A 110578-nucleotide genomic window follows, 5' to 3' on the forward strand; every position below is an offset into this window, starting at 1 on the left:
CTTTACCATTTCCCCCTTTTGTTCAAGGTCTTTTTCTAGTTGCATTACCAGCCAGTGCTTGGTAGTAATACCTCAGCATCAGGGAGGCTCATTCCTGAGAGACATGTCCCATGCTGGGGTGAAAGTAATGCATTTATACACTGAGTTTGGCTTAGAGAGTGGCCACATTTGAGCAACATGGAGGCTCTCAGGAGGTAACTCTTAGGCACCCTACAATACTAGGCAAGTTGAAATTTTAAGTGCAACAACCTCATAAGCACAGTCATCAGTATCAAGGACCCATCATTGGTCCATCCTTCTTCACTGGTCATTGCCCTTGCACTTGGGGAACTGTTGCTGTTCCATTGGAGAATGTGGCAGAGCTCCCAGGACGGGAACCCAGCATTCCCTCAGTTGTCATGTGAATCTCGACCTACTGTGTCAATACCCAATGAACATCCAAGCATATCTATACATCCTATATGCCTGCCCAGCAAACTCTGTCCCATACATCCCCCATCGATGACACCCCACACCAATGCTCCCCCCCTACCATAGTTGAACCCCTCTGTGATCCAAAACTTCTTCAAAAATGAAGCCTAATATATTTCCAAATTCAATGAATAGGAAAATGAAATAGTAATGATAGGTTTAAACATTTGAAACAAAATACATAATAATTTAGAAAAACTGTATGTGACTTTACTGTGAACAAAAACTTCTTTGATGTCAAATATTCTTAATGTGGCCTTTAAGACCTTAATGGTCCTGAATGTTTTGTCTATACCAACTTACCCTTACTTACCTTCCACTCACCTCTCAACCCTCTCTAGGCCAGCCTCTGCCTACCTCTTCATCATCCTCTCATGCCAACTGCTGCACCAAAGCCTAAAGCACTTTTGCAAATAGATTACAGATATACCAAGACATTGAGCTGTTGGGGACAGCCATAGGCTCAGGCTAGTCCACTGCCCTCTGTTGGTCATGCAAATATCATTTTCTGAATATGTCAAGATATGAAAAATATTGGGAAACACTATTCTACTCCAGTCCTGATAATCTCCTTTATTTGCACTAATGCATCAGGCTTTCTCCCACTTCCAAGCTTTTGCCCATGTTTCTACTGCCTGGGATACTCTTCTCCCTTCCCCAACTCTTCATCCAAATCAACCTCTGCAACTCAACTTTTGCATCAGTTTTTCTAGGTGACCTTTCCCAATTGCCTATTCATGGTTAGCACTCCCTATTATTCAGCTCTACAGACAACTTTACTCTACCTTTTGAAATATTTGTAGCACTTAATTATTTTTATTTATGCTGGACTTCCTAACTATGCACTCACTTGCGCAAGGACTCAGTTAGATTCACTACTAAATTCCCAGCAACAACAACAAAAAAATACTGGCAGATAATAGACAATAAATGTTCATGGCTGAATGTTTGCTGGCAATCTTACTCCCTCCAGATTTCGATAAATAAAACTAACAGCAAGTACTATCTTATGAGTGTGCACATGTACTTTAAAATTGTTTTCATAATTAAAATTCTCTCTTATATAAAAACACAATAAGGAACTCAAAACAAAAATCATCAACTTGTCAAGGTGTCACAAACCATACAGAGAACTCAGGTTTCCTGCCTTTCTTCTCTGTGAATTAGAAGAAGTTTGAGAAAATGCCATCTCTAACTTTTAAGGCTGAAATCCCATATGGAAACTAGGACTCTTCTTTAGAGAACATGAGTGAATGCCACAGTGAGAGACAGAATTTTCATGCAGTCTAATGTGTTGGTCTTACCCATGACAGCAGTCACCACATGCTCAAGTCACTTCCTGCTGGTCTGTCTGAAATTTCAAACATTACAAGAAATTTGATTATGAAATTTTGTTATTATCTGTCACCTTTCAATTTTGTGTTCTGATGTAAAAATTCATCCAAAAAGATGAGGAGTTTTAAAATATATATCATTGTGATGGTTAATCAGAAATATTTTATAATTTTATGAAATTTAAGACTTTCTACTTTGACTTTTCTCTAATAATTCCATACAATTTACAGATGTAACCTTAAATAAGGGGGGAGAGGGAGCTTCTAGTATGAAATACAAGGAGGAAAATATAGCAGCCATGTGTAATCCTAATTTCTTTTCAATACATCATGTGACATTTCTGATTATAAATTGATGGCAGGCAAGCATTGGTATGAAAAATTTGCTATTATGTAATGCAGACATGCTATTCATAACAATATGTCAGTTGGAAACTGAGCACTTCAGCTGGAAAGTGAGTTATTTGGTCTTTCCATTTTGTATAAATCTTCAAAGCATAAATTAAAAGCAGAAGATGTATTGTATGGCTTGAGGATCTGAAAACCTCTACTATACTTTATAAATCTTTCAGCAGCGTGAAGGACAGCAAACTCAGCTGGCGAGAGACCCTCTTATCTATTCTTTAATGTTGTTGTTACACTTTAGGATGACTGGGTTAAAGAAAAATGTACCCTGAAATGAGTATTTTCAGCTCTAAATATTCAACATGAACCCTGAGGCCAGACAAAGTTTATTTTCATTTCTGTTAGCAATGCCCTGGGTGGTGCATCATGGTGAAAGTTTTCTCACTCAGAAAATAGTTCAATCTTTCATGGTTTTAAAGTGTCTATATGAAAGAAGATTCAATGCACAGAGAAATGATCTCCTAGATAGCCACTTGAAATGTTTTTTTTTAATATTGCCTGAATAATTTTGTGTAATATATTTTGCTACTTACAGAGATGAAGGTCTTTAACAGGCAATTTTTTAAACTAAGAAAGCTTTTTTCCCCCATAAACATCAATCTAGTGCTCAGAATGTCCTTATGAGCTACCTAAAAAAATAAAAAAGGGATATTTAATATATAAATAGAAATAGAAAAATTCATGCTTATGTTATTGCCATATACCTCAATGAATAAAAGAACTACAAAGCATGAAACTGAAATATCTAGATGACAAACCTCCAAAAGGGAAATATTTTCATTGACCAAGAATGTATGAATTATTTTTACCCTTAAACACCAGCATGGAAAACCATTCAGCATATTTTAAAATTTGGAAAGTAAAGAGCATATATATGTATATATGCTATTTAAACCTAGCATATATACAGTGACAGTATGGAATATTAAGTACTTATACTGGCCTGTCTTCCTGCTCTAAGCCATCTCATACATAATTGCCAGTAACTTCCTAAAAGCACAGTTCTCAATGTGTTGCTTTCTAAGTTAAAAATATTCAAAAGCTGCCTCTTACTTACAGAATAGTTAAAACACTTTAAGTCCTTATTTGTTTTGGAGATATATATTGAAATATTTATAGATGCAATGATATTATGACAAAGATTTGTTCAAAATAATCTGGGGTCCTGGAAGGGAGGAAGAAAGTAGAAGATTAAGTAAATTAAGATTGGCCATGAGTTGGTAATTAATCTTTAGGTTGAAAGTTACAGAAAATCCAAATTCAAATCTGCTTAAACAAAATATAAAGAAATTTATTGGTCAGTCGCTTAGAAGTCCAAAAGTACATAGGGGCTCAGATGATGTCTTCAGGACTAATTCTATCCATCTCTTGGTTCATTTTTATTCAGGTTGCCTTCATTCTGGAACAGGTACTTCCTACACAGACTGAAGTTACCTACCAGTAGTTGCACACCTACATTCTACCATTTTATCAACTCCAATGGAATCAAAGTTACTAATTAATTCTATCAAAATTCTCAGAAACCATTTACATTGGCCTAGCTTGAACTGTGAGCATATCGAATAACAAGAGCTGGGGCATTACAGTGCTCTGATTGTGTGAACCCAAGATCAGCAATGCCTGAAGAGCTTGGATTGAAAACGAAAGAAAAATGTTTCCTTAGAGGAAAATTGGGTGCTCTTACTCCATAGTCAGAAACCAAGGAGGCAAAAAAACAGTGAGTTGAAATATTTAAATTGCTGAGAGAAAATAATTGCCAACCTCAAATTTTATATCCAAGAAAACTTATTTTAAAAAATGAGGGAGAGATGAAGGCAATCCCAGATAAACAAAAGTTGAGGGAAAGCATCACCACTGACCTCCCCTATCAGCAATGCTAAAGGGACTTCCTCAGACTGAAAGAAAAGGACATGAGATGTGGTCCAAAGCAGCATAAAGAAACAAAGACTGGCAGAAAAGGTAACCATTTGGGTAATTATAAATGCCAGTATTATTATAGTTTATTATTTGGTATGTAACTCTACTTCTTATTTCTTACAAGTACGGAAATGCAAATGTATAAAAAGTAATGATAAAACTATGGTTGGGCCCTAAAATGTACAAAGATGTCATTTATACCAATTATAAAAAAGATGGGGGAGAATAGAGCGGTATGGGAACAGTGTATGCATATTCTATTAAAGTCAAATTGTTATCTAATTAAACATGATTGTTATATATTTAGGGTGGTAAATTTTAACCCCATGGTAACCACAAAGAAAATATATGGAAAATATATCCAGAAAGAAAAGAGAGGGAACAAAATGTGGTACAATACAAAAAGTCAAACAAGTATGAAAATAAGTATTAAGGGAATAACTGGGGACAAAAAAGGTATAATACATATCAAAATTAAATAATAAAAGGGCATAAGAAATTTCTGCATTATCAATATTTACTTTAAATGTGAAGGGATTAAGCTCCCCAGTCAAAAGGCAGAGATTGGCAGAATGGGTAAAAAAGCATAACTTAACTATATACTAATTACAACAGACTCACCTTAAATTCAGAGACATTAGTGGGTTGAAAGTGAAAGTGTGGAAAGAAATATAGCATGCAAATAGTAACCTAAGTAGCATAGAGAGCTAAGGAAGCTATACCAATATCAGATAAAATAGACTTTAAGTAAAAAATGGTTAAGAGGGACAAAGAAGATCATTATGTACTGATAAAAGGGACAAATCAACAAAAAGATGAAACAATTATGAATATGTATGCACCTAATATTGGAATTCCAAAATATATGAAGCAAATATTGACAGATTTGAAGGGAGAAAGAGATGGTTCTACATTAATAGTAGGAGACATACTACACCACTTTCAATAATGGATAGAACATGTAGACAGAATATTGATAAGGAAATAGAAGACTTGATGATATTCTTAACCATCTACACCTAACAAACATATATAGAACTTTTCACCCAAGAGGAAGAGAACAAACGTAATTCTCTAGTACACCTGGATCATTTTCCAGGGTAGATCATATCTTAGGTCACAAAGCAAGTGTCAGTAAGTTAAAAAATATTGAAAACATACAATGTTTTCTCCAATCACAATAGAATGAAACTAGAAATCAATAACAGAAGGAGAAAAATAAAAATAAAAAAAAATTTTGGAAATTAAACTATGTACTCTTAAGCAACCAATGGGTTATATAGAAAATCACAAGGGAAATTAGAAAATATCTTGAGATGAATTAAAATAAAAATACAACGTACCAAAACTTATGGGACTCAGCAAAGACAGTGATGAGAGGAAAATGTGTAGTTCTAAATGGTTACATTTAAAAAGAGGAAAAATTTCAAATCAGAAGTCTAACCTCAACACTAGAGGAGCTAGAAAAAGAAAATTAAACTGAATCCAAAATGAGTAGAAAGAAGAAAATAACAAAGATTAGAGTGGAAATAAATGAAATAAAGAATTAAAAAAAAAACAGTAGAACCAACGAAACTAAAAGTTGGTGCTTTGAAAAGATTAAAATAATTAACAAACTTTTGGGTAGACTGAGGAAGAAAAAAAAAGACTGCACAGAAATAAGTAAAATCAGAAATGAAAAAGGGGGCCATTACTACTGACCCCACAGAAATAAAAAGAATGTTAAGATGACACTATGAACAACTGTATGCCAACAAATTAGATAGCCTCAATGAAATGAACAAATTCTTAGAAACACACAAACTACCTACAATGATTCAAGAAGATAGAGAAGAACTCAACAAACCCATAACTAAAAAAGAGATTGAATCAGTAACCAAAAACCTCCTAACAAAGAAAATCCCAGGACCAGATGACTTCACAAAGAAATTTTACCAATGATCCAAGAAGAATTAATACCAATTCTGCTCAAATCCTTCCAAAAAATTGGAGAAGAGGGATCATTCCCTGTAGGAGTCATTCAACAAGGTCAACATCACCCTCATATCCAAACAAGACAGGATACCACACACAATTGTTTTAGTTTGCTAAAGTCTGCCAAGTTAAAATACTAGAAATAGATTGGCTTTTACCATAAGGATTTATTGAATTTTAAGCTTACAGTTCTGAAACCATGAAAGTATCCCAATCAAGGCATAATCAAGAGATGAGTTCTCTCTGAACTGCAACTGTGGGAGATCACGCTCATGGCAGTGTCTGCTCATCTCTCTCCTCTGCTCTGGGCCTTGTTGCTTCCAGCTTCTGGCTTCAGTGGCTCCTTTCAGCTTCTGTGTTCTATTGATTTCAAACATAGCTTCCAGGGCCTTCTCTCTCAGCTTCTGAGTATTTCTCTCTGAGCTCCTGTGTGTCTCTGCATGCTTCTCCCATTTGTAAAGGACTCCAGTTAGAGGATTAAGGCCCACGCTGGGAGGTTCCTGTAAGATGGCTTCAGAGTAGGAAGGTAGGGCTCAACAATCTTACAAAAAGAGTGGAGGAAGGGCAGAAATTGTCCAAAGGAGCCGCTTTGGGGATCTGCAGACCAGGGGACTGTTTCACATATCATCCACAAGAGAGTAGGGACAGAGAGATGAGGATGCCAAAAAGAAAACCATGAGTTACAAGCCCCTGCAGCTAGGAATGTCACCCATAGCCCACCCTCAAGGCAAACACTGTCAGTAAAACCCATGGCTGATGGTAGCCAACTGAGAAGGGAATAGACATATTCCTCTTTCGGCAGAGGAAGGGAGCAGTGGAGAACTGTGTGGTTTTTCAACAAGTTTCAGCAGCAAGGCACAGCTTTGAATCACACATTTAACTGGCTCAGAAAAACAAGCCAATAGAGATTGAAAGAATCCCCTCCATGGAAAGGTTTGCCAAAGGCTGCCAATTGCTAACAAACTGGAAAAGTGAAGGAAAACAAGACTCCTTGGAGATTCTCTTGTCCTTATCTCCATGGCCCTTGGATCTGACTTGTGCCTACTTGAGGTTTCCTGGCACTGTTTTCATAACTTAAGCAAGGCAATTTTAAAGTTTTATAATAAGTTGGACCGAAAATCAAAGAAGAGTCATAAAATGAAACCACTGGGCAAGAGAGAAATTGACCATCAAAGTAAATTTACTAACATAATCAAATACTTAGATATCAGCAAAATTTACAAATCATACCAAGAAACAGGAAGACATGGCCCAACCAAAGGAATAAATGAAAAGTCCTGATGAGACATAGGAGTTAAAACAACTAATCAATGGAGTTCACATAAAATAAATCAAGGAATGAAAGGGAACTAAGGCTAGAGATAAAGGATATTAAGAAGACACTGGGTGAGCATAAAGAAGAATTTGAAAGCTTGAAAAGAAAAATAACAGAGCTTATGGGAATGAAAGATACAAGGGATGAGATTGAAAATACATTGGGGCATATAAAGATTCAAATTGGCTGAGGAATGAATAAGCAAATTAGAAGTCAGAGCATCTGAACTTGAAAAACCAGAAGACCAGAAAGAGAAAAAAAAAGAGGAAAAAATTGAACAGGGTCTCAGGGAATTATTGAATGAAAATGCAAAACATACTAACATATACATTATGGGTGTCCTGAAAGAAAAGAACAACAATTGGGAAGAAAGAATATCTGAGGAAATAATGGCCTACATTTTCCCAAACCTTATGAAAGCCAAGACATATACTATTCAGAATGTCAAATGCCAGAGATAAAGAGAGAATTCTGAAAGCAGCAAGAGAAAAGCAATGCATCATATATGAGAGACACTCAAGAAGACTAAGTGCTGATTTTTCATCAGAAACCATGGACATAAGAAGGCAGTGGTATGAAACATTAAAGATACTGAAAGAAAAAAAAAATGCTACCCAAGAATGCTTTATCCAGCAAAACTACCCTTCAAAAATGAGGGTGAGTGTAATGTCTTCACAGATAATCAAAAACTGAAAGATTATGTCTCTAAGAGACTTGATTTACAAAAGATACTAAAGGGAGTGCTGCAGACTGAAAGGAAAATACAGGAGAAAGGACTTGGAGAAGAGTGTAGAAATGAAGATTACTAGTAAAGGTAACTAAAAGGGTAAAAAGACAGACCATAATAAGATATAACAACGGAAAGCCAAAGGATAAAATAGAAGAAGAAAATAATTCCTTTACAATGATAACATTGAATGTTGATGGATTGAACTCCCTAATCAAAAGACGGACTGGCAAAATGGAGAAGATATATGAGCCATTTATATGGTGACTAAAAGAGACTGACCTTAGACATAAGGAAATAAAGAGGCTGAAAGCAAAAGATTGGAAAAAGATATTCCACACAAATAGTAACAACAACAACAAAAAAAGCTGAAGTAGCTAACAAAATTAATTTTAAATGCAAAACTGTTATAAGAGATGAAGATGGGGAAATTGTAAAGGGGAAATTAAAGAAGAAGAAATAACAATAATAAGTATGTATGCACCTAACTTGGGTACTCCAAAATACATGAGGCAAACACTGGTAAAACTGGAGGGAGAAACAGTTGTCTCTACAATAATAATTGGAGACTTCAACACATTACTCTCATCATTGGACAGAACATCTGGACAGAGGCATTTGACAAAATACAGCATCTTTTCTTGATAAAAACATTCCAAAAGATAGGAAAAGAAGGAAACTTTCTCAACATGATAAAGTGCATATATGAAAACCCCACAGCTAACATTGTGCTGAATAGTGAAAGACTGAAATTCTTCCCACTAAGATTGGGAACAAGACAAAGATGCCCACTGTCACCACTATTATGCACTATTTCCTAGAACTTCTAGTTAAAGCAATTAGGTAAGAAAAAGAAATAAAATGCACCCAAATAGGAAAGGAAGAAATAAAACTCTCACTATTTGCTGGCAACATGATCCTATGCCTAGAAACCCCAAAATATCCACAAAAAGCTACCAATGAGTAAGCTGAGAGGGAGATTTAAAACAATTCCATTTATAGTAGTGACAAAAAAAATAAAATATTTAGGAATAAACTTAACCAAGGACATAAAGAAAAGTATAAAACATTGCTTAAAGAATCCAAAAAAGACCTAAATAAATGGAAGGACATTCCTGTTCATGGATGGGAAGTCAAAATATCATTAAGATGTCAGTTCTACCTAAATTGATTTATAGATTCAATGCAACCCCAATAAAAATTCCAACAGCCTTTTTTAAAGAAATGGAAAACCCAATTATCAAATTTATTTGAAAGGTTAAGGGGCTCCAAATTGTCAAAAAATATTTTTAAGAAAGAATGAAGTTGGAGGACTCTCATTTTCTGTCTTTAAAGCATATTATTAATACTTAGCTACAAAGGAAAAAGCAACATGGCATTGGCATAAAAATAGACATAGCAACTGTTGGAACTGAATTGAGAATTCAGAAAAATATCCTCATGTATATGGTTAAGTGATTTTTGACAAGTTTATCAAACCCACCCAGCTGAATCAGAACAGTCTATTCAACGTATGATGCTGGGAGAACTGGATATCATATCCAAAAGAAAGAGGACCCCTATCTCACACTTTATACAAAAATTAACTCAAAATGGATCAAGCTAGAATCATAAAAATCCTTGAAGAAAGTGTAGGGAAATATCTTCAAGATCTTGTGGTAGGTGGTAGATTTTTAAACCTTATACCAAAAGCATGAGCTATGAAAGAAAATGTATTATAGGTTAATGGGACCTCCTCAAATTCAAACACTTTCGTGATTCAAATGACTTTGTTAAGAAGGTGATATGGCAGCTTACTCAATGGGAAAAAGTTTTGGAAACCACATATTTGATAAGGATCTGATCTCTGTGTATATAAAAAGATCATACAACGCAATGATAAAAAGACAAATAACCCAATTTAAAAATAGGGAAAAGACCTGAATAGAAATTTTTCCAAAGAAGAAACACAAATGGTCAAAAAGCACATGAAAAAAGGCTCAACATCACAAGCTATTAGGGAAATGCGGATCAAAACTACAATGAAATTATCATTTCATGCCTTACAGAATGGCCATTACTGAAAAAACAGGAGACTGCAAGTGGTGGTGTGGATATAGAGAAATAGGAGCACTCCTTCACTGTTCATGGGAATATAAAATGGTGCAGTAGCTGTGGAAGACAGTTTCATGGTTCTTCAGGAAGCTAAATATAGAACTGCCAAATGATTAGGCAATCCCATTACTAGGAATATATACAGAAGAACTGAAAGTAAAGGTGTGAACAGACATTTACATACTGATGTTCGTAGCAGCATTATTCATAATTGCTAAAAGATGAAAAACAACCCAGGGTCCATCAACCAATGAATGGATAAACAAAATGGGGTGTATACATATGATGAAAAATACTACTCAGCTTTAAGAAGAAATGAATTTGGATGCATATGACAACATGGATTAACCTTGAGGACATTATGTTGAGTGAAATAAACCAGATACAAAAGGACAAATAATATATGGGCTCACTAGTAGGAACTAAATATGATGAGTAAACTCAGGGAGTTAAACTACAGAGTATAGGTTACTAGGAAATAGAATGTGAGTTGAGAGGGGAGACCTGATGCTGAATGTACATAGTTGTTTAATAAGGGTGATAGTAAATGTGTGGAGATTGTAAGAGAGTTGATTGTAACACATTACAGTTAGTATAATCAACATTGTTGGTTTATAAATGTGATTGTGGCTGAAAAAGGTAGTCTAGGAATGGTTAATGTCAATTGAAAGAAAGCTGGAGAATTATCTAGGGACTTTATAACAGTGATTTCGGTAATAGTGATTGTGGCTAATAATACAGATACAAGAATGTTCCTCTGTTACAAAGTATTACTAATATGGAGATACATGGGAAAATTACAACTAATGTATCATATAGACTATAGTTAACGAAAATGTAATATTTTTATAGCAATGGCAAAGAAAGTGCTATATCAATGCTAATGGTGAACAATGGAAGGCTATAAAGTGGATTTGAGATTTTTCCTTTTGGATTAATGTAAACATTCTAAAATGGATTGACCTGATGATAGCACAACTCTGTGATGAAACTGAGAACCATTGAGTATACACTTTGGATGGATTGAACAAGGCAGGGGAACTTTTAACTCAATGAATCCCAAGGTGAATGATGGACTGTGGCCAACAGTACAAATGTGAGAACATTCTCTTATGAACTATAACAAATATACAACACTAATATATGGTATTAAAAATAGGATGGTTTATGGGGAAAACACACCAAATATAAGTTATGAACTATAGACAGCTGTAATATGATGATGATGTTCTTCCTTCATTTGTAAGAAATGTGTTACAACAATGTAAAGTGTTGGTAGTGGTAGTGTATGGGAATCTATATGGTATGTGTGATTGTTTCATTAACTCCCAATTTCTCAAATAAAAAATTTAAAGTTTTTATGTATCAAAAGACCTTATCATGAAAATAAAATGATAGCCTACATACACAATGGAAGAAAATATTTGGAAACCACATATCAAATAAGAATTCAATATCCAGAATATATAAAGAAATTATACAACTCAATTAAAAATGGGCAAAAGACTTGAATAGAAATTTCTCCAAAGAAGATATACAAAATGGCCAAAAACACACATGAAAAGATACTCAATATCATTAGCCATTAGGGAAATGCAAATCAAAACCACAGGGTATCATTTCATACCCACTAGAATGGCTACTATAAATAAAACAAAATTACAAGTGTTGGTTAGGATGTGGAGAAATAGCAAGACTTATTCATTGTTGGTGGGAATGTGAAATGGTACAGCCACTGTAGAAGACCATTTCACAGTTTCTCAGAAACTTAAGTGTGGAATTACCATTTGACTTAGCAATCCCTTTTCTATGCACATAACCAAAAGAAATGAAAGTGATGATGGTAGCTCAACATTGAGAACATAATTAACTGCATTGAATTATATATTTGAATGTGATTAAAATGTGAAATTTTAGGTTGTATATATGTTACTAGAATTTTTTAAATTGTGAAAATTAAAAAGAGAAAAGAATCCTTAAAGGTTTGTCAGCTTGGAAAATATTTTCCACCCTCTTGTGGTCGTCTTATGTCTGGAAAAATGTTATTGGGTCAAGGATAACACAATTTGGCAATTGATTTTACAACAGACATTCAAGATCTTGTATAATACATGTGATCAAATTCTAAAATGGCTCCCAAGATTCTACATGCTTATATGATGAGCTATCAAACCCTGATTATGCTGCTTTACATGGCAAAAGGGATTTTGCAAGTATAATTAAGGCTACTAATCAATGGCCTTGAGTCAATCGAAAAAGTATATAATCTGGATGGGCTTAATCTAATCACATGAACCCTTTAAAATGCAGAGTTTCAAAGACTGATGGCAGAAGAAGAAGTCAGAAAGATTCAAAGCCCAAGAAGGTGCAACACACCATTGCTGGCTTGAAGATGGGGGCGGGGGGATGCACATGTGAGGACTGGAGAGCAAAATGAAGTTTCTGCGAGCAACCCCTAGCCAACAATAGCCGGAAGGAACTGAACTTTGCCAAACCAGAATCTCCAGATAAGAGCCTTTTCCAGAAACTTTCTCCATAACTCCAGATAAGAGGGCTGCCTTGATTTAAGCTTTTTGGCTTTCTAAACAGTGAACACTCTTGAATCTGCCCAGATTTCTGACCTATAGAATTGTGAAATAATAAATGAATGTTTCTTTAAGATGTTAAATTTGTGTTAGTTTGATATACAGCAACAGAAAACTAATACAGGTTTTTGTATTAGGTTGAACCACATAAAATCGGAATATTCATCTGTTACATATTGGAGATGAAAAGACACAGTGGTGAGCTCAGCACAACTGGGTGCAATGTTTTGATTCCATGGAGGCTTTAAGACAGAGACAAGACCGAACAGCTCCTCCTAGTTGTCACTGAAGGCATGACATTTACTATCAGCTCCAAATATGTTTCCGAAGTCTAACTATAAGATGCAATAGTCAAACGAGTTGACCCTTGTTGCCTCAATAACTGTGTATCTATGTTGCTTCATCCCATCCAGGTAACAAGAAAATGTAGTTAATCATAAATCATGACCAATTCACCAAAACCTATTTTGCAATACTCAGGACGATGCTTCCAAATTAATAGTCTATTCCTTGGGCAACTTTCTTTCATGGGTCACCGCCTATAAATTTTAGAACCAGCCAAATAATTTTACCAATAAAATTTTAATCATTTACACTATTGTTTACAGACTAAGACACAGAGACTATTTTCAGCATTTTTTAAATCTCTTTAGAAAATAAATATTTTTTCAAGATCTTAATTCATGAAAACTTATTTCAAATGGGCCCCTTCTCCCTAACATATTTTAAATATTCTTTTTTCCTGTTATCATAAGCAAAGAATGCTAGGTAGTTGTAATATATTCTATTAGCTAATGTAAAGTGAAAAAAAAACTTTGAGAACATTTACATCATTACGTGATTCAGTTGCTGTTATACATTATTAGAATTGGAAGAAAACTGGGAAGTCATCCAGTACAATATAAGCATGAGAGAGTCTCCTTCAAGTACCATCATCAAAGGATTTTATAGCCTTCATTTGAACATAGCAGGCTATTTCAGTCTTGTAGAGTCCTTACCATTAGGAAGTTCATCTTTGTGTTAAAATAAAACCTGCTTCCCTAAATTTTCTATCTATTGTCATGAAAGTCAACTTCATTTTAGGCTGTGGTGACTTTGTTCTTATCTTGCTAGTAATTATTTAGTTATAGTTCTTTAGTCACTGTGAAAAGTTCTGCTTACATTATCATTCGATCTAACTACATTCTATATTATACACCAATATGTGTTTCCATTAGAAGCAATTACCACTAGTGAGATTTTAATTCACAAATGGGAGTCTTAAACATTGCTTTAGAGGACTTAAAAACCATTTCTGAAGTTTATTCTAACACTCACACGAACTCTGTTCGTGAAAATGAATTACTGCTCCTTTGAAATCAAGTGGTTTTTAAATTCTTCCTAAATATAAACGTCAATAATAATATTAACAAATTTCATTTTGTATAGAAATGTTAAACACATGCATACATTTCTTTGCAAAGAGGATCTATAAATGTAAAACCCTGAGTGGGTTCAGACAAATCTACTTGAAAAGTAGTATTAATTTGTTTTTTGGGACACAGCTTGGCATTTTCTAAAAATTTTTAAAATTTGCGTAGGTTTATTTCTAGAGAATACAACCAGTAATATTACGATTGTGTTAACAGAGTTAGAAAGGGAACACCTTTCCCTGTTCCTGGTGATACTCCGTTGGCACACTCTTGGTAACGCTCTTTGTCCTTTTTCTCATTTGCGTCTCCTTTGGAAAAGTGAAATTAATTGGTAGATCAAGTCTGCATGAGGGAAGTGGATGTGGCTCAACTGATAGAGAATCTGCCTACTCTATGGAGGCCCCAGGGCCTCCTGACCCATTTGATAAGCTGGCCCATGCACAGTGCTGCCACATGCAAGGAGTGCCATGCCATGCAGGGGCACCCCCATGTAGGGGAGCCCAACACGCAAGGAGTGTGCCCTGCAAGGAGAGCTGCCCCACATGAAAAAGCGCAGCCCACCCAGGAGTGGTGCCGTACACATGGAGAGCTGACGCAAGATGACGCAAAAAAAAGAGATGCGGTTTTCCAGTTCCATCTGATAATACAAGTGGATGCAGAAGAACACACAGCAAATGGACCCAGAGAGCAGACAATGAGGGGAAGGGGAGAGAAAAAATAAAATAAATCTTTAAAAAAAAAATTGGCATGACTCTTCTGTCCTTTTCTCCCTAGACAGGGAGTCTGTTCATGGAGACTATCACTGTCCTCTGCTTCTCCACACAGTTGGCCTTGCCAGGACAGACACCCACCCTGTGTGGACAACCCCAGTCCCGCAGGGGTTGTCAAAACTGGATGAGACTGCCTAATTCTGATCGTGGTTAGCAGGCCAACTTCACTCTTGTACTGAGCCTCTTCCTCCATCTCAGCTTCCACCAGTCATCTATTAGGAATTCAGGCAGGGAAGACTTGTACTGGTTTATGAGCTGCACAGCCCACCTGAGAAACCCCAAAGTGAGAAATCATTAAGTAGAGTAACAAAGCTCCCTTAAAACTACTTAAATGGCAGGGAAAACAAAGATTTTTTTTCTTTAGGATTCAAACCTTGCTAAGATGTATGGCCCTATAAAGACGCAGCAAATAGAGAACAGACGGTGGGGGGGGGGGGAGGGGGGAGGGAGGAGGAGAGAGAGAAATAAATAAATAAATGAAAATCTTAAAAAATAAAAATCTATGGATGAATTCTTAGCAAGTGAAAATCTGTCATTATTTTATATTCAGTCAATTTTTTTTAAGATTTATTTATTTTATTTTTCTCCCCCCCCCCCCCCCCGTTGTCTGCTCTCTGTGTGTGTCCATTTGCTGTGTTCTTCTACAACTGATTCCATCTTTATCAGCGGCACCAGAATCTGTGTTTCTTTTTGTTGTGTCATCTTGTTGTGTCAGCTCTCCGTGTGTGCAGTGCCATTCTTGGGCAGGTTGCATTTCCTTTCGCACTGGGCGGCTCTCCCCACGGGGCGCGCTCTTTGCGCATGGGGCTCCCCTACGTGGGGGACACCCCTGCGCGGCAGGGCACTCCTTGCGAGCATCAGCACTGCGCATGGGCCAGCTCCACACAGGTCAAGGAGGCTCAGGGTTTGAACTGCGGACCTCCCATGTGGTAGGCGGATGCCCTAACCACTGGACCAAGTCCTCTTCCCCATATTCAGTCATTTTTGAAAGTGAAGTTAAGAAATATATTGGACAAGAATTTTTTTATAATCATGTAATTTTTTAATCCAAGGAACAAGAAATAATCTAACGTCATCATTTTACAATTAAGAAAACTGAGGAACAGAGAGATTTAAATATAACCAACGTCACACACACACACACACATATACTGGCAAAGCAGAGATCAGAGAGCCAGTTGTATAAAAATGCTGACTGATAAGCATCACAAAACCAGAACCATAGATGCCACTCTATAAAATACTCTTATTGATGTTTCCAGTATCCTAATGATGTAGGCAGACCAGAAATAATTTTACCTAGCTTTTACAGAAGAAGGGAATAAAGTAATAAAGTAAGTACTTTTATTACAATCGTAAGACAAATTAGGAAGAAAATTAATAAATAACCGAATTCCTGTCAGTACTCTCTACACCAGATTATACAGCTTCACCATTTGACAGTAATTCTACACTGATATGTGATAGAAGGTTGGATTAAATTTCAATACAAAAACATTTTCCTCTTAGAATAACAAAGCAACTTAAAATAGACTGTACTACTACAGTTTCTTAATCATATTCCCGTAGTTAAAATGAGATTAGTTAATGCAAGAATTATACAAATTATATACAGTTGGCCTTCTAAGCCAATTCTTTTTTCTTTTCGATATTAATGACATCTGATGACTGGAGTTTTAGGCAATATACGGCAAGTACCTCTATCTCACCAGGAACTGACACCACTTTTCATGACATCCTCATTTTTGTCTTGAACAGTGAATAGCATTACCCATTTTCACGCACATTGTATTATGCACTATGAGGTCATTGGAACCTTATGGTCTTCTTTCACATCAACAAAGCTGACAGGAGAGGTTTCTCTGAATTTGCTGCTTAGGCAAAAGTCCAATATTGGAGCAATAGACAAGAAAACATAAAAATGAATCAAGGAAGTTGACATGCCATTTGGAATACTGGCAGAAAAAAAGAGACTACAGCATCACAAATCAAAACTGATTGAAGGCTCAAAAATGAGTGGTTGAGTAAACCCTCCTATATGGCCATGAGAACTGTCTTACCCCAGGAATCATCACCTCTGGCTTGTAGAACACTTCATCAATTAGGTGTTGATTGTTCATTTGCCATGTGCTCAGCTTAGTGCTGAACACTTGGAAGAAGGATACAAAAGAAATGTAAAGATACTCCCTGTCCTTAGGGAGGTTATACTTTAGTTAGAGTGACGAAAGCAAACACCTGAAACAACCAGACTATAATTACAGTGGAAAATCTCTCAAACAACTGCCCCCCCAACCCACTTACCACATTAACCTGTGCTTTGCTTTCCCTGCCTAAAAGCATGCCAATGCATACTCAAAGCCCAAGTCCCTCCCTGGCAGCCACTGCTCCTCTGCTCCGATCTATTACCAGGAGTCAGTTGTTGGCTACCAACTGTTTATTCCAGTTGTCCTTGTCTTTACAATCATGAAATTTAGCTAAATGTTCTGTAAAGTTTGGAAATAGCCATGTGAAAAGAGAACATTTTCTAGCAAACTGATTTGACTCACCTTAGAAAGATTTCATAAAATTGAGACAAAAATATTGCTGTTAAATTAGTTATGGTCAGGCGGCAGACTTGGCCCAGTGGTTAGGGCGTTTGTCTACTACATGGGAGGTCTGCGGTTCAAACCTCGGGCCTCCTTGACCCGTGTGGAGCTGGCCCATGTGCAAGTGCTGATGCACACAAGAAGTGCCCTGCCACGCAGGGGTGTCCCTCGCATAGGGGAGCCCCACGCGCAAGGAATGCGCCCCATAAGAGAGCCGCCCAGCATGAAAGAAAGTGCAGCCTGCCCAGGAAAGGTGCTGCACACATGGAGAGCTGACGCAACAAGATGATGCAACAAAAATAAACACAGATTCCCGTGCTGCTGACAACAACAGAAGCGGACAAAGAAGACACAGCAAATAGACACAGAGAACAGACAATGGGGGGTGGGGCAAAGGGGAGAGAAATAAATAAATAAATCCTTTTTTTAAAAATTAGTTATGGTCAAGACAATGGTAAAAGATTGGGGAAAATATAAGAGGCTAGAAGAATTCTTTATTCATTTGGTTAGATCAGAGTCGGCAAACATTTTCCCAAATCACCAGATAATCAGCTTTGTAAGCCGTATAGTCTCTATCATAACTACTCTGCTCTGCCATTGTACTGAGAAAGCAGCCCATAGAGGATATGTAAATGAATGAGCATGGCTGGGTTCCAATAAAACTTCATTTCTGGCCACAAAAAATTGAATTTCCTGTAATTTTCTCATGTCATGTAATATTTTCTTCTTTTAATTTTTCCCGACTAGTTAAAACTGTAAAAACCACCCCATCACAGTCTGCACAAAAAACTAATGATGGGCCGATTTGGCTTCTGGGTTTTCTACCCCTGGGTTAAGTTAGGTCTCTTAAAAAATAGAGGAATTTGGAATTGTTGTATCAAAAAGCATGCAGGGAAGCAGATTTGGCCCAAGGGATAGGGTGTCCGCCTACCACATGGGAGGTCCAAGGTTCAAACCCAGGGCCTCCTGACCCATGTGATGAGCTGGCCCACGTGCTGTGCTGATGCGGATGAGGAGTGCCGTGCCATGCAGGGGTATCCCCCACATAGGGGAGCCCCACATGCAAGGAGTGCGCCCCATAAGGAGAGCTGCCCAGCACGAAAAAAGTGAAGCCTGCCCAGGAATGGTGCCACACACACGGAGAGCTGATGCAGCAAGATGACACAACAAAATGAGACACAGATTCTGGGTGCCGTTGACAAGAATACAGGCGGGCACAGAAGAACACACAGCGAATGTACACAGAGAGCAGACAACTGGGGGGGTGCAGGGAAAGGGAGAGAAATTTTTTTAAAAAGGCATGCAAATTTTGGTTTTACTGGTTTAATTTAACTTTATTTAATGTAATATATACATTAAGAGGATTTTTAATACTATTCATTAGAATATCAGCACATTCTGGAAATAATCGTGTCTTCTCTTCTGATTTCTGACTTAGGGTCTAAAATCCCCTCATTGCTCAAATTTCCCCTGGTCAGAAAACATTGGGCTATCTGTGGTATAGGAACAAGCCTCTTCTTTCATTCCCAAGGAGCTGCAATTATTCTTGTTTTCCAAAGACTGCTTGTGGGGTCTGGGCAGGGAAATTCTCTTAAGTCCTGGGAAATTCTCACATTGTCTTTCCAACTTGCAAAGTTACTGAAATAGAGCAAAATTTCAAAATCCACCTCCAATATAAGAATAATTTAGGACATTCAGTTTAAATTAAGCATCTCGATAATTTTTCTTATTTTGCTAAATTATTGTTTTACTCTATTTTTATCAAAAGATAAATAGTCCTAGAGGTTTATAATGGAAAACAGCTGTTCTTGTCCTACTCCTCCCCGTCTTTCTTTCCACTACTGAATCTTTTCACACACTTCCCATTCATTCATCTTCCCAAATCTATCGTAAGTTTTAGTAAAATCAATATTCAGAATTTTTCTCTGCTTTAATTTCTGAAAGTTCTTTCTTGCTCTCTGAATGCCCTTACATGTATAGATTGCTACTTCTTTTTATGTATGCAATATCTTCTGGCTTCTTCAGTGCTGATAGCATCACTGATTTTTAGATTTTATTTTGTTTTTTTATTTCTTTTTATTTTATTCTATTCCTTGTATTGTCTTTTATTCAAATTTTTAAAATCTTTTATATTAGAGACATTCCTCATGTTTGGTAACCTTTGGCTGTTCATTCACACTCAGAATTTTGGAACTAAATATCTGATTGGAAGCCATGCTTGTGGGTGGAGCTTGTTGACTAACTGGTGTCCCTGCAGGGCAATTCAGTTGTGATCCAGCTATTTCATTGTAGGACTCCAAATATCACTATAGATAGACTAATCTCTACAGAGAGCTCTTAAGTCCAAAGAAATGAAATTCTCTAACCTGCCACATGGAGAGTAAATATGTAGAATTTCACTTACCATTTCTGTTTTCAGTACTATGCTTTATTTCTACCACCTTCCCTGCCACTGTGTTGGGGTCTTTCTGGTTCAATTAATCCAGATAATAAACTCCTGGATCCTACCTGGGGTAGAGCAGAAGGTCAGTTCTTGGATGGACAGAATAGGAAAGAGATTGGGAAGGATGTCTACTCCCTACAAATAGACTTTCAAACACTCCTCAAGCCCCACTTTTCTTCCCCTTCTTCAGAGACCCCTGGTGCTGCTAACTATGGAGCATTACAAGATTTCTTGAATGTGAATCAGTTTGCTTCTTATTGCCTTGCATTCATTTATTTTATGACCTCAGTTATTCCCTTGTCCAGTTGCTTACTATCTTTAAAAATTTTTGTTGACATCTCTTATACCGTGTCTTTTCTTTTGTATTCTCTTTATTTCTGAGAATACAATGATTTTTTAAAATCATTTTTATCTCTAAATCATTGTATTAGTCAGCCAAAAGGGTGCTGATGCAAAATACCAGAAATTGGCTGGTTTTTATAAAGGGTATTTATTTGGGGTAGGAGCTTACAGATACCAGGTCATAAAGCAAAAGTTACTTCCCTCACCAAAGTCTATTTTCATGTGTTGGAGCAAGATGGTTCCCAATGTCTGCAAGGGTTCAGGCTTCCTGGGTCCATTCCAGGGTCTTGATTCTCTCTGGGTTCAAGATTCCTTTCTTCCTAGGACTTGCTTCTTCCTGGGCTCAGGGTTCCTCTCTTCTGGGACTTGCTTCTTTTTCCTCTGTGTGCTTACTTCCCAGGGTTCCAGCTTGGCTTCAGCACCAAACTCCAACATCAAAAATCTCCAACTCTGTCCTTTGCCATGCCTTTTATCTGCGCATCCCCACTCACCAATGGGCGGGAACTCAACGCCCTACTGACACAAGAGATTTACTTGATTACTTAATCAAATAAACCTCTGAATCCAATATAATCTAATATGCCCAGAGGAAAAGATCAGTTTACAAACATGATCCAATAATTCTTTTTGGAATTCATCAATAATATCAAACTGCTACTACCATCATAATAATGGAGTTTAGAGGAGGGTGGACGAAATGTGTGTGTTCCGTCTACCATGTTTTAGGCATGTACATTTTAAATGTTGCTAGATGTTGCCAAAATACCGTTACCAGATTTTATCTAGGTTCTTGGCTATGCTGCAGAAATGAATTTCAAGACCATGTGGGGTGAGTTAGGCCAATAATTTATTCAGGTAGGGAGGGAAGAGAAATGGGAGAAAATAATAGAGAATAACAGAGCAGGGGTCACAGGCAGTGAAAAGGGATGAAGAGGGCAGATTTACAAGCTACAATTCCCCATTATAGATTATAAACTCCCAGGTTTACTTATGTGGCCACATGGCAGAGGAAAAAATGGCGACAGCCAAGCACAGAGGACAGGACAGGTCTGCAGGCAAAAGAGCAGGGTGAGAGCCCACTCTCAGGCCTGGGCCTGGCTTTTAAACCGTTAATTATTCCACCTCTTTGCTAACGGCAGGGGAGGGAGTTCCAGGTGTTTGCTCTTTAGATTGATTACCGCACCCATCAATCCCTTAGTGAGGACCCAATGATAAAGTTTCTAGGGAACATCTGGGGCTTTTCTTTGTTCTCAGGAAAGAGTCTTTGTTCTGGGTAGCAGAATCCCAGGGTTGGGGGTCCTCCAGCAGCCATTTTGGGGGTTTCTGATCTCCACGTGGACTCTTTGTCAGGTTCCAGATCCGTCTATTAATTCTCTATCTTATTAGCCTGCTTCAATACCATTTAAAAATATTGCACAAATTAACACTCTTAAAACCTGTACACATGTATACCTTTCCAATGAATACACATGCCAGTAGTATATTCATCTCTGCCAATTCACCAGTAAATGTTATGCTCCTTAAGAGCAGGAATTACATCTTACTTGTCTTTTTTGCCTATTCACAGTACTTAGCACAGAAAAATCTGCAGGAAAGAGCATAGACCAGCAAGTACACCATCTCAATCTTTCTTTCACCCAACTGGGAGTGTGCCTTTGGACATGTTAAGTCATGCTTCTAGAGCTAAGAGTATATTAATCTGAATTCATTGCTGACATCCTTCTTCACATCGATACTCTAATTGCTCTTAGCAGGTGCTCAAAAATATTTGATGAGTGACCTAAATTTATCATTTGTAAAAAAAAAAAAGTGAATTATCAGGGGACTTTAGATTAGAAGCTAAAATTCTTAGTGTATACATGGTAGCCCAGGAAAAAAGAGAAAACTTTGATGCAATATTCATGGTAAATGCAGTCATTAGGAACGAGGCAGCTCAAAAACTGAGATCCTAAGGAAGTGGCAGGCCAGCATATTGGTTAATGTGAAAGCCAGGCTGTTGCAATAAAGAAACTCGATAACGCAGAGCTTAAAGAATAAAGCAAGTATCCCAATGTGAATGAATGGTCCAGGTCAGTGGCAAAGCTCTGCCTTTCTTTTTTTTTTTTTTTTTTAAAGATTTATTTTTATTTATTTAATTCCCCTCCCCTCCCCTGGTTGTCTGTTTTCTGTGTCTTTTTGCTGCGTCTTGTTTCTTGTTTCTTTGTCCGCTTCTGTTGTCGTCAGCGGCACGGGAAGTGTGGGCGGCGCCATTCCTGGGCAGGCTGCTCCCTCCTTCGTGCTGGGCGGCTCTCCTTATGGGTGCACTCCTTGCACGTGGGGCTCCCCTACGTGGGGGACACCCTGCATGGCGCAGCACTCCTTGCGCGCATCAGCACTGCGCATGGGCCAGCTCCACACGGGTCAAGGAGGCCCGGGCTTGAACCGCGGGCTTCCCATGTGGTAGACGGACGCCCTAACCACTGGGCCAAAGTCCATTTCCCAGCTCTGCCTTTCATGATGACTTGGAGTCCTGTTCTCTTTTAAGATACTGCCATGATCTGCGTGTTAAATACTGGGTATCTGCCGTATTTGCATTTCGATTACTAGAAAGGAAGAGGAGAATATGGAGGAGGCATGTCCAAAGAGTTAAGTCCCAGACACAGATTTGGGACACATCATTTCTTCCCACTTCCACTGATGAGAACTGTTTCCATTGTGATCCCTAACTGCAAGGAAAGCTATATATTGTAGTCTAGCTGTGCACGGTGGGACTAACTGTGGAATAAAAGTAATAGATCTTGGTACAGAAAAAGCAGTCTGCACCATATTCTTTAAAGAACTTCAAATTGCAGAAAAATGAAGCTTCCTAGTAGGAATAAATTTAATGCCTGCCATCAAAGAGTATACCATGCTATTGTAGAGAAAATAATCAGTGTACAGTCTTTTTAAATGGGTTATAATAATATCCTCAGTCTATGTGGAAAAGAGTATAAGGGTTACTGAAATGAGAAGAAAAATGTCAGTTTGGGTCAGAATAATGAGAGAAAACCTATAATTATTATTATTACCACTAATAATTATCTTCCAGTTGGTTTTCTCACCCTCACATAGAGGTAGCAATCACCATCATTAACAATTTCACACACAAAGGAATACAATTTATATCGTCTTATTTACATGCTAATTATGCTAAATTATAATAGACTCCTTAATTATCTACCAGTTAGCTTAATAACCATTTCATTTAATTCAACACCTAGAGAAGACATATTTCCTATCGTTGTCTTTCCTCCTTTGGGTTTGAGTTTAAACTTTCCTCTAATATTGGTCTTTGAAAGCATGTTCCAAGATAAATAAAATTTATTTTCAAAAAGCAGACTGGTAGAAAATTATATAATGCCTTATCAGCTAAAAAGAAATATTAAGCAAATGTACAAAATCTGTCAAAAGTAATAATTTTATTGGGCACAAAGTGGAAAAACCAAAAGAGACTTCCTAAAAATGTATTCTATAACCCTAAACTATATTTGAAGTAAGTTGCCAGAGAAGGGTAATATTTTTTTCAAGTTATTGACTAGCATATTTTAAATCTCTGAAAACTGAATGAGGCTTCCCACATCCAGCTAAAATGGAGTAATACAGAATAAATCTATATCTCACTTGAGACAACCAAAAAGAAAGAAAATAAACCCAGAAAAATATATGAAATAATGGTTGTCCAACACTAGACATCAAGCAACAAAGGACAATAATCCTTGAGAGACAGGTCGAGTGAGACAAGAAAAAATTGACAGCCTATACTTAATCAAAATTGAAAATGTTGCGATTCAAAGTCACCATATTTTTTTAAAAAGGCAAGCTATGAATTCCAAGAAAAATATTTGAAAATGATGTATTTGATAAACACTCATTTCCAGAATTCATAAAGAATTCTCAAAACCCCCCAAAAGAAAAATACCCAATTTAAAAATGGGCAAAAGATGTAAAAGGTACTTCTCTAAAAAAGAGAGATAGATAGCAAATAAGCACATGAAAAGATGCTCAACATCACCAGTCATTAGGGAAAATGTAAATTAAAACCACCATGAGAAATCACTACGTATCTAATAGACAGGGTGATGCAGGAGGGTGGGATTTACCAAGGAGTACAAGGAAACTTTCAGAAGTAATGGAAGGTGTAGCAGTTTGATATTATTGATGAATTCCAAAAAGAAATATTGGATTATGTTGTAAACTGATCTTTTCCTCCGGACATATTAGATTATATTAGATTCATAGGTTTACTTGATTAAGTAATTATGTAAGTCTCTTGTGCCAGTAGGGTGTTGAGTCCCCACGTTTTGGTGGGTGGGGACTCACAGATAAAAAGCATGGCAAAGGACAGAGTTAGGGGTTTTTAATGTTGGAGATTTGATGTTGGAGTTTGATGCTGAAGACTTAAACTGGAGCCCTGGGAAGATAGGAACCCTAAGCCTGGAAAGTAGCAAGCCCTAGAACGAGAGGAACCCAGGAAGCCTGAACCCTCACAGACACTGGCAGCCATCTTGCTCCAACATGTGAAAATAGACTTTAGTGAGGGAAGTAATTTATGTTTTATGGCTTGGTATCTGTAAGCTCCTACCCCAAATAAATACCCATTATAAAAACCAGCCAATTTCTGGTATTTTGCATTAGCACCCCTTTGGCTGACTGATACAGAAACATTTACTATTTTGATTGTGGTGATCATTTCTCAGGTATATAGAGAAGATAACACTTATCAAATTATATACTTTAAGTATATACAGTTTATTATATGTCAATTATACCTCAACAAAGCTGTTACCTTTTTTTTAATCTGAAGGGAACATTTTAAAGAAAACAATATGTCCATGTTCTTCAGTTTTTTCATTCTCTAATCAGTCACCTCTAAATCATCTTTTGATTTCAGAATATTCAGAATCACAATTTACTGAAATATTTGAATGGCTTATTTAAATTGTAACTTCATCTAAGGAATTTTAATTAACCCATAATTAGAAACCAAGTTTGAAATGAACAATGAAAAGAAAAAGATTTTCATGAATTAAGGAAAATATCTTCTCATTTTGATATATGTATCTCTAAAATGAAAACTGCAGTTCCTCAAAGAGGTTAAAACAAATCTGAACAAATTTGATGTTTGTGGGGACCCAGGGCCTGAGCTCCCCCTAATTCCTTAGCACATAGCCACCGGTGTGACCAACATAAGTTAAAGGTTAATGACCCTCCCCGGAGGGAAAATGTTATAAGATGGTGTTGTAAACCATAACCTCCTCAGAGCAGTAAAACTTCATTCCTGTAATAACATCGCTAGACCCCATGAGTGCTGTCACAGGACCCTAGCAGGAACTCTGTTCTCATACCCTAAGGAATGTCCCTGTCCTGAAACCTCTTATACCACCCCTCATTTTCTCTTCTCTTTGCGGAGCACTACCTTCATTCTCCAGTCTGCTGCCACCAGAGACTCTCTTATCCATAAGTCCAAATACAGCTTATGTCTGACTCAGTGCCAGGTGCATTCTTTGGTCTCACAGTGATCCCAACCAGTGACCTTCAGGAGTTGGGTTGTTCTAATCATAATTCCATAATTTATTTACTTTATATGGCTCTTCTAAACTGAAATGAATTTATAACATCAATCTATAAATATTTGTATTGTTTTGCTTCAAAATCTAGTTGAAGAATGTAAATGGGAAGATTAATTTGATGTGTAAGTTGGAAAAGCATGAGTAATTTTTCAAGAATTTTACAGCAAAAATATGGTCATTTTGCTGTAAAAAGAAGATAAACTCTCAAATATCTCCAAGATGAGCCTAAAGAAACCACTGTTCATACATAACTAACAAAAACGTAGTAATTAGTTTTAAATTCCAACTTAACCCCAAGATAAATGTATTCTCTAGTTTTCCAAAGATCAGTAAAGTAAGTTTAACAATCTACAGAATACTATAAGAAGTCTCAAACTATTTCAGAAACAGTTGTGGTCCTAAATATTACATTTTAGGATTAAAGATATAACAGATATTTGCTTTTTTTTTGATAGTGCCTGAAAGGGATAAGTGATTGCTAGTCCATCAATTCTGTCCTAGAAGCTTTTTTTAAGTGTCTGCGTAAGGAATGTATCCACATAAATATTGGCAAGACCCGGGAATTTACAGCACCTTGAAAGAGAACTGATTTGAGTAAGCTATCCTTGACTTTACAAGCTCTCAGCTAAATTATTTCAGTATCTACAATGAATTCAAAAGCAAAACTCGCATTTTCACATATGTGAAAAAGGTGTCAAAATCTTTAATTTTACATATACGCCATTTGTGAGACATATATGTAAAATATAATCATACATAGATGATTTATGAGGCACTTTCAAAGAAAAATCTGTTTATGTTGTGGTAGATCTCCTGATCCCAGTTTCTTCACATGAACCAAATTACTTAGAGGATAAATCAAATTATTTCAGAAGGGAGTTAAGACAAATACTGTGTACTGAAAAATAAAAATCCAGTTTTTTTTCTCTGTCACTTTATATTTACTAGGTGGTTTGCTTTTCTCATCACAACATTTAACTCTGGGTAAGATACAATGTTAGAGGAGCACATATTCAGCAAAGAGAAAAAAGTAATATCATTCAAGGTGATGGGGAATGTAGGAGGAGTCACTGAAGAATATTATATGATAAATACTAAGTTTGGAAAAGAATTTTTGTGTTCTAAATTGATTCTGCTACAATTAAGATTTCAAATCGTAGTCTTATGCTGTTCATGTCATGACCAAAGTCTGCTGGAATTTGGATCTTCAGGTTTTAGCAGGAAACTAAATTCAAAGGATTTCCACTGAAAGACTTGGTAGAGGCACTGTTACAGAGGTATTGGTACCACCAAGGGGCAAAAAGGGATGTTGTAGGTTCCCAAGGATTAGCAAAAATGGGAAGCTTTATCACCCTAGCTTAGGGTGGCAGGAGCTTGCTGAGAGCTGGAATTCGCTGGTTCTAGACCAGTGTCCCTCACCTTTTATTTTAATTAGTAATCATAATTATCTCCCTCACCCTCCCCAGGGAAAGTTTTTTATTTAATTTAAATTTTATCTAATGAGAGAAATTGACAATTGAAGAATAAGATTTTATCAGGTAGTATTGTGGTTTGGCAGGCCACAAACCACTATAATATCTAAGACCCTTTTTGCCCCCTCTACCACCCTGGGCCCACTCCAGAACTGAGTTTTGCCCTCTTGGAGGGAGGTCACTGCCAACTGAAGCATAGCACTGAAGTCAGAAGCAGGGGGGGTGTGGGGACAAAGCACCCCTACTTCTTTTTTCTGCTCCTTCCCAGGCAGCAAAGAGCCAGATGATGGGGTCAGCCTCTAGAGCACAGAGCAAGGCAATAAAGGGCAGAAAAGGGAACAACAACAAAAAAAGTAACCACCAAAGAATTTGTCCAAATTCCTCTATGGGAATTTATGTGGGTGAAAACCTCTTTGGGGAAGAGCATGAAGGTCCAGAGATTGAACCTCAGACCTTACATGTGGGAAGCAGGCGTTCAACCACAAAGCTACACCCACTCCCCTAAGAGCATGAAGTTTGTAGTCAGGGAGATCTTGGTTTAAATACCAGTGCCATCCCTCTCTTGCTGCATAAGCCTCACTCTTTAAACTCTCTGAGCCTCAGTTCCTCAGAATGTTTAATATCTATTTCTGTCAGTTGCTTTAAGAATAAAATAAAATATCATATGCACAGTGCTTAGCACTGGGCCTAGCTGGATAAATAGTTACTAAATGTGAATTCAAGGACATTTATCACCTGTCCTTCCTTTCATTTGTGCATTCAACATTAGCCAAGCACTTACCCAGAGGGGCATTGTGCCCAGCGCTGGGCAGACAGGGTAAGCGAGATAGACTCTGAGCCTGTCAAGCTTGGAGTCTCATGGAGAATTAGTGGAAACAATCTTCCACTTGCAATTTATCGTGCTGCAAATAATTCAGGCTGTTTGCAGAAAATTGGTTCATGAGAATGGACTTAGAAGCAACAAGTGAGAATTGGCAGCGGATCCCTTAGCTGAGTTCTATGTGACAACCTTTGAATAAATTAGTCTCATGTTGAAAAAGTCATCCACAAAATCCTTTGGTCAACTGCTTTGTCCATACATTCATTCTAGAGAGAGATCATTAAGTGATACCACAAATTCTAAAAAGCTGGTGATTTGGCAAACTTCCTCCTAGTTATTTTTCTAAGTGTCATATACTTATCTGTAAGACTGAGAGGAAGATAGTACTTACCTCAACTTATCAATGGTTGACTGAAAAAACCCATATAAAGCATTTAGTACAGGGTCTGGCTTGGAGTAAGTGCTAAATAAAATCTAGCTATTTAAATGTACTTCTATTCCAGCACAGAAATTTTTGTGACTTGGTGCATGTTCTTAAGCAGCACCTTAGTTTTTCATGTTTAAAATAACAGATTTCAGTAAAATTTTCATAGCTAATGAAAGAATATATCAAATTTTTCTAGAAAATGGTTTAATGTAAATTTAGATATAATATGTTCATACTTGTGTTTTTATAATTCAGTTGAACATGGCCTTAACTTATTTTAATTAATTATTTAATTATACAGAAAGAGTGCCTTTTGACCACATATATCACAGGAGTCTGTTGAACTTAAAAGTTTATTTAAGAGATAATGTTTTATGGCTGTTTGAAAACATTTGACTAAAGCTTCATCTTTAGCTGCATATGAGAAATGATATGCTTTAAGTATGTGAATTTAAAAAGGATAGAAGATAATTTAAAAACTGAACATTCTATAAAAGTTTTTAAAAACTTTTTGGACTTTCATGCTGCCAACATAAAATAAAGCAAAACCTGGAAAAGGATCAACACACAAAAATATTTTTTTTCCATGAAATTGCCTGCAACCTGTCTTGAAAAGCTGACATGTTCTATAGCACACTTTTGGTTAAGTGTTCCAGTTACACAGTAGTGCAGTTCCATTTTACTGGATGAGTTAGACTCCTTAGCAAAGCCTTTGGGACTTACATCACTTGAATGAGAAAAGAGTACTTCTTTTAAGAAGCTGAGGGCAGAGATTAAGTCTTTTAAAAGTGCTGATTAAAAATAAAGGAACTTAAAATATAAACAAAATGCTTATTAAGTGAAACCTGGCTAGCTTTCAGCACATAATTTAAAGGTCTTATCAAGTATTTTCTCCCTGGTTGCAGGAGGCCTATCAATTCTAGATGAACTGCTCAGATATTCTGCCTGCAAAGGCTGCCCATGGGGCAGTTTTACTCTCCTTCTCACACCTGTGCTTAATGAGAAGCTGTTTTACACACTCAGCCAGTTTCAAAAGAAGAAGATGGGAAGGCTTTCACTTATCCCCTGCCCCCCCCCCAAAAAAAACACAAGGTAAATAAAAACTACTACTGTAATTCATCTCCAATAAACCCATCAAAAGAAGGCAAAGGCCATGAAATACAAATATACTACAGGCTTTTCAGGCTGAAAGAATGTTCCAGAGGTCACCAAGTCCATGGCCTTCCCTCTAGCAGCACTGAAAGATTAAGAGAAGGATAAAAGTCAAAGGTTTTCAGAAAAACAGAGCCTGTCTTCGTCTAATTATAACCCTTGAGGTCAAGAAGTTATTTCTTATCAAGGATAAGACTTTTGCAATAGGCAAGGGATTTGGCTAGAAAATGTATGTGTATAGTGTGTTTATTAGTCGTAAAGGAAACCCAGTTCTTATTTGGGAAAAAAAAAGTCCTTTAAAACCTATATCTTGAATTATTTTAATCTCGGCTGGTTGGATCTGTTAAATTCTTTGTGTTTTTAACCATAATCTTCAACTCAAATGAAGTCAGTTCAATTCAGATTTCCACAATTGCTTATGCGCCTCACTAACCTTCTCAAATAACAAAACATCCAAATAACACCCCCCACAGATGTATGTGCTTCTTTTTGTTACCAAAAAATTAAGTCATCTTAAGCTCTGGGAAAATCCTATAGCCATGACAATTCCAAGAAGAATCAAGACATAGTCCTAAATGAAGATTTGTTCATCTCTCCCGCATATATCCCCGTACAAAAATGCTAAATTTTGTAAAGAGCTACTGGTGTAGAAGAAAGAATCCACTACTGTATTAAAGGCAAACTCCTTAGAAAAGTGAAGAATAAGGACTCCTTATACGTGCTGCTGATGCTTAGGAAACATAACCAGACATGTTAAAAACCTGGGAAAAGTAAAAAGAATAAAGAAATACTACTTTTAAAACCAAAATTTTAACAACAAGTTTATTGTGGTAAGATTTATATACCATAAAATTCACCTTTTCAGAGTGTACACCTCTGATTTTTAGTAGCTTTACTGAGTTGTGCAGCCATCACTAACATCTAGTTTTAAAACATCACCCGTGTAAGATTCCTTGTGCTGGTTTACAGTTTATCACCATTCCACTCCTAGCCCCAGGGAACTGTCAGTTTGCTTTAATTTCAATAATTTGCTTTTTATTTGGATAAGAAAAAGAAACCCAAAGATATTTCCTACAAGCAGAACAATACTGTTTGCTGAAGAAGAATCCACCCTATCAAAGTAGCCCTCAGACTTCCTAAAGGGGTCCAAGGAAATCCCAGACACTAGGTATTCCTGTTGTTTTAAAATAGAGTCAGTGTGGTTTTTAAGGTTTAATTATCTCTCCAGTTAGAGATAATAGATTTACAAGGTTACAAGGGATGTTGATAATAAAAGATTACTGTAGCAAGCTCTGTTGTCTTAACTAAGAAGATGTCTCCATCTCTAAAGTTTTTGAAAAGCCACTCAAGTAAAAGGGTGAATTCTCAAGCATTCCCATCAAATATAGTTAAGTATTTTCTATACTTTTACTTGTGAGACATTACAGATATTTTAGTTCTTTAAACAAATTATATTTCAATGGAACTGAAACATAAAAGTTCCTTCTGAAGTATAAAGCAGGCCTCCCCAAATACATACATATATATATATACACACACACACACACACACTTATTTATGAAATTCTGTATTTTCAGTACAGCAAATGTATCAAACTTTCATGCTTTTGATTGACAAAATATTTTCTAGCCACTTTTATATCCTCCCCCCTAATCTTGTATTTTTGAACAATTTTTTTATTGAAGTATATCATTCATACATGAACACACATAAACAATAAGTGTACAGTAAAGATTGTGAGCTTACAAAATAAGCATACATAACGTCACACAGGGGTCTCATACATCACCCCTCCACCAACTCTTTGCATTGGTGTGAAACGTTTGTTACAAACTGTGCAAGAGCATCGTCAAAATATTACTACCAACGACAGTCCTTATCTTACATTTGGTGTATTTTTCCCCCAACCCATACTATTTTTTTAAAAAAATATATCAAATCTATGTGTTTTTAAGAAAGCTTTCGCTTCAGGTTTATCTTGCTTATACACATGATTTCCAGGTATGTTCTCTTCTGGAAGGAACACCCATCTTCCCAGAAATTTGCTTAGCATTTTACAATGAACCTTTTTATATTTGAAAAAGAAAACTGTTTTGTCAGGTGATGGTGAGAAATAAAACAAAACAAAACAAACAACAACAACAGCAAAAAAAACACCTCTAACCCAGATGGGATTCTAAATTTGGGGAAATCCACCACACTCTTTTCAACTTGAAATACTGGTGACAAAGACCCCTCCAGAGGAGAGGTTATTTTACACTCCTCAGGGGAAACTGACATTTGCTGTCATGTTTTTTTCCTGAATTTCTTACTCCAATAAAAACAAATACTAGGTTTGTATCTTTAATGTGTTTGGGCACTCTATAGACAGTGCTGTTCAAATTACCCCACGGTGGAGCTTTTGGAGAAAACAAATACCTTGCAGAAATAAACCTAGTTTGCTAGTGACTTTTCTATGTTATCAAAGCAAATGGGATGTCTGCTGTCCTAACATAACTAGAAAGCAAAACTTTAAGTTTGGGTCTCTCAAGAGTTACTGAGTTACTTTTGAAGATCTTTAAAATCAAGTTTGCCTTGCTTTTGTGTGAAAATGACTGATGTGATGAATTGCTAAATGCTAGAGATTTCTCAGATTCCCTTTCCTCCCTCTGAGCTTAGAAAAAGATAGGAAAATCTTAAGTAGGAACATTCCAAGTTCTTGATGTCAAAAACAATGGAAATACAAAAAAGTCGGGCAGGGGAGGCGGAAAGGGATTCTGTGAAGAAACTGATGTCTGCAAAAAGAGAATGTCGAGTAAATGCAAGCAACAATCTGTAGGAATCCAAGGCTGTACATATTCTTTTCTCAACTTTTTGTTATTCAAACAAGAGTCCTGCTTTGTGTCTGTCCGGTGCGGTGGGCACCGCAAAAGCTCCGAGGTCTTCCTCTCTTCACCGCGGGTCCAGCTTTCCAGCACGGTTTGCAGGTCGTCCGCTAAACTGACGGCACTCGCTCTCTCAACTTCTCACAAATCCGCCAAGCGCCCGGCAGAACCCTCAGCACTGAACTTAGTAGGGGCTCATTAAAACCGCTCCATCCCTTCGTCCCCCCGTCCCCAGCGAGCACTGCCCCAGAACCTGGCAGGGACGGCGTTTGGAAGGGGAGAAGTCTGAACGGGAAGCTGTGAAGGCGAAGAAAGTGGGTCCCGAGTCAGTGAACATTTGACCAAAAGAGAGGGAGCGGGAGAGCAGCCAGCCCCGCCCCGGACTGCAAAGTCTGGATTTCTGCAGCTGCAAGGTGGTGGCTACTTTATGGTTTTTCCTCTCCCCAAAATACACTCCAGTGAACAGAGATTTTTTTTTTCAGAGGTGACGCAACGTCCTCAAACATTCCCTCCACCCCCCACCCAAAAAAGAGGGAAAGAGGTGGGGAGAAGCCGCGCAGCCCCTTCTCTTCACTCACCTCCAGCCCCTCCCTTTCCTCCCAGTCTACCCCTTTACAGCCGCTTCCCATCCCCCCTGCCAAAAAAAGTTTGACGACCGCAGAGGAAACCAAAAAAAAGTTCTCTCCCTCCGTCCTGGCGGGCTATCTGCATCTCTTTTGTTCGCCGCGAACCCACAGTTCCTCGTGACGTCACCTGGAGCCTCAGCCAATCGGCGCGCGGTCGGCGGCTGCGGGGCGGGGGCGGGGTGGGGTGAGGGTCCAGCGGGTCCCTCCACCCGAGCTCCCAGCGCCTCCGGGGAGGGGGTGGGGGGGAGGGAAGGGACCATCCCATATAAACCCCTGCTCTCCCGGCCCGGCCGCGCGCGCCGGCTGTGCTGTGCCGGGGAGGAGCGGGAGCGGGTGCGAGCGCCGGCGAGGGGCCCCGGCGGCCACAACTTCCCCAGTCCTCTCCTTCTCTTCTGCCTCCTGCCCGATCCCTTCCCCGTCCGGAGGCCTCCACCCTCTGGGAGGCGTCAGCCCCCGGGGAAGCGCTGACCCGGACTTTTCCCGCAGGTTGCAAAGGGATCCCAACTTGGTGACAACTTGCTTCCCGAGGGCGTCTCTCCCTCCGACTCAAGATGCTCAGGGGTCCGGGCCCCGGGCTGCTGCTGCTAGCGGTGCTGGGCCTGGGGACAGCGGTGCCGTGCGCCGGAGCCTCCAAGAGCAAGAGGCAGGCTCAGCAAATCATTCAGCCCCACTCCCCCGTCTCTGCCAGCCAGAACAAGCGTGAGTACTGACCCGGGTCTGCGTCCCAGGGATGGGACCGTAATGACAACCGAAGTTGTGGCTGAAGTTTTGCGAGCGCGCGAGTGCGTGCGTGTGTGCGCGCCTGGATGAGGGAACCCAGCTGTGGACACAAAGGGCGTTTCCTTAGTGAATGACTTTGAGCGAACTGCTTCTGAGGCGCGGAGATAAGTGGGGGACTGGCGCTCGTATTTTACACGTGCAGATGGTCCTTCTATGAAATAATCAGAACTTGCCTTTAAAGAGAAAAAATGATGTGTCCCGTTAAACTTTCCAGTTGGAATCAGTGTGGCCCTTCCTGCCCCTTATCTATTTTCCTTGTCACTAAATAATTAAATATTTTCAAAATGGGGGGTGGGGTGGGTGGGAAGTGGGTAGGAATGGCCATATTGTTCCTAACTAACTAGAAAGAAATGTAACTGGTTTAGATTGCCTTGGGGTCCCTCAGGATATTTTCTCAAGAACAGAGATTGGAATTCCTCTTTCAGTTTTTCAAAGACACACTCTCCGTTTGCTTTGCTACAGGAAACTGCTTAAAGTTGCCCCTCTTGACTTATTACTCCAAAAGACAGTTGAAGATTCTCGCCTGTTTTAAAATGTATTCCAATTTTCTGCTTTAAATATGTTTCCACCCCTCTGAAGTAGACCCCTGGCACATGGAAATGACATCATTATATAACATTTAGTGAAGTTAAATTTTAAAAAATCAGTGTCTAAGTATCTGCAGATAGAAATTGTGATTTTACTTTTTGTGATTTAAGCTAGTTTTTCTATCTATATTATGTATATTTTTGTATAATGCAGTTTTTAACTCTCCTGGTGTTCTTACAGTTAGCTTATTTTCCTATATTTGCTGCTCAGACTCATCAACTTAGTTGTGTAAGAAAAATCCATAATGTGGGAGAAAAGGGAGGATGGAAACCTAATAACTTTTTCCTTCAATTATTTACAGCTGGCTGTTATGACAATGGAAAACACTATCAGATAAACCAACAATGGGAACGCACCTACTTGGGCAATGCCTTGGTTTGTACCTGTTACGGAGGCAGCCGAGGTTTTAACTGCGAGAGTAAACCTGAACGTGAGTGTTGGGGACCTGGGAGTGAGTCTCTTTGAATAGATGGAGAAGCGGCGCTTGTTAATTAAATTTAGTTTTAGTAAATAAATATATATATGTACCATTTTTTCTGATAGAATCTGTCATTTCATCTTCATAAAATTTAATAAGTGCTTGTCTTTGCTTCCCACTTGTCACTTTTATCTTTAAAACAAGCAAACAAAATCTATCCCAAACTGGTTCCCAGAGTCTTCTTTTTATTTTCCTCTCCCAAAGTTTTGATAAGAAAATAAAAGTTTGTGTGCATCCTCCTTTGAAAGAAATTGCCTATAAATTTTAATTCATTAGAAAGGAATGTCAAATCTTAAACCTTAAGATTATGGGCCAGAAAACACTTTGGACCCTTTACTTCAAAGTGATTTGTCAACTGCAGTTCAGCACAAAACCTCTAACCACTTCAGAGGCCTCATTCATTATATGATTTTTTTTGTAAAGTGTAGTTACAAAGAAGCACTGATGAGGTCAAAATAGAGATAGTGGGATTAACAAAAAATCCATGTCTGGTGGGAGCTGGAGATCTTCAAACTGTTAGCTTGTTATGTGGAACTTGGTCTGACTTCCCAAGTCGGAGAAGCCTGCACAGAACAGCTGGTCATGATGTAATACCTTACATGGCTTTCTCCAAGGGCCTGAGAACTCTTTATAATAGGACTTGATTCACAGAAAATTTGAGAACTTTGCTGAAGGTCAAACACTGAGGCCGTATTAGAACTGGGATGAAATCTATACCTCCTGCTTCTATTTTTTAACAGCTGTTCCGTACTACCCGGTAGAACAGCTAAGTGGGTGTTCTGTTGGATGGGATTAGTGGAACAGAAAAGCTTTTATATATGTGAGGTTCATGTTGGCTTTCCTTTTCCTTCTCCCTTCAGCTGAAGAGACTTGCTTTGACAAATACACCGGGAACACTTACCGGGTGGGTGACACGTACGAGCGCCCTAAAGACTCCATGATCTGGGACTGTACCTGCATCGGGGCTGGGCGAGGAAGGATAAGCTGTACCATTGCAAGTAAGGAAGCCATTCTGTAAAATGACACAAAAGTATAAGTATGAATTCCTCTGTTACCTCCACTGTCACTTTCTGCTATCCACGGTTAGATATCCCTAACTTTGGCATTTACCCCTGGTGATCAGATACTCTATGTGGCCATGGAACTGGTTCCCATGCCGCTAGAAGATGGATCTGAGTGCAAATGGAAGCAGCGTTCAGTCTGTGTGGGTCTATGAGTGTGTGCACATAGTGTACCCAGGAGAATCTCTTGGGTACATTCCAATAAGACAACTTAGAGGAGTTGCCCATTTTTAAAATGTCTCGGGCCTCTTCAAGCCAGACCAATCATGTAGCTGTCTGCAGCAATTGGGATGAACAAATCAGTCATGTGCAGTATACTTTTCTTGTTTGCAATGCAGAAACCTCTTGTATCTCAAAGAAACAATCCAATTTCTTTGTGAGCAATAGGTTAGACTCAGGATCAGGATTATATGGGGGTGATTAGCCCAATAGTGTTTTCAAAGAGCTTTCTGGACTGGGGCTAATGCTCATCAGTTCTGGTTTAGCAAAGGCATTCTTTCCATTATGAGTCACTGGGTTACCAAGAGATTCATTCTGTTAATATAGTATCTAATTTTTTTTACTCCATCCTTTATGTACAAGTCACTTTAAAGGCTTCTGCCCCAAAGAATAAATCAGTCACTTATGAATAGGCCCAAATGGTATTCCCCAACTTAGTGTTCAAGTTTACCCAAGTTTATTGGCAAATCTCAAGAGTCAATGGTCCATTGCATTTATCATCTACTGGATAGTTCAGTCCCTGAATGTGCCATTGTGTTTAACTGTTTGAAAAAGTACCAGGATTTCCGTACTTGTTGCATTTTTGTCTATTTGCTTTCCATAAAAAGGGCACTTCTGTCGTAGGGTAAAATACTGGTTTCCACACTCCTAGAAACTGTGTGCTCTGCCCAATGAGATCTTTTTATTGAGTTAGTCCCAGGTTCAACCAGCTGTGTATGTGTGGAGCCGAAGCCTCCCAGTCTTTCTGCTCTGCTTTAGGACCCAATTCCCTGTGATTCCTCTGGGGAAGCAGGAGGTATGATCTCCTCTTTGCCATTCAGATTTCTCTGTAGTTTCCTCTTGTGGTTGAGCAAGGAATTTAATGGTATTGATCCAAAGCAAAAGGCCAGTTAACTTTGCCCCTCGTCTCTGGTGGGAAAGTTCGCTGTGTCTTTACTTTGGCTAACCCTAGTACCTACCCTGAATGGAACATAGAACTTTTTTTAAAAATAATCTTTGCCCCCCTCTCTCCTAATACTTGTTTTTCTCTCTTAAACAGACCGCTGTCATGAAGGGGGTCAGTCCTATAAGATCGGTGACACCTGGAAGAGGCCACATGAGACTGGTGGTTACATGTTAGAGTGTGTGTGTCTTGGGAATGGGAAAGGAGAATGGACCTGCAAGCCCATAGGTTTGTGACTTCTTAGAGATCCAGGGGGAGTGGGAACACAGTTGAAATGTTGGGTTGAACTGAAATCACAACCACATGGACAAGACATTTGAATTCCAATGGGGCAGGGGGGACTAATGAAATGGGAATTTCATTTCCAATGATGAAATGTTAGTATAATATATATTTTTCTGAAAGGAATCAGTTATAAAAAATACTAACCATATATGGAGTTTACTTTGGTTTCAAAAGTACAAGGTATAGATAAGATTTAGGAAGAGGTCATTTCTTCTGTTTAATGTGTGATCTCAGATTCCTCTTTGGTCAAGATAAAAATTATTCAAAAGGAAAATGACACATTTGATGTATTTCTTTGTTGGCATGCACTGGACTCAAATACAAGATGGTGTGCTCTGTCACATCTGGCAGTTTCTTTTCAAAATAAACAACATTGAGCTTCTTTTGGTCTCAGTTCTCAGTTGAATTCTGTAGGTGCCTGTCCAAGGGTGTTTTGCTATACATTTTACCCTGCTCATTTATTGCTCTCAAATTCAGAGGTTTTTATTTTGCTTTTTGTTGTTGTTACAGAAATCCAAATTTTAAATAACTTTCTTGCCATTTAAGGCAATGGTCAGTCATTCATAATTAAGATCAGAATTTTGTATCATCTTCCCAACAGATTGGATACATACATAGATTCTTTTCATTTAAAATGCTGGTCTGAAGTTTGGTACTGGCTGGAAATATGCAGTCCATGCACTTATTAAGAGAACAAAATATCTGCCTGCTAACCCAGTTTGCGCTTTCTTCCACTTTGGTTTTTTACTATGTGCTTAGTTACAGGGTGTGCCTTTCATTTTGAACAGTGTGCCACTTCAAAATATGTGGCTTGATTCATGTTTACACACTGCACTTTAAATTACAGGGAGAATGCACAATTCAGAATAACCCTTTTTCTTCCTATTCTTCCTTCAAATTTTCCTACAGCTGAGAAATGTTTTGATCACGCTGCTGGGACTTCTTATGTTGTTGGAGAAACCTGGGAAAAGCCCTATCAAGGCTGGATGATGGTAGATTGCACTTGTCTGGGAGAAGGCAGTGGACGCATCACTTGTACCTCTAGAAGTACGTTTTAGAGGTTCCTGTTAAGGTTATGATTCCTTAAGAAAAACGTAATGTGATGTCACTTAGAACATCCCCAATTAAACCAAGGTGCTTTGGTAATGGTTGGATGTCAAATCTTTAGGGAAGACTTGAAAAAAAAATCTTAGGCTCAGCTATAAGAAAGTACCTTAATATTTATTCAAACACCAAATGTGTTATGGAGTTGAAGATTAGTTGCAAATGTTTAAGTTATCACAGATTTTTTTGAGTATTAAGAAGCAAAGAAATCATTAAGATAGCATGCAAATGTATTTCAGTACATGGGTGCTACTAATATGGAATTTGCAAAGCTCTAAAGTTTTAGGTTTCCTTTTATGTTTTACGCTTAAAACCCAATTTATAAGAAAATCTGAATAACAAAAAGAATTTATCTCATAGGTTAAAATTATTTTTTACTCTGGAGTTAAGGACAGTGTCCCCTACCCAAAGTTTCTAAACAGCTTAGTAGTGCAGTGAAAAACCTGGCTTTGGGCATCCTTGCTGCTCCTCCTAGGCTGCTGTGAAGTTTTTCTTGTGGCTTTAGGGTTTCAGGGCTCCTTTTTTGAAGTTTCAAACTAATAGCAACTATATAGCTTGTTCGAGCAAAACTGCCAATTCTATTGGTGTTATAAATAAATTTAAAATCACATCTAATATTTTAAACCGGTTGTGTTTACCTAGTTGGAAATATTTAATGATCTTAAAATATTCATCATCCAAATTTGAATTTTTTGCTAAAAAAAATATAATGCTTTTAAAAATATGTCATGAAAAATGATAACATGTCTGTGCAAATCTTTCCCAGAAACTTTGTAGTTCATTAGATCTGTAATAATCATCAAACTTCTACAACTTTGTGGTAATATTTTAGTTTAAGACAAATGAGATGCTCTGCTCAAACTTTTAGCTATTATTTAAAACTTTTTTAATAGCAAGTGAGGAAAATTTTTTTTGAAAGATGTCATTTAGTCCATGAAATGTTATAAGCACCTGATTGCAATGTGTAGAGATACACAGATGAATTGGACATTAGCCCAGCTTTCAGAGAGCACCTTTTAAGTCAGGGAGACAAGAAAGACATATATATTTATGACATACAAAAAGAGCCTCAAATTAAGAGCTTCAAGAGAAATACTGAAAATAATACCGTAGAGTTTCAGGGGAAGAAGGCAGTAGTTTTAAGTGGAGATGTGGGGAAAGGCTCTAACCGACAACAATATCTTGTTCAGACTCACCTCCAGTCTTGTGGCAAATCAGGAGTGTGTGAGTGTACATCAACTGTCTATTTTTCTCAAACCCAATAGTTGCAGTGATTTTTTGATTCATAAAGCTCATCTTCTATACTCATATCATAGCATGTGGGCAAAAATGGATTATACAATTAGTAATTTATTTGCCAAATAATTGAATCCATAGACTCATTTTGTTAGTTACAAGTTAAAATTTTATGTTAGTAATCCTTCTTTCCCATTGGAGAATTACCGTTGAGCAATTCAAAAGAGGCCGTTTTGTTAGTGATTTTTAAATAGTTTTTGGAGGGGACAGAAGAGAGACTTTTAGTCAAAGAATGTGTTTGTCCCCTGAATATTTTACATAACAAGTGAAAAAGAGGTATTGCTATCTTTTAGAACTACTTTGGAGACCCTTTGAGACCTGCTTGTCTCTATTGCAGGGGTTCTTAACAAGGAGTCCATGAGCTTGAATTGAAATTTTAAAAAAAACAACACTATTCTTGTAGGGAAGTGTTGGTGTGGGTGTGATATATTTATTAAACTATACATAGTATAGTATGGACTTAAGAAGGGGTCTGTGGAACAAAAAAGATTAAGATCTCCTGCTCTATTGTTTCTTGTTTTCTAAACAAAGTTCCCTATTGAAAGGTGGACCAAACACAGTAATTACTGTAAGGAAGCTTGGGAGAGCCTAAGGAGGAATGAGAACAATAGAATGCCAAAGAATGAACGTAGTCTAAGGAGAACCCAGAGAAACTATTAAAAGAATTAATGAAAGATGATGAGGAAGTTGTGCGGCGTTTTTCTGGCAGAGAGGTGGAACTAAACTAAATGATACAGTATCCTTGACACCTGTGTCAGCACCTCTGAATAGGAAAGTACTAGCAAAAAATGGGTTACTAAGCATTGAACAATGACATGACTTTTTTTAAGTTTGACATGAGCACTTGCCTATATAAATGGTTTGTTTCCTGTCACAGACCGATGCAATGATCAGGACACTAGGACGTCCTATAGAATTGGAGACACCTGGAGCAAGAAGGACAATCGGGGGAACCTACTGCAGTGCATCTGCACAGGCAACGGCAGAGGGGAATGGAAGTGCGAGAGGCACACCTCTCTGCAGACCACATCCACCGGTGAGGCACAGAGCGAGCGGGGACAGGACGGGGGGAAACAGTTTGAAAAGTATTTCTGCAAATCCATCTTTCCTTTTCATCAACTTGAGGATGATTATTTTCAGTATGTCCTTTATTAGCTAACATAGATTATATTTGTAGATTATTTGTTATTAAAACTTTTTTAATGTCAAGCTTTAATTTTTGGAAGAAATATAAAATAATAATGGATCTTAGAGTAAAATAGAGTTTTAGTTCTAAGAAATAAAATGAGGTTTAAAAGAATACTTATATTATTATAAGACATAGTTTCTAAACAACTTATTAGTGCATGTGTATATATATATAAATTGAATATCCAAAGGGCATTTTAATGGAAATGAGAGAGTTATGATTAATTATATGACTACTTGGTTCTTCTGATAGAAAAGGGGGCAAAGTGCATTTGTTCTTTTTCAAAATGGAATATTTGTTCTCCTGACATTCAACTCTTTTGGTAGTGGAAACAATCCTTTCAATGCTCCAGCAAGCTTTTTTGCTCATAAAATAATGTGTACTTATTTTCTTCATGTACGGGCATTCAAACTTTGAAAAAATGAGAAGGGACCTAGGATTGGGGAAGAATGACAAATATATAAATATTCTTTTTAAAAAAGAAGTTTCAATCATTTATAATACAAGAAAAAAACCATTGCATTGTAGCTTTTGTAAAAGTGAAGAATGAAACATGGAGGGTGTGCCCTTCTTCTATTATTCTTAATATATTTTAAGAACATGTTCACTATATGATATCCCAACATTGTTGCTTTACCTCTTAGCAATCAGTTAGCTAGAAAATGTCATTTGTTTGGGTTTTTCTCCTCTCAGTGGGTTTCCATCTTCTGAGTACTTGTGAAGGTGAGCAAGAATAGATTTGATAATATCTTTGAGATATTTGATTTTATCAGTAAAATTGCTGTTGACCAAAATTTTTTTAAAATTACAAACTACTGAATAGTTTAAACTAAAAGGGTAACTGTCTTAAATGGGAGCAAGCATTTAAAAAGTGTTAGCTATTTTTATTAATATAATGAGCATTATACTGGAAAAGTTTCCATTTGTTCAAAAGTTTGAGAAATATTAATGGTGCCTTTTCCAGTATAATGCCCATTATATTAATTTTTAAAAATGGTACTTGCTTGCACAGGGCTTTTATTTTCCTTTGCGTTGTGACCTCAGGTGGAGTGGTATATGGATATAGGTGTGTGTTTCCCAAATGTATTTGACCTTGGGACCCTTTTTCTATGAAATGTCTTTGCATTCTAGTGTTACTCTGAAATGAAAGGTGTTTTGAGAGGATGGACCTATTTTTTTTTAAAAATATACAGGATCACAAATTATCCTAAGGAGAAACAAAAGGTGAAAAGAGGGATGAGTTCTAGAGAAGCCATATGGCTAACAAGGCAACCCTTGGATCAGAGTTACAAAGATGACAGGAAGGCTGCTGAAAAAAGAATGGCAAGCACTTATAAAAACAGTGTCAAGGAGATTAATGCATATTAAGCTTATGGAAGTTGCGAAGAGGAGGAGGGTGAGACAGACCCATGTAAAGGGAGAAGCTTGAGGGCAGCTCAGAGGCATGGCCCAGAGCTCATTCAGAAATGATGAGTAGTTCAGTGGGAAGAGACACAGAGCGAAGCAGGAATTGGCTGGAATGAAGCTGGAAGAAAGCTAGGTGTGAGGGGCTGTGAAGGCAGGGACCACGACCCTCCCAGAGTAAGTCAGGAGTTGTTGAAGGTATCTGCTCCTTTTGAGTGGCAGAATGATGTCTGTGTTTTAGAAATAAAATCCCAGTAGCTCTAGATGAGCTGGAAAGTGCAGATCATTGGGAGACCCTTGTGGATTATTTTCTAGACTATATACAGAAGAGGAGGCACATTTCTCTCAGTTCCAGATCGGTAACAATGTGTATTTCAGAGTAATCTCTGGATTCTGAGCTCCTGGCTCTAGATGGTAGTTAACTGTCTGCTCTTGTCCAGCTTTGTGACTGGATTCCTTTCTCATGCCTTTAGGACCTGGCTCCTTCACAAATGTCCGAACGGCCATTCACCAGCCCCTGCCTCAACCCCAGCCTGCTCAGTATGGTCACTGTGTCACAGACAGTGGCGTGGTTTACACTCTGGGGATGCAGTGGCTGAAGGCACAGGGAAATAAGCAAATGCTTTGCACTTGCCTGGGCAATGGAGTCAGCTGCCAAGAGACATGTATGTATTATCTTTTTTTTTTATTATTATTATTGGTACTGATGACTTTTTTATTTGATTTTGAAAGACTATACCTTCATTTACAAAAAAAAAAGTGAAAAATAAGACAAACCAGAAAAACTTATAATTTTGCCACCCTGAGATAACAACTGGGGTTTAACATTTGATACATTTTCTTCCAGTCATTATTCTGTGTACTTCTTTCCAGCAACGGGGATTAAACTGCTAAGTATTATCTTCATTTGTCTACAATATTGTTGAAAGAGGGTTACTCTCTGAATTACTAGTCATCCAAATCTCTAAATCTCTAAATTTTAAATATCATGAGCTTTCGGATATAAGCTTCTTTCGGTAACCTAACACATCTCTCTTCTGGGCTGCGAATGTGGTATTAACTATAGCAATAACAACAGGTACCCTTGAATTTTCCCTAGAATAGCATCATGTATTAGTTATTATGGCACAGACATAGTCATACATGTCCCTCTAGCATCCTTTGAACAGCATTCTTAATTCACCTGCATTAACATAGTTTTCAAATGAAGAAACTGAGGCATGGTAACAGAGTTGAAAGAAAGGATGACAGTGTAAAAACTCAGGTGTGCCATCCACAGAGAAGACCTTGCTTCCTGAGAAACACATTTGGATTTACTTAACCAGATGACCATCTCTACTCACAGCTTTTTCCTGTGAGGGCCCAAGCTCAGTTTCTCATTTAAGCTATAAATAAGCAACTGCTGGTGGGAGATAAATATGGCTCTGTTTACCGAAACTCTTTTGGTTACTCTTACAGCTGTAACCCAAACTTACGGTGGCAACGCAAATGGGGAGCCATGTGTCTTACCGTTCACTTACAATGGCAGGACTTTCTACTCCTGCACCACAGAAGGGCGTCAGGATGGTCATCTCTGGTGTAGCACGACTTCGAATTATGAACAAGACCAAAAATATTCCTTCTGCACAGACCATACTGGTGAGTGTCCCCGGGGGAAAGCACAGCAGTGGAGTAAACCCATTTCTCACACCCTATTTTGATTTGCCAGCAATCTAACCATTAATTTGGGGACTGTGCAAGGAGTCTCACTTTTGTTCAAAAGGGAAGCCTAGACCCGTGAGATGTGGCAATAAATGAGTGACTGGTGATCCTTCTAGGTTCTTCAGTGCACTTGGGAATATCATCAAGGAAAGCCCTCCCATTCATTTATTTTGACACTCTGGGGTTATGATGTGATTAAAGATACGCGTATGGGAAGCAGTCTTGGCTCAATAGATAGGGTGTCTGCCTACCACATGGCAGGTCTGCGGTTCAAACCCCAGGCCTCCTTGACCCGTGTGCAGCTGGCCCATGTGCATTGCTGATGCGTGCAAGGAGTGCCATGCCACACAGGGGTGTCCCCCACATAGGGGAGCCCCGATGTGCAAGGAGTGCCCCCCATAAGGAGAGCTGCCCAGCGTGAAAGAAAGTGCAGCCTGCCCAAGAATGACACCACACACACGGAGAGCAGACACAGCAAGAAGACTCAACAAAGAGAAACACAGTTTCCCAGTGCTGCTGATAAGGATAGAAGCAGTTACAGAAGAAAAACACACAGCGAATGGACACAGAGAGCAGACAACTGTGGGGGAAGGGGAGAGAAATAAATAAATAAATAAATCTTAAAAAAAAAAAAAGATACATGTATATTAAAATCAGGGAGCCAGTGTGGCTCAAGCCATTGAGCGCCATTGAGCACCTGCTTCACACATGGGAATCCCAGGTTCAGTTCCTAGTGCCTCCTAGAAAAAAACAAACAACAAGCAAAACAAACAAAAATACCAACTCAGGGTAGCTGATAAGTGCCAGGGTCCCAGATACGAGAGGTCCTGAGTTCAACCCTGCCCACTGCTACCTCAAATAAATAAATAAGTGGCAAATCCCACTGGGCTGAAGAAAATGCAGGATGGCTCCCTGAGCACTTTCTTACTTTCTAGTTAAAATTGTATTTTATTCAAAGCTATCATTGAATGTTTTTTTGTCTGGGAACATAAGAGTGAAAATGGAATTTAACTCTGTTTTGAAAGTGAAGGGGTAATACACTGAGGAAGCTTAGAACTGCATTATCAGATGTCTTTATTCTGAGCTAGGCTTTCTGCGAATTAGCTGTAATATCTGGCTCTCTCAGAACCTTTCTGTGTAATTCCTTCTATACATGGGAATCTCGGTTGTAATCTTTTTTTTTTCCTTCTCTTTTTGTATTGTTCTGGGCAGTTTTGGTCCAAACCCGAGGTGGAAATTCCAATGGTGCCTTGTGCCATTTCCCTTTCCTGTACAACAACCGTAACTACACCGACTGCACTTCCGAGGGCAGGAGAGACAACATGAAGTGGTGTGGAACCACACGCAACTATGATGCCGACCAGAAGTTCGGATTCTGCCCCATGGCTGGTAAGATGAAGTCCTCAGGGACAACCATTTAGGGAGTGGAGAAGAAGAGTGTCCAGTTTACTGTCATTTTACCCATTAAGGCTTAAGTTGGAGATGAGGAAATTTTATTTGTCTTTCTCTTCCTCTGTAAATATATATCATGTATATAAGAATTATATAACATAATTATTTATATAATTTTAAGATCCCAATAAAATTATTTAATGTCCAAAAATATCTAAGTACAGTAAAAATCCTCTATGTAGTCTGGAATATAAATTTTGCACAGATTTGTCTTTTGTAAAGAGCACCCCACTACTTAAAGCACTTAATAAGTAAATAGCTGCTGTAGCGATGGACCTACAGTATTAACACATGATTTTGGCTTGGCTAGCATAAGCTCTATCACTCATTAAATAGCAAAATGACAAAACTTTATGCTTTATGACAAATAAGGAATCTCTTAAAAAGGGAGGTGGGGTTGGTGGGTGGCCTGATTTGTACGAATGAAGAAAGGGGAACTGATACCTTTTATTTAATTTCTAATTTCAAGAGCCCCATAGATCACATTTTATTTTCTCATCAGAGAACCGAGTCTGTATGCTGTGAGTTGTCAAGTGTGAATATGAAGCATCTAAATACAAGAAGGAAGTTATTTACATTTACTTCTATTTCTCTCATTTCACTGAAAGTAAATGTTGGGTTTAGAAGGAAAAAGCACCTTTGCTTGCAATTCTATCCCCACACACGTACTTTCCTTTTGAGCCAGAATAAACTGGGACTTAGAAAAATTATGGGCCACTAGTCAACCCCAGGTTGCTAGAACAATGTGTACTTTTGTGCACATTGTTTGAATGTGTAGGTATTAGTAGAGGTTAATATCCTGTAGCCCTTTCTGAAATCATTCCCTCTAATATACCTCACCTTTGAAATGTATTTTCTTTGCTGGGACTCACAACTCAACACCTCCAGACAGCAGCACTTGGATTTCTTTGAGTCAAGCAAGACTTCTTTCCAACTGAGAGTTCTTAAGAATGAACAAACTGGACTTTATAACATTGCATACCTTTTTAGACTTTGTGATTATTTATTTCTGGTCCATTTCCAAACAGCCCACGAGGAAGTCTGCACAACCAGTGAAGGGGTCATGTATCGCATTGGAGACCAGTGGGATAAACAGCATGATATGGGCCACATGATGAGATGCACGTGTGTTGGGAATGGTCGTGGGGAATGGACATGTGTTGCCTACTCGCAGCTCCGAGGTGTGTTTGCTTATTAATGAAAACATCTGAGAGGTCAAAGAGTATAGGGAGGCAGAATAGTAGGTGAAAAATTGAACTTCGCCAAAAGCCTGCGAAGAATATGCAAGGCCACTCCATCATTCCGCTGTACTGGATGGGTTTAACATTGCAGGCAGTCAGTTTAAAAAGTTGGCACAGTGATTCTAAGATTCTGAAACCTTCCCAGGATGTAAGGACTTAGAATGAACCAAAAATATGACTTCAAAGGCGAGAACACAAACATTCATCCCTTTTAATTCTAGGTTATCTCACTGTATTCATGTTAAAAAGTTGGATAATTTCCATAAAGGAAAAGACTTTGCTATTCTTAAATCAGATCCTTGCACATCTAAACTTAAGGAATCAAATATGTAGAGAGATGAATTCCCTGTGTTCAATTCAGTTTTTCTTCTTTGGAGCCAGGTATATAATAAATGGAGGTGTTGATTTGGAAATAGTATTTTAGTTTTCCATTTCTTTGATTTGAAAAGTAACATTTAGGTAGAACTCTGAGCTAATAAATAGTCCATGTAGCTGGTGTGTAGACATTAGCCTGAACTTGTTTTCCTTCGGTGGTGTCCAGTGGTAAAACAATCCGGGAATAATAATGCTGGGTGCTGCATAAGTGTATTTAATCTTCTTCCTCTTTACCCTAACAAGTAGAGATCTAAAGGAAATTATCCACTAAATGAGACCTTTTCAGAGAGTAAGATATACATATTTAAGAATGGACTTTTCTCAAGAAAGTGTATTTTTCCACATTCTCAGGTGTATGTACAGGATATACAATAATCTCTGGCATTCACAAATTTATAAGAGAAATTTTTTTACAAAAATTGTGTTACTAGCTAAGCTTTTTAAAAAGAAATTCATTCTCTTCTAGTAGAAAAGTTATTTTAGTAGGTTATGTTGGTAATTAAATGGAAGGAACTGTATGCTTTGAAAAGAATAACTTCTTTTATTTCATCAGTGAAAAATTTAAAAGTTCTCCATCCATTCCACTCTTTCCTAAACAGACCAGTGCATTGTCGATGACATCACTTACAATGTGAATGACACATTCCACAAGCGTCATGAGGAAGGACACATGCTGAACTGCACCTGCTTTGGTCAGGGCCGGGGCAGGTGGAAGTGCGATCCCGTTGGTGAGCAGCCCCATCTCTCCAGGGGGTTTGAATACTGAGAATACTTAGCAAGTTTCAAATAAGGAGAGCTTTTTGATATTATGCAAATGAAGTTGGCTCCAGACTTGGGCAAGGGGCTTACAGAGAGCTTATAAACATCTCATTCGTCATGGATCAATATACAAACTTGATGTTGTTACCCATCTATTTTTTTTTTTTTTTTTTTTGCTGAATTTAATAAGAAATACTGGCTTATTTTAATTGAATGGAATTAATTCTTTGGTTCTGAATCACCAAAATGTTCCATGTTGTGGAAGGGAACTCAATGTGCAATTACAGGGGCAAAGGATTATGCCAAAGTCCTCTAATTTTCTTGATTGCCCTTTATAATAGATTTGAGCAAATAGCGAAGGTTGAGCCTTAAAAGGTCTGTGCTACCAGCACTCCAAAGTTTAAGGTAATCCATTAATATTCTTTTACTGAAAGAGGCAGTTTGTTCACTAAGAAAACAAGTCCTATCCAGTTGATAAGATCTGTTTGTTTGACCTGAGATTGCCAAACTTGAGAGAGAAACCTGAGAGATTTTCTTAGAAGCTGCTTAGCAAGTACTCATAGGCAAAATCTAGTTTATTCCCTTACATGTAGAATTAATTCCCCCAGAATTTGTGGAAATCTATGAAATGAAATTATTATAATTTTTCCCATTGATATTCAAATGGTAAGCCAGTTGCATTAATATGGGTTAGAATATAATATCTGATTTATTTTTCTCTCAAATTAATATTCAGAATGTCAGTATATACTGAAATCTAAATCTGAAACATTATTCTTTTAGGAAACTAAATATTCCTCCAAATGAATACTTTTTTTACCATTAATTGTCCTGTAAGGTAAAGGATGTAAACAGAATATTCTTTTAACTGCAAATATTTGTAAGGATAATTTTAAGTTTTTATTCAAAATAAGAATGATGCTCTAGCACACTGAAATAAAATTTGTAGCTTTAGGTTGTTAAGACTGCTTTTCTTTTACTTGTATATATTTTAGACCAATGCCAGGATTCAGAGACCCGAACATTTTATCAAATTGGAGACTCATGGGAGAAGTATGTGCATGGTGTCAGGTACCAGTGCTACTGCTATGGCCGTGGCATTGGGGAGTGGCATTGCCAACCTTTGCAGACCTATCCAGGTAAATAGCTTTATTACTGCAAATTGAGAACTATAGAACACCTTGTAAAAACTGAGCAGCATCAGGGTTTATCAATACTCTGGTACCTAATTTGGGGTCTCCTCCCTTTCCCATCTTTTTTTTTTTTATATCACTGTCTAATAATCAGATTTTTAACTAGAATGACTTTCCTTTTTCCACAGTCAAGTCAAAGATGTGGATAGTGGTGAAAATGTGTCTGTATATATCATTTTTTTTCCTAACACTGTAGAACATTCCATTAGGTTAAACCATTCTAATTTTATCTCCCATCCACATCTTTTTTTAAAAATTTCTCTCCCCTTTCCCCCCTCCCCCACCCCAGTTGTCTGTTCTCTGTGTCCATTTGCTACATGTTCTTCTTTTTGTCTGCTTCTGTTGTTATTAGCAGCATGGGAATCTGTGTCTCTTTGTTGTTGCGCCATCTTGCTGCATCAGCTCTCCGTGTGTGCGGCGCCATTCCTGGGCAGGCTGAACTTCTTTTGCGTTGGGTGGCTCTCCTTACAGGGTGCACTCCTTGCATGTGGGACTCCCCTACACAGGGGACACCCCTGCATGGCACGGCACTCCTTGCGCGCATCAGCACTGCACATGGGCCAGCTCCACACGGGTCAGGGAGGCCCAAAGTTTGAACCTCAGAGCTCCCATGTGGTAGACAGACACCATATCCACTGGGCCAAGTCTGCTTCCCTCCCATCCACATCTTTATTACATTGACAGAAACCAAGGAATCAAGGATTGGGTTTTATATTGTGGTTCTTAAAAAAGAGAGAGGTTGCAGAGAAACTACATAAAATACAATCTAATGTATGTGTTCATTCAACATTTCATGTAGACGCTCTTTGAGTGGCATAATTTTCAATCGTTTGATGAATTAGAGCCTAGAACAAAGTATCCTGGGTCAAGTGTTGAGTAACTTAGTCAATTCTCGGCCCACACAATTCAAACACTCTCCAATGTGTACTGTTGTGTTTTTTCAGGTCACAAGGGCATAATGCCCAGCTGTAGGTATTATTAAATCATATTAAGAAAAAACATTTGAATTAATTTTCACTCAGTGATTAATTATAATAAAATATTTTATATATGAAAGTCTAAATTTTAGGCATCAGTTATTTGAGCAACTATGGAGATATAAAGCCTCCTTGAGGTTAGTACCAACTTTAAAATTCAGTCATGGCCTACATTCAGAAATAACAACATAAAATAGCTTTTCAGGGCATCAGAATTTGCCCATGGCAGAAATTAGGATTAATTTAACTAAGTTTCTCCATAATGTGTTAGGAGATCCACTGTCAGAGAGAATAAGATCTCAAACAACCTGGCCAAAGGCAGTGTTAGTTAAGGCATGAGATGCATCTCTATATATACTGCTAAGGAGATGTGTCAGGCTCAGTGTCCCATTTCCTCATCTGTAAAATGGGGAGATTGTAGCTGACTATCTTTAAAGTTCTTTCTAGCACCAACAATCTAGCAAGCTGTGATTCTAAATACCAGTTACCCAGATGTGCCCTCTCTATGAAGCATGAAGGCACTGTGTGGGTTGCTGAAAGTAACTTTGATTTAGCAAGCTCATAGCATAATTTGGCTTGGCTCTTACATTGCAGTTATTTGTGGATTTGGTATAGGTGTGACTTAAAAGAATTTTTTATTTAGTGATATTTGTCTAGATTCTGATTGCAGAAATGCTCTGCAAGTTCAGAAAGTATATTGTCTGTCTGTTTCTCTCACTCACCCTCTCTCCTTTCTTTATGATACAACCAAAGACTAGAAACTTCTAAAGAAATGCTCTTTAATTTCAATTTAGGATTGTTTTTGGCATGGCAATCTGCTGAAAATGATCTCCTTTTCTATCTCTCTCTTAAACTAAGCCTGTCCATAGAGCTCCTTGCTGGAAGCATTTGGGTGAACATGGCAAGATGAAATCTGGATATGGAGGAGACCTCCAGTGCTGGAGACTAAAGTGTTGATTTCGTTCCTATTCTCTATAAAAAGGATAGCAGCAAGACTCCAGTGGGCACTGAGGAGATTTAGGGAAGAAGGGGGTTGGTGTTTGCCTTCAGATCTGCAATTTGGTACTTATCTGTATGTCTGGTTTGTTCAATGGTTCAGTCCTAGAGAGTGAGACTTTGATAATATGGGAAGAATAAAGGAAGAACAGATTACCAACAGATTGTCTCTGAGCCTTCCCCCGTTTATTCTTCTTACAGAGAACTTGGTAGAGTTGTTCAAACTAACAGAAGATAAGAGGGATTTGGTTTGTCAATAAGCAACTAGGAGAGCACAGTTCTCAGTAAGTTAAATAGAGAAGAAAAGGACAGAGGGACAGAGTCGAAAACTTATAAATGTTTAACTTTTTCAGGGTCACTGTTATTGGAAGTTATTCATTCTGCCCTAATTTAAACTGAGTTTAAGAGTATAGACATTGTATCATATCTTTAGTTAATTTTATTGTTAGCCTGATTATACTGAATAGTATACTGAATAGTAAAGATTTCTCAGTAGTAATTGCTAGCATATATCGGTTGGTTTAATCTAAAAAGTTATACCAACTAAGCAGTTTCAAAAGGACTAAAAAATTTAAATCTAAATGTAAATGATGCCAGAATTCTCAGCTTTCTTGTCTTCAAATTATATGTCGTGTAAGATAGAGTATAGCCTTAATAAGGAGTTAACTGACCTTACAAATCATTGAAAATTCTCTTTACTTTCTGCATGAAAATATACTAAATGCATGAAACCTCTATTGCTATTTGGCAAAGTTCCCTTAAAGGTAGGCAAGGTGGGCTATGGCATAAGCCTAATTTTTAAAACACAGAACTTCAAACCAGTGCTTAATTCTTAATAAGGAACAGAAACTTCTATAATTTTGCTCCATCACTGTTGACTGGGGTAAAAACCAATGACTGTAGCCTTTTTCTTTTCCTTTCTCTTTATTATTCTGCTCCTTGTAGACATAGGAACATGTTTAACGGTGAAGAGAAAATGTCATTCGTGTTGTCTCTTTCAAATTTAATCTTAATAGATGTTTAGCCATCATAAGGTTTTCCCCTTCAAAATCTTGATTGACAAACTAAATAAAATGCATATTAGATATCTGTTTATCTGAGAAAATTATAGTGGGATTTCTTGAAATGATTAATATTTAGACAAATTATTCCAATTATCATAAATAACTTAAGGAAACAAAATTCCTATGTTTACACATTTATATGAAAGTACTTTAAATGGTAACATTTCTAAAATGTAATCTCAGTATTTATCTTTAAAAACTTATTTATGTATGTGAGGATTTCATGATCAAAAGAAGCGATTCAAAGAGGGCCATGAAATTGACTTCTGCCAATTGATTAAAACAAACATCCTGCCGTGTTCTGTGAAGTATGTATCACTTTGGAATGGAAAACAGAATTTTATTCATGAGATCTGGCATTCATGTGGCTGGAAAATATGTGTGTTAAATGAACTTCAGATTCAAAGAATATTTCTGTTAGTCTTTAACCAACTTTGAATTATTCCCAGTGTTGAAGTTAGTATATTATTCTAGAATTTTGAGTCCACACAGATATGCAAGTTATATATTTGTTCTGCTAGAGAAAACTGTTTTCAAAGAGAATAAATCTAAGATAATAGTTCAGTTTGAAAATCAATTTTTTTTTTGATTCTAGGAGCTTTCAGAAAACTTAAATCTGTTAATGATCTGATGAAGTGCTTTATTAAACAGGCAGTAATTTCTCTGTCTGACAGAGTGGCAGTTAGAAATTCTTGAAAAGCTTATTAATTACAAGGAAATTTGTTTTTATTTCTAGTAAGTTGAAGATTCACTGAATTCAAAAAGACAGTCTTTAGAAAAAAGAGTTTTCTGTTCCTCAAGCATAAATTTTCCAACTATTTCATTGTTATCCTTAATGGATTCTACACTATTATGGAATTGATTCCACTCCACTATTTTTTTTTTTTTAACAAAAGAACCAAAATCATACTTTAAATTTTGTTTGATAACAGCCACACACATCAAGATCTAGAAATTCTGAATTTAGTATGTACCTCATAATATCATTTCACTTAATATGTTTAATCTCTTAATTGTTTTTGAGAAAAGTAAGTGTAATCTCTTCATTATTTAACTGATGGTATGATTTAGAATATACTTCTTGAATAAAAATGAAACTAGAATTTTTTCCCCAAATTGATAGAATGCTTAGACTGATAAGAAATAAAACCATGCCTTTACTTATTACCTTTGTCTGTTAGTCTAAGATTCTACCACATTTGGAAATGTGTTTGATTTACATCATGCCAAGTGTCTTTGGAATATTGTTTCCTTCTTAGACAGTAAATTCAGTTCTTGACAAAAGTCTCCACAAATTGGAAATTGTTTCCAAATGAGCTTAGTATAATAAATAAATGAAGCTTTAGTCTTAATTATATTATTCATATTAGGGTAGTCTAATGGTGTTTCACAATCTTCTCATAATTCTTACTTTAACAATGGAGAAGAAAAGAAGCTAAGAAGAATTTTTGTTAAAACATTTTTATTTTGTTTATTTTAGTTTGCTTATAATGTACACAAGTTCTATTTGCATTTTTCTTGTGAAAGCCAATAATTTATACAGCTAAAAGGGGAATTTGGGGGGTTGATTTTAGATGTCAGTGTGAGAAAGAATTAACTTATTTCAGATAATTTTTAATAAACATTTAATTTTAATAAACATTTAATGGTGAGCAAAACTGTCTCTAATGGTGGCCATCCATATACACTAAATTTTAAGCTCAAGTGAGTAAATACCCTTGATAACCAAATCGTACATCTGTTTTTCAGCCACAAGTGGTCCTGTCCAAGTAATCATTACTGAGAGCCCTAGCCAGCCCAACTCTCACCCCATCCAATGGAATGCGCCAGAACCATCTCACATTTCCAAGTATATTCTCAGATGGAAACCTGTGAGTACCCCACCCAGAAACTTTGAATACAGAGTTTCTTGACCTCATTCATTTCAGAGGAAGTAGACACGAGGGGTGATTATGATTTATTTAAATAATGAGCCTTGTGATTTTCTTATACCAAGTGTCTAGAAATTGAAGAAATCATACTAGGGAGGACATTGATCTATTAAATTTTCATTTCTCTTACCCTCTCAAACCTGTTCTGTTAAGACCCCAAAGTTCACGACTCATAATTTGAGAAACACTATTTTAAACATAGGAGAAAAATGTCCATTTATAAAATCACAGTTGTTGAATTCCATTAATTAAAAATGGAAAATAATAATAAAAACACCTTTAGCCAACTCTTACAGTTGCATTTAACCTCTTTAGAAAAATTCAAGCTGCCGGAATCATGCTTTTTTAAATTTTTTCACCCTCTCTTGTAATGTGCATAGTATATTGAGCAGGTCTTTGTAGAACTTAGTATCTAGTGATGTTCTTCAATGGAATCAATGAACTTTGTCTCCAACAACTTCTGGTTTCTCATCTTTTCATTCCATCACCAATTTGGTTTTCTTTAAATTTAACTATTAGATCATTATAATAGGGAATGTTATCTATTGTCAGGTAGGTATAAGTATACATTGACTTGGAAGGTCTTCAAAGAGTGGCAGTGATGAATTTCTTTGAGGTTTATAACAATTAAAAAAAATCCCAGATTTTTCTTAATGTGTGCCACCTGAAAGTTTATTTTTTAATATTTTCTGCTGATAGATAACCAAAAAAGTTCACATTTAATCAAAGGTTTATCACTGAAACTGAGCTAAGTGTAATGACTTATTTCAATTTTTTTTCCACTGTATATTTGAGTTAAAATTTAAATGAGTACTAGGATCACTCTCATTTATTCCAAAATTATATATAAATGGACACTTGAGGAACTATTTAATTTGAATTATTTGAGAAACTTGTTGCTCGGATATTTTTTAAAAATCTTATAGCATTGAAATTGCATTTTGGCTTATTGGTTTAAAATAGTTACGCTTAAAAGGAGCTCCTCTTGCTTGAAGTGAGGATGTTTCTTTTCCACACATTTTATTGCAGTGAATTTTGTGATTCATGACATATTATTGAAGTTGAACAGGATATGAAAATGTAAACTGGAAGCAAAAGATTAAATAAACGAAATTGCATTCTTTCGCGGTCTTGCCCAAAGTTGGTTAGCCACTTTTAATGGGGTAGTTCATGTCCAAGAATGAGTCATAAAACCAGACCAATTGAGCTTTGTATGTGATGGTCCCAGAACTGATTCATGAAACAACAGTATGCCTTTGAATTTTTCTGCAAGGCAAGGGATTCGAATCGTAGACCCCCAATTTAAGAGAGAATATATGGCCTTTTCCCACTTCAGAGAGGAGGACTATTTCTCTTTTTATTTTAGAAGTGAAAAAATTGGGAGAATTGCAACTTGGGTACACCATCTTATTAAGGTTACTGCTATTAAATAATTAGTCTGGCAAATAGAAGTGTGCCCAGCACCTGCTGTCTCTGTAACCTCAAGCATGTCTGTTTCTTTGCATGTAGAATGGGGGCAATAATATCCTTACCTTGAAATAGGGACAGGGTGAGGAGTAAATGGAGAATGCAAGTAAAACACAGCATAGTAAGCTCTTGATATATGTTAGCTATAATAATTATTAATATTAACAAACTCTCCTCCAGGTCCCTGAACTGAGTCCAATTTCCCAGGATTTTCCTCTAGAATGGGGCTGCATAGTTCCCTCATTTTTCTTCGACTTGTGTGATTTTTTTTTATTTGGTTTTTTTTTTAGAAAAATACTCCAGGCCGTTGGAAGGAAGCTACCATTCCAGGCCACTTAAACTCATATACCATCAAAGGCCTGACGCCAGGCATGATCTACGAGGGGCAGCTCATCAGCATCCAGCACTATGGCCACAAAGAGGTGACGCGCTTCGACTTCACCACCACCAGCATGAGCACACGTGGGACCAGTACGTGCCCAGCCATCTGCATGTGTCTCCTGGATTTCTCAGAGTTGAGCTCTCCTCAGGGAGTGCTGTCCTTCTTATTCTTCTGTGCATGGCATCCACATCTTTTCTTTTTTTTAAATGTCGTTCTGCAGACTTAAGGTAGTGAATTTTCTAGAGGACTGAAAGCTCACTCACCCCTTTCTGTGACTCTCTAGGCAACACTGTGACAGGAGAGACAGCGCCACTTTCTCCCGTTGTGGCTACTTCTGAATCTGTGACAGAAATCACAGCCAGCAGCTTTGTGGTCTCGTGGGTGTCGGCCTCAGACACCGTGTCAGGATTCCGTGTGGAGTATGAGCTGAGTGAGGAGGGAGATGAACCACAGTACCTGGGTAAGTTCAACAAGTAGCTCGTGACAGGTCTTAAGTGGGTGCTGGTAAACACTCCCTGGCAGGGGACATCCAGGAAGGTAGTCTGTGTGATTTGGAACAATTGACAGCTCACAGTGTGAATGTACCAACGTTGGGTTTGTGGAAGGGAAGGGACTGACCCTTCCCAGAACTCAGCTGGGTTGTTCTGAGCCACTGTCACATTTTCCTGGTCTCTGATTGTGCTGCATTGTATATTTGCCTGGGCACAGGCCCCTACAATAGGCACTGTTTTCTTTATGGAATTAATTATCAGTATGAGGCTGCAGCTGAAAAATCTTAGCTTTGGGAGTACACATTCATGTTTTTTAGTTCTCATGGTTAGAGGCCTTTTAGAAACTTGATTGAAATATAACATACACACTGAAAAATGGAAAAATCACAAATCTACCCCTCGATGAATTTTTATAAGGTGAACACGCCCACATGACCAGCAGCTGGGTCAAAACAAAGATCATCCCTCTCACGCCACTTGCCATTATCCCTCCCTACCAATAACCCCTTTCTTTTTTTTTTTTTTTTAATGTTCTTCCACACATTTTATTAACTTGTAAGGTTTAGAGATATCTTCAGGTAGGTAAATGTACATCCATCTCATTATTATATTTTCCCATTATTTTTAATTATCACATAATATTCCATATAATGTCTGACTGTACTTTTTTTTTTTTCAAATTCTACTCAATTTATTTATTTTTTTAAAAGATATTGCATTAAAAAAATATGAGGTCCCCATTCGCCCCCACCGCCCCCACCCCACCACTCCCCCCCCCAATAACACTCTCCCCCATCATCATGTCACATCCATTGCGTCTGGTGAGTACATCTCCGGGCATCGCTGCACCCCATGTCCCATGTTCCACACCATAGCCCACACTTTCCCACGTTCCATCCAGTGGGCCATGGGAGGACATACAACATCCGGCAATTGTCCCTGGGGCACTACCCAGGACAACTCCAGGTCCCGAGAATGCCTCCACATCTCTTCTCTTCCTCCCCTTCCCCATACCCAGCAGCCACCATGGCCACTTTTTCCACATCAATGCCACATTTTCTCGATTATTAACCACAATAGTTCATGAATAGAATATCATTAAGTCCACTCTGATCCTTACTGTATTCCTCTTTCCTGTGGACCTTGGCTAGGTTGTGTCCATTCCACATCTGTGTCAAGAGGGAATAACCCCTTTCTTGATGTCTAATTGCAGAGGGCTATTTTTTAAAAATTGGAGAGGGATTAGGAAACTATATATACTTTTTTCCAAATTTGGAAAATGAGAAAAAAAGGAACAAGTAAATAAATCCTCCCATAGTGTAATGCTAATTACTGATTAGCCATTCATACATTTCCTTCTAGTCTTATTTTCCCCCCATGAATATATGGTTTTTAAAAAATAGCCTTCTTATAGACTGTGAAGTGATTTGAAGCATTGATTTGATGTGCTCTGATTACTAACATTTCCTTTTTATTTCAAAGATCTTCCAAGCACAGCCACTTCTGTGAACATCCCTGACCTGCTTCCGGGCCGAAAATACATTGTAAATGTCTACCAGATATCTGAAGAAGGAGAGCAGAGTTTGATCCTGTCTACTTCACAGACAACAGGTACTTGTGGACTCTGGTGTCAAAAGAATCTCTTCTGTAAAACAGAGGCCTTTTGCACGTATATTCTTCATTTCTTCCTTTCTTTTGTTAGCACCTGACGCTCCCCCTGACCCCACCGTGGACCAAGTTGATGATACGTCGATTGTTGTTCGCTGGGGCAGGCCACAGGCGCCCATCACAGGTCAGTGTAGCCTCCTCTTTTTTGGCTGCCATGTGGATCTTGGTGGCAGAGGTAGCGAGGAAGCAGTCTGATTATTGGACCAGCATATTGCTGCAAATTTCCCAAATAATTGTTACGGTGTGGTAGAGACAAGTGTGTGTTTGCACAGTACTAATTAAGAATGTGATCGTTTTAAAGTCTTACAGCCTTCCTTCCTTGTGGGTCATTTCCCTGCTGATTCATTTTACTCCCTACATACACACTCACACACACAAAATCTCTAAAGCCACCTTATTGGTTATAGCATTCCTATAGTTGTAGAGGGATATTTTTCCTGAAATTCTTGCTCTAAGACTTATTCTTACAGAAGTAGCTGAGTTGTCTTATCTCGTTAACTGGCTCAACTCAATCATCATTGACGTTCCTACAAGACACAGCAGGGGAGAAGCATGCCCTCCTCTCCCCACAATTTTATGTTTCCATTGTCCAAAGCTCAAAGAGGAAAAATCAGTTTAACATGAATATTTTCACGTTATAGCTTCTCTGATCAACATGTGTTTAAGGATCTCTGGTCTTTAAAGATTATATTTGTCTTGGTGCTGAGACAAAATGTATAAAGAAGTGGTAACACTGAGAGAGTCAAAGCAATCATCAGTTCTTAACTAATTATGTAAAATGCTAAAGGCTATTAGGCAAGAGGGGGTGGACTTACGATTTTTTTTTTAAACCTCTGTTTTGTGAAATAGTGTATCTCCCTTTTTCTCATGAATCTGCAGGATACAAAATTGTCTATTCACCATCAATTGAAGGCAGTAGCACGGAACTCAATCTTCCTGAAACTGCCAATTCCGTCACCCTCAGTGACTTGCAACCTGGTGTTCAATATAACATCACTATCTATGCTGTGGAAGAGAATCAGGAAAGTACCCCTGTTTTCATCCAACAAGAAACCACTGGTGTCCCACGTTCAGGTAACTTAAAAAAAGACCTTTCCTGGCATCTCTGATTTCTTAGGTCTTAGCAAGGTAACATCTTTCACCTCCACTGGAGGAATCAGTTCATTACTCGTCTCTTGGGGAGTTATCTCTGAGAGAGGGTTGTTTAACAGTTCTCATATGCAAGTAACCTTACAGATTAGCTCATCCCTAAATTTATGAAATCTGTCTGAAATGTCCATACTCCAAAGTAATTTTTTTTTTTTTTTTTTTTTTTTTTTTAAAGATTTATTTTTATTTATTTAATTCCCCTCCCCTCCCCCGGTTGTCTATTTTCTGTGTCTTTTTGCTGCGTCTTGTTTCTTTGTCCGCTTCTGTTGTCGTCAGCGGCACGGGAAGTGTGGGCGGCGCCATTCCTGGGCAGGCTGCACTTTCTTTTCACGCTGGGCGGCTCTCCTCACGGGCGCACTCCTTGCGCGTGGGACTCCCCTACGCGCGGGGGACATCCCTGCATGGTGCGGCACTCCTTGCGCGCATCAGCACTGCGCATGGCCAGCTCCACGCGGGTCAAGGAGGCCCGGGGTTTGAACCGCGGACCTCCCATGTGGTAGACGGACGCCCTAACCACTGGGCCAAAGTCCGTTTCCCACTCCAAAGTAATTTATCAAAACTGGCTATCAGCCTTCCTGATTAAAAACTAACATAAAATCTCATATTCTTCCCCAGAGGCTTAAAAATCCATTCATCTGTTGTTCTTACGTATTATAAAATGTTTCAGTAAAAAGAAAACCATCACTTTCTTTCTGTGGCCATCATAAAGTTTGTGTGTGTGTATATATGTTTTTAATCCCCGCCCATGACACTGTATATGCTAGAAATCCATCTACTTACCTACATACTTTAGATAAAAGTTTCAAATGCTGCATCGTAAACAGTGTAACGGAACCATGAAGATATATGCCAAAAAGAATATTTTCTCATTAAGAGACAAAACTTAGCATTCCTGTGGAATAAGAGGCTCTAGGAACTGCTTGACATATCCAGGAAACTGGCTTTTTAAAAACTGATCTGAGGAGAGCAGATGTAGCTCAGTGGTTTGAGCACTGGCTTCCCATGTACGAATGGGTCCCAAGCTCAATCCCAGGGTGCCTCCTAAAAAAAATAAATAAACTTAAAAACAAAACTGTTCTTCGGCAGGATGTGTGAATGACTGATTGACTCTTGTCTGTTAGATACAGTACCCCCTCCCAAAGACCTGCAGTTTGTGGAAGTGACAGATGTGAAGGTGACCATCATGTGGACACCACCCGAGAGTGCAGTGACCGGCTACCGCGTGGACGTCATCCCCGTCAACCTGCCTGGAGAGCATGGACAGAGGCTGCCCGTCAGCCGGAACACCTTTGCGGAGATCACCGGGCTGTCCCCTGGGGCCACCTATTACTTCAATGTCTATGCCTTGAACCATGGGAGGGAGAGCAAACCCCTGACGGCGGAACAGACAACCAGTACGTTCTGTTCCTGCCTTTACTCCACTCTCGCTTCCAACCAGTGACAAATGTGGAGCATGCCATTTACTCCTAGATTTACATCTCAGAAATAAGAATACACTTAGCTGACAAGGGAATGTATAGTGGACAGAAAGCACAGTTAACTTTTTAAACAAAACCCAGACGAGCTCCAAGCAAGCTAAGTGGTAACTCATTTCTAAAAAATATGTTACCAGTTGGATAGCATAAGAGAGGAGAATTTAAGAGTACTTAATTTTCTTTGCTTATGAAGACATAGATTAATAATTTGACTACTTGTTTGTGAATTAAATATTTCTAGATCAAACTTAAAATGCAGGCTCTTTGACACTTTTTCATTAGAGTTATTTATGAATAGTAATTGCTAAAACATTTCATGCTTATTAGGCAGCAAGTCCTCTGCTCAGGGCTTTACAAGAATTATCTTATTTAATCCCCCTTTTGACCTTCTGAGATCTCATTATTCCTATTGGCTACGTGAAGAAACTATGCTTCTAGAAAATTCTACAAATTGCCCAAGGTTGTAGAATGAGAAGATGGTATAGGTTTTGGATCCAGCAAAACCTACATCTTTTTTACTCCAAAGCCTCTGCTTCATTCATTCAGTAGACACATAAAGTACTGCTTTTGTTATGTATGGAGACAGCACATTTCTTTGACCCTCATTTTAGTCAGTTTATGCCTCTTTCCTGAACCAATTCAGCTCAGAGCAGAGTAAATTATGGGGTTCAGAAGTTTGTTTGTTTGTTTGTGCCTTGATTTTAATATAAGTATAATATCTGAGGAGGGTGGGAAAGCCATGCTGGAAAATTAGACTTTCCGGAGAATCATAGCGAAAGGGTCACCAGTTTCTCATGAACATTACAGAGTTTTGGCAAAGTTCTTTGTAGCATGTGATCTCAGGATGGTGCAATTTTTTCCCTAGTTTTGAGCTTCACTTAGTTTCAGCCTTGAGGAGAGAATACTTAAAAAATTGTAGTCAAGCTTTAGGTTTTCAAGAGGATCATTACTGGTCTGTTTTTCTATATCCTTTGTCTTTTTTTCTAGAACTGGATGCTCCCACTAACCTCCAGTTTACCAATGAAACCGACTCGACGGTCGTGGTGACTTGGACCCCGCCTCGGGCCCGGATAGTAGGGTACCGGCTGACTGTGGGCCTGACTCGAGGAGGCCAACCCAAGCAGTACAATGTGGGGCCCTCTGCCACCCACTACCTGCTGAGGAACCTGCAACCTGGCTCTGAGTACACTGTAACCCTCATGGCTGTAAAAGGCAACCAGCAGAGTCCTAAAGCCACTGGAGTCTTTACTACCCGTGAGCCAAAATTTACATGTCTTTTCTTAGTGATGTTAGAGGTTCTTAATTATATTTAGATTCTTTATTCTTCGTACAGGTTTTAAAAAGTTAACTTAAAAAAACTTAGTACATGATTTAAAGCTGATGGTCCACAAACTGTTTGTTACTGGCCTGCAACAAGACAGAGAGCTTGTGCCAGGATGTAAATCATGAAGCATGCTGTTTGTTTCAGCTGCTAATGTTTTTGAAGCAAGACTTTCTTGATGAAGGAAGCAGTGCATTACTCTCTATATATTGCCCGGCTCCTTATTTTCTCGGGAGCCATCAATTTGAGTAGCCGGGGTTTAAAACACCCAGTTATATGGAAATTGAGTTCTATTCTATTAAATGAGTTTCCTAAATACAAGTTAAGGCAAGAAAAAATCAGTGCCTCTCCCTATATCCTAATACTTTGGGCATCGAATGATAGCCATTAAATACAGGATTAAAAAACACCTACCAATTGAACACAAACCAACAGAGCAAGAAGCTAAGGAAATGATTTCTTTATGAGTGTTGACAGCAGCAGATTAAAGTACTTCTGCAGAACAGAATAGCTTTTATTTATCTTCTTAAATTACTCCTGAAATTCCACAGAGGGAAAAATATTGACAATAATTTTTAGTTATATCTGTCCTTTTGCTCAATATTTTAGAGGAAGTGGTCTTACATCTCCTACAAATCTACATCACAATAAAGGCCTGTATTCACAAACTGTTTCTATTAAATACATTCGCATTTACATTACAAAGAATTATGAGACCCCTTATTTCTAGCTAAGCATTATTTGTTATTTTGTACTTGACATTTTGAAATACAGAGCACCTAACATAAGCACTTTCCTCAGAATATATTGCAAACTGAACTAGTTTGCAATTTTCCAAATGCTTTCAACAAATCTTACTCTTTAACTTAAAATATAGATGGCAAAAAGCATTTTAAAAATGAATACAGGCTTAGTTTATAAATAACTATGGAATTTATTTCTCAAAGAAATGTCCCTAAACTTTTCCCTGTAAGAAATCACAATTTACTGAAAATTTACTTCCGTTTAAATTTGGTGCAGAAAGTGTGGCCAGTGGAGGTTTTTCCTAAGTAACCCTTCACCACAGGCAAATAAAATCTGCTTTATATTTGTTAGCCTTAAAATTATGCTATTTTATGCTTATGGGGCTAATATGCTCTAAATTCTATTAACGTAAAAGCAGTGTCTTTGTATTTCTTACAAATATCTGCTAATTATAGATGTCCATATTGCATTAGAATGAAGATTTCAGTTAATGTTGCTTCTCAGTAGATGGGGTCTTTTCAGAAATGTAGAATTACATAATTGTCATTTTTACTCAACATAAATCATACTTTCTATAATTTCATTTGTTGGAAAGAGTGCCTGAAAAAGAAAAAGCAATTTTAATGATGTTCACAACACATAAATGTGTGTGAGGAGGTTCAGTATAGGATATTTCAAGTACTTCAGGAGAATTTGATATATTCGACATGTTATTTTACGTTCTGCATAATACATTTATATAGAATATAATTATATTTGAATTAAGGTACTGACGGTCAAAACTAGTTTTATTAGATTAAGGTTAAAATAGTGTTTTGCACATAGTAATTTTCAAAATATCTGGATTGAATAGATGATTGACTGAGGGAAGAATGATAAGGAAAACAGCTCAACCAAGCTGAGATTTAAATAAACTGACATATTTAGTGCACGCTACAATTTCCTTTGAACTTTAAGTACTCCCGAAGGCTGTAAACAGCAGCAGGGTTTGCATGTTTTTGAAATTTAGGAGTCTATAGTTTTTTCTCTCTTAACAAGCTGGATTCTGGGAATAACTATTCTGGGTTTTATAACGCTTAAGAGGAAATGTGTGTGTGTGTGTGTGGGCAGTGGGGGGGCAGGGTGGAAAGAAGCTGTGTCTAGGGAAAATTCAGCTTATATCTTTATAAATAGGGCAGATTTTATTTCTTTAACAGCCAAGCTGTTCTTTACCTTACAAGATCTGCCAGAACCCATACCTCATTCTTACAGTCACATCCTTTGTTTGACATCGGTTTGTGGGCTTGTGGTTTGGAGATTTTCCTGTAATGGACTTCCCAGGCAGGGAGCATCATCTTCAAGTTGGGAAGGTTTCTAGCTAGCTGGCTCAGGCAATAGGGAACACTCAGTCGTAAAGCCCAAGACAATTGAGGAGAATTTAATTTGTGAAAAAGTTGTAGCTTTTACAGATGTTCAGTGAAAGAAGCTGATGGTTCTCTTATTTACTTGTAGGCAATTAACATTGTCTTATAGGGCCAGCCATCGCATTTTGGCAAATCAGCAGCGGACAAGCTGTGTATTATTTCAGAGACACTGGGAAGCCATTATGGGTCACCCATTCAAGTTTCCACCCCAAATGCCAGCTAAACAATAACTTATTTATGAAATAGCTTGCTAAGCCAGCAGAACTTTAATTAGACCAGTCATTACAAAGTGGCCCACACATATATTTTAATTTTTTCCCACACAGTATTTAAAAAAAATTTTTTTGGTTTATATATATATATATACACATATAAATTAAAATCCCCCAAAAAAGAGGAAGAATTGCCATGCTGAATCTGAAAGAACATGGAAAAAAAAAAAAATTGACTGGAGCTGAGTAGAGACTGGAGTCTTAAGACTTTCTAGTCCCCACTTGTAGAACTCTGGATGATAGTTTTTGTGCCTCACCAGCCATTCATAATTTAGTGTAAATTAACTTAGTAGGTTTTTTCCCCTAATGAGAACAGATTTTGACTGGAACATAAAGAGAAAGAAGTTGTGAAGACACCAAACATACGGCCACGGTTATTAACATACCTGAAACATTTGAGCTTGACTCACCCAACTCAAATATCTTGGCTTCTGAGACCTCACCTTTCCTGTAGCAGCCAGTTACCACAATATTTATTCCCTTTCTTACAAAGATGTAGTTTTCCTGCTAATTAGAGCTTACAAATTCTAAATTCATAACAGGATTTGCAAGGCCGTTAGAGATATGTATCTTAACTTTGTGTGTACATGCTCTTTTTCTTCCTTCCTTTCTTTTCTTTGATTTTCTTAAAGTAATATTTTCACTGAGAGAAACAATAGCAGCGTCAGGATGGTAGGAAATGCAAAATAAACTTTCGTTTAATTCTAAAGCCCAGTAGTGGAACACTGAATTTCTGTAGTAACATTATTTGTCTGAGTAACAACATATTTAGGAGAAAAATCTTGAGAATTGTGTTTTTTTTAAAGAGTTATTTTTTATTTCTCCCCTGTTACCCCGTTACCCCCATTGTACTTGTACTTTTTATATGAGATTTTCTACAGAAGATGCAGGGAAATTTATTATCACCAAACTCACATCCCAACCATGGTTAAAAGACACACAAATGATAGAATCCAAGAGTTGAAAGGAACCTTATAGGTGATCTAGCCCCTTTTTACTCAAGTCTGATCCATGAACCAGTTAATGCATTGGCATTAGTAGAATTTGTTAGGAACGCATCCCCCCTGGCCCAACCTTGAACCTCTGGTATCAGATCTTGCATTTTAACCAGGTCCCCAGACAATTTGTTAAGCACATGAAAGAATGGAAAGCACTGATCTACTCCAAATTCTCACCCAATGAAGGGACATATGTAACATTCTGCATCCACTGGTTGCTTAAACTGAGTTTCTCAATGGAAATATTTATTATATGTGTTCTATCCAATTGTCTGTCATTCCAAGATTTGAAGCTATGTGTTGATTCCATTTCACAGAGCAGCCTCTGAGCTCCATCCCACCTTACAATACAGAGGTGACTGAGACTACCATTGTGATTACATGGACGCCTGCTCCAAGGATTGGTTTTAAGGTAAATTGCAATAAATCTATTGTGATGTGTCTCAGGATGTGATAGAAACATGATGGTCAGTAGTCTGGAGACCTGGGTTCATTACTTGCTTCTGTTTATACTTCTCTAACCCTAGTTCTCCTCAACCTCAGGGCATAAAAATCCTTCTGCCCTGCAGATCTCACTGTATTTCTGGAAGGATGGTCTGAGTCAGGAGCTGTGAAAGTGCTTTGCAAAGGATGAAGCATTAGTATGGAACTGATAGTTGTAGTTATCTTGTTTTTTCTATCCTTTCCTTCAGGGAGCTTCACTTGAAAAGATAGGAGACAATGCCCCTCTAATGAGTTGTTCTAAATGGGTATGGAAAATTAGGGAGACCAATTAAACTCAGACTCATTTAAAAATCGCATTTTCATCCATCTGTTTCATCTCAACTTGTTCAAATTCCCATGGGCAAATCTCTTAATAGAAGTTAAGTTTAAGGTCTTCCATGTGGATATCTAGATTCATGTTCTTTAAAGTAACGATATTAGAGAAGTGAAAAATACAAATGAATATGTTAATAATAATTCCTTTCTTTGGTATTCAGAATGTGGAAGAGGGAAATATTTATTATGACAGGAAATCAAGACTAAATGTCCATGATTGTTTTCCAAAAAATACACCGAAGTTCACTTTCTTTGTGAGGTATTCAAAGGGTCATATTGATGATTATGCTACTTAAATACAGAGAAACCCTTGCTGAAGATTGCCAGTATACTTAGAAATTTCTCTTAATTGTGTGTCATTCGGACTTTCACAAGCCTTATAATATACAAAGGATTTATCTAGCATTAAACACCGTTTGATAACACAATGTTGCCTAGGTTTTTTAAACAATTTAAAAGGATGGGCACTTCCATTTTTAATTCTTTTTTTTTTTTTGTAACATCTCATTCTGTAATTAAAACCAGGAACACACTTCTTCCAAAGGAGTGTTTTTACAGCACAAAGTGGTACAGGGTCTGGTGCCTTTATATGGCAACTAAAAAGTAAATTGAATGTAAATAACTCATTAAAAGAGAGAGTTGCAGGATCTCTTTTAGCACAAAGAAAATAGAAATGAACTGCTATGTGGCCCAATGCCACTCTACTTTCTGGTTTACTGGGAGCATATTTAACAAGCAAAACTGTATACAATTACATATCTCTGAAATCTTGGGGTTACAAGCCACCTTAACACAATTTTGGAAGATACCTACCCCCTCGCGGCTCCCCAGTACAGGGAATTTCCAGCTTGAGTGTATAAAAGAGCTAAAGTAAGCTTCTGACTCGTCCCTGATTAAAGTGCATTGTACTTTCCTGGGGAGTTCACATTACGCCGTAACACATAATCACAATCTCTCAGCAGTAACTCCGCTCCAGAAACACTTGTCTTCTATGTTCATTTTGCTTTCCTTCTTCTAGCTGGGTGTACGACCAAGCCAGGGTGGGGAAGCACCACGAGAAGTGACTTCAGACTCTGGAAGCATCGTTGTGTCTGGCTTGACTCCAGGCGTGGAATACGTTTACACCATCTCGGTCCTGAGAGATGGGAAAGAAAGAGGCAAACCGATTGTAAATAAAGTGGTGACACGTAAGGAGAGCGCTTTCTTTTGCTTATCTTTTAGTTTTCATTACCATTTTTTTAAAAACTAATATTAATACTGCTCTTTCTTCTGATACGGGCACCAGCCCTTCCTACCCCCACTTACATCATTAGCTTTTTCTGAATTTGGGGTAGTGGGCTCAACCCATGTCAAATGTTCCAGGGTATCAGAAGTATTCTTTCCATGCCAAGACCATGTATGATCTATTATCAACAACATGGAGAGAATTTCAGTAGTGTTACAAAATCATTAAACAGATGAATTGTTTTCCATTATGTTTCCAGAGTATAGCGTCTAAATTTTTACTGACTTAAAAAGGGAAGAAAAAGTAAAAAGTAAAGAAAAACATTCCACATGTCAATTTTAACTTTTAATTTAAAAATTGCTTTCTGCGTAGCATTATCTCCACCAACCAACTTACACTTGGAGACAAACCCTGACACAGGAGTACTCACTGTCTTTTGGGAGAGGAGCACCAGTCCAGGTAAGCTTGCAATGTATCAAGGGATAATTATATGTAATAGCTTCCTAAGATGAAGATTGAAAACACCACATCTTTTCAGAGAAAGAGAAGGTCAAAATTACAAGTACTCAGGTGTCCATAAAAAATGCAGGATGAGTGTACATCAAAGAGCCAAGTGCAGGATGTTTTAAAGTATGTTAATTTAAAACAGAGGAAAGAGAATAATAATGTGCACAAGAGTGTAGAAAAAATTAGGCCCTTATGGAGCTGCAGGGAATCATGAGGGTTGAGAAAAACATTTTGGAAAGTGGCATTCATCATAGCCAAACAAATGGCTGAGATCATACTGCACGTTTTTCCCTTTGTGGGTTGTTACCTTAAATTCTTAAGTTTATTATTCAATGAAGTTTCACAAATGTGTTTTCATGAGTTGCACCACAGAAATGTATGGGTGGGAAGCAGATGTGGCTTGAGTGATAGAGCTTCCTCCTACCATATGGGAGGACCTGGGTTTGATCCCTGGGGCCTCTTGATGAAAAAGAAGAAGAGACAGTGTGCCTGTGCAGCGAGCCAGTGCCTGCATGAGTGCCCATGTAGTGAGCCAAGTGCCCGCATGGTGAACCAGTGCCCACGCGAGTGCCCGTGTGGTGAGCCAGTGCCCGTGCACATGATCACACAGCAAGATGATGACACACCAAAAGAGAGACAAGGGGAGAGTGAAGGTGAAGCACAGCAGAAACCAGGAACTGAGGTGGCACAATTGACAGGGAACCTCTCTCCCCGTGAGAGGTCTCTAGGATTGAATACCAGTGAATCCTAGAGGAAAGAAAATGAGAAGAGAAGATAACACAGACAGTAAAAACAGCAGGATGAGAGAAGGTGAAGGGAGAAAATAAATAAATAAATCTTAAAAAAAAAAAAAAAGATACTCTAGGGTGCCATCCCCCCATGGAATCTTTAAAAAAAAAAGTATGGGTTACAGAGCAGATGTGGCTCAAGCAGTTGAGTGCCTGCCTCTCACATGGGAGGTCCCAGGTTTTGGTTCCCATTGGCTTCTAAAGAAAACAACAAAATAATGAGCACAAAACAATGGGCAAACAGACAACGGAGCCACCTGGGGTGGGGGGATGATGATGTATGGGTTATAAAGGGTAGAAATGAGCTTCCTTTGCAGATGAGGAAACTGAGACTCTGGAAAATATATCTACCCAGAGATACATATTTTCAGTGTTACAGAACTGGGATGATAACTTAAGTTTTCAGACTCCTTTTCTCATGCAAAACCACATATTTGGGTATTAGTTGTGTTTTTATACTTATACTCAATATTGAAAAATTTAGTTAAATGGAGTTGTGTAACTATTTTAAAGCTCTAAATGAAGCTTTAAATAATTATCAATATGTGTGACACTCCATGGTCACACACATTGATAATTATTTGCAAAATCCTGAAGTGTGTAAAAAATAGTTAATAGCAATATTGAAGTAGCCTGGTATTCCATGGCAATAACAGGACATTTTAGATATTCCTTATTCAGATACCTTTGTCAAGCCCATCTGAAAGACTCTTTAAGTGAAAAATTTTATCTAAAATTCAATTGTATTCTTAAATCTTGGGCATATTGGGAAAATCACTATTGAGATATGAAGACCCTCATTATTGGAAAAATTCTACATTAAAACAAAAAGAGACACTTCAACTAAATTTGTTTGAATCTTTAACTATTATACTTCTAAATTTAAGGGAATATATTTCGTTATTACTCCACTATTTCTAATTTATTATGATTTCTTAAAATACTCTTCCCTTTGCTTAGGCACACAGGTGAGGCAATTATCTCTAAATCCAAGCAATGTGTGCCATCACACATAAAACTAGCTCAAAATATCCTTTTCTTAATTTATTTCTCTCCCCCCGCAGTTGTCTGCTCTCTGTGTCCATCTGCTGTGTGTTCTTCTGTGTCCACTTCTATTCTTGTCAGTGTACCAGGAATCTGTCTCTTCATGTTGCGTCATCCTGCTGCATCAGCTCCCCATGTTTGCAGCCGCCACTCCTGGGCAGGCTGAACTTTCTTTCACATTGGGCGGCTCTCCTTGCGGGGTGCACTCCTTGCGCGTGGGGCTCCCCTACGCGGGGGACACCCCTGCATGGCAGGGCACTCCTTGTGCGCATCAGCACTGCACATGGGCCAGCTCCACACGGGTCAGGAGGCCCTGGGTTTGAACCGCGGACCTTCCATGTGGTAGGCAGATGCTCTATCTGTTGAGCCAAGGCCGCTTCCCAAAATATCCTTTTTAATCCCACTCTATGTAGTATGATTTGGATTGAGGTTTCATTATCTGTGGAAACATAGTTTAAGCCAACATAGTTTATTTTCCAGTTGAGTTAGACTAAATTTGGAACTTTAAGTTGGCAAGTTTCATGCTTGTTAGCATCTGGTTCATTACTATCTAGTGGTATTGGCCTAACATGCCCATCTGGATGATCACTAGTAAATATAATGATCTAAATATTTATTTCTCATTTTACTTTTAATCTGTCTCTGGACATCTCTGCTCATCACTATTTTTACTTGAGTGTATCTCTCCTCCACCTCAACCTTCTTACCCGTCAAGTTTTATGATTCCTACAGTCTACAGTAATCAATATTCTTTCTCTAGAATACCAGTTTCTCACTTTTTCCCCTTTCTTATTTTCTTCCTATAAATACCATACATTCAAATATTTTAAATTAAGAGAGACCTTTTTGGGGAAGGCTTAAGGTTGAAAGTGATTCCATACTATGCAATTAATAGAATATTCCTCAGCAGTCCTCCTGGTGATGGGTTAAGAAAAAGCAAGGTAGAGACATAAAAACTTTGAAAGTCACTTCCCCTTTTCCAAATTTTTCTTTAAACTGGGAATAATCATATCTGCCTCAAAGGGTGGTTATAAGCATCAAAGAGAGTAGATTAATTAATCTTATTAATGCTTATTAAGCATTATTAATAATGCTTATTAATGCAAAGAGAGTAGATTAATTAATCTTATTAATGCTGGGTCTTCTCCTCCTTCCTTGTTGTGGGTCCATCTTTGGAATCTAGTTTAATATGCTCTGGGTCACAAATACTCCATGCATTAAAATCCTCCTTTCTGTTTTCTCCAGATATCACTGGTTATAGAATCACCACAACCCCTACCAATGGCCAGCAAGGATATTCTTTGGAAGAAGTGGTCCATGCTGATCAGAATTCCTGCACTTTTGAAAATCTGAGTCCTGGCCTGGAGTACAATGTCAGTGTTTACACTGTCAAAGATGACAAGGAAAGTGTCCCTATCTCTGATACCATTATCCCAGGTAATGGAAAAATAAACTGTTATCTACAGAGTGGCATTTCCAATAGTGTGGGGATTAGCATATTAATCCCCGGAAGTTGAGTGTGTCAAATATACTTGGGATTTAATTCCAGCCTCCCAACTACACTCTCTGAAATAGGAAGTCAAAGCAACTATTTAGACCAGTGCTTGCCATTAACACTGCTTTACTGTCTGTGCTTTCCTGGGATGCTGTTTGCTGTATGAGGATATTGGAGCGGCGACCTTGGCTTTAACTCTGTACTGTCCGCTCATGTGGAAATATTACTAAAACAATGTCGTGTGTACTCCATACTGACAGGCTAAAAGTAATGTGGTAAATGCATCCCATTGGTACATTTGTGCCCCCTCAGTTTTCCACAGCTGTCTATAAAAGAGTATTTTTTTCCATATGTGAGCACTGTAATACCACTTGGTTGACATGTACAATTCTTAATGCTGTACAATGTACAATTCTTAATCTTTTTAAACATTGAAAACAAAACAAAAAGTAAAGGCTACACTGCAGGATGTTCTTGTGGATCAAACGACAACATTGTTGAAAAGGCCTGTTTAGGCATATGCTTGTTGTTTGTTCAAGATTGAATTATGATAGAAAGAAAGCATTGGACCAATTTGGTAGCATCTTTGCACTATTTGGTAGAATGCTTTTACTAATGCTAATAAAATAACCTTGATTATCGGCAATGGCCTTGGACTCAGGCTTATCTGTCCCTGGCCTGTATGTGTTTTGAATGGCACATTTCATAACATACACTGATAATGCATAGCATTATGACCAGAATGATGTGATGAGTTTTTCAATGGGGTGAAAAAATCTCATCAGTTTTTCTTTAACTTTCTTCACGCAAGCTTTATTTTCCTACTAAAATGTTTTGGATTGTTTAAACATTGCTGATACTTACTGCAAATATAATGTCTAGGTTCTAGGAATGGCTTTGACATCCTAAGCAGGAACCTGAGAGGTTCAAATTATAACCATTTCGGGACAATTTTGAAATGCAAGAAAATACCGCCCCTCCTTTCTCCCCCCCAAAAAAGATGATTGTAACTTGTTTTATTCTTCTTGGCAAGCAAACTATTCATGTGCTTAAGAAGCGTTTTTAGATCATTTGAAACATATTGCATATTACCATCATTGCTTTAACATTCCATCAATTTTACTACTTGTAACCTGATATACACTGCTTTATTTTTTCCTCTTTTTTGCTTCTATTTTCCTTTTGCCCTCTTTGCTTTGTAACTCAATAGAGGTGCCCCAACTCACTGACCTAAGCTTTGTTGATATAACCGATTCAAGCATCGGCCTGAGGTGGACCCCGCTAAACTCTTCCACCATTATTGGGTACCGCATCACTGTAGTTGCGGCAGGAGAAGGTATCCCTATTTTTGAAGATTTTGTGGACTCCTCGGTAGGATACTACACAGTTACAGGGCTGGAGCCGGGCATTGACTATGACATCAGCGTTATCACTCTCATTAATGGCGGAGAGAGTGCCCCTACTACACTGACACAACAAACGGGTGAATTTTGAAAACTTCTGTGTTTGAGACATGGATGGTGTTGCATGCTTCCACCAGTCCCTCTGGTTAAATGTGGATGTTTCAGAAGAAAGCCCAGCAATTTGCCCAAGATGAACACAGGGTGGTTGGGGAGTACAGAATCGGATGCATATGCTAATAACCTGATTGGATGAAGACATATGCAAATAGTCTTAAGTGAGCTTTCCTTTAAACCCCAAATATGTATAAACCAGAGAAATATGGATATCTGGTCTAAGTATAAATGGCAAAAGTTAATTAACTATGCAAGCGTGAAGTTTTAAAAAATATCTAACGTTAAACCCCAGTTGTGTAATGAGTACCAGTAGCAGTAGCAAGAAATGTATTTCCAAAACATACCATTATTCTCTTCCCTCTACCCTCTGGGTATACTGTTTGTAGCTGACTGAAAATCCATCAAAATTTAGGGTCGAGGAAAGGGAGGTTGGTTTGAGGTGGGAGAACAATGAAATTTCGAGCATTCTAGGATTCATTTCCATTGTGAAGTAAAGAAACACCTCTTTAACCACAGTCTGGGGATAAGCATGCAACATTATAAAGGTTCTCTGCTCTGCATGGTAAGAAACATGCTGAGAACCAATTTGCATGAACCCTTTTCACTTGGGAGTAGAATTCGTGCAGTGGACCTGTAGCTATACAAGTAGTTGTAGACCTCTCACGTTTGGGGGATTTTAGGACCTTCTTGTCTTCCTGTCTGTGTGCATGTGTTTGGAAAGTACCGCTGTATTTCTCTCTGCTGTGTGGCAACTTAAGCCTCTTCAGCCTGGGGTTAAAATAATCTTTAGTAGTATTGATAATACACTTATACAATTAACATATTTGAAATGGATTAAGCTTATTCTTCTAAAAAAACATTGATCATGGCAGAAAGGTTAAAGGGGCCTAACTGTACTGTGTGTAGTGTTTTATTTTTAACAGTAGAATATGATTTAGATTAGATTTTGACTATGTGCATGATTATGACTGTTTTCCTTTATGCATGAAATATTGGTTTTACCTTTCCAGTTTTTTGTGGGGCTTTTTGGTAAGCTTTCATTGTAAAATTACATTAACTTAGTCATCTTATTTGAACCCAGCTGTCCCTCCACCCACTGACCTGAGATTCACCAACGTTGGTTCAGACACTATGCGTGTCACCTGGGCTCCACCTCCATCCATTGAACTGACCAGTTTCCTGGTGCGCTACTCACCTGTGAAAAATGAGGAAGATGTCGCGGAGCTGTCCATTTCTCCTTCAGACAACGCAGTGGTCTTAACAAGTAAGCGGTCCACAATGAATACTAATTCAGAACATAACGAATGAATTCTGAGTTCTCAAGAAGGAGTGACTCACAGCAACAGAGCTGCAACAGCACTACAACTAAGCTCTAAATCCACATGTGGCTCTGCAATTTTGAAAGATGTAATGTTTATTACCATCTTAACATAACTTTACTATTTTTGTTTATCATGGTTGAAAAATAACAACAGTGACGTTCAAAGACTTCAAACAAAGCCTGCTTCCAAAGAAGTCCATAAAAATAAGTGAAATGTGAAAAGAAATTATATGATTAAATCTAAATGTTTAGAGAGAGAGAAGGAAATGAGGAATTGAAATTATTGTCACCATATTCTTTTTATTCTCATTTTTTAAAAAGTGTCAGCAGATAATGTATTTAATATTAGAAAACTTAGAAACAGTGACTGATGGCTTAGGATAAATGAGGATATTGTTTTGAAGAAAGAGCCAGAAGTTTAATTTGTATTTTGAAAAGAATCTGGTACTGGGCTTTCTCAGAAGACTAAGAGCAGACATTAAAAAAACAACAACAACAACCAAACAAACAAAAATCACTACGGAAATTTTCTTTCTAGTTCCAACCGTTTTGGAATAGATATAATTTCTTAAGGAAAATAAGAGCAGGCCACAGCACAGTACTATGTTTCATGTCAATCTTGCTTCTTTTTTCACTAAAGAGTAAAATAAAATACACATGTGGGACAACAAAAGATCCTGAATAAGGGAAAAAGAACTCGTTACCAAATGATGGCTTTCAGACTTATTTTAGAGAATGACACTCAGATTAAGGCAGCTCACCATGACCATAATCTTAGTTTTTCATTTGGTAGGGGTTAGGGTAAGAGCATCCTTATATTTGCATGCACTCAGGCTGTTTCTGTTATGGAAAGTTCTGGAATCAGCAGTTACAGCACTACCCAATACACAAGTCCCTGCAACAGCACGCTCTCTCCCCACCTTAGTCACAAACCTGTCACACATGTCCCGTGTTCTAAGACCTTATGATAGATACTCTTGCTGTAAAGGACCTCAAGGTAGCCATCTCCCCATTCAAAGAAGCCATTATTACCCTCTTTTACTGATGAAGCAACTGAGGTCCCAAGAAAATCGAGGTCAAGCTTCAGACCTCCTAGTGCAGTGCTTTCTTGAATTCTTGTAGAAGCCTATGTAGAAAGGCTGAAGGGTCATGACGAAAGGAGGGAAGAGTTAGAAACCTTACTCTACCTTCTTGGCTTCTCAAAATGGGGGAAAGGATACCCAGAAATGTATATATCTTTTTTTTCCCTATCATTGCATCATCATCTTTTTGGTGCATCACTTCGCTGCGTAGGGACCTATACCTCTCTGTGCCGCGCAGGTCTGGGCGCCTTTTTTCTTTTTTTTACCAAGAAGTCACAGGGATCAAACATGGGTCCTCTGTATGGTAAATGGGGCTCAACTGCTTGAGCCACAGCCCCTTCCCTATATTATTTTTTAAAAATATTCTATTCTCACCTCAACATGGCAGAACTGACCTCTTTCCCTTTAGAACAGGGTTTCTTAACAACTGATCCGTGAGCTTGAATTGAAGTTCAAAAAAATGTTATCCTTTGGGGATGTGTTGGTGCAGGTATGATCTGTTTATTAAATAATACATAGTACAGTGTGGACTTAGGAAGGGGTCTGTGGTTTTCACCTAACTGGCAAAGGGATCCATGGAACAAAAAAGGTTAAGAACCCCTACTTTAGAATGTGACTTTTTTCCCAGAAAAGAAAAATTGTTACATGGTCTTGGTGACTTGTACTTTGCTTCCCTGTGCCTCCATTTTCTCATTTGTAAAATGGGGATAATTGTAGTAAAATAAACTTTTGGAGGTAATCGTATATGTTGGCTGAGGGGCTGGCTTCACAAGGGTATGCATATGTCAAAATTGTCAAAATGTGCACTTTAGATATAGTGCTGTTTATCAATACAGCTGCTTTTTTAAAAAGAAACAAGTAGCTCATAGGGTTGTTTGTAAGGAGGGCAGCAGTACTGATACGGATCAATGTTAATCTACGGTGCCACCACCGTCATTGTCTGCCCTCAAAAGATGTACATTGAAGTGGATGGTAGAAATACCATTACGAGGCTGTAGCAACTGCATCTTACTTCTGCACTGGCAAGAAGCCTTGTCATGGTGCACAGTCTGAGTCACACTCCCAGAGGGCAGGGCTTAGGGATGCTGCAGGGCAAGTCCCTTCTTTACCAACTAATTACCCAATACACTAGAGTATGCTGTGTTCACATAGGTGTACGTGGGAGAAAGGGAGAAAGGGCCAGAGGCTTGGATACTTCTTCAGTTGAAATAGTCCTGGGAGTGCTTTGGATTTTCATGCTTTCTAGAGTAGGTTTAAAATAAGTGCCACTTGCCTCTTCAGATCTCCTGCCTGGTACAGAATACCTAGTTAGCATCTCCAGTGTCTATGAACAACATGAGAGCACACCTCTAAGAGGAACACGGAAAACGGGTAAGTTGTGTCAACAATATGCTTATCAAGTAGCTTTCATGTACCAATTTTAAATAATAAAATGAAGTTCTATTTCTAAAACTACATTTCCATCTTTTGTGATGGTGGTAATTGTAGCCTTAGTATTACTTTTTGATGACAAGTCTTAAAAGATAAAAAATAAATAAATAAAAGACACTTAATCATCAATTACCCTAACTTTCAGTCACTATGATTCTACTTTCTGCCTCCAGAGAGGACTGAAATTAGTCCAGAAATTTTGTTGTCTAATCTCTTTAAATTGTCACAAGGAGAATTTTCCATCATCTCTATTATTTAGAAATGGCAGGCATTTCTTCTCATTAGGCAGTTATGTCTAGAGGCTGACCTAGTAATTTTCATTGTCACCTAAGTATTTTTCCTCCTTTACTGAGCCACCAAGTTTCTCCTTTTTTCTGGATGAAATATTGTTTTACTCAGTAAAGGAGGTTGTGTTGACTCCATCCTCTCTTATATGACTACTTCTTTTCATTTTTCTTTTTTAAAAAGTACATTTTATTGTATTCATTAGTTTATTAATATAGTCCTCTTGCTTTGCAAAAGAAGTTGTGATATCTCAATTTGGCTTTAGCAAATTATTGAATAGAACAAGTGAACGTTACAACTGGAACAAAAATTTGCTGGAAACTCCAGAGAGGTTAAGTGATTTGAATTTGAGATGAGCTCTGAATTCTTGTTAATTTTTCTACAATCACTAAATTCTCAATTCATGGGGAATTACTCGAATTGCAGTTTGGCAAGGATAATGTCTTATTTAGGTGTCCTAATGTTTTATGTTTGGCATAATTATAGCTCCATGGCTATATCAATGCTCTCTTGAGAATAGAAAGCATCTTTGGGAGTCAAACACTTAAACTGTGAGCAGGCAGATCTTGCCTTATTTTGCAAGATATGCTTACAGGATAGAAACTAGAATATTTAAACAGTGAAGCATTTTAAAATACCAATTCCAAGAATATTTTAAACACCTATCTTCAAATATTATGCAGAAACATACTCTAATAACACATATAAATTACTTGCAGTACTTAGCGAAAGAAAAAAAAGAATGAGTTGGCCATTTGAACAGTACATTTGAGTCAGTACACAGTTTTGATATTTATATGTGACTGAGAATCAGTATATGATAACTCAAAGTTTATGGCAAATCATGGTGTCAATGAGGAAGGGCAGAAATGGTATATGTGTATTACTTTCCTCTTTTTCACTCCTAAGCTGGTGGTTTCTTTTTTTTTCTCTCTCTCTCTCTTCCTTTCCTGGGAAAAATAGGTCTTGATTCTCCAACTGGCATTGATTTCTCTGATACCACTGCCAACTCTTTCATTGTCTATTGGATTGCTCCTCGAGCCCCCGTCACTGGCTTCATTATTCGCCATCATCCTGAACACAGCAGTGGAAGACCTCGAGTAGATCGAGTGCCCCCTACGCGGAATTCCATCGCCCTCACCAACCTCAACTCGGGCACAGAGTATGTGGTTAGCATCGTTGCTGTCAATGGCAAAGAGGAAAGTCTCCCCTTGGTTGGCCAACAGTCAACAGGTAATTTGCTTTCTGGTCTGCAGAGAAACTCAGAGAACTTTCCTCTGCAGGTGGTATCATCTATGAAATAGCTTTGTGTCGTCTGAGTCATCATCTCTTAGAAAACATGTGAAGGGTATAAGGCATGGAGAGGGAAGTGAGGGAAGGTGTGGAGAAAATCTCCCTCTCAGAATATATTAAAAAGAAGCGAATTTATTTGTCCTACGACAATCCTTGCCTGACTTAGGGTTTTAAAATTTCTAATACTTAAAGTTTGTTCAAAATCCAGGAAACTTAAGCACCCTGTTTCAAAATTCCCTTTAAAATATAATTATTTGACTGTCATAGTGTCATTCATTATTCTCTGGAAATAGATGCTAAATATTTAGGGGTGAAGTGTCATGATGACTACACATCAGTCTTAAATAGTTAAGCAAAAAAAAGTATATATACGTGCATGTGTATATGTGTGTGTGTGTATATGGCCGGGAGCAACAAATGTGTCTATGTATGTATGTTACCAAATAGTGAGTCTAAATGAAGGGTGTATATGTTTGTTGTACTATATTTATAACTTTTCTGAAGTTTTGAAAATTTTCTAAATAAACAGGTGAGGAAAAGAATCTTTCTGAAAATTGTAAACAATCATTTTATCACAGTTTGAATCGGCTCCTTAACCCCTTATCTTGAATTATTCATAATTTTCAATTCTGTTCATTTTGAATAGTATTTACATTATTATATGAAGGAATTATAAAGATTAGTATCTGACAAATGAACAAAGAGTGAATTGGGGCATCATTTGAGAATTACTGATGTGAAAACTTACCCACGTGTTTTCCAGTTTCTGATGTTCCAACGGACCTGAAAGTTGTTGCTGCAACCCCCACCAGCTTACTGATCAGCTGGGATGCTCCTCCCGTCACAGTGAGGTATTACAGGATCGCCTATGGAGAAACTGGTGAGTTCCTGAAGTGCTGTTTCACGCGCTTATCAAGGCAGGCTCTGTCGAGCATAGCCTCAAAGCCCAACAGCCAACACACAGTTAAAGCAGTTTTGGAGCCTTATCGATTCCAAGAGTACCTGAAAATGTATGATATAATTGGTAGCAAAATCAAGGTAAAAAGTTGTTTATATCATACAACTAAAGTGGGGAATAACAGAGCTGAGGAAAAAAGAATTGTGAGCTCATTCACCAACATATTATCAGTTGTGACATAAGTGACTTTTAAATTTTTTATTCTTTTTACTTGCCTGTATTTTCCAAATTTTATTTTATGTGAATATATTCCTTTGAAAGTAAAAACCAAGGGATGCAAGGTACCCAGTCCTGGGATGGAGAGCTTACTTCCCTTCTTCTAAAGATCATCTAAAACCCAGTGACATTTTAAAGCTGGAACATTAAAGTAGCGTGATCTGCAATTTTCTCCCAGTTTTTACCCACTTTTAAAGGTTTCCCGCATGCATAAATACACCTTTCTGGTCAGGACCTATTAATAGCACTTGTACAAAGGGAATAAGCAATAAGGTGTGACTTGCCTGCTGCTCTAGTTGCACTCATTCATTTAGTCAGCATTACCCAGGTAGCTCTAAATCCCTCACCCCAGCGCTTATCCCTGTTTTTGTGCAGGAGGTCCCGTCCAGGAGTTCACTGTGCCTGGGAGCAAGTCTACAGCTACCATTACTGGCCTGAAACCTGGAGCCGATTACACCATCACCCTGCATGCCGTCATTGGCCGTGGAGACAGTCCGGCAAGCAGCAAGCCCGTTTCCATTGATTACCGAACAGGTACTAGCACCTCCTCTGGGGAGGCATGGACATATTTATGCATGTAAATTTTATATTGTCCTCCCACTGTATTTTCCACATTGTGAACTTTGTTTTTAAATCAGACAAAGTAACATCTGCAATTAATACACTTTTGAGCTAGTTATACAAGGAAGCACTCCATGAGCAGGGATTTTTGTCTGCTTTGTTAACTGATTTATTCCATTTGCCTGCAATAGAGACAGGTATAAAGAAGGCTCAATATGTATTTGTTGAATGAATGGATGGATGTATGAATGAATGGATGAGTTGATATCATAAAGAAGACAAATTCGTCCTTGGAATGTAGCTTCTTTTATGAAAGAAAGCCAAAATGAAAATAGGAAATGGTATCTAGATACATGCCCTATCCTCCAAAAAGTGATCTCTCTGTCCCTGGAAAAAGAAGCTGGGAAAGATTAAGAGCTATAACAAACTTTTCAGAGATATGCCGTAGCTGGAGACAAGGACTTGTCCACACGACTGGGGTTTCACCTGTTTCTCCTTGCTTTTATTTGTAGAAATCGACAAACCATCCCAGATGCAAGTGACTGATGTTCAGGACAACAGCATTAGTGTCAAGTGGCTGCCTTCCAGTTCCCCGGTTACTGGTTACCGAGTGACCGCCACTCCTCAAAATAGCCCAGGACCATCAAAAACTAAAACTACAGGCCCAGGTAAGAATAGCCAGCATCTCACGTACAGCAGAATAAGCAGAATAGAACCAGACATTATACTTCAAAAAAAAAAAATAGGTGGCCACCTTGCCGTGAGTACTGTACATTTCATATCGTATAGCAAAGTTGCCCCATTCATGAATTCAGGGTTCAGGATCATTATCGACACACTATACAGTAGAAATTTTAAGATAAGTGCCTTCTGATTTTGCATGTATGGCTCTCCCTGGTAGTCTGGGTATCTTAAATTATTAGATTCATTTTTGTGGTTTTGTTTATGGTACACATCAAGGAGAGGAATGGATGGCCTGACTGACTTTTTTGGATTCTTTCAGCTCTGTTGTTTTTATTTCTACATAAAACACTTCTGCAGTTAGGATCTTAAGGCATTATCTCTAAAGTCAAGTAAATTTTAACTTTTTAAGAGCATTATCAAGCAATTGTTGGGGCATCATATTAAATTTTAGAGCATATCCTTTCATGCTGACAGTTTTACTCCAATATGGTAATTTGAATTAGCAATTAATAAGTTTATCCTAGAGGAAATAGAAGTTTAACTCCTCCATATTTAATGGTAATTCTGCAAATGAAAATTCTAGGCCACCTCTTATTTACTACCAAGTCCTGAAAGTAGCTTGAATAACTTTACAGTGGATGATCGATGCTGCATTTGCTTTTCACTCCCTTTGCAGATCAAACAGAAATGACTATCGAAGGCTTGCAGCCCACAGTGGAGTATGTGGTTAGTGTCTACGCTCAGAATAGAAATGGAGAGAGTCAGCCTCTGGTTCAGACTGCAATAACCAGTATGTAACCCGCGTTCATTTTCCATTTTCCAAGTCACATTTTGTTTTTAGAAGTCTGAACATCCTCTGCATGTCTTTTGCTGTTTTACATAGGGAAAGTCAACATGTCAGTAAGTTTGTATCTTGGGCTGAGCCCTATACAAACATTTTTCCTTCTCAGTGCTGAGCAATGAACTTATAAGGAAAGAAGTTGTGGAACTACCATAGTTAGTTGCTGTGCTTTGAATTCCTTTTGCTCAAATGGCCTCAGCAAAATCTTATTCGCCTACATCAAATCTACAAAATATTTTGCTAGGACCATCTTTTCTATGACTGGATGGTAAAGTTGATTGACGTGTGCCTCCTGCAGCTATTATGTTTGGAGCATTTGAGGACTATGGCTGGTCTAGCATTTAATGTAAATACTTAATAGAAGGGGGCAATGAAGAGTTTCGATAAAGACGATAACAATCTGAATCTAACATTGAAAATCAGCTTTACCATTTCCAAGGTGTAGAAAATCTGGGTCTATGAGACTAACCCTCACATTGCAAAAAACAAATCTTGGTAGAATATCTTAAAATTAATATATATAAATATCCTTTGAAGGGACATTTTGCAGGATCTCAATGCATGTCATGTACACCTATGTCTTTTTAAGTTCATAAGTGATGCAACATAAAATATTTTCTAAACCAAAAATTTTAAGCAAGTGTCAGGTAATTTTCCACTTAATGATGGTTTAATTGGATCTTAATTCATAAAAAAAAATCCCTAAAACTGCAAAACTGCTTTGCATGTTATAAAAATGCTTATTTCACAACTTGCTTTTCACATAACCTCTTACCATTAATTTGCCTAACAGACATTGATCGCCCTAAAGGACTGGCATTCACTGATGTGGATGTCGATTCCATCAAAATTGCTTGGGAAAGCCCACAGGGGCAAGTTACCAGGTACAGGGTGACCTTCTCGAGCCCTGAGGATGGAATCCATGAGCTATTCCCTGCACCTGATGGTGAAGAAGACACTGCAGAGCTGCAAGGCCTCAGGCCGGGTTCTGAGTACACAGTCAGTGTGGTGGCCCTGCACGGTGATATGGAGAGCCAGCCCCTGATTGGAACTCAGTCCACAGGTATATCGTTAATTGCACCACCTGGTTGCTCACGGGAGCAGTGTCTTTATGCCCTGCTGAGCGAAATATACTTTATCGGGCTATTGATTCCCGAATAAGGGGGTAAGAAAACCTCCCTGTTAGCAAAGATCCTCTTTCAAGAGGAATAGTAATATACAAAATTTAGGTGATTTTAGGTAAGCAGGTCTAGTAGGAGGAAATTTTGGAGTAGCTTGGCTTAAAAAACAAGGTTGGAAAGTAAAACATTTGGACATGATTCTAAAATTGTAGATTATTTCCTAAGCTATAACATCCTAGGGTTTACCCTCACTGGATATGAAGGAAAGAAGTTTAGCATCATAGTGCTTACTCTAAAAAGGAATCCAGGTTGGGGCATTTCAGAGCAGGCTGATTCTGAAAACACATGGGTCAGAGCTTTCGTCTCTGGTTAGATATCATAATTTGCTTAAAGGACGGTGAATCAGACTCATAGAAACAGGCAAGAGGGCAAATGCTTTCCACAATATTTCATCCTCTCGTGCTTTGTTTCTGAAGCAGAGTAGAATGCTAAAGATGTGTCCAAGTGACAGCATAAGCCCCAGAGGTGACAATCTTTATTATTGCTCTTTGCTTCTCTTTTCTGCTTCTGTTGTGAGCCAATTTTCTTCTTATGCTGCACCACAGAGAATACTTCAAATTTAGCAGTGATGTATGCCAACGGGTTCAAATCAAGAGACATTGAAAACATAAATCTCTCTTCTTTAGAAGGAACAATTTGGGAAATGGCTATCCACACAAAGATAGTTTATATAGAAAGAGGGCTATTGCTCATTTTTCCAAACAACTGGAAAATCAATCCTAATGGTCAATTTGACATTTTTGTTTTTTAAGGGGGGATAAAACTTCTAAAACCTAAAGTCATTTAGAGCGCAGGGCTTGCGTGAGAGTTTCCAGTGATTCTGAAAATTGGTAGATATAAAACACATTTTCTTACAAGCACACTTCCTTCATTTTGCATCTCTCCTTATATTTTCTTGAACTGAATCTTTACTCAACTGGGGAACCCACCCAACCAAATAAGAACAATCCATTCTACTTCTTCGAGTTCACTTTATTTTCCTTTTTCCCCATTTCCCATAAGATAACCTCTAACCAATGACCATCCCGACAGCCATTCCTTCACCAACCAACCTGAGGTTCACTCAGGTTACGCCAACAAGCCTGACTGCCCTGTGGACAGCACCCGATGTTCACCTCACTGGATATCGAGTACGGGTGACCCCCAAGGAGAAGACAGGACCGATGAAAGAAATCAACCTTGCCCCAGACAGCTCATCTGTGGTGGTATCAGGACTAATGGTAAGAACTGACCATTTGTCATTGGCCTAAAGAAGTAGGTCACATCTTAGGCAGTTCATATAGTGTTAGAAATAGGATGTCATCATAAATCTACTTGTGTTCTTCTCTGCCATCAAGATAATTCCATTGTAATTTTATATCAAGTAGAATTTTGTTATGGAGACTTAGGATTTTCCAGAATACTACTGGAAACAGAATTTGACAAATGGTTTCAGATTTTGCACAGCTCTTTTAGACTCATCTGCTTATTTCAAAAGCTTGTATAGGGGTGGGAAGGGTTATACCTCCATTGGCTGAATGCATAAATCCACTTGAGTTAGGCATTTTCCGAGTTCTGCTACCTCAGAAAGGAATAGTCTCCAATTTGTACCAATCCACCTGACTCTACTCCCACTGAAACATTTTTAACCCTTTCAGACTTGCATGTAGAATATTAGCCAGGAACTTAGGGGACTGAGGTACTCCTTAACATAAGGGCAAATACAGGATAAATTACAGAAGGAGGATTCAGGGATAGAAGGGAGCATACTCTTTGTCTCTCTATGATCAGAAAAATTTATGATTTGTACTTGTCAGATCATAAAGGAGAAAAATAGGCTCATACCCATTTTCTTTATTTCTCATTAGCTCAGTATAATTATGTAAGTTAGGGCTTACTTGGGCTTACCTCCTAGAATCATTTTTAGTTCATTTAATTTAAATATATTATTGATCATCTTCATGGTAGGAATGGAATTAATCTAGGAGTTTGCAGTGCTCTAAGTTTTACTGTAAGATTTAAGAGGTTTCTTTTAAAAACCACTGCTTTCATCTAATGCTGTAGTTAAAAATCCTGTGCTGCCAAAGATCACAATTCTCAAGTTTACCATGCCCTTATTTCTAGGTGGCCACCAAATATGAAGTGAGCGTCTATGCTCTTAAAGACACTCTGACCAGCAGACCAGTTCAGGGAGTTGTCACTACTCTGGAGAGTAAGTGATCAAACTTTTTAGTTTTGACAAATATTCTGCATGAAGAAAAATCGAAGATGGTAAATGATTTTTTGGCTTGCTATCAGTTGAATGACTGCCAATTTGAAATTGGGTTGATTACCTCTCTTTTATTTCCTACTGTCACCTTTTTGCCTCCTCAGAGAGTGCCTATAGGCACATAAGATGGAATCGCTTTTTAATGTTATAAGGTTGGTGTTAGAAACTAACACTCAGTTTATGCTCTACTTGTTAGAAGAGTTTTTCAATGAATTAAATTTGGGAGGGCACACTGGCTGTTCTTGTGTCTTAATAGTATAGTATTGGACCAAGTCAGACCCAGGTTTAGTCTTCTGCCATGTTAATAATTTGCTGTTTTCTTTCAGAAGTCACATAAACTGTCAAAATTTCCTCATCTATAAAATAGGGGGATGTATTATACCCATTGAAAGAACAGATATGAAGTCCTGTAAAAATGGCAAAATATTAGCCAAGCAATACATAAATATTGCCAGCTGGCCATATTATTGTTAACTCCTGTGACACATATTTTTACATAGAGTAAATAAATTATTTTGCTTTAATACTTAGTAAGGTATTTGTAGGTATTGTAAAGTCAGGCCTGGGAACCACTGGTAGTATCTCTAAAGTTTTTCAGTAAAAAAGATATGTAGATGAATTTTTTCATATGTTTTAATTACTGTTAACCTTTCCCAAGAGAAAATATTATTAGTCACCTATTTTCTGAAATGAGTGTATTTGACATATGTCTTAGTTTGCCAGGGCTGCTATAACAAATACCAGAAAATGATTTGGCTTACACAACAGGAAATTATTATCTCATGGTTTTGGAGGCTGGAAGTCCAACATCAAGGTGTTGCAGGCCATGCTTTCTCCCAGGGTCTGTAGCGCTCTGGTGGGTGCTGGCTTGCTGCAATCCATGGGGCTGCTTGGCTTGTGGCTCTGCCACCATCACATGGTGAGGTCTGTCTCATTCTCTGGCTTCTCCTCTGGCTTCCATTCTCCTCAGTGATGTGTTCCTTTGTCTAGTTTCCACTCCTTGTTTATAAGGACTCCGGTCATATGGACTAAGGCTTGCCCTGATTCAATTTGGCCTCGTCTAAATAGGATCTTTAAAGATCCTCTTCACAAATGAGTCCACACCTTGACTAAAATTAAAGGCTCTGTTTACAAACGGCTTCACACCCACAAGACAGGGGGTTAGGGCTTGAACTTGCTTCTGTGAGGGACATGATTCAGTCAGCAACAGTGTATAATAAGGAAACGCTTTTAAATACCAAAGCATCACATCTATGAATCAAGCAAGTACTAACCCACGATGATCCTGTGCAGATGTCAGTCCTCCAAGAAGGGCCCGTGTGACAGATGCTACTGAGACGACCATCACCATTAGCTGGAGAACCAAGACAGAGACCATCACTGGCTTCCAAGTTGATGCCATCCCAGCAAATGGCCAGGCTCCAGTTCAGAGAACCATCAAGCCGGATGTCAGAAGCTATACCATCACAGGTCAGGGAACTCGCTGCATGGACCACGTGTTACCCACCACCCACAATGTAAACTAGCCTATACATTTTTTCTGAATAATAAACTTTATTTTTAGAACAGTTTCCGCTCTACAGAAAAGCACAGAAAGGACAAAGTTCCCATATACCTCCCCTACCCCCACTCACACAGAGTTTCCCCTATTGTTACCACCTTGCGTTTGTGTGGTACGTTTGTTACAATTAATGAATGGGTATTGACTTAGTAGTAGTAACTGAAGCCCATAGTTTAATGATATTAGAGTTCACTCTTTGTGTATACTACTCTGTGGGTTTTGACAGATGTGTAATGCCATACAGAAGTTTCACTGTCCTAAAAGTGCCCTGTATCTACCTACTCATCTCTTTTCCCACCTCACCCCCAACAATGGCAATCACTGATCTTTGTACACTCTCTATAGTTTTGACTTGTCCATAATATCCTATAGTTGGAATCATAAAGAATGTGACCAAAAAAATTATCTTCTCACCGTGATCAGAAGTAGTTTTGCCCTCTGAATGCCAGTTTCATCTAATGTTTGTCAGAGAAATAGCATACATTTTTTTCATCACTGTACCCTTTTTTATTTAAAAAACCCCAACAATAATGGTTAAAACCAAAAGAAACCAAATGCTACAGTTTTTAGCGTTAATATGATTAGATAAGAGAAAAAAGCATAATTAAATGGAAAAAAAACAACAAAAACCAACACTGCTTCATAAAGTACAAAGTCGTTAGAGAATTCCAATGTTTGGGCGAATTTAGGTCTTTTTGAACTTTAAAATTTTGGTTCCAGATAATAACTACTGACCATAGGTGGTCACCCCTCATTCTCCAAGAGAGAATTTTCTGTATTTTACAATGTATTTTACCCAATATTTTTGGCTGCATCAGTGATTTTCTTTTGAAATATGCTTCTTATTAACAGTTAACACCCTTATCATGCTCTAATGTACTGTTCAATCATGGACCACTTATGTCATCTACATAAATATGGGATGTTAGAGGAACCACAAAAATTGCAGATGAGCTTGAAAATTTCCTAGTAAAGAAGGCACAGGTGAAAAACCATCTTTTTTTAAATCCCAGGTTTACAACCGGGCACTGATTACAAGATCCACCTGTACACTCTGAACGACAATACCCGGAGCTCCCCGGTGGTCATCGATGCCTCCACGGGTAACCACACTTTTTATGGAAGAACTGCCATTGACTTCCCTGTCATCAGTCACGAGACTTAAGAAACAAACGTGAAGCTGATATTTCTGTGTTAGAGATCACAGTGACTCATTTTCCAGTTGAGAGGTCTCTCAGATCCCTCTGAGACTGTTTAGAAGGGCTGGGAAAAGAGTATGGGAGTAACTTTCTTGGTTATTCATTTTCTTAGAACCTTGATTTTGTTTTCTGTTAGCCATCGATGCACCGTCCAACCTGCACTTCCTGACCACCACACCCAACTCTGTCCTGTTCTCCTGGAAGCCACCCCAAGCAAGAATCACAGGCTATATCATCAAGTACGAGAAGCCTGGATCCCCTCCCAGAGAAGTGGTCCCTCGGCCGCGCCCTGGTGTCACAGAAGCTACTATTACTGGTATTGCTGTCCCCATGCTGTCATTTTCCTCCTCACTTCCTATGAGTATACAAAGTCCTTAGCAAACCTCAAATGTGCCTTTGATATTATGCCATGACAGTGAGAGGCCCTATTGCTGATAACTTCAGAAGGCATTCTTTGTCTGGGAGATGTAGAGCTCAGCATATCTCAAAAGGGATGTGTTCATGGAAACGGTAATTTCAATATTGTCCTAATGACATAATGAAAGTCATTAAAAAAAAAATGTTTTTTTTTCTGGCTGTAATTTAGCCCCTTCAGATGCCTGTCTGTTCAGTCTCAAAAAAGACATTTTTCAAAGCTGTCTAGCTAATTGTGATCCTGGCTGCACCCTCAGCTCCTATACATCTGGTGATTGCACAGGACTTGCCAGAACAACACCTGCCATTGTCTTCATTATGCAGTTTCACAGAATGAGACTTGAGGCAAAGTAATCCCAACCACCCAGATTGGAGAGTGGGCCTCGAATGGAGAATGAGTTCTCCAGTTATCTTACTCTACAGATTATAGGCCTCTGACATATTTTTTTCCAAGAGAGTAAATGTTTAAACTGTATTTAGGCGATCATCTGTACTGTAAAATCCCAGTGGAACACAGAGATACCACAAAATAGAATCAGATATGGGAATAATTGAATCAAATACTTCTACTACTACCACCCAAAGATTGGTCACTGTCACTGCACAGCACAGCCACTTACCTTTAGTTTAACTTCTTGATCCATTGAGGGCTACCTGGTCATTAGCGCTAAGTAGATTCATGAATACAATCAGTAGTGAATTCTCCCAAATTAATATACTGGAGCTTTACAGTGTTGATAGATTCTCTTGCACTCAAAAAGGCAAATCAGAACATATATTAAAATAATACCCAGGAAAAGTTAACATCAAAGTGTTTGTTTATTCAGGTGTCAGATTCAAAAGTTAGAAAATTAAGTTGCTAAGTAGCCATCATTTATAGAGTGTTTTATGAAAGAAAAGTAATGTCAACTTGACCTTTCTGTAGACCACCGGCTAGGTGGAGAGGGGTTACTCTACCCCCCAGGAACCTCCGCCAGTGAGATTCACTTCCACTTGACCATCTAAGCCCACAGGCATACCCTGATGGTTCTGTTTTTTTTTTTTTTTTTTCTCTATCTCAGGTCTTGAACCAGGTACTGAATACACAATCTACGTCATTGCCCTGAAAAACAACCAGAAGAGTGAGCCACTGATAGGGAGGAAAAAGACAGGTAAAATGAGCACCTTCCAATTCACAGGGACAAAGTCAATTTAAAATGATTAGTTTTGCAATGTGAAAAACTTCATGCTGTGATGCATTTCTCATGGAACTTTTTTTTCCTATCAACACTACATATATATTGTACTCCTTGGAAACAGGAATCATCTTAACCTAGTATACAGAATTAGGTTGTATTTTTTCTTTACTCCAGCAATTACCTTTAAAAAAATTCAGACCAGGTATTAGAATGTAAAGACTAAGTTTCTAGAGTATTCTTTTTTTTTTTTTGAGGTGTCAGGGCCAGAGATTGAACCTGGAACCTCACAACTGAGAGGTCGTTGCTCAACCACTGAGCCACATTGGCTCCCCTGAGTTGTTTTTTTGTTTTGTTTTTTTTTTTAGAAGGTACTAGGAACCAAATCTGGGACTTTCCATGCGGGAAGCAGGCACTCAGCTGCTTGAGTCACATCTGCTCCCAAGAATTCTATTCTTCTCTACCTTCAGTTGAATCTTAAAATGTTTTGGAAAACTAGGGGAGAAATCTCTCCCATTTGTGTTTATTCATTATTTCGTTTCTGAAATTTTGAACTAAATGATGTTTTACTCTTTCATCCAGTTTTAGTTTTAATTTTAAGAAAAGCCACATATATGCTGATAGGGAAACTTTAAAATAAACATCTCTATATTTTTATCTATTCTTACCATTTGAAATCATGAAAAACTGTTGATGCAAAACTCTGTACTTCTCATATTTCAGAAACTGGTATGATTAGTCTGAGCCCACAAACATGTAGATTCCAGTTCTTACAACTTCCTTCTCCAGTGGGGGTTTAAAAGAAAGGAGAAGAAAGTTTGCATATTTCAGTTCCATTAGACTTAATTTGAGCAGAGGCAACTTCCATGGGGCTCAGCAGTTCAAAGTTCTTAAGTGTATGATAAAATCATACTAACACTTTTTTCTTTCTAAACTAAAAAGAAACCTTTGAGAAAAATCATAAAGATTTCTTTCTAGAAAAAAATGTGTTTTGTGATCTGCGAACTGCCCATTTTCCAGGGGCTTTGATCGATTGGTAAACAGTCATTGTCGCCTGAATTGATAGTGATTACTGCTACTACTTCGGGAAGCTTAACGTGCTTTGCTTTTTTGGCTCTAACCTCTCTTGGCTAGATGAGCTTCCCCAACTGGTAACCCTTCCACACCCCAATCTTCACGGACCAGAGATCTTGGATGTTCCCACCACAGTTCAAAAGACCCCTTTCATCACCAACCCTGGGTATGACAATGGAAACGGTATTCAGCTTCCTGGCACTTCCGGTCAGCAGCCTAGTATTGGGCAACAAATGATCTTTGAGGAGCATGGTTTTAGGCGGACCACACCGCCTACAATGGCCACCCCTGTAAGGCATAGGCCAGGACCATATACGCCGAATGTAAATGAGGAGATCCAAATCAGTCATGTCCCCAGAGGGGATGTAGACTACAACCTCTACCCTCACGTTCTGGGACTCAATCCAAATGCCTCTACAGGACAAGAAGCTCTCTCTCAGACAACCATCTCTTGGACCCCATTCCAGGAAAGTTCTGAGTATATCATTTCATGTCATCCAATCGGCGTTGATGAAGAACCCTTGCAGGTATTAATTGTTCTCTTTCTTTCTGTTTGGGCAGCCCAGAAAGGAGTAAGCTAGGTAGCTGAAGTGACCAGAGCTCTAGTGTAAAGTGGCTACACTTCTAGGACTTCTTTGGAAAGATGGCATAATTAAGCCCTGATTTTTAAAAAAATCTCATTATGGCCCTACTTTGGGGGAAGTGCCAGAGAGTGACATTAGCTTTTATTTAGTAAAGAAGATGAAATAATTTCTATTACTCTCACTCATTTGAAGCTCCTTAATGATACAGACAAAATGATGTAAGAGAAGGGAGAGAGATATTCTGCCTGAATTTATGGTGATGGGAGAAAAACTCCAGTGCTGTCCTTGTAATTTTTCCTTGAAGAATCCCATTAAATACACTATATCTAAGTAAAAAAGAACTTAGGTGAAGCTGTGCCTATCAGCTGTTGTGATTGATTCTAACAAAAACTTTCTATTCATTTGTTTTGCCAATATCAATTTTTATTGTGTTGCATTTAGAAAGTATAGAATTTTTAAACTCTGCTTACACTGTAGGAGATTTATGAGCTTGGAAATGCAAGTTTGAGGATTTGCTCAAGTGTTTTAAGAACCCCATGTTGAGGCCAGGTGATCTGTTGTATAGCATGAATACATCTCCCAGAGAGCAGTGTCTGTGTTTGATGTAAAGGGGAGATGACCAGAATTTCCAGAGGGCTTGCACTGGTGCATGACTGCAGCAGATGAAAGGGTGGTTGTGTCTAGTCCTGTTAAGGGTTCCTGGTAACTAGGGAGCTCATAGATGGATTGTTGGTAGCAAAGTCTGGCAGGTAGAAATGATGCTCCCTCACTTTCGTTCCATTTTTCTCGACTGGTTGGGGCCCCTACACCTTCCCTCCATATTTGCTTCCCTTTGCTTTGTTTATACAGAGAGGGTTATTGAGAGTAGGGGAGCCCGTGTCTATTCCATACTATAATGTCTCTCCCACCTTGGCTGTCCTAATGATTGCAGTTCCGAGTTCCTGGAACTTCTGCTAGTGCCACTCTGACGGGCCTTACCAGAGGCGCCACCTACAACATCATAGTGGAGGCCCTAAAAGACCAGAAGCGGCACAAGGTTCGGGAGGAGGTTGTTACCGTGGGCAACTCTGGTATGTGAATATGTGTGCTCTTCTCCACAGCCTCCACTCTGGACCACACCAGAGGTGGCTCTCTCTACTGACTTGGTTGCTGTTGTCTTTTAACTTTGGAAAATAATTCTATTCATCATCACAAAGTAAATGAGCAGCTTCTAATTCAATTATTTTTCCTTCGTAGTGTCCTAGTACTTTTTCAAAATGTGTAGCCCACAGAATCTCAGAGAATCACACAGTGATAGATCTGGAAGGGACTTCAAATACTCTTTAGTCCAGTGCTGAGTCCCTGTGAGTGAGTTGGTATAGGGGCACAAGTCCCCTGCTATCTTTCCCCAGACCCTTTCCATCTCACTTGCTGCTGTTCTCACTTCCTAAGTAAAGTGATTTCCTAAGTAAAGGTAATTCCCCATTGGTAGGCTTTATGGAACAGCAGGGTTTGTTTGTAATGTAAAATGCTACCTGTATTACCCACTTCTGTCCAAAGAGCTCCCTTATTGCAGTGTTATTTGCTTTCTCTTTTTTTTTTCCCTGATTATGTAGGAACAAAGAAGGCCTCAATAGAGATTAAGTGGTCATTGGCTGTTTTTTAGCCGCTGGAAAGTCCTTTTAAATCAACAGCATGTTGTCTGGCTTTTCAGTTTACAGTAGCTGAATGAGATGGAGAATAATCAAAACCATGAATCCTGAATCTTCCAACTGGAGGGTTTTCTATTCCGCATAAGGAGGGAGTATTAAATTCTGTTTCTGCCAAGTCACACAGGCTCTATTCCTAGAGCTAGTTATTTAATTTCAATTTTCTTCACATCTGATGGACAACTGTGCTATTTACCAGTAAAATTTCCTGTGAATTAAGCAGTTGAATATTTATGTGTGAGAATTGCTTTTTACTTGTAGTATATACCAACAGTAATGCTTATCTTGTGCCTTTTGTGGTTTTACTAATAGAATACCACATGAAAGGAATTTTCAAGTTGTTGGGGTTTTTCTACATCATTCTTTTAAAGAATTACTTCTTCTGACCATAGTCAGGAATTTTAACTCCTGGCTATTTTTAAATTATTGACGCCCTTACTAATAGTTTAAGCTTCTTCCATTTTCCTTTCCTACTCCTGATTCCCAGCTGTCGTATTCTACATTCTAACCAGGTTCTCTTGGCTTTGAAACATGTCAGATTTCTTCATTTCTCCAAAACTCTATTGTCTTCCAGGATGATTGGTCCTTTAACTAATGCTTTTGAGCTTTTGATTCCTGCACTGTAAAAACAAATATGTCCAGCCCAATTGGGGTTTAAAGTTACAGTTTTAGTTTTTAATTTTTAGAGAAAACTTGAGGCATGTTTTGGTTGCATAGATTATTTTAAAGTAAGTTTTTCTAAAGCTAAAACAAACAATATCTTACATAACATGAAGAGATCCCATTACTTCTTCTTAAGTTAGCCAAACCCCACTCTTCCTCTTATTTGGAATGGTTCGTTTTATTGATAAAGTGAAGTAGTTCTACCATTATCATAATGTACAAAATCTAGAATTTTTGTACTATTATGCAAACATGCAATAATAAAAGCAAAGGTCACATTAAGATATATACAAAAATGCTGAGTTATGCGCTGTCAGCACAAGATGACCTTTTATTATTATTCTTAATTTTATGAGCATTTTCCAAGTGCTGGTAAAGGGCCAGTGCTTTGAATTCATGATCTCCCATGTAATCTACATGAGTCCTAGGAGGTACAGATATTATTTTTTATAATCTCCATATTACTGATGAGGGAAGTAGGGCAGAGAGATATGAACTAGCTAGTTCAGGGTCACTCAGGTGCCGATGGAGGGGCATTGCCAGCCTTTGCACCCCACCAAAGTTCTTAACTAGCATATATTCCTAGAGATCTATTCTATGTTGTATAAAGTAGATTTACCAGAAAAGATCATTTTTAAGAGCTAATGGCACAAATGAAAGATGGGCTTTCTTTTAAGATGCTTTTGGCAATGGTCCTCTGGCTATGTCTAAGGCATTGTTTATTAGAGCTGCTGATGCATTGATAGAACAGAAAAATGCTTAGTGCTACTGGAGGTTTTGTTTTAAATTAACTCATTGATTCAATAAATCAGTCTTCTGCTGTAGGGTCCAAAACCACAAATAAGATGTCTTGTTTGCTTTTCCCTGCTTTTCTTCATGTAGTCAATGAAGGCCTGAACCAACCCACCGATGACTCGTGTTTCGACCCTTACACCGTATCCCATTATGCCATCGGAGAGGAGTGGGAGCGACTTTCTGAATCTGGCTTTAAACTCTCGTGCCAGTGCTTAGGCTTTGGCAGTGGGCATTTCAGATGTGATTCATCTAGTGAGTAGCTTGCTTTTTCCATCCACCTGTCTGTCCATCTCTGCCAGCTCCATGTATGCACACTAATGTGCCTAGGAAGCATGTTTGGCAGAAGCAGGCTCTTCCAAACATGAAGCAAACAAGGGGTTATTGTTTGACTTAAAGTAACATTTCACATCATAAAAAGTGATGAGAAATTTTACTTGTTGAATATTGCTTCATTTCAAGGGTTGTATGCTGACACAAGTATTTATTTTTTAAAATGTTATGGCAGTAATATTTTTTAATTTTTCCGTTAAAAGATATTAATTACGTCTAACTGTTTAGAGCCAATGCTAATGAGGACTATCAGAGATGCAAAGAAACCCTAAATCTCTTTTAATCTTTAACATTGAATGAGGTCCAAGGTGAACATTGACATTTACAAATACTTTGTCTCTTTTATCATAAACCACACATACACATATCAGTTTATACACAGACATACCTGATAGTTTGATCTTGCTAAGTAATGTAAAGAAAAGAGTATAAATAATACACTTGTAGATAAAAAAAATCAACTTCAACTCACAATTATTTGACTTCCAAATTATAAAGAAATTCTAATTTTAAATTATTTTTTAGTTAAGATGATTCTAAGAATTACTAGTTATACTTTGAGATTTAGAATCAGAATTTATAAACCTTTCATTTATGCTTTCTTTTTAGGAGATATGATTATTATTGACAATTAGTTAATTTTCACAAGTCTAAGCCTCCCATAGCCATATCTGGAAATCACACACTGGGAAAATATAAGAGATTTATTTTTTAATATTTTCAAAGTATTTTTTCTGAACTTATATAGATGAAATAGTATAATCCACACCAAAAAACAAAAAATACATTTTTAAAATGTAAAGCACTGTGCTAGACCATTTCATTTGGAAAGGCAGACCAATAGGAGTGTCATGCTGCTTAGGAGTTGGAAGTTTTAAGTATGTCATCAACTAGGTGGTTTGAACTACTACTTTTAAGTTTGTATACAATGTAACTATATGTGGGGGTAGAGGTATCGTTTATTTAATTTATTGAAACAGTTTTATAAGTTTTTATTTTCTTTGGCTCAACCTTCCTATTCTTTGGTCAGGTATATAATTATCTAATACCTTTTTTTAAAGTTTAAGGAACAGTTTGAATTATTGAGAAAATGGAATGATTAGTGTATTGTGCTATACAAACTTGTTGATTGTGTTTTGTTTTGGTACAGGTCTTGGAGGTTAAGTTATCTTAGTTACATATAGTAGTTAAAGAGACATAACTGTGACTTTTAAAATATTCCTCTGAATCTGTCTTTTATTTGTAGGAGTAACAATTGTTGCTTTATCACTTTATTTTTGTTTTATTTTGTTACATAGGTTCATTCTTCTTCTTTTCCCATTTGTATGAAACAGGTTGTGGCCTGTAGAAACCAGCTGATCTTTTGTTTATGGTTAATTGGACTTCTTGTATCCAGGGCTTCTGCAAATCCAAAAAGTGATTTTTTAAAAAAATCTATGATCTATTCCTAAAAGACTCCTCCAATTATGTTTGGTTTTCCACAACTTTAAACCTTAATAATGAGATTTCAAATGAAGATCACTGACTCTTCTTTGGTTACCTGACAGGAATATGGTAGAATTGTCTGAACACACAAAGAACTCTTTGCCTATAATTTTTCCCACCCATACAGAATGGTGCCACGACAATGGTGTAAATTATAAGATTGGAGAGAAGTGGGATCATCAAGGAGAAAATGGCCAGATGATGAGCTGCACATGCCTTGGAAATGGAAAAGGAGAATTCAAGTGTGATCCCCGTATGTTGTCACAGATCATTTTTAGTGCCTTAATAGCACTCCCTCTTTCATTACTGGACTATAACTCTTATTCACGGAAATGATTGGAGACATTAGGTCTCTTTCAGGAGTGAACGATGGGTTTGTTAATCTTTGATTTGGAAAAGCAGAGACAAGTTTCAAAAACGTCATGATTTAATGTTATTACAGGGCCCTTGAGCACTTTTCCAAACTGAGTGTTTTGACCATTATTTGCAATGAGGTCTTACAAGAAACCTTGACTCATCTTTGGATTCAGCTTTTAAAATCTGATCTCTGTCTTCCCATTCAGCCCTTTACAGTTTATTAGATCTAGTTTAGAAATGCCACCCTAAGATCTGTAGAGCAGCACCTCTCTTGTAGATGTACTTTTTCATCTTTACATATAAATATGTAGGCTTTTGGCCCTGATGATATAAATTTAGAGTAAAGGAGAACCCACCCCTTTACAGTGGTCAAGCCTGTGCTATTGTTCTCAGTCTCACTTTTGCTTCTTCTGATTGTTGCCTACCTGTAGATGAAGCAACATGTTATGACTATGGGAAGACGTACCATGTAGGAGAACAGTGGCAGAAGGAATATCTTGGGGCCATTTGCTCCTGCACGTGCTTCGGAGGCCAGCGGGTAAGACCAGATGTGCCATGCTCCCTTCAGTTTAGATAAGGAAAAGGAGAGGCTCCTCTGTGGATGATTAAGAGTTGAGCTGTCTGTGTGATGTACACAAATATGGCGATGCCGTTTATAAATTGAAAAATTTCCTGTTGCCATGTAGCTGCTGCCATAACTCTTCTGAGCATACCTCCCAGCTCCTGACTAACTCAACCCTTCACTAGGCTTACTGCTCCTGGCCGTACCTGCTTCAGCAGCTGAAGTGTGGAATGCTGCATGTCCTGGGCCCCCAGCTTCATTCTGATGGACAGGTGCCCCTGTGGCACTGTTGTTAAAGATTATGAGTTAACACCAAGTTCTAAGAAAATGCTACTTCTTTGTACCCTCTCTCACTCCAACAATAGTTTCCTGCTGCAAGTCTAGCCCCATGCTAAATAATATGGGACAAAGAAATGAGAAATGGTCCTGGCTCTTAATGATATAGTTGGAGAGACTAAATCAGCATACATGGCATACTCAAGCTAATTCAGTAAGGTTCGGAGAGGGTTTGCTGGAATCAGCAAAAAGGAAGCATGACAAAGAGAGCTTAAATAGGCTGGTATATAGGAGGACAAAGATTGGACTGGAGAAGGGGAAAAGCAGAGTGGTCTGGCCAAGGCCAGAGAAAGCACACTCGTTTAGATAGGATGGGGCTAGCACATGTGAGCACCAGTGAGCCCACCCTCTGACTGGTGTCTCGTGGTAAGTAGATTTGGAGGGTCTGCAACTTGATTATTTAAGTTGGTACTCCCAACCAATTCTAATCTGTGATAGGACAAATAATGCTATCTTCTTCTAACATTACTTGAAAAAATTTCAGAATAAAATAACTCTGATATTTCAAATAAAAGCAATAGAACATAACAGTCCTTTTATTTCAGTGAAGACTTGCCCTCCCAACAGCTCCCTGAATTCTGGTACATGAGGAACTCCCCACCCCCAGGGTGAGAGTTGCTGCTTGATGCATTTGGCATTAAGCAATTATAAGTGCCAAGAAGAGCAGGAGCATGATAGAAAATGGTCTTCAGGAAGATCCGTTGGGCAGCAGGGGAAGAGTCCTCAAGAGCCTGGCTCTGTTCCCACTCGAGGACTTGGGGAAGCTGGTGCAAACTACTCTGCTCTCACTCCACCCTGAGACTAGAGTTAGGTGGAGTGGTAGATGTGACAGTGGGGTCTCTGAAAGTGGTTATTTACCAGTACTGTTTGGCAATATGGAGAATATGCTCTTAAATGGAGACATACACCTAAAATATTTAAATAATATTAAAAGAATGAAAGTTACTGTGTTATTTAGGGTTCTTTGGGTTGTAAGAGAAATGTCCTTCTCAAATTATCTTAGGCAAAACAACAGCAACAACAACAAAAACCTCACATAACTGAAAGTCCTAGGGTCTACCAACTTCAGATGCATCTGCATTCCAGCTGCTCCAGCATGGTGTTCAGAATCTCTTCCTCTCTGAAATGAATGCTATTAGCTTCATTCTCCAGCAGGTTCCCACTGATGGTGACATAGATGACCTCCATTAGCGCCCCACTTATCCCCTGCCAGCTTAGGAGCCACAGTGAAAGAGAACATGTGTTTCCTCATATTTCTGGCAAGAATTCCAGGGAGGAGCTTCACTGGCTCAGTTTGGTCCCATTTTCACCTCCCAAAAGGCTTCTGCATCACTGCATCACTGACTGTGGAAGAGAGTGGCAGAGTGGTATATCAGAAGGAGGAACGTGGCTAGGTGTCAATGAGCTGGGTGGTAGCTCCAAGTCCACCAGTGGTTAACTCTGTAACTTCCCCTCTCCCTCTGAGCAAGTTACTATACTTCTCTGGGTTTCAGTTTCCTTACCTGTAAAATGAGGGTGTTTGTCCATGTGATCTCAATTCCCTTTTTAAAAACTTTAAGATTCTATGAAAACAACTTCTATCATCTAGTGCCTATTATCCAGTGCAGAAAGTGTATTGAGAAGTGGGACCAGAATGGGTCTTAGCAGATGGGTGGGGTTTGGATAGAAAGAGGGAAGAGGACATTTCAGAAGAAATGAAAAGCATAAATGGAGGCTGGTATAAGTCTTGGGTAATAAACCAGAATGTATTTGAAGAGTTTATAAATGCATGAAATCATTATCAAAGCTTCCTTAGTGATTAACTGCTTGTATTTTACCCAAGTGTAAGAGCTGAAATTCTTCTTTAATCCAAGCAGTAAATTTTAATGTTCTCAGCTTATCGTAAATCCCATTTGACTCCATGGCTCTTCTTTCTCAGGGCTGGCGCTGTGACAATTGTCACAGGCCAGGATCCGAACCCAGCCCAGACAGTTCCACTGGCCACTCCTACAACCCATATTCGCAGAGATACCATCCAAGCACCAACACCGTAAGTGTATTTGCACCATAAATATTTCTCCTCTAAATTGAATTAGGTACACAGGAGGGGGTCCCTTTCGGCTGGCACTTTTCATTTGAATGAAACAAATGTTTTCTAGTTTTAAAAAAAGAAATCTCATAAATGGCTTAAGAGTGGAATAATGTATCCTATAATATAATATAATTTAGATTATAATTTGTTAAACTCTTGAAAATCACCTATTGTCCATTATATTGCTAGGTTCTTGGAGCTAGAAAGTAATACTCCTCTATCATAGAGGTATCCCCCACCCCCTAACACACACTTTTTTTACCCATACACTTCACAGTTTTGGTCACTAATTTTTCTTCTTCCATTTTAACAGAACGTCAACTGCCCAATTGAGTGCTTCATGCCTTTAGATGTACAGGCTGACAGAGAAGATTCCCGAGAATAATATTTCCATCCCAGAGGAACAAGCAAGTCTCTCAGCCAAGATCCATCTAAACTGGAGTGATGTTAGCAGACCCCATCTTAGACTGTTTCTTAAGCCCTTTGCTCTGGAGTAACCGCTCCAGCTTCAGCTCAACTCACAGCTTCTCCAAGCATCACCTTGGGAGTGTTTTGAGACTTTTCTTATAAATGAGAGCAGCACTGTCCTGCTCCAAAGTATTCAGTACCATTCAGTATTCTAAATGAAATGTTTCTAACTTGTGATTTGGTTTGGGATAAATAGGGAAGTACATGCAGCCAACCAAGATGCCAAATGTAATGAAATGATATTACTAAACTTTTAAGTAGGAAAGTTACCCAAACACTTCTGCTTTCACTTAACTGTCTGGCCTGCAATAACATAAGAATACCATGTCCTGGTTACTGTGATAGTTAAAATATCCACAGTACTCATTTTTTCCAAATGATTCTAGTAATTGCCTAGAAATATCTTTCTCTTACCTGTTATTTATCAATTTTTCCCAGTATTTTTATATGGAAAAAATTGTATTGAAGACACTTAGTATGCAGTTGATAAGAGGGATTTGGTATAATTATGGTTGGTGATTATTTTTTATACTGTGTGTGCCAAAGCTTTACTACTGTGGAAGGACAACTGTTTTAATAAAAGATTTACATTCCACAACTTCCAAGTCATGGATTCTATCCCATACAAAAAATTTTGGAGAAAAATAATTTCCATGAATGTTCGTTTTCTTGTCCATTCTGCAACATTTGAACACCTATGATGTGCACATGTGCATAGTTCTCTAATTTTTGGTGAATAAGTACAAGATTTTCTGTCTGTTGCTACAAAACACATTTATTTTTGCCATTTCCTCTCTTCAGTAAAGGAGTTAGCTTGATATTTGCTTCTTTAACAGATTTAAATGGACTTGTATTAATTAAAATTTCTAGCTAGCTTTCCAGAAGTATAATTGAAACAACCTTGAGTTGTTGTTATCTGTTAGAATTTTTCCTTCTCTCCTTCCCTTTCTCCCTCCTTCTTTTCTTCCTTCATTGAATAAACATCTATTCAAAGAGATTACCTGCAAAAAAAAAATAAAAAAGATGGCAGAGATGCTTAAATTACTTGAATAGTATAGTGTAGAGGAGTTGTGACTTAGGGAAATCTTTAGTACAGTGGTTCTTAACCTCTATCTTTTCTGTGGACCCCTTTGCCATTCAGGTAAAAACCACAGACCCCTTACTAAGTCCAACCTATACTATGTATTATTTAATAAATATATCAACACATCTCCACAAGAATGTTTTTTTGAATTTCAATTCAAGCTCATGGACCCCTTATATAATAACCTCCATTTAATTTGGCTTAATTTTTATGACTTGATAGTCTAGCTTAAGCTCTGCTCCCCGTTGAACAAAGTTTGTTTGCCAATTAGTCTTGGTCTGCTAAACCAGGGCAAACAAGACTTCGTGGGTTTATCTGGCATTTATAATAGTGGATGGTGACACTGGAAATAGTTTATTAATCAGTAAAAAACTAATAATTCATAATATGGAAGGCATGGAAACTTTATATACTATTGTGAAATGAGAAAATCTCTCAATAAATATGTGTCAATGACTATTAAAACTAAACATAGAATTCCTCATGGTTCATTTGTTTTAAAAAATGGTAACTCATTTAAATTGATTTACAGTATAAAAAAAATGGTTTGACATTTAGCATCTCATTTGAGGAAGGTTTTATGCCTAATTTTACAACGAATACAGTTGTGATGAGCTTCCCTTAGCAGAACACATTCCCAGTCCCAGATTTCTCTTTTTTTTAAAAGATTTATTTATTTATTTATTTCTCTCCCCTCCCCCCCCACCCTGGTTGTCTGTTCTCTGTGTCAATTTGCTGTATCTTCTTTGTCCGCTTCTGTTGTCACTGGCACGGGAATCTGTTTTTTTTTGCTGCGTCATCTTGTTGTGTCATTTCTCCGTGTGGGCGGTGCCATTCCTGGGCAGGCTGCACTTTCTTTCCCGCTCAGCGGCTCTCCTTACGGGGCGCACTCCCTGCGCGTGGGGCTCCCCTACATGGGGCATCCTGCATGGCAGGGCACTCCTTGCGCGCATCAGCTCTGCACATGGGCCAGCTGCACACGGGTCAAGGAAGCCCAGGGTTTGAACTGCAGACCTCCCATGTGGTAGACAGATGCCCTAACCACTGGGCCAAGTCCGCTGCCCCAGATTTCTCTTAAACGTGACTCTTCTTTCAGCATTTTCAGGCCAATAATTACCAAATAGCTGGTCTATGTAATTGAAAAAAAAAATCACCAAAAGTAAAGATTATGATGATATTAAAGTGGTCACTGAAGCCTTTTATACAGTGTGTGCGTGATGCACTCAGTTCTACTGGCTCCAAGCCCTTAGGTGCTCTCATCTCTACATGAGCCTGTGAACTTCACTGTCTCCTGAGGTGTCAGATGCTCATTGTCCTTGTACCATTGACTCTCACAGTCATCACTGCTCACTGGGGAGGGAATGTGACTCAATGCAAATCCACATGCTCTGGGGGAAGAAATTCCACTGAAGACACCTGTCTGTGAGAAAGTAGGCTGATACCTCCATCTTCATCTGCAAAGAGGACGCCTAGGAACCTCAGCACTAAGGACACGCACCACCACCTACCTCCTTTTAAGGCGTCCACATGAAAAACAGAAGATAAGGGCAGCTCTGAGTTGAGACTATGCTTCAAACCACATATCCAACTGCCAACTTAAAAATATTTTCCCTAAAGTGCCACTTAAGTAAATCCATTTAGATTTTACTAAGTGGATAGCAAACCCTTTTGGCTACTTATACACTGAAATATAAATGAAAAGCAAGCTCACGATTTTGAGGCTAGAAGTCCAAATTCAAAGTGTCATCAAGGCGATGCTTTTTCCCGGAAGACTGTTGCATTTTGGGGCTGGCTGCTGGCGATCCTTGGTCCTGGCCTTTTCTGTCACATGGCAATGCACATGGCGGGCTCTCCTGGCTTCTCCTCTCTCTTTGGGCTCTGATGACTTCCAGCTTCTGCTGCTCCCTGTGGCTTTCCCTACAAGGCTTCAATAATGGGATTAAAACCCTTCCTGAGGGTGCAGGTGTGGCTTAACTGACAGAGCGTTCGCCTACCATATAGAAGGTCCAGGGCTCGATCCCAGGGCTTCCTGGCCCATGTGGTAAGCTGGCCCACTCGCAGTGCTGCCACACACAAGGTGTGCCATGCCACAAAGGGTTGTCCCCCACATAGGGAAGCCCCATGCACAAGGAGCGCACCCCTACAAGGAGAGCAGCCCCACAGGAAAAAACGCAGCCCACCCAGGAGTGGCGTCACACACACGGAGATTTGATGTAACAAGATGACACAACAAAAAGACACAGATTCCTGGTGCTGCCGAGAATGCAAGTAAATATAGAAGAACAGACAGAGAATGGACACAAGAAAGCAGACAATGGGGGGAGGGGGGGCGGGGAAGGGGAGAGAAATAAAAATAAATCTTTAAAAAAAAACAACAAAAACCCCTTCCTGATTCAGCTGGGCCACACCTTAACTGAAATAACCTCCTCAAAAGGTCCTATGTGCAGTGGGTTCACATCCACAGGCATGGATTAAGTTTAAATGCATGTTTTACTGGGGTACATAGCTCCAAGTCACCACAGCAATATAAACTATTTCAATTGTGAGTCAGTAACTAAATTTAAATAAACAGATGCCCAAAACAAATTAAAATAGCCTTCTCTATTTGGTATCACAATATTAAAGAATGATAAAACATGTTTTACTGACTTTCTCAGCAAAATCATTCAAACATGAAGACCAAGTATTTCCGAAGATCACTTACAGTTTTTACTGACTCATTACTGCATCCTCTGAGAATTGTCTTACACAGGCCAGAGTAAAAACTCAAAATTAAAAGACCAATCTAAATTGAGGCAAGGTAATGGTGAGTCAAGAAACATCAGATAACACCAGAAAATACTATCCAATTTTAAAAGAAAAATCCTAGTTCTGAAGTTTTACCTTGCCTTGCTGCTCTTGATGTATAATGAAATTTGCTGTGCATTTATATTGTTTTCAGTGACCTGGATGAATTATGCAAGTTAGGCTGTATAATATTACTATAACTGGTAAGTCATACTTTCTATGGAGGCAAATAAAGAAATGATCAGGTGGAAATCACAAGTATGGGAAATAACTTTTCTATTTAATTATATTTCGACTGAAAATTTAATTCCATTCCTACTTGTATGAAACTCATTAAAGTAATTAAGAAACATCACATCAGTACATTTAAGTGCTAAAATTGCTTCCTAGTCAGTAAAATCCCATTAATGAGTCAAGACAGTGGCAGGCTACAATAAAAAAAAAAATCCCATTTTCAGGGGATCCAATTCAACCATTTAAAAAAAGAAAAAGAAACCTCTTGGAACTTCTCATGTTTGGAAACATTTAAAGACTACCATTAAGGCTGATAAAACAGGAACATAAAGATGACCTTGAATGGCCATGAGCGCCTCAGACTAAGTAACCTTTTTTTAAAGAGTATATGGCATTTATATATGTGAGATGGGAGTTATTTTCATTACCACATTGTCCCACTCTAGTTCCCCAATTAAATAAGATTTCACTTGAATTGCAAACAAAAATCTCTACTAATAAATTACAAATAAAGAGAAGAAAAATCTATAAGTAATAAAAGAGCTTCAGCTGAAAGCCCAGAATGGGAAATTCCTTTTTTAACATCCCCCAATCAGGAATGTTGGATATCAAAGCATATTTTACATTTTCTTCAATTCCTTTTTTTAAATTCTTTAGAGACATACAAGTTTATAACAATCTGAGGAGCTAAATTTATTTCTAAAATTGCTCTTGTGCGGCGCCCTGAAGGCTTGAAATGAGCATTGTTTGGAGGTTGTGTGAAGCAGGCAGCATTGGGGTGATTGGCTGCATCCTATCCCCACTGGGGCTGGAAAATTCAATTTCTAAACCTTCTGGCTGCCCACCACAGCAGGGCTCCTCTTAACGTGAAATACATAGGAGGCTAAGGGTTCTCCCGGGGAGCTCTTTTCATCACAGCACTTTGGAAATTATCTTTTTGTTTCAGAAGGAAACAGTGTTTCTGACAAGAGACCACTGGACAGGACTTTATTTTTAGAGAAGCTTTAGATTACATAAATGTCACATCAAATATATAGGGAATTCCCATGTGCCCCATCCTCTCCCCCGTCTCTCACTTTCCACATTAACCACATCTTTCATTTAGCATGGTACATTTGTTACAATTGATGAACATATACTGAAGCATCGCTACTAACCGTGGACTATAGTTTACACTATAGAAAAGGCCTTTTTAATGAACCCTGACTATCTGTGTAATTCAGCAATAGTTGTAAGCACTGAAAAGCTGTTTGACTCAAAATCATGCCACGTTGGTGAAGAAACTGGAACCCTCATACATTGCTGGTGGGAATGTAAAATGGTACTATGGAATGGTTGGCAGTTACTGGAAAGATTCAGTGCAGTTTCCATAGGACCCAATAATTCTACTCCTAGTTATAATACCAAGAGGAATGAAAACATATGCCCACACAAAAACTTGAAAAGGAACGTTCACAGCAGCACTGTTCGCAATACCCAAAACGTGAAAACAACTCAAATGTCTATCAGCTGATGAATGGATAAACAAAATGTGGCAAGCCCATACCATGGAATATGATTCAGCCATAGAAGAATATAGTGCTGATACAACACATGCTGCAACATAGATAAGTCTTGAAAACATCATGCTAAGTAAAAGACATACTGTCTAATTCAATTTATATGAAATGCCCAGAATAGGCAAATCAATAGAGAGAGGAAGCAGATTAGTGGTTGCAAGGGATCAGGTGGTGGAGGCGGGGGGAGGCATAAGGAGTGACTGCTCATGTGTACAGCTTTCTGTTTGGGGTGATGAAAATGTTCTGGAATTAGACAGTGGTGATGGTTATACAACTTTGTTAATATACTAAAAACAGGAAAGCAGATTTGGCCCAACGGATAGGGTGTCCGCCTACCACATGGGAGATCCGAGGTTCAAACCCCAGGCCTCCTGACCGTGTGGAGCTGGCTCATGTGCAGTGCTGATGCACGCAAGGAGTGCCCTGCCACGCAGGCGTGTCCCCCACTTAGGGAAGCCCCACGCACAAGGAGTGTGCCCCGTAAGGAGAGCTGCCCAGTGTAAAAAAGTGCAGCCTGCCCAAGAATGGCCATGCACAGACGCAGAGCTGACACAGCCAAGATGACGCAACAAAACAAGACACAGATATCGGATGCCGCTGACAAGAACAGAAGTGGACACAAGAAGAACACACAGCGAATGGACACAGAGAGCAGACCACTGGGGGGGGCGGGGCGGGGAAGGGGAGAGAAATAAAAAAACAAAAAAATATACTAAAAACCTATGAGTTAGTGTGCACTTCAAAATGGTTAAAATGATTAATTTCATCGCAATAAAAAACATAAAGAAAACAACCTGACACTTGTGTTAGAGGTTTTTTTTTAAGATTTACTTTTATTTATTTCTCTGCCCTTCCCCACCGTTGTCTGCTCTCTGTGTCCATTTGCTGTGTGTTCTTTTGTGTCTGCTTGCATTCTTGTTAGCGGCACTGGGAATCTGTCTCTTTTTGTTGCATCATCTGGCTGCATTAGCTCTCTATGTGTGCGGCGCCACTCCTGGGTAGGTTATGCTTTTTTTCATGCGGGGCGGCTCTACATGTGGGGTGCACTCCTTGCACGTAGGGCTCCCCTATGTGGGGGACACCCCTCCGTGGCATGGCACACCTTGTGTACATAGCACTGAGCATGGGTCAGCTCACCACACGGGTCAGGAGGCCCTGGGTTTGAACTGCAGACCTCCCATATGGTAGGCAGATGCTCTATCAGTTGAACCAAATCTGCTTCCCAGAGAGAGATTTCTTTGATATCCTTTTAATTATTTGTAAGAAGTGAACTGTAGGAAAACAGAAAAGCTGAAAGGTTGGAGGAATTCAGAAACCTTCTGGCTACTGATTTGGAAACTGAAATAAAATCATCCATAAATATAAACTTAGTGTTTTTTTACAGCATTTTCCTTATGTTAATCACATCCTCCACTACTTCCCATGTTCCCCATATACAGAAAAACATCATGAAAATACAAACTAGCATGGCCCAGGTGGTGTTCCTGGTGCCCTTCCATATTTTGTCTCATTTCCTCCTCAGAACAACCCTAAAAGGTGGCTCCTGGGATCATCACTCCACAGACAGCAGACATCACACACCTAATATCACACAGCTTGTCAGTTGCAGAGCTGGGATCTGAACCCAGGCAGACTAGTTCCAGAGCTGTGGAGATGGAGCACTCAACAGATGGGACAAACAGCAGAATGCATACAACATAAACACTGGCCAGTGAACTGGATGGCCAGATTAATGAAATCTCCTGGAGGGGCAAAGAAAAGGAAAAAGAAATAGAAATTTAAAAAGATAAGCTAGGAGACGTGGAAACAGTATTAGAAATGTTAACATCTGGATAAGAGAAATCCCACAAAGAGAAATGGAGAATAGGAAATACCAGAAATAACAGAAAAATTTCCTAGAATAAAAAGAGAAAGAAAAGAAAGAAAGAGAAGGAAGGGAAGGAAGGGAAGGAAGGGAAGGAAGGGAAGGAAGGGAAGGAAGGGAGGGAAGGGAAGGAAGGGAAGAAAGGAAGGAAGGAAGGAAGGGTCTTCAGATCCAAAGGACCCAAAGAATGCCCTTCCAATGTTTGGTCTTTAAAAGAAAAAAAAAAAAGTTGAGAAAATGTATCTCCATAACCCAAAATTGAAAGTCAATATGATGGGAGTTTAGGGGTCATGAGGTAGAGATATGAAAGTGGGTGGAAAGGTCTTATCATATTAGGAGGGTGTATTATTCAGGGTTCTCCAGAGAAACAGAACAGGCTATATATATATATACATCAAACTGGAAATTCGATGAAGGAGCTAAGTTGGTTTCTCCAGGAGAAACTGGCTGAATGAAGTAGACATAGATTCTTCTTTCTGACTTCTGAACTCCTCAGTTCTCACTTTAAGGCCTCTAACTGACTGGATGAGACTCCTTTCACTAATGAAGGCAATCTCCTTTGTTGAGGGTAGATTTAATCAGTCACAGCTGTGATCACCTGGGTAATTATTTAATCCATGTATGAAATACCCTCACAGTAACAATCAGGCTTGCTTGACCAAACTGGATACCATAACCTAGCCAGGCTGACATATGAAATTAACCATTTCAGAGGGCAATACAGCAATCAATATCAATATCAAAATAAGAAGGAATAAAAAGTGGGTCAAACTTGGATAGTAAAAATAGGATCCAAAATGGATTAAAATGAATATGAATGGGTTGAACACAAAGCCAAAGGTTATCAGACTATTAAATGAACTCAACTATGTGCTATATGTAAAACATAAGGACACACAAAGTGAAGAAAAATGAAGAAAAAGAAATATAAGCCAAGACTAGGTAAATATTACTTATAACACATTTTAAAAAATTAACTAAACTTCAAAGTTTATTCAGATTTCCTTTACCTAATGCCTTTTTTCTGTTCAAGTATCCCATCCAAGATAGCCCATTTCATTTGGTCATCATGTCTCCTAACTCCTCTTGGCTGTTTCTTAGACTCTGTTTTTAATGATCGTGACAGTTTTACGGTGTACTCGGTATTTTGTAGACTGACCTCAACTGTGATTTCTCACATTTTTCTGATAAATAGACAGGGGTCATAGGTTTGTGGAAAGAAAAAGTACCCCTCCTATTTTGAGTCTATACTATCAACATGATATCACAGACGATGCTAACCTTGATTACATGGCTGAGGTCAAGTTTTGTCAGGTTTCTCCATTTTAAAGTTACCCATCTCCACCCCACCTCCCCTTCTCATAGTGGACTGTTTTGGAAGGAAGTCACTGTGTGCAGGCCATACTTAAGGGATAGGGTGTTATACCCACTACCTTGAAGGAGGAGTGTGGTGGTTTGGATCTATGCACCCCCATAAAACATGTTCTTAATCCATTTCTGTGAGTGTAAACACATTTTTGTAGGACCCTTTGATGAGACTACTTCAGTTAAGGTGTGACCTAATTCAATCAGAATGGGTCTTAATCCTATTACTGGAGTCCTCTATAAGCAGAATGAACTTCAGACAGATCTGACAGCCAGAAGCTGACAGTCAGCTGAACCTGAAAAAGGAGAAGCCAGGAGAGGATATCATGTGCACCGCCATGAGACAGAAAAGCCAAGGACTAAGCACTGCTGGCAGCCAGTCTCAGAATGCCACTCTCCAGGAAGAAAGCATTGCCTTGATGATGACTGGATTTGGACTTCTTCTATCCTTAAAACGATGAGCCAACAAATTCCCACTGATTAAGTCACCACTTGCATGGCATTTGCATTAGCAACAAGGAAACTTAATACAGGGGGAGTAACGACATAAATTATTTAGAATTACTCTGCATGGGAGGTTTCTTTATCTCCACACACAACCCCCTCTCTCCCCATTATTTTTATCAGTTTCAACTCATGGATATTTTATACTTCAGGTTATAATTCAACACTGCTTTCAGTGTTGTTCAAATTGTTCCAGCTTTGGCTGGAACACTGGAGATCTGAGTCGACTCCTATGTCCCTCCACATATCCCCATCATTGTGGGTTTTGCTCAATCATGAGCATTTCCCAGCTTTCTGGCATTACAAGATGCTCCAGGAGTTCCGGGAAGATGGTGGACTAGAAAGACATGGGACTCTCTTCTCTAGCTAGAAAAATAGAAAACAGAAAAAACAGAAAAATAGCTGAAACAGCCTAGAAAAAGATCTAGGGTTTAGGACACCAGGTGAAGGCTGGACACCACCCAGAGAGAGAGACAAGGGAGGGAAAAAGTGACAACAGAACTGTGAGTTGAAACCAGTGGCTGCTGCTGCAGGCATAGTCCCCCACACTAAAGACACTTCAGAATTCTCAGGGCTCTGGGCCTTGGACTACAGACAAAGGGGGCTCCAGGGATCTACCACCCCAGGAAAGGGAAGAAAGAGGGACACAGCCTAAGGCTGACTCAGTCTCTCACCCACAAGTTTGGTCTGCTGTGTCCCACGAGCCCTCCAGACCAGGTGGGACCACACATTGGTTTGCCCTGAGAGCCAGGGAAGAATGGAGAAATGTGACACTCACAACCTCCCTCTTCTCTAGCTGGGACTAATTGTTGAGGATGCCTCAGGAAAGGAGAGAGACACAGACTAAGGCTTTCTCAGATTTTGACCCACAAATTTAGTCTGCTGTGTACCAGGAGCCTTTCCAGGCCAGGCAGTGCTGCATCATTGTTTGCCTTGGGAGCTGGCAAGGGACTAAAGATATTCAACCCTCCCAATCTCCTCTTTTAGTAACAGGGACTGACTGTTGAGGATCAGAGGGGAGTGGAAATATTTCCAACCTGGGAAAAGGGAGGGGCTACCAGAGAAGGCTGGAGAAATGTCTCAGAGAAAGTTTGAATTACAAGGTTCAGAGCTGCCAAAGAGCAGTATCTGCTGGCAGACCAAGGAAGTGCACTCAAGAAAATTAAAAATAAGCAGGAGAGGTTTTTTCTGGCC

General features: G+C 38.4%; 1 protein-coding gene across 9 annotated transcripts; it reads left to right on the plus strand.

Annotated features, from left to right (window-relative positions):
- The first annotated feature begins 33495 nt into the window (after positions 1-33495).
- On the plus strand, positions 33496-101548 carry FN1 (fibronectin 1). 9 transcript variants are annotated; one of them, XM_058300167.2, is made up of 47 exons: positions 33639-33656; positions 33810-34022; positions 34993-35121; positions 36030-36167; positions 37489-37620; positions 38587-38724; positions 40955-41113; positions 43144-43335; positions 44129-44308; positions 45584-45760; positions 46852-47004; positions 48039-48167; positions 49194-49337; positions 54178-54299; positions 56117-56297; positions 56492-56668; positions 58182-58310; positions 58402-58491; positions 59247-59441; positions 60638-60910; positions 61979-62245; positions 66047-66141; positions 67567-67735; positions 68146-68232; positions 71358-71549; positions 72818-73090; positions 74206-74388; positions 76809-76898; positions 78207-78476; positions 79300-79416; positions 80086-80244; positions 80784-80939; positions 81632-81745; positions 82590-82859; positions 84010-84197; positions 85081-85168; positions 86519-86695; positions 87800-87889; positions 88122-88301; positions 89461-89550; positions 90709-91175; positions 92164-92302; positions 94466-94630; positions 96321-96446; positions 96982-97088; positions 99367-99477; positions 99833-100585. In XM_058300167.2, the coding sequence occupies exons 2-47, from the start codon at positions 33875-33877 to the stop codon at positions 99902-99904; spliced, it is 7428 nt and encodes a 2475-aa protein (XP_058156150.1). In that variant the 5' UTR covers positions 33639-33656; positions 33810-33874; the 3' UTR covers positions 99905-100585. The 9 variants fall into 9 exon arrangements, with proteins under 9 accessions (XP_058156155.1, XP_058156152.1, XP_058156157.1 ...); XM_058300166.2 differs by having other exon boundaries at positions 33616-34022; XM_058300170.2 differs by having other exon boundaries at positions 33616-34022; positions 91069-91175.
- The last annotated feature ends 9030 nt before the right edge of the window (positions 101549-110578 follow it).

Source organism: Dasypus novemcinctus, chromosome 7, assembly GCF_030445035.2.
Source record: "Dasypus novemcinctus isolate mDasNov1 chromosome 7, mDasNov1.1.hap2, whole genome shotgun sequence".
In the NCBI taxonomy this organism is placed as follows: domain Eukaryota; kingdom Metazoa; phylum Chordata; class Mammalia; order Cingulata; family Dasypodidae; genus Dasypus; species Dasypus novemcinctus.

Bases quoted from the DNA above. Each gene is read 5' to 3' on its own strand.
- FN1 (XM_058300166.2), top strand. From the start codon at position 33,875: ATGCTCAGGGGTCCGGGCCCCGGGCTGCTGCTGCTAGCGGTGCTGGGC. The intron at 44,309-45,583 runs GTGAGTGTCCCC...TGTTCTGGGCAG, and splicing joins CTTCTGCACAGACCATACTG to TTTTGGTCCAAACCCGAGGT. The intron at 80,940-81,631 runs GTAAGAATAGCC...CTCCCTTTGCAG, and splicing joins AACTAAAACTACAGGCCCAG to ATCAAACAGAAATGACTATC.